Here is a 140753-nt window from a genome sequence, read left to right as displayed (position 1 = left end):
CACTAGTTGTATTGAAGTTCTTTTCTGTTAAAGGTCTTATGCACTAGAGTACATTTTGTCTTGATGCAGCAGGTGGCAGTAACCATTTAGAGTAGGCAGGTTTTGGGGTCCTGGGGTACCCCTTATTCTGCCCATTAACATCTCTGGCAAGGCCTGTCCATCATAGTGTCACCCAGATCTGCTGGAGCCTGTGATAAGACCTGCCACTGTATCGGGTGATGCAATGCTCTGCTGGTTTACTCTCAAGTGGCTGGTTTTGTTTGCTTTCTTTGGTTTTTTTTTTTTTTTTTTGGAGCTGATGAAAACAAATTTAAGTTGGATTTTACTTGAAATGTGAATGCTATCCTAATGCTTTGTTGTGGTTATATGCAGAAAAAAAGAAAGTTAACTACATTTGTAGGTTTAGCCCAATATTTCATTTGTATAACTGTTACTTCCTGAAAAGACAGTTTAAAGCCACCATTTATTAGGAGAATTGAGTAAGCCTGTGGCAGGACTTGTTCTCATAAATGAAACTTCCAGGTTAACCAAAACAAAATTGACTCCATGGTGCTATTGTCCTCACAAACAGTAAAGGGTCCTGATTCAATCCCGTGACTCCAGGGAATATGTAGAATCTTATATTTTGTGCGAAGTGATCAGTAATGGCATTTACACTGGTCTGTGTTGAAACTGATGGAAATTGAACATTGAGAAGGAAATTATTCTTAAGGATTATAAACCTAGAATTCAATGCTAGGGATTGGGAAACCCAGTGGCCATCAGATTACCTTTCAAGTGTGAAAATAAAGCATATGTCAACTTTGATCAACATTTGTTAAATATAACATCTGTTAGACTAATTTGTGACCGTTAGGAAACTGGAGAAAATATGGGTGGCTTTATTTAAAAGTACATCACTGTTCACTCCAATTAGTCTTACAGGTCATCTTGGGTCAACCCCTACTGCCCACTCTCAGTCAGTTACTAGGAAAACTTGTGTAATGGGTGCACGGTTTCCCATCTAACCAGAAGTGTTGTCTGCAGTTATTTTTCTCATTCCTGATCAAACTACCTGCAAAAATCCTTACCATTCCATGAAATTGCTAGACCATCAACAGCCCAGCTGAACATTACATATACTGACTACCACAATCTGTTGAATTTACTTTGTTTTTTAAATTTTTTTTTATTTATGCATACAAGAACTGGGGTGTAGGCCAGAGGTGTGGGTGTGTGTGTGTGAGAGGATTCACCAGAGACAGAGTGGTGAGCAGAACAGGTGGATCTACTGAAATACACTACTGATGGGAGCAGCAGGTGAGACAGGAGAGGTCTGCTGCGCCATGTGGGTCAGCTCCCTGGCTGGGGATCAAACTCCAGCTACAGAAGCTGGCGATACCTTGATAGTGCTGAGACTTAACCCATTGTGCCACCAGGGAGGCCCCTGAATTTATTCTGTTTGCATCAGATCTTCCAGTAGAGGAGGCTTCTGTTTCCTGGGTGTCTTGGAAATACAGAGGAATTGCCCCAATCCTTACCAATTCTGGGTTTGCTGATTTAAGAATAGTTAATTCCCAAATTTAATTGCTGGAATCCTTGAAGCAATTTTTCTATTCAGGAGTCTTAAAATATTAAATGTTATCAAGATGACATGTACCAGGCTCAAAACTTCCTGAGATCTAAATTCTTCTCCACTCAGAAAAATCTTAATCATATATTTTGATTTTGAGTAGTGGTTTTGGACTAAAGGAATAAATGTTTATAAAAATTAGTAAAGCAAAGGGGCCTCCCTGGTGGCTCAAGGGTTAAGACGCAGCCTGTGAAGCTGTCTGCAGCTTCCATCTCCCCACTGGCCGGGGGCTACCCACATGGTGCAGCAGACCTCTCCTGACTCATCCCCTGCTCCCCTCAGTATACTTCTGTCGATCTGCCTGTTCTGTTCCCCACTCTGTCTCTGGTGAATCCTCTTCCTCCCCATACCTCTGGCCTTTACCCCAGCTCTTGTATGCATAATAAATAAATCTTTTTTTTTTAAAGATTTATTTATTCATTTATTTATACAAGCACTGGGTACAGTCAGAGGCACGGGAAGGTGAGAGAATTCACCAGAGCCAGAGCGGAGAGTAGAACAGGCAGAGTGACAAAGTACACTGCTGAGGGGAGCAGCGGGCAGCAGGAGAGGTCTGCGCGCCATGTGGGACCCTCGCCCAGTGGCCGGGGATCGAACCGGTGCTGCAGAGGCTGCGGGCAGCTTCTCAACCCAGCGCTCAACCGCTGCGCCACCGGGGAGGCCCATAATAAATAAATCTTTAAAAAAATTAGGAAAGCAAAAAAAAAAAGGTTAGATGTCAAAGGTGCCATATGATATGACTCATCAGCTATGGAATTCAATAATACCCTTCCATCTGTGTTAGGAGACAAGATGGTAGGTATTTCTGAGATAGTAGTGGTTGAAAGAGAAACAAAGGGGTTGTTTGGGGGCTGGAGGGGGCTAGTCCTATTCTGTATTTTGATCTTTATGTTGGTTATGGGGCGTGTGCAGTTTGCAAAAGTCATCAGACTAAATATTAACACTCTTTCTTATAGTGATTAAACTGTAATCACTTTACAAACAAAATATCCCTATTTGGATTATGAATTATTAGAGTATAGGGTCAGAAAAGTACAGCATAGAGGCCATATTCACCCCAGTGCCTGTCTTCTGTGTGCCTTGTGAACTAAGATTGGCTTTTACATATTCAAATGGTTGGGGGGAGGGAATCAAAAGAAGAATTATAGTGCATGTCAAGGGAAAATTGTATGAACTCCAAATTTTGGTGCCCATAAAGTTTTATTGAAACACAAACCACACCCATCTATGTGTTATCCCAGCTGCCTTGGTGCTTTCACTGAAACTGTGTACACGCCCCAACCCCAAAGCTGAAGGTTTTCTGCTTGGCCCTTTTGGGAAAAAAGGCTGAATTTTTTCCTAGAATCAGGCCCTTGCCAGTCCATTCCATCTGTAGAGTAAGTGAGTTAATGAGGCTTTTTACGCCAGTAGCTTCTGTGGCTATCACCTGAGGCCTTGATAGTGTTAATGAAGAAGGCCCTTGGGAACATGCGCACAGGCACATGAGCCTGATAGTGGACACTTGGAGTATGGGTGTGCACACATGTAAGTGTGCTAGTGAGTAAAGAACTGAAATTTAAACTTAGGATGTCTCGACCTATGAAGCCATCCGCAGCCACTGCAGCACGAGTTCAATCCCTGGCCAGCCAGGGAGCAACCCACATGGCCCAGCAGACCTCTCCTGACTCGCCCACTGCTCCCCTCAACAGTGTATTTCAGTGGATCTGCCTGTTCTGGTCCTCACTGTCTCTGGTGAATCCACTCACCGCCCATACCTCTGCCCTGTACCCCAGCTCTTGTATGCATAAATAAATAAATCTTAAAAATAATAAACTTAGGATGTCTGGGGCCTCCCTGGTGGTGCAAGGGGTTAAGCACTGCACTGTGGAGTGGTCCGCAACCTCTGCAGCATGAGTTCTAATCTCTGGCCATGGAGCAACACACATGGTGCAGCAGACCTTTCCTGTCTCGCCCACTGCTCCCTTCAGCAGTGTGTTTCACTCAGTCAGCCTGTTCTGTTCCCCACTCTGTCTCCGGTGAATCCTTTCACCCCCCGCATCTCTGGCCTGTACCCCAGCTCTTGTATGCATAAATTAATAAATCTTTAAAAAAATTAAAGGGCCTCCCTTGGTGCGCAGGCAGTTGAGCGCAGCGCTGTGAAGCTGTCTGTAGCCTCTGCAGCGTGGGTTTGATCCCGGCTGGCTGACAAGGGTCCCACATGGCAGGGCAGACAGCTCCTGCCTCGTCTGCTGCTCCCCTCAGCAGTGTATTTCGTCAGTCTGACTGTTCTGTTCCCCGCTCTGTCTCTGGTGAATCCTCTCACCCTCCCATGCATCTGGCCTGTACCCCAGTTATTATATAAATAAATAAATCTTTTTAAAAAATTAAAAAATAAAATTCTTTAAAAAATAAAAAATAAACTTAGGATGTCTGGTTTCTGTTACCCAAATCTGAAATATATCTAGGAAATAGTAGTGGAGTAAGGTTGCAGCCCAATTAAACCATGTCATTTTTAATGTGATAAAATATACATAACACAAAATTCACCATTTTAAGTGTACAGTTGAGTGCATTCACATTTTTCTTAACTATCTCCACCACCCATCTCCAGAACTCTCTCATCTTCCCAAACTGAAACTATCCCCATTAAACGCTAACTCCTCTTGCTCTCCCCCAGGCCTTGGTGTCCACAATTCTACTTTCTGTCTTTATGGATTTGGCTCCTTTAGGGGCCTCATATGAGGGGCATTTACCTTTTTTTAAAGATTGTTTTATTTATGCATACAAGAACTGGGGTACAAGCCAGAGGTGTGGGGGAGGGTGAAAGGATTCACCAGAGAGTGCGGAACAGAACAGGCAGACTGACTGAAATACACTGCTGAGGGGACCAGCAGGTGAGTCAGGAGAGGTCTGCTGCTGTGTCATGTGAGTAGCTCCCTGGCTAGGGATCCAAGTCGTGTTGCAGTGGCTGCAAATCGCTTCCTAGTTGTTTCTTAACCACTTGTGCCACCAGGGAGGCCCTGCATTTACCTTTTTGAGACTGACATATTACACTGAGCATAATGTCCTCAAAGTTTATCCACAGTGTGGCATGTATCAGAATGTATTTCTTTTTTAGGGCTGAATAATATTCCAGCAAAGGGATAGACCACTAAACCATGCCTTTTTGAGTCACTTGGTTTTCTCCTGTTGACTGTCTGACCTTGGACAAGTAAATTCTCTGACTCTCAGCTTCTTCCTGTATAAACGAGCCCATCCAAAACCCAAAGCGGGGGGGAGGATTAAGAGAATTAACTGATTTAAATAGCAGTGACCAGAATCTATCAACAGTAAGTGCTCAATAGATCATCAAAAGGCAGCTGCAAGAGCTGCAGTGGCGGCCGCTAGTCAGCAGGGGCCGCTGCTGCTGCTGCTGCCGCCTCCGCGCCCTTCGGCTGCCGCAGCGGGCGCATGCGCAACTAAGGCTCCCTGCAGAAGAGACCCCCCCGTCCCCCAGTAATTCTCCCCCCAACCGCCTGTATTTACTGCAAACTCCCTGAACTTGGCTGTGGCAGCTTTTGCTATTTTCTAAAGTTCCACTCCTTCCCCAGGCTTCTACCAAAACGCGGGTCTGGGGATGGCGGTGGGGAGAGGCAGACACTGCCAACAACCGGCTGCATCCTCGCAGCTATGAGGCTTAACCTCTGGCTGGAAGGGTAATGGGGAGGAGGCCCTAAATCTCACTGTTCGCGTAAACTCTCCCCTGCTGCTTCAGCTTACACGAAGTTAAAAAATTTCTCCATAAACCACCTATTCTCCTTAGAGCAAATTCTATCCCCTCTTTTTCTTTTTTTTTATAATTTTTTTTATTTTATATATTTTGTACATCATTTTCCATTTTTACACAATATGCATTTTCATCTTGGTTATAGTCCCCATACAATTCCCACCATCCTTGTTTTGATCCGACTAACTTACCCCCCCTCCCACTGCGTGTGTCTCTGGTTTATAGTTGTTTGTTGATTTTGATTTTTACTTTATTATAATTAGTCTTTTTCCTGGTCCCTTATTTAGGTTTTCTAAATTCCTGCTATGAGTGAGACCATCTGGTATTTTTCTTTTTCTTTCTGCCCTTTTTTGCTAAGCATGATCCCTTCCAGCTCCATCCATGTTGCTGCAAATTGCATGAGTTTATCTTTTTTGATTGCTGAGTAATATTCCATGGTGTATTCTATCCCCTCTTAAACCTTTGCTATTCTAGCCCCTTAAAACCTTTGCTTTTCATTCCTCAAATGACCCAATTTGCAAGGAAGTGCTGCGAGGTGCCTAATACAGAGCCTAGCAAACAGTAGGTGCTCAAGTGCATCTAATTTTTTTTTTAAGTTTAAGGTTAAAAAATTAAGAACGTGGCCTCCACGGTGGCTCAAGGGTTAAGACGCAACCGATGAAGCTGTCCACGACCACTGCAGCACGAGTTTGATTCCAGCCAGCCAGGGAGCAACCCACATGGTGCAGCAGACCTCTCCTGCCTCGCCCACTGCTCCCCTCAGCAGATATTTCAGTCTGCCTGTTCTGCTCCCCACTCTGTCTCTGGTGAACCCTCTCACCCCGTGAGCCTCTGACCTGTGCCCCAGCTCTTGTGTGCATAAATAAATAAATCTTTAAAAAAAATTCAGACGGGAAAATGAACACCTAAAAGGGGGGGGCGGGGGCGGGGCAAAACTCCGCGTCCTCCATAAGGAGCATGCGCATAGCCTTATTAAAAATAAAACGTGTCAGGAAACAGGTGTAGGTATTTAAAGACGCGGACAAAGCTGGGGCGCTGACATCTGCTGCCTACCACTTCCTCTGCCTCTCTACCCTGGATCGTACAGTAGATGTTTATTGAGCAGCTCTTATCTGCCTCGGTTCCCCCATAACTTAAACATGGGCTCGTGATAGTGATCTTTGATTAAATGAAATCAGGGCAGTGATAGAGCTTTGCAAAGCTAAATGCATGCACAATTAATAGAGTGCTCAGGTTTGCTTTAGAGTCCAGGTCCGAATTTGCGTGTTTTTTGTTTTTTTTTTTTTGGAGACTCATATCTCTGCTTTTCTCACAGCAGGAAAAGCACCGCAATTCTTTTTTTGACAGAGTTCAAGGAAAGATTTACCAAAAGAGTTTATTTGCGCTAATGAGAATATCATTTGTTGATGCTAGAAATATTTACTAAGTGCCTACTATGTACCAGGCAGTGAACTGGCCTCTCTAGGAAGAATAAAGATGGTGAATTAGATACCAATTTATTCCCTACGGCCAAAGATTTGAAATACAACTGTGTCTTAGGGTCAAATTAGGACACAAATGCAAAATAGTCTTCCTGCGCCTACCCCTGGAGAGAAAATGAAATAGAAAATGATGTTGCGCATGTAGAGAAGAGCTTAGCCCGGCGCCCGAGACTTGGCAAACCAATTCCTGAAATAAATGTTGTATTAATGGCAATAATAGCAAATTAAAATAGCTAACGTGTATTGAGCGCTGTCAGGCACGGCGTTCATCTTTCTACATGTATTTCGTTATTTTTACTCTCCCCTAAACTGTGAGGTAGTGCCGGTTACCCCCATATTTTCAGTGAGGAACTGAGGCACAGAGAAATCTGGGTAACTAGCATAAATGGTGGAGCCAGTGGGGTGTTTTGTTCCCTGCTGTATTCAATACCTGTGCCAATTCCTGGTGTGGTAGACACTCCACCTGCCTTTGTGGAATGAATGTGGGACTAGACTAATAATTGCTTTTTAAAGTTTTTTTTATTTTATTTTGAAATGGCTAGAGACACGTAGTTTCAAAAATAGTACAGAGATATCCAGAGTACCCTTCTCCTGACTTCTCCAGTGCCATTATCTTACATAACAATATTAAAACAGGAAAATGGAGACAGTCCACAGACTCTCGTCACGTTATGTACTTTTAACAGAAGTGCTTGGGATTTTGCGAGCTAATGTGGTCGTTGTTACCACGCTCGGCTAAAACGGAGCTCTTTTCCCTTTGCACACCTGAATACTGCATTTCTGTGGTGTGCGCCCAGCAGGGAATCGACCCCCGCCGGTGGGAAATCAGGCTGTGAAAATCGCCCCAACAGTTTAGAGCCGCAGCGCCGGCGCCTAACGGGTTAACCGGGGAAGGGCGTCCATGCGGCTGCGCGCGGCGTCGTTTGGCCCCACCCCCACAGCGCGATCAGATGACCCGCCCAACCGGCGTCAGCCTATAAAAGATCGGGTGTTGACGTCAGCGTTCTCTTCCGCCGTCGTCGCCGCCATCGTCGGCGCGACTAACCTCACTTGGATCTGCCTGTGAGAATCCACCGCCATCCACCACCATGGTGAGGAACGCCGTTAGGCTGGTAGCCTGGAACGGCAGCACGGCTTCCGCCGGGACGGCGCTGTGGGGCTTGGAGCGCTGGGGCCGTCCGGGCTGGGGAGGGATGTGGGGAACGGCGGGCCGGGGGCTGCGGAAGCGGCCGCCGCCATGTCTGCGCGCCGCGCTGTTCACCAAAGCCCTTCTCCGCTTCCGGGGTCGTCGCCGCTTGGCGGGATCCCGGACCCGGCAAAAGCTGGGGCCAGGCGGCGGGACTCGGGGGGCGGGGGGGTTATGATGATGTGGCAGACGCCGTAATGGCGGGCGCCGCTGGGGAAGAGGGGAGCCGCCCTATGTAAAATAATAAGCAGCCCGGGAGTTCTGAGACCGATTTTGTGTCGGGGCCGTGGGTGGCATAGAATTGACAAAACGCGGCAGACAAGAGTGAAGCAGCTTTTCTTCTCACGCGCTGTGATCTTGGCCTACCTCTTGGCTTTTCTCGTACATCCCACTTGCGAAGCTCCTTTCGGAGCCTCGCGGTGGAGGTCTGCGCCCGTTATGACTACGCAAGCTCCCTTTTCTTCCGAAGCTGGCGTATTTAGGTTTCTCGTGGGGTGGGCGGCTGTTTTTTGACACCCCTCCCTACACACACAGGGCTATGACCTTGGATTTTAAGTCAGCTGTTAGTTTGGCGGAGGCCTGCGATAACTCGGGATTTGGGGGAAGTTGATCCCTTCCACCCTCCTGAGTTCTCCCGTCCCTCTGAATATCTGTGCTGTCCAAAGGACGCTCATTAATCACAGAGGTTTACTCCCCAGCCTCGGATACGGCTTGTCATTTCTGAGTGACAATTAAAAATCGACCCATGAGGTGTTGAATCAATGGTCTTTCTCAGAGGGGCTTCAGAAAACACTGGGATACTGGTGTTGGAGTTTGCCTGCCCCAGCACCATAGCCCTCCTGGCTATGAGCCTTGCAGTTTATCGATTTTGACCTCTGTGCCAAGCCTGGTTCCTGGAGTTTCAGCCACTGTGAGCCTCCCCTCCTCCCTCCCTAGGTGAACTTCACAGTAGACCAGATCCGGGCCATCATGGACAAGAAGGCCAACATCCGGAACATGTCCGTCATAGCCCATGTGGACCACGGCAAATCCACATTGACTGATTCCTTGGTGTGCAAGGCTGGTATCATTGCCTCTGCCAGAGCTGGGGAAACTCGTTTCACTGACACCCGCAAGGATGAACAGGAGCGCTGCATCACCATCAAGTCAACGTGAGTGATTATTTTTATTCTCTTCACGGGGTTGGGAGGTGATTGCTTGGTGCAGGAACTTTGTATCCTGAGTTGGTGGAGAAGATAGATAATCCTGGGTGAGTGGGGACACAATCACTTTGCTGAGAATGAGATCTCAGGTTGAGTACCCTGCCAGGGGAAGGTTTGGTTCAGTCAAGTGAGATGGGTGCCCTGCCAGCCTGGGAGAGGTACAGGAATGGACAGTATTATAGTCTGAGGGTTGGTTGGGGAGCGTGCCTTGGCTTTTAGGGATACTGCACAACATCTGTCCTGGGTCGCCTCTGAATTTCTTGACATCGAGTGTCAGTAGGGTAGGGGAAGGCAGCAAAGTAACTAACTGCCTGTTGTCCTCAATTGATACCTGGTGAAGTGGTCCTTGGTCATCAGAGTCATGTCAGCTGGAGTGTTAGGAAAAGTGGAGATAAAAAGGGAAAGGTAGTCTCGGGGTTTCTGGGTTTTCTCTGTGCACTTGCTAATTAGAATCAAGTGATAAACTTGGTGAAGGGACTGGCCTTTGTGACTGTTAACCAGGTAGGCAACAAAAGTCCTGGAATGGGAAATTTTGGATTAGTAATACATACGGAGAGGAGATAGGCTGCAGTGTTGGTTCTGAGCCTCCCTGCATAAGGGATTAAGGGCTCCCCTGGGGACTTTCCATGTATAGGAACCTTAAACTGGCCCCAGGGTCCTGGGGAGGACAGTTACAAGCTAGGCTGACGTGTGGCTTCCATGCAGCTGACTTGTCCCATCTCCTCAGGGCCATTTCTCTCTTCTATGAGCTCTCGGAGAATGACTTGAATTTTATCAAGCAGAGCAAGGATGGCTCTGGCTTTCTCATCAACCTTATAGACTCTCCTGGGCATGTGGACTTCTCCTCAGAGGTGACAGCTGCCCTCCGAGTCACCGATGGCGCCTTGGTCGTGGTGGACTGCGTGTCTGGTAAGCAGCAGACACCCCCCTCCCCGCGTGTGTTCCTCAGACTGTGATTCTGTCCTTCTGATGGAGGTACCCTGCCTTTCTCCAGGTGTGTGTGTGCAGACAGAGACCGTACTGCGACAGGCCATTGCTGAGCGTATCAAGCCTGTTCTCATGATGAACAAGATGGACCGGGCCCTGCTTGAGCTGCAGTTGGAGCCTGAGGAGCTCTACCAGACCTTCCAGCGCATCGTGGAAAACGTCAATGTCATCATCTCCACCTATGGTGAAGGGGAGAGCGGCCCCATGGGCAACATCATGGTAGGTGCCCTCTTGTATTCCTAGCACTCCCTCCATTTCTCAGAACTGAAGATCTGAAAGGGTTTTCCAGGACCTGGAGGAGATGAGGGGAAAGCTGGAATGCTTGTAAAGCTGACTTCAACTAGCAGTTAATTTGGGGACAGTGAGCTGCCTGTTAGGCTTATGGAGCTTTGCCCTTGGGTTGAATGTATATTCCCAGCCCTAGCTAGTGGAGGGGACAATGAATTGGGCACCTTGTAATGATGACTAAAATTTCTTCACTTTGACCTGATGGCTACTGAAGAAATCTAGTGTCTGAGGTGCTGGGATCTTTGTGTCTGCATCTTCTTTTTGTTGTTGTTCAACTGCCCCCACTCACAGTTTTCTCTCACCCTCAGATTGACCCAGTTCTCGGTACTGTTGGCTTTGGATCAGGTCTGCATGGTTGGGCCTTCACCCTGAAGCAGTTTGCAGAGATGTATGTGGCCAAGTTTGCTGCCAAGGGTGAGGGCCAGTTGGGGCCTGCTGAGCGGGCCAAGAAAGTAGAGGACATGATGAAGAAGCTGTGGGGTGACCGGTAAGTTGAGGGGCCAACTGTGGTGCTTGTGAACAAAGCTCAGTCACAGTGGCTGTGAGCTCAAATATTTTTTGGGTCTTTCAGCTTGCTCAGGTCACCCTAATTTGGGATTTTTTGTTTCCCAGGTACTTTGATCCAGCCAATGGCAAGTTCAGCAAGTCTCCCACCAGTCCCGATGGCAAGAAGCTGCCCCGTACATTTTGTCAGCTCATCCTGGACCCTATCTTCAAGGTGAGGTGCTCCTGGAGGACTAGCCACCTGAAATGTTTTGCTCTGGCAGAATGGTGAGCGGGAGTGGGCAAGTGATGTTCTAAGGTAGTTAACAGGCAGGAGACTATAGCAATTGTTCATTCTCCAGTCTTTTTTTTTTTATTATTATTATTAAGATTTACTTATTTTTACAAGCACTGGGGTACAGGCCAGAGGTGCGGGAGGGTGAGAGAATTCACCAGACAGAGCAGGGAGCAGAACAGGCAGAAGGACCGAAATGCACTGCTGAGGGGAGCAGTGGGCGAGACAAGTCCTGTGCCATGTGGGACTTTGCCTGGCCAGCCGAGAATTAAACCCACGCTGCACTCAACCCTCTGCACCACTGGGGAGGCCCCACTCTCCAGTCTTGACCCTGATAGGCCCTAGATGCCTGACCACACAGTGGGGGCAATCAGGCTCACCTCGCTGATGCTTAGAGTTAAGTAAAATGAGATGAAGATCCTAGCTTTGCTATTGAGTTTTATTTGTAAGGTGGTCTAATAATTAGGAATTGAAAGAGGCTTTCTGTATTTCCCATTGGTTTCTGTTGCCACTGTATATGTTTTATTCTGGAGGCTTCTACAAGTTAGACCATTGGTAGGGCAAATAAGGATTTTTTTGTTGCTCTGTGCATTGGATTCCTTAGAGAAAGCAGCCATATACAGTATTTCAAACATGTTTTCTCACCCCCTGTGATATCAGGTGTTTGATGCAATTATGAACTTCAAGAAAGAGGAGACTGCAAAACTGATAGAAAAGCTGGACATCAAGCTGGACAGTGAAGACAAGGATAAAGAAGGCAAGCCGCTGTTAAAGGTACTCACCTTTAGTGGGGCACCCACCCACGGCCTCATCAGCTTGGGAAAACCAGCCTAGGGTGGGGGTTGGCCCTTGTGGACCTTGGTTCTTTACTGCTGGAAGATATACTGTGCGTGTCTCCAGTATGGGGGTAGGGGAGCTAAATAGTGCACCTTCTCCTCCCACAGGCTGTAATGCGCCGCTGGCTGCCCGCTGGGGATGCGCTGCTTCAGATGATCACTATCCACCTACCCTCCCCCGTGACGGCCCAGAAGTACCGCTGCGAGCTCCTGTATGAGGGCCCCCCCGATGATGAGGCTGCCATGGGTAGGTGGGGGTGACTGTCCTGAAGGCTCAGACTGCAGGTCAGAGGTCCTGAGAGTGACCAGCGACTGCTTGGAAGGCTCATTGCCAAGACTTGGGTCAATGGGTCTGGAAGGTGGAACTGATGAGAGATAACTTTTGGGTGCATTCTTTTTCCCCCACAGGGATTAAAAGCTGTGACCCCAAAGGCCCACTCATGATGTACATTTCCAAAATGGTGCCAACCTCCGACAAAGGCAGGTTCTATGCCTTCGGCCGAGTCTTTTCAGGGTTGGTGTCCACTGGCCTGAAGGTCAGGATCATGGGACCCAACTACACACCAGGGAAGAAAGAGGACCTATATCTGAAGCCGATCCAGAGGTGAGGCACACCTGGCGCTCTGAGCAAGAGTTGGTCTTGGCCTTCCATCCTCACATAGTCTTCAGGAAAGATAGGAGTGAGGATGTTACCTTTCCAGGTTGTAGTGACAAGCCTTTCCAGCCACTTCATTTTGTTTTCACAAATTAGAGGGACGAGTAAATTCCCCGGGGAAGCTAAGGGGCTGTCTAGGTGACATCACATCAGTGATGCTCACCAGCTATGAGCTGGTGCTCATGTTCCTGAGCTTATGGTTGTGGCAACACAGTTCTGTTATGTACCCAAAGAGCCGGCACCAGTTCTAGGATTTGTATGTCTCACACCCCATTGCTCTGGGCACAGGTAGGGAGAGATAACAGCCAATCCTCCAGCTCCTGAGGATGGCTGTACCAAGGACTGTTGGTGCCTACTATCCCCTCACCTGCCCTTAGTGCGCTTGTTTTGTCAGACCTAGGTCAGATATATAGTCCTGTAAGGAGTGCTGGGACTGTTTTAGCCTAAGTCACAAAGGCTTGAGGACCCAGCAGGAATAGCACCACCACAGCCACTTCAACAGGGATGTGATGACCACAAGCCCCAGTGGCAGGAGGCTTTTCTTTCATCCCTTCAGGAATCTTGGGATGGTGATCCATATTGACATCTTGTGTGTTCCCCCAGAACAATCCTGATGATGGGCCGCTATGTGGAGCCCATTGAGGACGTGCCTTGTGGGAATATTGTGGGCTTGGTGGGTGTGGACCAGTTCCTGGTGAAGACAGGCACCATCACCACCTTTGAGCATGCCCACAACATGCGAGTGATGAAGTTCAGCGTCAGCCCTGTCGTCAGGGTGGCAGTGGAAGCCAAGAACCCAGCTGACCTGCCAAAGCTGGTGGAGGGCCTGAAGCGGCTGGCTAAGTCGGACCCCATGGTGCAGGTATGTGAGCCCCTGTAGGTGTAGGCGGGAGGTTATAGCACCCCTGGGGTGCAGGAAACCACTTGTATGGTGTAGCTGAACTGGGAAGGCTGGCTTCTAAGTGTTTGGAAATCAGATCTGTGCTGAACCCACAACTTCGTTGGTGGATCTCCTGTCCCTCGTAGTTGGTAATTTTCTGCCCAGGCTTCTTCCACACTGAACTGGTTTGCGGTTTGATTATAGACCGGCTGGATCATTCTAGGGTTTAATGCTGTGAACCAATAGATTGTCACGCAGCATCTTACTGCTGCTATAGGACCCTGACACCTTTTTCAAGAGGCCCAATTTGGCAGTCACTTTGTCCACTAGGTGGAGGGGAGCTTGGTACCTGATATCCAACTCCCCATTACCCCCTGGGTTCGCCAGCATTTTTCCAGGGGCTCACCCCAGAACTAATACCCTGCCCTTTCAGTGCATCATTGAGGAGTCCGGGGAACACATCATTGCAGGAGCTGGTGAGCTGCACCTGGAGATCTGCCTGAAGGATCTGGAGGAGGACCATGCCTGTATTCCCATCAAGGTGAGCCCGTGCAGAGACAAGGAGACAAGACCACAAGGCCAGCCTAAACCCTCTGCCCAGCTCAGTTCTTCCCTGCATTCTCCTGATGAAGCAGCACTAGTTTACATATGTGCCCCAAAACTTGGGAGATTTTGGGAGAGGCCTGCTGTTTATCTAAAACTTGACTATTAGAAGCTTCTGAAACAGCAGAAAACTTCTGTGGTAAATGTGCTGGTGGGCCAGCCCTTACCTGTTTTTGCTGTGTCATTTATTCTAGTTTATTGATAAACCTAGAATATCAAAATCATTTGACAGCCCTTAGGTGAAGAGCTGCATATCTCACATTTGTTCTTTTCACATTTATTCACAGATGCTGGGCATCACAGTGTGAAATCCAGTTTATTCTGGTGTCTGTATCTCCCCTCTTGGCTCTCGCCCACCCCACCCCACCCCCCATGCACACACTAGTGTTTCCTGGATCTCCTTAGGAAGAGCTTTTATTTTAGTCCCTTTTTTGTGGGCAAGCCTAATCTTTAAGCTTTTCCTTTGGCAGAAATCCGACCCCGTGGTCTCATACCGTGAGACTGTCAGCGAGGAGTCTGATGTGCTCTGCCTGTCCAAGTCTCCCAACAAACACAACCGGCTGTATATGAAGGCCCGGCCCTTCCCCGATGGCCTGGCTGAGGACATTGACAAGGGTGAAGTGTCTGCCCGTCAGGAACTCAAGCAGCGGGCTCGCTACCTGGCTGAGAAGTATGAATGGGATGTGGCTGAGGCCCGCAAGATCTGGTGCTTTGGACCTGATGGCACTGGCCCCAACATCCTCACTGATATCACCAAAGGTGTGCAGTACCTCAATGAGATCAAGGACAGTGTGGTAGCCGGCTTTCAGTGGGCCACTAAGGAGGTGAGAAGCTGCTTGTTGTCAAGCTGTGTTGGGTTGGTCAGTGGGGGAGCGGGATCTCATACTAAGTCCTTGTGGGTGGAGGAGGCATAAAACTAGACTATAACTCACCTGTCCCTGCTTCCAAGTAGAAGAGTGGGTGACAGTCCTCATACAGGAGTTTAACGCTGGTCTGAACCCTCCTTTTCAGGGGGCACTGTGTGAGGAGAACATGCGGGGTGTGCGCTTCGATGTCCATGACGTGACACTGCACGCTGATGCCATCCACCGTGGGGGTGGCCAGATCATCCCCACAGCCAGGCGCTGCCTATACGCTAGTGTGCTGACTGCTCAGCCCCGGCTTATGGAGCCTATCTACCTAGTGGAGATCCAGGTAAGGACTTGGTTGGCCCACTTCTGACTATCCAGTCCTGCCAAACATACAGTTGCTGAGAGTTGTTCTCTCCTGACAGTGTCCAGAACAAGTGGTCGGTGGCATTTACGGTGTCCTGAACAGGAAGCGTGGCCATGTCTTTGAGGAATCCCAGGTGGCCGGAACCCCCATGTTTGTCGTGAAGGCTTACCTGCCTGTTAACGAGTCCTTTGGTAAGTGCCACTCTCAGACCCTGTTTCATGTTGTACCCTTGCTTGGGGCCAGCCCAGGGTCAGAGTTGTCTGTGAATTCTGCTGTGGTCCTAAGAACAGGAAACGACTCTTGGGGTGTCTGGTGACTGACCCCTGTCCCCTCCACCTTCTCTGCAGGTTTCACTGCTGATTTGAGGTCTAACACAGGTGGTCAGGCCTTCCCCCAGTGTGTGTTTGACCACTGGCAGATCCTGCCTGGAGACCCCTTTGACAACACTAGCCGCCCCAGCCAGGTGGTGGCAGAGACGCGCAAGCGCAAAGGTCTGAAGGAGGGCATCCCCGCCCTGGACAACTTCCTGGACAAGTTGTAGGCAACCTGCCCCCTGGGGACTCGGCACAGCCCCGCACCCAGCCGATGATCAACCACGCAACAAGCCCTTGCATTCTCATGACACCTTGGGACTGTCCACACAGTGCTACTCTGCCTGGCAGGTTCTGGAGCTGCTCCGTGCCATCGCTCAACATGAACACTTGATGCCATTTCTTTCGATATTTATTTCAGGATTTCAGAGGCAACAGAAATGCCCTCATAGTAGGGACTTAATTTGGCTGGTGGTGGGGAGGCAGGTGGTACACCCAACCACAACGCTTTTTTTTTTTTCCTTCATCAGAGAGAAACATGTTCAAAAAATTAAAATAAATGCATTAAGAGGTTTATTTGGGTAAATGGCCTGGAGTGGATTTCCCCAGAAAGGAGGTACTTCTCTTTGGACAGAAGCTAGAAGGCAGGAAACCTTGTGTGGTGTCACCATGAGCACCTCCAGCTGTTATTAGTGCCATTGAATAATAAATTTGACATGGTGGTGACCACTTGTGTGTCAGTGCAACTTCTATAAGACTGGAACAGCTTTCCCCTTTGTACTGTGCCTGGATTCAGGGATACTCCACAGAAGGTTCAGAGTGACCTCGGGCAACTAAGTTTAAAATGGTCAGACCTGAACCCAGGGGCAAAAGGTCCTTGGAAACTGGCCCCCCATCTGTTACTTGGAACCCCCCTATTGCTGCTACATCAAAAATTGACCTCAAGTGGCTGAGTGCTCCATAGGAGACCAGTGCAGCCCAAGAGCTGATTAAATATTTCAAGTTGAGCATTTGGTATAGTGCGTGGCATGTAAAAATTAAGTTAGTTGTTATTAGAGGCTCGAATTTGTTTCTTGGTATTCCCCAAGTATTGAATGCATTCATTCATTAAGCGTCTTATTGAGGTGCTTATCTGTGCCAGCCCCCTTTGCTGAGAACCCAACAATTAGAACCCTGGGCCTCTGCATTCGCAGTTCACCATACAGCTGAAATCAAGCCTGATGGGGTAAGTTAGTATCAGACCCTAAAGTACAAAAATCAAACTTGTCTGTAAGACTTGCTTTTACAGATACAGTCAAGGCTGGAGAAGGTTTATCCACAACCTTTTGAGCTGAGTGAGCTGGGCACTCGGAGGAGGTGGGGTGCATCAACAGTAATTCAAAACTCCAGTTGTCAAAATAATAAAACTTTAATGTTTTATGCACAAGTACCTCAGTCCATATATCATTGCCCTGAAATCAATCTTTTGGTCTTTCCCTCAAGGGTATAAGCAATAGAGTTAACTGTGACCCCAGTGGTCTTTCCAGTTATGGACAAACTCTACTGTAAGGGCTCCCAGATCTCTGCCCCTGTGCGGGAGGAAGCAGTTCAAGAAGGTGGACCTTAACCCATTCCCCCTCAAGAATGAGGATTGGCAGGGTATGTGTGTGTGTGTGTATGGGGGGGGATCCTCCCTGGTGGCCTAAGGGTTAAGTCAGCCCTATCACCACTATGACCTGAGTTCTGCACCCTGCCAGAGAACTAACCTACACGGCACAGCAGGCCTCTCCTGTCTAGTCCACTACTCCCCTCATCAGTGTTAATTTCAGTAGATCCGCCTGTTCTCCCCACTGACTGGTGAATCCTTTCACTCCTCACACCTCTGGCCTACATCCCAGTTCTATGCAAAAAGATAAAAATGAGCAGGATATAAACAGGAGAAGATGTCACCAGATCCAGTAACCATAAATTCCTTACACTTGTTTTATATGAAGGCAAAACTACAGAAAACTAAAAACTATCTAGCCCTTGCCCTTGGCCAATGATACCAGCCCTGTCATTGGGTGGCCATAAGTCAAAATTACATCAACACAGAAGCTGCTGGCCACACTCACACACAGCCCTTTAAAGACCAGGTGGTTTTTTTTTTTTTTTTTTTTATGCATACAGGAGTTGGGGTGTAGGCCAGAGGTGTGGAACTGGGGTGGGGTGAGGTGAGAGGATTCACTAGAGACAGTAAGGGAATAGACAGAACAGGCAGATTGACTGAAGTACACTGCTGAGGGGAGCAGCAGGCAAGACGAGAGGTCTGCTGTGCCATGTGGACCAGCTCCCCAGCCAGGGATAGCTTCATAGTGCTGAGACTGAACCCTTTGTGCCACAAGGGAGGCCCAAGACCAGATGGTCTTGAGGCAACAGTTCACCATCTCCTCAGGGTACTGACTCCCAAGAAAACCCAATTTCCTCCCACCCACTCTTGTCTCTCCAGGACTGGCTTCCCAGCAGTGAGCAACTAGGTAGGCCTGGGCGCTGGTGACACAGGGAAACATGCAAAACTGGTAAAAAAATAACCAGCCACACCCGTCAGACAAGTTCTTACCCAATTTGGCTGTTCAAAAAATGCGAGAGCAGAGTTAAAAAAATATATATTTCGCTCATTTTAATTTTAACTTATTTTTTTAAGTGATTATTTAGGTGGCGCAGCAGTTTGAGTGCAGCGCTGTGAAGCTGCAGCCTCTGCAGCATGGGTTCGATTCCCAGCTGGCTAAGGAGATTCACACATGGCGTGGCAGACCTCTCCTGCCTCGCCTGCTGCTCCCCTCAGCAGTGTTTTCGGTTGTCTGCCTGTTCTGCTCCCTGCTCTGTCTCTGGTGAATCCCCTTACCTCCCACACCTCTGACCTGTACCCTAGTCCTAGTATGAGTGAGTAAATTTTTTTTTTTTTTAAAAAGCCTGTGACTGGTGGCATCTGAGATGGCACAGCAACATCTGGAAGTGCATCTAGTCTATGTCACTGACCTGCTCTGTGACTTTGGATGGGTTATTTAACCTCTCTGGACCTGTTTCTACATCTGCAGAATGGGGGAAATATAAATATATATTATCTCCTTTTTGGTACACACTAAGGCTCAATAAATGCTAGCTGTAAATTTTTCATTTATCTTGGGATGAATAATCACAGAAGAATCCTCAAGCACACCTCATTTGCACTTTGGAACATGGGCTTTGGAACGTGGACAACCTTTTTTTAAAAAAAGGATTTATTTATACAAGAACTGGGGTACAGGCCAGAGGTGTGGGGGGGGTGAGGGGATTCACCAGAGACAGAGCAGGGAGCAGAACAGGCAGATGTACTGAAATACACTGCTGAGGGGAGCAGCGGGCGAGACAGGAGAGGTCTGCCACACCATGTGGGTTGCTCCCTGGCCAGCCAGGGATTGAACTTGCGCTGCAGAGGCTACGGATTGCTTCATAGTGTGGTGCTTAACCCCTTGCGCCATCAGGGAGGCCCTTGATTTGTTTCTTTGTGTACCATATATGAGTGAAATCATCCACTGTTGTCTCTCTTGGTCTGATTTATTTCACTAAGTATAATATTCTCTAGATCCATCCATGTTGTTGCAAGGATTGAATTTGCATTATAGCTGAGCAGTGGTCCACTGTATATATCAACCACATTTTTATCCATTCATCCATCAGTGGGCACTTAGGTTATTACCAATTCTTGGTCATTATGACTACGGCTGCAATGAACATTGGGGTTTATATAGCCCTTCAAATTAATGTTTTCATATTCCTCAGCTAAATACTCAGACTCAATGTAGGGTAAGTGAATTAATCAGGCTTTTTGCACCACTAACCTCTGTGGCTATCACCTGTGGCCTTGATGGTATTGATGCAGAAGGCACTTGGAAGCTTGGGCTCGGGGCACGTGTGCCTGCTTGTGAACACTTGGCGTGTGGGTATGCATGCATGCCTAAATGTGCACACTTGAACCTGGGGGCCAGGGATAGAGGGGCGGTGTCACTCAAAGACACAGGATGGCTACAAGGGAGAATGAGTGGCGTGACTATAGAAGAGGCGAGACCACAAGAGAACGCCCGAGAAAGACCAGAGAAAGTAAAGATTCACTAGATGGGGCCTCCCCTGGTGGCACAGCAGTTGAGCACTGGGTTACAAAGCTGCCCGCAGCCTCTGCAGCACCGGTTCGATCCCTGGACACCAGCGAGGGTCCCACATGGTGTGGCAGACCTCTCCTGCCACCCGCTGCTCCCCTCAGAAGTGTACTTCGGTCCATCTGCCTGTTCTGTTCCCCGCTCTGGCTCTGGTGAATTCTCTCACCCTCCCACGCTTCTGACTGTACCCAGTGCTTGTATAAATAAATAAATAAATAAATCTTTAAAAAAAAAAAAATTCACTAGATGCTGGAAGACTTGCCGGCCTCCTGGCTCCCCAGTCCCACAACCCCCAGCCCCCTGCCCGTCTGCCCACCCTGCACCTGGTTGACCCACAACACTCAGTTTGTAAATTTTTGAGAAAATGCCTGCCAGATATCTGCCTCACTATAGTATATCAGTTGTTTTATCACATAAAAATGATATTCCAATTCCTAAGTGTGGGTTGCGTACAAATAACTTTCTCCCAAAGAATACAGTATGGAAAAGACAGGGAGAAAAAAGAGAAACTTCACAGTGGAGATATGTGACAAGCATCCCTGCAGCCAGGTGAGCAAGGTCAATACTAACAGTGATAAAGCATGCTCATAGTATGGACCATTGACATAATGAGATGAAAATAGCACTTTACCTGTGATTTTCTTCCTAAAACCAATCATCCCAGTCTAACGACTAGGAAGACATCAAATCCCAACTAGAGAAAATCCTACAAAGCACTTGATGAATCCTCTTCAAAACTGTCAGTCATCAAAAAAAGGAAATCTGGGAAATTGTGATAGTCAAGAGGAGTCTAAGGAGATGTGTTAACTATATGTCATGTGTGACCCTAGATGGGGTCCTGGGACAGAAAAAGAGCACTGGGGAGAAATGAGGATATGCAGTAACGATAATAATAATCTGTTTATTGGTGTGACATGTAAGATGTCATGTGGGCAGACTAACGTAAAGGGGGGACTACCGATACGGAGTATGCCAGAAGGTGTTGCTTTTGCTGTGAACTGAAATGTGCTGTAGGAACTGGGTTAAGAGGAAAAGGTGATCTCCAGGCAGAAGGAACAGTTCGTGTGAAGATCTGGGGTAGGAATGAACTGCTTGATGTGAGCCATAAGGTAAGTTGGGTTAGAGTGGAGTGAACCAGGGGGCACTGAGGTTAGAGTGGTTGCCAAAGGCAAAGCTCACAGTCTGTGACTGGTGGCATCTGAGATGGCACAGCAACATCTGGGAGTGCATCTAGTCTGTGCCACTGACCTGCTCTGACTTTGGATGGGTTACTTAACCTCTCTGGACCTGTTTCCACCTCTGCAGAAGGGGGCATATATAAATATGTATTACCTCCTATTTGGGACACACTAAGGCTCAATAGATGCTAGCTGTAAAATTTTCATTTTTTTTGGCAAGAACAGTCACAGAAGAATCCCCAAGCACACCTCCTCATTTGCACTTTGGAACATGGACTTTGGAACGTGGGCAGTCTTTTACAGAGGAGGAGAGTGCCATTCAGGGACCAAGGCTGCTCTGTCTCTTTCTTTCTTTTTTTTTTTTTAGATTTATTTATTTATTTATTTATTTATTTATTTATTTATTTATTTATTTATGCAAGCACTGGGTACAGCCAGAAGCGAGGGAGGGTGAGAGAATTCACCAGAGCCAGAGCCAGGGAGCAGAGCAGGCAGAGGGACTGAAGCACACTGCTGAGGGGAGCAGCGGGCGGCAGGGGAGGTCTGCGCACCATGTGGGACCCTCCTCCGGTGGCCGGGGAGCAGCTGGGGATCGAACTGGCGCTGCAGGGGCTGCGGGCAGCTTCGCAACCCAGCGCTCAACCACTGCGCCACCAGGGAGGCCCCCCTTTTTTTTTTTTATTTATTTATTTATGCAAGAACCGGGGTACAGGCCAGAGGAGCGGGAGGGTGAGAGGATTCACCAGACCAGAGCGGGGAGCAGAGCAGGCAGAAGGACCGAAGTACACTGCTGAGGGGAGCAGCGGGCGGCAGGAGAGGTCTGCGCGCGCTTGTGGGACCCTCGCTGGCTGGCTGGGAACGAACCCGCGCTGCAGAGGCTGCGGACAGCTTCACAGTGCGGCGCACAACCGCTCTGGGCTCCACCCAGGAGCCGCCACACCCGAGCTGGGCCTTTGCTTCGCGTATCTCCCGCGCCAGAAAGACAGGAGGCCTGATGTGTGACTTCATCACCCCTCCTCCCCGCTTCAGGACCGAGGTCAGAGGAGAGTGGGTGGCACCGACCAGGGACCGGAAGTCGACCTCCCGATTTCCCTAAGTTTGACCGGCACCCATGACAGCCAATCAGCTGAGGGGAGGCCAGCCTATCGACCAATGGGACGGCGGCATCCGAATGCGGCGTTCCGGGTCGAAAGTCACGGGCCTCTGCCTGGAACGTGGCCGAGGGCGGGGCGTCACATGAGCGGCGGGCTCGCCGGCCAATGGGCGGCGGGACCCGCTCTCCGGAGGCGGGCACGGGTGGATGTGGTGACGTTAGCGCTGGTCGGCGGGGCGTGTGGGCCGAGGCGGCGGGCCCGGAGGACGCGCTGGCTGCTGGACTGGCTGCGGGGCCGACCCGGTGTTCGGGGCTACGGAGAGCGCGGAGCGGCCTGGGTCCGAGGTTGGTGGGTTGGGGGGGAGCCGGCTGCACTTCAGGGGCTCTGGGGACGTGGGGGAACGTTTGCAGACCCTTGGGCCGGCCGAGCGGGAGAAGGGGCTGAACCCAGGCCTGCGAGGGGCGTGGCGGCCTCGGGGACTCTTCTGCAGGGACTTCAGGCTTTGGGGAAGTGAAGGGGTCTGTGAAGGGGTCTGCCTTGGAGGTTGAGCAGAGGTTGGGGGCGGAGGGGTGGAAGCGACTCCCGTGTTCTTTCTGGGAGCCCCTCTGATACCTGGAGAAGTTGACTTCCAGGGGGAAGAGGTTAGTCTTGCCAGGACGGCGAGGTCAGGGGGAGACAAGAGTGTGCAGGGAGCTTGCAGGAGCTTGGAAGCCTTTGTCCAGTTCGTGGGGGAATTCAGGATTGGAAGGAGTACGTTGCTGAAGGTGATCTTAAAAGAGTCTTTTCTAGGTCTAGAGGATATGTTGGGGGGCGGTAAGGACTCGGAGGGCTCGGAGTTGCTGATGCACGGGGAGATGGAAGTGTCTTGGGACTAGAACTAGTGACGTTGTGCAGGGAGTGAGGGAGCCCCCCAGGTTTGGGGATGTGAAGAGTGTGGGGCGGCCTGCAGGAATGTGTGGGAGTTCTGGATGAGCAAATTAAGAGAAACCTAGGAGGGAGAGGCAGAGAAAGACTGGAACAGTGCGTGGGGAACCATGGCAGTGGCTGGTGGGAGTTATGGGTGCAAAGATGGGGCTGTGGGGCTGACTCCGACTCTTTGAGTCGTTTGGTGTCTAAATGAGGTGATGCATGAAAGTAGCACATCCAGCAAATGTACATGCCTTCTGTAAGAGTGATGTGAAACCTATTTTTGGTGCACAGAGTACTCAATTTACCTCAGAGAATGGCTGGCATCTCAGCCCCTGCCTTCCCTATCTGTATTTAGGGAACTCCCCAAGGTCCTGTCCGAAGACCAGTGACTTCACTGGAGTGGAAGGCACTGGAAGGAAGAACGGCCACCATGTCCACATTTAGACAGGAAGATGTGGAAGACCACTACGAAATGGGGGAGGAGCTGGGCAGGTGAGCTGTCTCCTTCCTATGGGATTCTAGGGGTGGGCATGGACTCTGGGGTTTTCTGAACATATTTCTCCTTCTGTCCTTCATCCTACTCCCCAGGAAGGAATGAGTCAGTATCATGTGCTGGTGGAACAAGTTTGGGCTTTGGAGTTGTGAATTCGTGCTCTGTGCATTGTCTTTGGGAAAAACTGGACTTAAATGCATGTGGCACTTAAGGTAGTGCCGGGTATGTGGCCTGAGAACAATAGATGTTAGCAATTTCTATTAGTAAAGGTCTGTCCCTCTTTTTAACCCTGCCTTGTGGGAGGCACTTGTATCTTTCCAGAAGGCATCCTGTCTGGGCCCACACCCCTGCCAGTTGTTTAGCATTCTTGTGGGAAAAAGCAAGGTTTTGTGGTTCAGCCAGGCAGCTGATTTCCTGCCTAACTAGGCCTTGGAGTATCCCCTGGGAACTCCCCCGCCTCATACCAGGCGGGCACCAATGGAGCTTCAAACCTTATTTGGTGAGTTTGCTGCTGGCTGGCCAGTCCCATTATGTCACCAGAAGGGAATGTAAATAACTGAGCTGTGTGTCAGGCCTTTGCTGAGAGAGTATGTTTCAGGCTCACTTGGGATTCTGAAATTCTTCCTTAAAGAATTTTTCCTGTTACAGCGGTAGCGAATGCATATTCACTACACCCCCTGCCCCCCAAAGAAATCTTATAGTTTATTGTTGAAAGTATATAGGATCTCTTGAGATCCTTGACAGTCATCATAATTTGAGAGTCTTCATAACTTGGTGAGCCGGCAACATGTCATAGTATACAGTTGTGCATTGATTAATGCTGAGGACATGTTTTGATAAATGTGTTATTAGGTGATGTCATTGTGTGAAAACTGTAGAGTGTAATTACATAAACCTAGATGGTACAACCTACTAGACGCCTAGGCAACATGGTGTAGCCTAATATAGCCTATGGGAAGCACCGTCATTGACTAAAACATCGTTTTAGTCTAAAACTAAAACATGCAGGCCTATATGTTCTCTTTAACCCACCAATTCTACTCCTAGGAATTAATTCAGTGGGAATATGTACATACATGGACCCAGTGGCCTAAGAATCATGCTGTCATGATTTTGTATGAGAAAAAACTTGGAGGCATCTATCAGTGGCCGCCAACGCACCTCATATGTGGGTGGAGTATTGCACAGCTGTTAAAAAGAGCCAGGCACCTCCTACACCTCCTACACTGAAGCACATAGGAAATTTATTGAAATTTCCTAGTAGCTATGTCAATTTTATTTATTTGTTTTCTTTATTTTTTAAGATTTTATTTATTTATACAAGAGCTGGGGCACAGGTCAGAGGCACAGGAGGGTGAGAGACTTCACCAGAGACAGAGGGGGGAGTAGAATAGGCAGATGGACCGAAAACACTGCTGAGGGGAGCAGTGGGCGAGACAGGAGAGGTCTGCCACGCCATGTGGGTTCTTCCTGGCCGATCAGGAATCGAACCCACGCTGCAGAGGCTGCGGACAGCTTCACAGCGCGGCGCTCAACCTGCTGCGCCACCGGGGAGGCCCTATTTATTTGTTTTAAAGATTTATTTTCATTTATGCATACAAGAACTGGGGTGTAGACCAGGGGTGCAGGGGTTGAGAGGATTCACCAGAGACAGAGTGGGGAGCAGAACACAGTGTCTTCTCTCTGATTTGGATCCTCTTCCCCCCTCTATAAGGACCCTTATGGGGACCCTGGGTCCCTGGGGATCCAGCATCTTCTCCCATCTCGGGGTCCTCAACTCAGTCCCCTCTTCATAGTCCCTTTTATCCTGTGAGTTCACATGTCCTCAGATCCCAGGACCAGGATGGGGAGGTCTTTGGAGAGACCATTATTTGGTTGCCATGATTAGTAATAATTTTGCGCCGCCCACCTTCTCCTCACCCTAGGGTGTTCAAAGTGTATCTTTGACAGCCCACTCAGGCACTCTCTACCACACTGTATATGATGGAAACATAGGATCCCACCTCAGGTGTCACCTCACCACACCCACTGCTGAGGCATCCACAGTCCTCACCATAGTTCCCTGAAGTCAGTGGCTTTTTGGTTTTTGGGAAGGTGAAATACGCCGTGTAAAGGTCAGTTAGCATAGAACTATGCAAAATAAAAAAGTCCACTTTACTGTTTCCTCCGTTCATTCCCAAAGACATCTATGGTTAATGGATTGGCTTGTGCTTTCAGATGGTTTCCCCGCATACACACATCAATACATCTGCATGTGGGTACAACATACTCCATTTTAAAATCAACAAACTCCATTGTGTGTGCTGGTCAGCTTTTTTTTTTTTTTAAAGATTTATTTATTATGCATACAAGAACTGGGGTACAGGCCAGAGGCACGGGAGGTGAGGGGATTCACCAGAGACAGAGTGGGGAACAGAGCAGCCAGATGTACTGAAATACACTGCTGAGGGGAGCAGTGGGGATTCAGGAGAGGTCTGCTGCGCCATGTGGGTAGCTCCCTGGCCGGGGATCGAACTCGTGCTGCAGTGGCTGTAAACAGCTTCATAGTGATATGACTTAATCCCTTGCGCCACCAGGGAGGCCCTGTGCTGGTCAGCTTTTTAAACCGAGCAGCCTTCCCAGGCGCCTGGTCTGCACAGAGCCCTCCTCACCGCCCTCTCTGCCTGCAGCGGCCAGTTTGCAATCGTGCGGAAGTGCCGGCAGAAGGGCACCGGGAAGGAGTACGCGGCCAAGTTCATCAAGAAGCGCCGCCTGTCCTCCAGTCGCCGTGGGGTCAGCCGGGAGGAGATCGAGCGGGAGGTGAACATCCTGCGGGAGATCCGGCACCCCAACATCATCACGCTGCATGACATCTTCGAGAACAAGACAGATGTGGTGCTCATCCTGGAGCTGGTCTCAGGCGGGGAGCTCTTTGACTTCCTGGCAGAGAAGGAGTCGCTGACGGAGGATGAGGCCACGCAGTTCCTCAAGCAGATCCTGGATGGCGTGCACTACCTGCACTCCAAGCGCATCGCCCACTTTGACCTCAAGGTGAGCCCGCCTGCTGAGCCTGGGGACAGACCTGGGCCGAGGGGGAGAATAAGGGCTGAAGAGAGAGGGTCGGGCTCTTTGGCATGGCTGCACCCCTCAGATTGGGAATGGGCGGGCTCCCAGGGGTGGGGGCATTATTCATGGAGCTCTGAACCCACAGAAGCAGCATAATTCATCTCCCATCCCAGCCAGAAAACATCATGCTCTTGGATAAGAATGTTCCCAACCCACGGATCAAGCTCATTGACTTTGGCATCGCCCACAAGATTGAAGCAGGGAATGAGTTCAAGAACATCTTTGGCACCCCAGAGTTTGTGGGTAAGCTTCGGGGACAAGGGCTCGTCAAGGGGGCATTTGAGAATTTCCCACCCCCAGATGCCTGGCCCACGGCCCTCAGGTTGCTCTCCCACAGCCTGGCATTGGGCACATAGGAGCTACAGGCCTCAGGCTGGTGCTGACCCCATTTTGGCCTCCCTGCCCTGAGCATGGGGTCAGTGCCGCTGCCTGTGGCCAAGTGTCCAGTGCTGCCTCAAGTGCACCGTCTGTCTCTCTGTCCCTCACAGCTCCTGAGATCGTCAACTATGAGCCCCTGGGTCTGGAGGCGGACATGTGGTGAGTGGTGGGGAGAGCCAGGGGCCAGCACAGCTGCCCGGGCCTCATGTCCCTCCAGGGAATTCCCTTGCTCTCCTCAGGAGCCACTGGGCCACAGACTAGGGACAGCCAGTCTTCGTGCCACTGGTATGGTCAGACTGTTGCCTTGGCACAGGGGTTCACAAGCTATATCCCAGACTGGGCCCAGGGTTTAGGAATGGTTTCTTCATTTTTAAAGGGTTTTAACAAAGCAGATGAACATGCTGCAGATGGTGGTTCGCAAAACTTAAAATACTTGCTGTCTAATCCTTTATTTATCAATTTTTTTTTTTTTTTTTTTTTGCATACAAGAGCTGGGGTATGGGCCAGAGAAGCGGGGGTTGAGAAGATTCACCAGAGACAGAGTGGGGAGCAGAACAGGCAGAGCTACTGAAATACACTGTTAAGGGGAGCAGCGGGCAAGACAGGAGCGGTCTGCTGCTCCATGTGGGTCAGCTCTCTGGCTGGGGATCAAACTCAGGCTGTTGTGGTGATAGCACTGAGACTTAACCCGTAGGCCACCACAGATGCCCTGTCTGATCCTTTATAAGAAAGAGTTTGTGGGTCCCCTTCCAGCCACAGCAGCCCCCCAACAGGTTCCCACATCTGCCTGGTCTGTGGGGTCTTTGTGCTCTGTCTGCCTTACCCCCCATTGTCCAGTTTGAGCCTTGACAGGCAAGCGTGGCTGGGGGGCTTCACTTGAATCCTGAGTCTCCCAGGGCCTGAAGGGGCAGCAGGTTGGGTGGAGGGTCCCTCTTGTCCCAGGTTGACTGATCTGCTGCCCTCCTGGCTTGAGAACCTTGGGTTTCTGGCTTCTCCACTGTGGACTCTGTAGAGAACTTGGGATTGGGGTGCCCCTTCCCCCATTTGGTGATGGGGCTGACTCTCCTCTCTTTTTCTGTAGGAGCATTGGCGTCATCACCTACATCCTGTGAGTACCTGGCTGGTGCTTCTTCTGGCCTCTCCCTGCAGCTTGCCGGGTCAGGGAGACTGCGTGTTGGGACAGTGCCCTTGTGTGCCTCTGTGGGCCGGGCCCTCTCGCATCACACAGACTCCCAACATCCTGCCTTGCTGCAACACTGCAAATTCTGGATGGATGAAAGAATGAATGCATGATAGAGTAGATCCATTTGTGCAGGAGGAAAACAGTGTGTCCTGAGTCTTGGGGGTTTCTGGAGAGTTCTGAAGGCCTAGCACCCTCTGTGAGAGTCCTGCAGGGCTTGTGCCAGGGTGATGTGTCCCCTCTCTGTGTGAAGCAGGGATCTGACTCTAGGTCATCTCAAGCGCTGGGTTGGTTTTTCGACCCCGCCCCTGTATCAGGCATGCCCCTGCTGTCTGTAGTCCCCGCTTGCGGAGAGGGCATCACACACATATCTTGAGGTTTTGGGAGGTGGGTTTTTAAGCAGCTTTGGCTTACCTTTTGCATTTTTTGGTTCTGAGATAGGTTATGCATACAAGAGCTGGGGTACAGGCCAGAGATGTGGGAGTGAGAGGACTTACCAGAGACAGAGCGGGGAACAGAACAGGCAGACTGGCTGAAATACACTGCTGAGGGGAGCAGCAGGCGAGACAGGAGAGGTCTGCTGCGCCATGTGGGCTGCTCCCTGGCGGGCTGGGGATTGAACTTGTGCTGCAGAGGCTGCAGATTGCTTCATAGTGCGGTGCGTAATCCCTTGTGCCACCAGGGAGGCCCTCTGAGGTAGGTTTTGATTTGTGTAAGAGTTGCAAAGCCAGTACAACTTTCCCATCCCCCCCCCCCTTTCTCCTTCCCCCTGCGTCCCTGGTGTTAACTTCTGACACAAACAGATAGTTTGCCAGTACTGATAAGTGAGTGCGGGATGATGGCAGCTTCATGCCACAATATGGAAGCCAGGCAGCTCTCCCCTGTCCTCTCTCTGGTGTAGGACACTGTCCTGGATCCTTACTGTGTCTAGTCTCCTCTACTCTGGAAGCTTCCACTGCCTTTCCTTGTATGTCATCACCTTGACATTTGTGAAGAGCCCCAGGGCAGGAATTTCGTAGGCCATCCCCCAGCACGGGTCTGCTGTGTCTGCTCCTGACAAGATTGCTTTCCTCTGCACTGCACCAAGTGAGCTCACTACTCTGCCCCGCGCTGCTCTGCTCTCAGTACCTCTGGGCTGCTGGCCACCAGGTGTGTGAGGGTTTTCTACTCCGGCAGTTTTGCCATCAGCTGTGTGTCTCATCATTTAACTCAGTTCCACACCAGCCACCTAGAGATGGCGCCAGACCCCAGAGGTTCAAGGCTTGGTCTCACAAAACTCCCCTCTTCAGAAGCCAGCCACAAGCCCAGGTTGTGTGTCACTTGCGCCTTTGATCTACCTGCTGTAAGTTGGGGTTTCCATCACCCCAATCAGGTTGCATAATTTGCCTACAGAACTCAGAAAAACTTCACATACAGTTACCAGTGGACCCAAGTGTACAGGATTCAGATGGGCAGCCAGATGAAGAGGTTCATGGGGCCCAGGCTGGGGAGGGCCCCGCGCATAGGAGCTTCTTTCCCTGAGGAGTTTGGAACACACCACACTCTTGGCCCATGGACGCTTTCACTAACCACCCAAAGCTCTCTGAACCCCATATTACAGAGACTTTGAGGGTAGTTACATCATATAGGCATGATTAATTAAATCATTGGTAACTGAGTATTAAATTCCAGCCTCTCCCTTCGCCAGAGGTCAGAGGTGGGGATGAAAGATCTACCCCCTAGTCCCAGGCCTGGTTCCCCAGCCCCCATCCTTCACAACTTTCTAAAAGTCACCTTGTTAATATGAACTCAGGTGTGGTCGAACGTGTTCCTTAGGAATAGCAAAATGTGCACCTCTGTCACTGGCGCTTTTTCAAGGCACAGACCAACTACTACAACAAAATAACACTCTCCCTGCGTCATCTTTGGGCTTAAGAGATTGCAAGGGCTCGGGAAGCTTTGCCTGAGCGAGGGCAGGGAGAGCAGCTAAGGGTTTCTTACTGTCCATCACATGCCCCTTGCCCGGAGGCCCATGGTGTGCGGCCTCCTTGGTACCTTGTTTTGGGAGGCTTGCCACGCCTGCGGCGCTTGCCTCGCCCACATGCTGCAGTGATTTCGGCTGGGACTCTCCCTATCAGCCCCTGGTTCCTCCTCTGATTACCAGACACTTTGGGGGAGATGCTTTGAAACTTCATGTCTTTTTAGATACTTTATAGTTTCTCCAGAGACTTGTCTGTGTGTTGGTTGCTGCCTGGGTGATGAATTTTGATACCTTCTGATTGGGTTGGAGGTTCCAGGGAAATGGGGGGTGTCTGTCATGGCTTGGGGTCCAGAGTCCACCTCTTCTCTGCATCTACCCCTCGCGGGCCCAGCAGGGCAGGGTGAGTAGCCCTACTGAGCCCCGAGTTCATCTTCTAGCTTGAGTGGTGCGTCCCCGTTCCTGGGTGAAACCAAGCAGGAGACCCTGACCAACATCTCCGCTGTGAATTACGACTTCGACGAGGAATACTTCAGCACCACCAGCGAGCTGGCCAAAGACTTCATCCGCCGACTGCTTGTCAAAGACCCCAAGTAGGCGCGCAGAGCTGGGCAGGAGGCTCAGGAGACAGACCCTGGGCAGGGAGTGTCAGGGTATCCCCCAGAACAGGGGTGTGACTGTGAGCTAGGGATCCCCCCTACGCCCCCAGTGCTCTAACCGAGAATGGGGTGTGGCTTCCATATTGGGCTGAAGATAGTGGAAGGAGGCTTACCTTGGCATGCACTGTGCCTTAGGAAACTTAATTCATTGCCGAGGTCTAAGTAGGTTTCATGTAAAATTATAGCAGCCCAGAGCCCTCGTTTATAGGGGATGCTCCCGTTGGGTGTGGTCCTGAAATTTGACTAACCACACACGGGGGGTGGTTTCTTCCAGGAGGAGAATGACCATTGATCAAAGCCTGGAGCATTCCTGGATCAAGGTGAGGCAGATGAGCTGCTCCTTCTCGAGACGGGCAGGGGGCATGGGGTGGGCACGGAGATGGTGCTGGAGCCACCTCGCTGAGACCCAGCTGTGGTGTTGAGCCCCTGTGTGGTCACAGCAGGGCCTTCCCAGTAAGGGCACCCCTCCGGCGGGGTCGGCACCCTTCTCCAAAGAGCCAGATTGCTGGTGTTTTCAGCTGTGTGGTTTCTGCCAAGGCTACTCAGTTCTGCCATCCAGGCAGGAAGGTGCCAGAACCACGTGGATGCGAATGGGTGGGGCCACCTGCCAGTAAAACTGTACAGGTGCAAGGGGAGGGCCAGTGTGGCCCCTCCCCCTGCTCACCTCCACACCTGGTTTCCCCACCCCCGCAGGCCATCCGGAGGCGCAATGTGCGCCGGGAGGACAGTGGCAAGAAGCCAGAGCGGCGGCGCCTGAAGACAGCGCGCCTCAAGGAGTACACCATCAAATCGCACTCAAGCATGCCCCCCAACAACACGTACATCAACTTCGAGCGCTTCTCCAAGGTGCTGGAGGAAGTGGCAGCGGCTGAGGAGGGCCTGCGCGGGCTGGAGCACAGCCGGCGCCTATGCCACGAGGACGTTGAGGCTCTGACTGCCATCTACGAAGAGAAGGAGGCCTGGTACCGGGAGGAGCACGAGACCATCGGCCAGGACCTCCGGCGCCTGCGGCAGGAGCTGCACAAGACTGAGGCGCTCAAGAGGCAGGCCCAGGAGGAGGCCAAGGGGGCTCTGTTGGGGGCCAACGGGCTCAAGCGCCGCTTCAGCCGCCTGGAGAACCGCTACGAGGCCCTGGCCAAGCAGGTGGCCTCCGAAATGCGGTTTGTGCAGGATTTGGTGCGTGCTATGGAGCAGGAGAAGCTGCAGGGTGGGGAGTGTGGCCTCCGCTAGGGCCCTGGGGGTGGGAGGGGAGGCAGCTGGGGAGGACAGGCCAGCCTGCGCTGTGGGGCCAGGGGAACTGGAACCCAGGAATTCATGGTCTGATGGAGGGGCTTGGTTTGCTCTGGGCCCTGCCCCAGGGAGACTTGGCTGGTCTGGGCCTGCAGACTACCTTCTGTCCAGCGTAGCTGCTTTCCTGAGACATTGGTGACTTGGGGGTCTTTGGAGGCCTCGTAGCCTTGGGGACTGAGAACTCTGCAAAGGTTAGTACCGCCAAGATGGAAGTGGCCATGGAGGACAGAGGTGCTGCACACCTGGCTGTGGGCAGGGTGGCAACGTTCCTGTCTAGGGCCTGGGCTGGGGGCTCCAGGTGGTCAAAGCACACAGCAGGGCCTGGGTCTGTGTTCAGCCCCTCCACGCCAGTCCAAGTTCTCAGGAAGGGTTTGCCAACTGTCCCCACCCTCCAGCTCCCTGAGCTGGGAATTGAGGGGCCTCTGAACACAACTCTTGTGATCCCCGAGCCCCTCACCCTGCCCTGACCCTGGGTAGGCACAAGGCTCAGAGTTTGAGAGTAGCCCTCCAGGTGCCCAGAACCCCCAGTGCATTTTAATTTCTGGGGTAAGCTGCCCTAGACCAGGTGTGTGTGTGGGGGGGTGCCATGGGCCATGCCACCATGCATTGCCAGGGGCTGCCCTCAAGCTGGGTCTGCCTCCAGAGGACTTTGCCTGCCGCTGAGGCTCTGTGAGGAGCAGGGCCCTGGCCCATGACTGCTCTGCAGCAGGTTATGCCTCTCAGGGGGGCCCTGAGCAGCCCCCTACTCTTCCTCAAGCCCAAGAGGAGTTCTCAGGACAGAGGCCAGCCTGGACCGAGTGCAGGGACAGACTAGGCAGGGAGGCTGGTTCTCTAAATGGGACCGCCTGAAGGGTCCCCAGGGCCTCTGGGTGTAGCATGGCCCAGCCTCAGGACGTGCGGGTCCTGTGCGTGCCCCTCCGAGGGCGCCCTGGTGTCGCTGTGCATGTCTCCGCAGCACTTGCCTGTTGAAAGCCTAAAGGAAATAAAGCCTGTTTCCTGCTGCCCGGCTGCTCGGCTCAGGCACACGCCCTCTTGGCTCCCGGGTCTCTTCTGTCTGCTGCTGCGCCCCGGGGCTCCTTGGGAAGAAGAGGGAGAACCTGGGAGGCCGCCCCACTCTTGGGGCTTGGCTGGTTTCTGGTTTTTTGGTTGTAGCAAGATGGAAGCTCCCAGGTGTCCAGTGTGGGCCCAGAGGCGTTTTCTTTCCTTTCGTGCTGCCTCAGAAGCTGCAGGTTCACAGTAGGGGCTGCACCCTTGCTGCTCCTGCACCACCTCGTCCGGAATGTGGCTCCAAGGGAATGTGGCTCCAGAGGGAATCCTTACCCTCCCCCGGGAGCTCTGACTTTCCATAGCCCCATTATCCTTCCGGTAGCTCCTTCCGGACACCAAGGGGCATGTTTCTCTTTTTTTACTTAAAACAAAAACGAGACAATACCATCAATTCGTGTTTTAATATTTTCGATGTTTTTGATGGACAGCCTTGAGTTTTAACGTTTCAGTCCCTCTCAACGCCGCGAATGCTCAGACCATATGGCTGTTCCTTCAGCACGTGGCTGGCCTTTCCAGCCCTTGTCAGGTAGGATTTGGCCTAGCTCATGACTCGGGTCCCTCAGGGGCTTTCCTGGGGGGCGAGGCCCTGAGCTTGTGGGGTCTGCACTATGGGTAGGTCAGGGGCAGCGCTGCTGGATGTGAAGGAAAACCCTGTTTGCTCACAAGGGTTGAGAGTAAAGAAAGGGAGTCCTCTTTTCCATTCCGATTCAATTGTGTAGCCCTGGGCCCAGCTGGCAAAGGGGTAAGTTGGTGATACATGCAAGGTGGCTATGGTGGGGTGAACTGTGTCCCCCCAAAGGAGATGTTGAGGTCCTAACCCCCAGAACTGGGAGTGTGTGATCACATTTGAAAACGGGATCTTTGCAGATAGAATTAAGATGAGAGCAGACTGGACTTGGGGCTGGGGGCTCCTAATCCGGTGACTGTCTGTGTGAGGCCACAAGAAGCAACAGACACGGGCAAGGCCACGTGAGGATGGAGGCCGAAACAGGAGCTATGTGGCCACCCACTGAGGGCTGCCGGCGTTGCCTGCAACACCAGAAGCTGGGAGAAGCAGGGAGGATCCTCCCTGGAGCCTTTGGAGGGTTCACAGCCCTGGGATACCTTGATTTTGCACTTCTGCATTCCCGATCGGAGAGAGAATAGACTCCTGTTGTGTAAAGCTGCCCAATTTTCTGACATTGCTCCAGAAACCACAGCAAACACAGGCTCCGGGGTTGAAACAAAGCCGTCTTGGGCATCCGCAGTTGGACACAGCACCCGGCACACAGGGATATTCATAGCCAACCCCGAGGTCATTTCTACAGTTGGTCCATACCTGGCCGTTCCAGACCTCAGCTCCCCCAAGCCCATGTGTCACTGGTGTGGTTTCCAGGTGGAAAAATACATTGACAACCCTGACAGGGCCCCAGCCTCCCCTGCAAATCCTGGCCCTGAAGGAGTCCCCACCTTCAGGATGCGACAGGGCAGCGCCAGACAGCTCCCCATGCAGGCAGACCACCCACCGGGCACACCAGTGGCCAGGGAGAGCATGTGGAAGGGCTGGGGCCGGGGTTGGCAGAGGGGGGAGTGGGGCGTGGTTTCAAGGACACCCTGGGGCAGGGGTTTGGCACGTGGCCGGCTGATGTTCTGCAGCAGCCAGCCTTGTGGCTGTCCCTGCTGCTTCTGTTGGTTCGAGTGGTTATGTAGGGTCCCTCTGGAAGTCAGTGGGCACAGGCAGTATGGTGCAGTGGTGAGATGCCCTCGGGGCATGGCAGGCTGGGTTCAGACTTGACCCTGGAACAGCTATACATTCCTGCTTCCCCACTGGGCCTGTTTTCTTCTCTGTCTACTACTTGAAATGCTAAAGGGCAATCAGGGTTACGGGGTGAACAGGGTGGGTAGCGCTCCAGGCAGGCTGCGGTGGTCATGGAACGGGGAGCCAGGGCTGGGTGGGCTCAGAGGTGTTAGCCATGACTGTGCTGCTGACCATGGGCCACTGGGTCAGTGATTTGCGCTTAAGTCACTTCTGCACCCTGTTCGAGAGGGCGGGAGTCCCACCCTGGGCCACCTGACACTGGACAGATGAGTGGACAGCGGTTTCACTCACTGGGCGCGAAGGCACGGTGCACCACACAACCAGGCCACGCGGGGGCGCACTTGGGTGAGCCCAAGGGCTTTGGGACCTGGACTGCTTTGTAGTCACAAGAGGGTGTCACACCCTGGGGAGGATGTGACTGGCTTGTTAGAAAAATACTTGGGGTTGAGCATGCGCTGCGCCCTGTCCCTCCTTTGGGAGGGTTGGCAGAGCTTGGGAGGCAGCGTGCGAGACCATTTGAGACCCTCCCAGTTCCACCAGTACATAAGATGAGCCTGAACTTAACTCATGCCACAGCGTGGAAAGAAGCACACGCCCTCACAAAAGGGGTTGTCACCCCTGGGCTCCAGTTCAGCCTGGGGGCTCCTGCCTGCGGGTAACGGTCCTCTTCCTGTGTGCCTTCAGCTCGGCCTTCCCTTGGGGACAGCGCTTCTGTCTGCCTCCTAGAGAGGTGTAGGGGGTCAAAGGAAAAGAGGGTGTTGGGATCCCGCACACGCCAGCACACCCCTAAGTCTGGGTCCTGGCAGATTTGGGGGCTTGGGGCTAGAGGCCACTGTGACACTCAGTGCCGGGCAGAGCGTTGCCAGTCCCTTGCCGGTCAGATGTGTGCTGTGTCCCGGCCTGGGGGCCACAGGCGGTGCCAGGAGAAGGCCTGGGCCAGCCAAGCCCGCAGCTGCTGCCCTCTGACCATACTCGGGCAAGAAAGAGCAGCGCGGGGAGGGCCGCTATTAATAGCCGCGCGGCCTGCCCGGGGCTCAGGGCGCCTGCGGCTCCTATAAAGCCAGGCCCGCCGGCCGCCAGCGGCTCCTTCAGCCCCTGAGACCTTTAGCCCCCCTGTTGTGAGAGAAAAAGAAAAGTAAGTACCAAAACCATTCCCCTGTCCTCCTGCCTGGCCCCACCGTGGGCCTGAAAAGTGAGACACGGAACAGTGGTGAAACGACATACCCCATCCAAAGGACGTCTGCAACACAGCCTCGGTGGCACTTAACTGTCCCAGGCGGTTGGGGGCCTGTCCCAGTGGGGGAGAGGGCAGTGAGGAAGAGAAGGGGGCTGGGCCTTCTGTCCTGGAGGGGACAGAGCCGGGACCCCTACCCCTGGCCAGGAAACCCCAGAGTGCATGTGTGTCTGGCGGTGATGCGGCCACAGGGATGACTCCCTCCGGGAGTGGACCGGCAGGGACGGAGACCTGGGCGCCCTCCCTGCTCCACCCACCCCACCCCAGACCCCTGACGTCCCCCCTCCCGGGGTTGTATGTTTTAAAGGTCCCTTTGTAGGAGTCTCACAGGCCAGTGTGGGATGAGCCCTGTTTTGTCCGTTGAATGCCCTGTTTCTGGGGCTGCCAGACTGCTCCCCTCCGCCTGCCCCCTCCCTCCCTTCGAGGGGGCCAGACCCTGTACTCCTGGACTTAGTTGTGTTGTGACCTTGTTGAATGTCAGAGAAGCTGAAAGGGAACAGGGAGGAGAGGAGGCCATTTCTTATGCTCCCAGCTGCCCCCAATACAAGCTGGGTAGCTTGGGGGGCTCCATGGCAGTGATGGAAGGCATGTGGGATTTGTCTGCGGCCTTTAGTTGCCCCTGTATCAGCTGGCCCCTGGTAGACCCCAAAGAACCCCTCCAGGGGCCTGGCACTGGAAGGATGGGGTGGCAGAGCTGGGGGTGGCCTTAGAAGTAACCTTCTGGCCCTGTTGGGAAACGGGTGGGGGTGGGGCCGCCCCGGCAGAGTAAGTGCTGATTAAGAGGCCTGCTGAGTGCTACTTGACGTGTGTGGCAAATGCTTGGGGTGGCGTGGGGCTCTGAAATAGAGTGCGTTGGGCGGGGGCGGGGGGGGGGGTTCTGGGAGATGGGCCTGGCCTGCCACCTCTGGGCCTCTCGGCTCTATCACAGTAGATTTCAGTGTCTCTCCGCCCGCGGCGGTGAGGACATTTGGAGAAGGGCACAAGGTCCGGGTTCTCGCGTGACCTGGTCTGGGCCAGCCGGAGGCACAAAAGGCCTCCTGTCCCTCTGTGTGTTTACAGTGGGCTGGGTGGGGTAAGGTCGCCCCAGCAGGCAGGGGGTTTCGGATTGGTTTCTTAATTGGGGGAGCTGCAGTGGAGCTGGGTTTCAGCAAGGGGTCTTGTGGGGCACCCCCATCCTCTCTGCTCCGGCAAACCTGACCATCCCTCTAAGTGACCTCACAGGTAGGCCGGGGTCATTCCTCTTCCCTCCACGGGGTGGCTGCCCTGTCACCCTGGGGCTCCTCAGGAATCAAGAAAGGGGGGGCTGAGGCCTGATTAAGTCCTCTGGGCAGGGAATGACTTGGCCCGGGAGGGTGAGAGCCACGGGATGGTCAGGCGCGTGGGGAGCACGTCAGGGTCGTGCCCATGCTGGGCTGTCTCCTGCTCTCTGTGGCCTTTCCTCTGCAGTGTGCCCCATGCCAGGCATCTGAAGGGGACAGGGCAGGGTTTGAGCCCATTTGTGTACCTTGGGGCAGGGCCCGTTCCCTGTCAGAGTCCTGACACGGGGGCTGGGTTACCTCTTTGGGGCCCAGCCTGGGCCCTGTGGGGCACTGTGGGGTGCCTAACAGCATCCTTGGCCCCTCCTACACAATACTGAGAGCACCCCCAATGTGACAGCCACCCCAGGACATCCCCTGCTGTCTCCTGGGGGAAAGGATCACCCCCTCCCACCATTGAGAACTGCTGACCTGAGGTTGATCTTGGCTTTGAATGTTTGAAAGGTGGGGTATGCATTGATGGGTGACCCCGGGACGATTTTAGGTGATCCGTGGGCCAGCCTTTTAGCTTTATTAGTTATGCGGTTTATTCCAATGGAGATCACACAGTTCAAGTCTTCCCATCAACACCAACACCTTAAAATTTCCCCTTCAAAAAATTTAAGTAAAAATCAATAAAATGAGTGAGCCTTGGAAAGGTGATAAATGCACACACGACTGTAGGGGTGCCCATCGCCTAGGCCTCCATCATGAGGACTGGAGTCAAAGGTCCCTTGAAGGGTTCCCGGAGGCTCTGGAGCCTGGTCCAGGACTCCTGAGATGGTGGGGGGCCCTGGGAGCTGAGGGGCTCCTCCAAGGGAAAGGGGAGCCTACAGGTGCTGAGTTCTGCCCCTGACTGTGGGCACAAGACAGAAGACACAGCTGGGTCCCCAGGTCACCTTCACCTGGAACCCTGTCTGCTTTCTGTGAGTGACCTTGACAGAATCTCTGCCTCCTGGAGCCTCAGTTTCCTTTTATGCAAAAAGCCATAAATTGTGCTGTGTTCAGGCAGGGGTGGGGAGGGTTCCAGACCCACCTGGAGCCAGTCTGGGTTTGTGAGGACCCTGGTCACAAAACCAGCAGCTGCAAGTGTGCCAGGCTCCCTGGTGAGGAAGGTGAGTGTACAGGTGGCGTGTCACCTGCCTGAGGACTGGGCACGAGGAAGTGGTGAACGCAGCTGGGGTCTGGCGCTGCCTACTCACGCTCTGGGCAGCCTGCTTTAGGGCTACCTCATCCTAGAGTCTGGGACACCACCTGGCACTGACTGGGGCCTCGACCCACAGCGTGTATGGTGGAAATAGGAGGGGACACGTTGGTTAGTCTTAGGGAGCTGCCCAGGAAGGACAGGGGCTGCGGGACAGGCCCAGGTGAGCTGACGTCACCGAGCGCTCGTGACGCATGCCACAGGGTGTCCATCCAGCCACTTGTTGATCAAATGGGTCTCGGGTTACTTCTCTACTTTAGCTACTGGGAATCACGTTGCTGTGAACATGGGTGTGCAAATATGCCTTCAAGTCCCTGTTTTCATTTCTGTGGGGTGTGTACCCTGAAGTGGCATTGCTGGGTTACATGATAATTCCATGTTTGCCTTTTGAAAGAACCTCCATGCTGCCTCCCACAAGACAGCACGCATATGGCGTGCCATCCAGACACAACGCCACCTGCCCCATTTTCCCTTTCCGCCAGTCAGGCCCAGGATTCCCTTTGCCCCATGTGCCCATCAATACTTGCTACATGCTATTTTTTTGAGCTCTTCACCAATGGCTGCTGCTCTGTGGTGACCCAGGGCTGGTGGCCGGCAGCCCCAGCTCCCCTGCGTCCCTGTTCCATCCCAGGCTATTCTGGGCCAGTGACCACAGATCATCCTCACTGTGCTCCGTGCTGCAGGCAAAGGGCAAGGCTTGGCGCCCTCCAGGCGCTTCCTCCTGGCTCTGTGCCTGCGCTCACCTGTCCTCCAGGACGGGTGACAGGGGCACCGCCATGCCCCCAGGCAGTGTCTCCACCCAAGCCCACCCGTCAACTAGGCAGCAGAAAGGAAATATTCCAGCTTGGCAGGCCACAGGGTCTCTGCGGCTCCAGAGAGGCCACAGATGATGCGCGTCCCCGTGGGTGTGGCCGTGAGCCAATGCAGCTCTTCACAGACACCGGAATTCCGATGCCACTTAATTTGCATGTGTCACAAAATGGAATTCTCCTGTTATTTCCCCCTCTGATTAAAATTATGAAGCCACTCTTTTTTTTAGATTTATTTTTTAAAAAGATTTATTTTTATTTATTTATGCACGCAAGAGCTAAGGTGTAGGCCGGAGTTGCCGGGGGTGAGAGGATTCACCGGAGACAGAGTGGGGAGCAGAAGAGGCGGCTTTACCTGAAATACACTGCTGAGGGGAGCAGCAGGTGAGTCAGGAGAGGTCTGCTGTGCCATGAGGGTAGCTCCCTGGCCGGGGATTGAATTTGTGCTGCTGTGGCTGCAGATAGCTGCATAGTGTGGCGGTGGAAACACGGAATCAGTAGGCTGCAGTGTATTTCCCTTTTGACTTTGGGGATGGTGCTGTCTTGTCTCTAGCTTACCTTAGTGTAAGGATAGTCTAGAACACATGCAATATGCAAACTACCTGCTGCTCCACCGCTTGTGATGTAAGGTTTCTGATCAATAACAGGTGATGGGTAGTTAAGTTTTTTTTTTAAAGATTTATTTATGCACACAAGAACTGCGGTACAGGCCAGAGGTGTTGGGGGGCGGTGAGAGGATTCACCAGAGACAGAGTGGGGAACAGAACAGGCAGACTGACTGAAATACACAGCTGAGGGGAGCAGCAGGCAAGACAGGAGAGGTCTGCTGCGCCATGTGGGTAGCTCCCTGCCTGGGGATCGAACTCGTGCTACAGTGGCCACGGATAGCTTCATAGGTTGCTTCTCAACTCCTTGCACCACCGGGAGGCCTGGTAGTTAAGTTTTAATAGTGGCATGTTTTATTTATTTGTTTGTTTGTTTTGTTTATACAAGCACTGGGTACAGTCAGAAGCGCGGGAGGGAGGGTGAGAGAATTCACCAGAGCCAGAGCGGGGAGCAGAGCAGGCAGAAGGACCGAAGTACACTGCTGAGGGGAGCAGCGGGCGGCAGGAGAGGTCTGCGCGCCATGTGGGACCCTCCTCAGGTGGCCGGGGAGCAGCCGGGGATCGAACCGGCGCTGCAGAGGCTGCGGGCAGCTTCGCAACCCAGCGCTCAACCACTGCGCCACCGGGGAGGCCCACCTGGTAGTTAAGTTTTGGTCAAAAGGTATACGTGGGATTTTCAAGTCACGGCCTCTAGCCAGGGTCAGCTGTAATGTGATATTAATGAGCAGATGGGTATTCACACTTTTTTTTTTTTTTAGATTCCTTCACCTCTTGTTGACATTTTCTCCAAATGTTTGGCATTCTTGGATTAAGCATTAGGTTTAATTTTTTTTTTAGAGATTTATTTATTTATTTATTTATTTATTTATTTATTTGTTTGTTTGTTTGTTTGTTTGTTTATACAAGCACTGGGTACAGTCAGAAGCGCGGGAGGGAGGGTGAGAGAATTCACCAGAGCCAGAGCGGGGAGCAGAGCAGGCAGAAGGACCGAAGCACACTGCTGAGGGGAGCAGCGGGTGGCAGGAGAGGTCTGCGCGCCATGTGGGACCCTCCTCTGGTGGCCGGGGAGCAGCCGGGGATCGAACCGGCGCCACAGAGGCCGCGGGCAGCTTCGCAACCCAGCGCTCAACCGCTGAGCCACCGGGGAGGCCCCCACACATTTTTTTTTTTTATGAAAGTTGCAAATGTCCAAAATACTGAATAAAATAGAAGTCACATTGGGTGTTTTTTTTCTTATCAAGTCCTAAAGAATTTTTATGTGGTTTTATTGAGATATAATTAACAAATCATACGATCTGCCCATTTGATGTGTACTTTTTATTTTTTTTTTTACCACATTCACAGGCCTGTGCAACCATCGCTTCAGTCAGTTTTAGACTCTTTTGTCCCCTGAATAAAGAAACCTTGTCTCCATTGGTGGCCACCCCCAGCCCTCTCCCCCAGCCACTCTCTGGTTTTTCAGGGTTGCTACCTCCTGAGGCATCTCTCCCTGAATTGCTCACGGCAGCCTTTGCACTGTGTCTTTCATGACCCCCCCCTCCGTGCCCACGCGCCCCTCGGTGACCGCAAGTCTCCTCTTTGATGGATGCAGTCATACTGGATTAAGGTCCACCCTTGCCACCCCATTAACTGGAGCACCTCTTTAATCTCTCCCAAATGCAGTCCCATTCTGAAGAGCTGGGTATCATGAACTTTGGGGGGACAAAATATAATTCCTACCAGTGTCTGTTTCTATTTTGTAAAGAGAGAAGATTTCACAGATACATGAGCTCATAGGGCCCTGAGCTGTTAGAGACCCAGACTTGTACCAGCTTGTCAGGCCCATGCCCGGGTCCTTTTAACTTCCCTTCTGTGGTGTCCTTCCCAGGAGGACGAGTTCCCAGGTCTGATCTATTTCCCCCCTTCTCTTTCTATTGAGGTGAAATTCACATAAACCAACTAATTCTAAGGGAGCCGTTCAGTGACATTTCACATACTCTCAGTGCTGTGCGGTCATCACCTTTATCAAGTTCAAAACTGTTTTCATCACTCAAAAGGAAATCCTGTTCCCATTAGCCGTCACTCCCTGTCCCTTGGCAACCACGGATCTGCTTCCTCTCTTTGTGGATGTGCCTGTTCTGGACATTCGCATCAGTGGGTCACCTGCTGTGACCTCGTGCGTCTGGCTTCGCTCCCTGAGCACCACGTGTCCAAGGTCCCTCCCCGTGGAAGCGAGCATCAGCGCTGCCTCCTTTTCAGGGTTGACTAAGATTCCAGGGTGTGGGTGGACCACATTTTGCTTATCCATTCATTTATTGATGGATGTTTGGGTGTTTCCACCTTTTCATCATGACCAGCAGCGCGCTACGAAGCAAAAACCATGTGCAGGTTTTTGTTTGAAAATCTGCTTTCAGTTCCTTTGGGTCCACCCCAGGAGTGGAGTTGCTGGGTCGTACGGTAATTGGGTCTTTCTTTTCTTCTCCCCAGACCCCCATCGTGTCTAAGCGTTCGCTGGCTTTGTCCAAATCTGTTTTGAGGGCAGCTTTTCCCTGCCTTTCTGGACTGAGAGGGCCGGCGGGTGCAATTCCATGGCCGGCCATGGGGTGTCTCCCTCAGGCCGGGGGCCACCCCAGCCTTCCACCTCCCTCCCTGCGCCTCCGTCAGGGTCTCCACGGGACCTTCTCACCTCTCTTGGGCATAAAGAAGGGGGAGAGGGATCTGCGGAGATTCAACTCAAACCCCAGCTCTGCCAGGCCACTGGCCGCCTCCACACCTCCGTCTCCCCGTCTGGGAAGTGCGTGTAAGTGATAAAGTCTCCGTGGTTTCTGGGAGGACTGAGGGGGACGGGGTTTCTGAGACAGGAAGTATGTTCTTTGCCAGCCTGCTGGGTAAGAAAGCTTCCTGGGAACCCCACCCGTAGGTGTCAGCTGCCAGCACAGAGCAGACTCGAGGTGAAGGCAGGTCTCCGCCCGCCCTCTGCTCGGGCAGGTGCCCCCTGTCTGGTGAAAGCTCACAGTAAATTTCCCATCTGGGGAAACTGAGGCCCCAAGGATCCTCAAGCAGTCCCTTGCTGTCATATCAGCATGGGTGGGGACTAGGATAGCCTGGGGGTCTCAGTGCTGTCTCCAGAGGCCACCGACGAGCCAGGGAGAGGGCACAGGAGGGAACGTCTCGGCGATTCAAACCACAGGCAGGACCCAATTGTTAAAAAAATAGGACTAGGTTTAATACCTCTGTGAAGTTACAAAGGCATCTTGGGGTTGGATCCCAGAGCCCCAAGAGTGTGAGCTGTGAGTTGGGCCTCCACTCTGATATGTACAGACTCCCCTAAAGGGAAACGGTCTCGCCGGGATGCCACAGACCTGGCATTCTTGCAGCTGGGTTTGTGCATGATTCTTCTGTGGGTCCCTGCGACTGGGGCTGGGCCCTCACGCCCCAGTCACACCGAGGAGTGATTCAGGAGGGAGTTCTGAATGTCTTCCAGGACTTGATAGAAGAGCTCCTCGCGGGACTTGGTGCCATCCAGGTACACTGCACCAGAAAGGCCATGGTCAGGGGCAGGGAGAACTGAGCTGTGCCCAGGAGATAGGTGGCCAGCTCACAAGGAGATGGGCAGACCAGGAGGAAGTTGCCCTGCAAAGTTGAGCTGCTTGAACAGTCCTCCAGGGCCAAAAGCAAGAGGGGCTGGTGGTGAGACTCGAGGAGGGACTGCCAGGTTCCCCAAATGGTCCCGAATGGGGAGGGGCCCGGTTCATCGCACTCAGGGTCTTACCCACTTCCACATTGTTGGCCTCCATCTCCTGCTTATACTTCTGGTACATGGGCCACACATGGCCATCGAAGATGCCAGGGGGATCGGGGACTGTGTAGCTTCTAGTACTGGGGAGAGAGAAGAACAAGAATGAGTGACACCCATGTTGCCCACGGATGGTGCCCTGGGCAGAGACTGGGGAGGTGTAGATGAGGTCAGGGATCACCAAGAAAAGGGACCCCAGCTGAGGTCTGGATGCTCCAACTTCCAGCATTCCATGGGCCTGGGAGATGCTGGCCCTGTACCAGCCAGCTGCATGCCTGCTGCTCATCAGACTCAGTGGCAGGGCAACCCATGTTTAAGGGGCTACATCCAGGCACCTGATCCCACCTGGGCGGCCAGACGGGCCAGGGAGCACGGCCGCAGCCCCAGCTCACCTTCTCCTCCACTTGCTCTCTTCGTATGGCAACGTCAGGAAGTACCTCCGGCTGTACAAGTCCAACAGGGGCCTGGGTGGGGTGGGACACGCGGTCAGTCCCCATGGGAGTCAAGCCCCCCCAGTCTCCAGCCCCCAGCTTGGCTTCTAGCGACGATCCCTGGGGGTGAGGGTTGGGGGTGTGTGAGTGGGATCTGGGCTGATTGGTTTTAGGGGTCAGGGAGGGAATAGCATCAGCCAGCCTACACATGCCCCAGCAGCCGCCCACAGCAGCTCCCGATTCAGACAACCCAGAGGGCACAATGTGTAGCCCAAGGTCACACAGCAGGACTGGGAGTCCGGGAGCCTATGCTCTGCCTGAGAAAGTTGAGGGTCTAGAAGGAGAAGCCAGTTTCCTGAAGAAGCGTGGTCACATGCCCCAAGCCCTGGATCCGAGCCCAGCCCTGCCCTCCACTCCCGGTCCCCGGGGTCTTTTTCTCCCCTCTGGGGAAATTGAGACTCAGCAGCCCCTGGGGGGCCTGGAAGGTCGCAGGCCGCTGCGTGCAGAGGCTCACTTGTAGCTGTAGAGCAGGAAGCCTTCCAGGAGGAGGATGTGGGTGTCTGACTCATCGGTCTGGACACTGACCCCATGGGCTCGGGCAAACTTCTGGGGGTTGCTCTCCCAGGCCCGCACGGTGCTCAGCATGGCGTCCATGTCCAGGGACTCCAGCACTGGGGACGAGAGCAGGTGTACCCAAGGGGGCCGGGGCCCAGGCCCATCTCAGGAGGGGGCGCCAGGGCAGCCCTCTGTCCTTACCGTCCCATTGTTTGAAGCCGTCCTCCCCAACTGCTATTTGGTCTTGGGGCTGAAACAGAGGAGCCCGTGCCCCAGGTTCAGTGCCCTCCTGCCCGCCTCACCCCCGCCCTGGGGTGACAGGGTCTCCACAGGCCGCTGGGCGGCCACCCCCTCTCCCTGCTGTTGATGCTCACAGGCTCTGGGGTCCCGGGGTGGGGGTCGGGGCACCCCAGGGACTCATGAGACCAGGAGGGAGGGGGCTTTGTATCCTCATCTTGTCACCCTTCACCTTCCACAAAGCATCGAACTCTTGATGGCAAAGTGGGGGTGCAGAAGGATGAAAGATTCTTGGGGTGAGATTCCCATCCACTCTGGGAACTCCCCTGGCCCTCCTGGCTCAGGTTAGCTCAGGCAGGACAGTGAGGGTCTGCACCTACCCCTGTGGGCAGTGGGCAGTAGGGGTGGGAGGGACGGGACCCGGATGCTTCCCCCTAATTTCTTTCTCAAGGGGCCATCCCCACCCCCACCTCTGGGTGAGGGCAGCCACCTTGAAAAAATCATCCTGGTGAATCACACAGCAGTTGGGCAGGGACTTGAGCAGGCTGTTGGTCAGCGTGGTCTTGCCGCCATTGGTGACACTGTGGGGAGAGCGAATCCCTGAAGATGCTGCCTGGGGGGACCCCCCACACTGCTGATGGAGGAGCCTCCCTGCAAACAGGCCTCCCCGGAATCAGACCCTGATGTCAAACTCCAAATTGTAAAACCCCAGGGCAGACAGGGCATTTTTTTCCGCCGAGAGTCAGAGGGGCCTTTTTAAACAGAGGGAAGGTTAAAAGCATGAAAGGGGAAAAAAAAAAAAAAAAAAAAAAAAGGCAGCATCATTCAGCCCTAGGGAGCAGGACACGGAGCCCTGCTTTAGTTTACACTCATTCATTGTGGCTGCAATCGCCGGGCTGGGCCACCGGTTTCTGTGGACAGAACTCCAGGCGTGACTCCCAGGAAGGCTTAGGAAACAAGGCAAAATGTTAAAACACCTGTTAGTAAGATGAGGTCTAGCCACACTCTTCACCGGGGAGAAAGGTGAAATACAGTCATTTTCAGCAAAATGGAGGGAATTTGAGGGAGTTATGCGCAGTAAAGCAAGTTACAGGACATTTACATACTAGATGACTTGCTAAAGTGAGCCGGCCTCTTCCTTCAGGTTTTGCAAGCTGCCAATTTTCCTGTTGCAAATATTTCATTCTCCCCCACTTTGTTTTACCATTTCCCCACCACCACCCGGTGCAACTCCTGAGCTTTTCTCCTTCCACCGCCCTCCCAACCTCAGAGCCCGACGGGGTTTGCTTACTGGGGAAAAAGTGCTATTGGCAAGGTGGAGTGACCGCGTGCTCAGGGTGCCCCCACTCCCCTGGTTTTAGCTGTGACCATCCTTGGGTCGGTCACCCAGGGAGCAAGGGCTCTCGGCTGACTCCTGGGCTCAAGGAGGTCAGACAGATGGAGGTCAGAGAGGGCACGGTCAGAGCTTTTCTGGAAAGGAGTGTTCCTTGACAGGGTTATCCCTGCCCGGGGACTCAGTGGTGCAAAATTGGCAGAACAGGAGAGATTGCAGCCATTGAAAAGGGGACCACCCATATATTGGGGGTGAGCGCACACCCCATATTAATTTGGGTCCGTACTGAAAGACACATCTTGTGCTGGTAGTTTGCTTTAGAATGTGGAGCCCCCATCCCTCCAAAATGGAGCCCCTCCTCCTTCAAACACTTTAGGAGGTTCTAGAGAGTGCTGAACTGCAGGCAGGGGCCCTGGGCAACCTCCTGGGGGGAGAGTGGCAGCCACCTCTGCCCCCCCCCAAATGCCTTCCGGCCATTTAAAAGCATTTCTTCTCCTGATGCAGAGTGGGCATCTCCAGGAGAGGGAGAGGCCCCTGCCAGAGGTCACCAGGCGTGGCCAGGATGGACGGCAGGCGCCGTCACATGGAAGGCCTTTCTGGGGTCGCCCCACCCGCTGGCGTGTGCCTCTGGAGTGGGGAGATGTTATTCCCACCCCCAGCAGGGTGCGGGTGAGATGTCCTCCACTCCCAGCACCTCCCGCCCCTCAGGACGCCCCGGGTTTTAGGAGGGTCTCCCAGAGCTTTGCATAGTCCCCACTGACTTCAGTTTGACACTGAGCACAGTTGGGGAAACTGATTTTCTTTTGGGAATGGAAATCTGGGCCCTGCGCCTGCCTCGCACCCTCTGCCCCTGGGGAAGCCCAGCGCCCGGGGCCCGAGGTCCCTCCACTGCCACAGGCCTTGGGCGGTGGCCCAGGCTGCTGCAGGTGCCGGGCAGCCTTCCATTCATTCCCGGGCCTCCTCCTCCGTCCAGGGCGCCCCCGAACCCCATCCCCCCTCCGGCCCCCTCCCCCGCGCTCCTCTGCGCCTTCCCGCGGGGCGCCTGCCCGGCGGCGCTCACCCTCCGATGCCCACTATGTGCTTCATCTCCGCACGGAGGGCGGCGGGGACCGCGCTCGAGGCCACTCCCAGCACCTGGCGGGGCCCGGCCTGCAGTGCCCGGCGCGTTCCGACTTCATTGAGGGACCCCGCGCCTTTATAGGCCGGGGCGCGGGAGGCCACCCCGGGGAGGCGGCCCTCGTGGCCCGCGGCCTATGGGGAGCAGCCGGCGGGGAGGGGGCGCGGGGCGCCGCACCTGTTCCCACCCGATGGAAATAGCTCCGCGACGCCTTTGCCTAAATTAGTCACGGGTCGCCGGCGGGGGGGTGGGGGGGGGGGGTGGGGGTGGGGGGTGGGGGGGTGGGGTGCGGGTGGATGTCACCCCAGCTGCCTCTCCCCGCCTCGCGCTCTCTGGTTCCTTCCCTCTGCGCCCTCCCTCCTTCCCCCTCGGAGCCAGAGATAACCGGCCACACCTCTTCTCTCCCTAAAAATACCCCGCTCGGCTGCGTCCCCTGCCTTGACCCTGACTTTAGGAGCCGCCCGTCCCCCCCCAAGCTGCAGCTCCCATCGGCTCAGCGGCGGGCGGGTCCCAGAGGCTGAGGTGCTGGGAGAATTTCCCTTTCCAGGGGGGTCCGGGCCAACATGGGCTTAAGGTCTGGCGTGGTGAAGCCCAAAATAGCTTTGCTCTGACTACTGGGGGGCCGTCAGAAAAATGTCTGCGTGACACCAGGGATCTTCATCCTTCATCAAGTGCTCAGGTGAGGCCTGGGTCACTGGATGTACCCTCAGCTTCGCAGCTGCCTGGGGCGTAGTGGGCATGACCTGTCATCCCTGCTCTGTACCCCCAAGCCAAGGGGCCATGACCTTGGTCAAGTTGGCAGTCACTTGGCAGGACCCACATTCAGACTGGGTGAGAGGCCCCTCCCCACCCCCCATGGACCTTTTGGTTGCAGGATTGAGGGCCCTGAAGACCTTTTGTTTACAAGGATTATAGTTACTGGTGATATTTACCACGTTATAAATCAAAGCTTTTTATTTAAGAACATTTATTGACATTTTGGAATGAGAACCATCAGCCATTACGCGGTTAGGTAAATATGTATTTTATGAAAAAAAAAACACTAGTTTTTAAAATAAACATTTACAGAGTGATCGTGATAAAAAATTTTAAAATGTGCATGGAAGGACATTATTAAGAAAGTGAAAAACTAGGGAAGGAGAGAAAATATTTGCCATTTTCATATATTAGCCGTGTATCTGGTAAGGGTTTGACGTCTAGAACACTTAATAAAGAGGGCCTTTCTGGTGGCGCAAGGGGTTAGGCACCACACTATGAAGCAATTTGCAGCTTCTGCAGCACGAGTTCGATCCCTGGCCAGGGAGATACCCACATGGCACAGCAGACCTCTCCTGTCTATCTACTGCTCCCCTCAGCAGTGTATTTCAGTAGATCTGCCTGTTCTGCTCCTAACTCTGTCTTTGGGGACTGTTCTCCCCCCACCCCTGGCCTGTACCCCAGGCAGAAGGTACAGGTGGCCTTGATGGGCGTTTTCCAAGCTAGTCCTCCCCTCTCCTCCTGTCCCCACCTTAAGCCCAGCCCCACTTCCTCTCTCTTCCTCTCTGAGCCTCGGTTTTCTCTCGTTTGGCAGCTGGCTGGATCTGTGACCCCTGAGTTCCACCACGTACCAGCAGGCGGGAGGGAAACCCCAGCTCTAGGGATTGACCTCTGGCCCAGTTTCGAGGCAAGAATTTGTAGGAGCCTCCGGTGGAGCACATGACCTGGGCCACAGAGACAGTGACAAGCTCAGCACCAAGGCCCTGGTCAGCGCCCCTGGAGCCCTTCTGGTTGACTCATCTGGCACAGAGGCTCCCAGTGCAGCCTTCCCAGCCCCCAGGCGGCACTCAGGGCCAAGGTCAGTGAAGACTGACCTTTCTGCCACAGGGTGTGTGATTCCCTTCACGTAAAATAGACAAAGCAGACAAATCCATGGACACAGAATGGTGCCAAAGGCTGGGGAAAGGAGATGGGGAGGCTGCTAGTGGGGAGGGGTTTCCTTTTGAGGTGATGGAATGTTCTGAAACTGGATAGAGGTGGTGGTTGTATAACACTGAATACACCAAATGCCACTACTGGTAAATTAGGAGAGAGACAGAGTGGGGAGCAGTACGGGTGTACTTAATGAATTATACTGCACAGGGGAGCAGCAGGCGAGACAGGAAAGGTCTCCTGCGCCGTGTGGGCCAGCGCCCTGGCTGGGGATGGAATTCCTGCTGCAGTGGCTGCCGATAGCTGCATTGTGCTGAGACTCAACCCCCTGTGCCACCAGGGAGGCCCCTGTGTTAGGTATTATAAATGCATTCTTACAATAAAGTAACCTGTAGAAAATATGAAGAAAATCATGGAAGAAAAAATACACCTACAGTATTTTCAACTGTGTAGTGTTCAAGGGTGTTGTATATTTATTGGAAAATATCTACATATAATTGAACCCAGACTGTTCAAGTTCAGCTGTGACTCCAGACAGAAAGAGGTGGTACTTAATAAACTCTTGAACCACACCCGAGTTTAAGCTAAATGAGGTGATTTTCGGAACACCCTGTAACCATGTACGGGGGCAGGGGGACCCGCCGTGGGATTAGAGGGATGAAACCGTGACCCCTTCTCCTGGTCTCCAGGGAGAGGAGGGGACTGGAGGTTGTATTAATGACGCATGACCAACAACTTAGTGTCTACAAGATGGAGTCCCCAGAGGGGCCCCTGAATGAAGGGGCTCAGAGGGCTTCCTGCTGCGGGCGGGAAGGTGGCTGGAGAGGGCATCTCTTTCCTGTCTCTGCCTGAGTTCCATTCTTTTATAGTGAATTGGAAATCTAGTAAGTGAACTGTTTTTCTGAGTTTTATGAACCTTTCTAGCAATTATGGACTCTGAAGCAGGGAGGGTGTGGACAGAAGTGTGGGTAACCTGAGGACCCACTACTTGCCACCTGAAGTGGGAGCAGTCTCGGGGGGCTGAGGCCTTACACTGTGGGGTCTGCACACACTTCGGTAGCTAGTGTTAGAAATGGAGTTAACTCGCAGGCCACCCGCTGGTGTCTGTTCAGAACTGGAGGTTCATTTACTTGGAATCCCCCACCCACACCCCCAATCTGGTGTCAGAAGCGCTGGTGAGAGTGTAAGAAGGAAATTGTTTTTTCTTTCAATTATTTCAATAATAACATTAACTGTCGACTAGCTTTGATACTAGAGAGGATTGGCGCAGGGAAGGAGCTTGAATCACAGGCAAGCAGAGCCAGAGGGCCTGGAGGCTAACCCGCTGCACCCCATTCTGCAGATGGGAGATCGAAGCAAGGGAAGACAGACGTGGCCCAAGGTGGTCCAAGGTTGCATTGCATGGAGCTGTGCCCGCTCCAGGGTCTTTTAAAACTGCAGCATGTCGGGCCTCCCCTGGTGGCGCAGCGGTTGAGCGCTGGGCTGCGAAGCTGCCCTCAGCCTCTGCAGCGCTGGTTCAATCCTTGGCCGCCAGAAAGGGTCCCACATGGCGTGACAGCTGCTCCCCTCAGCAGTGTACTTCGTCAGTCTTCCTGTTCTGTTCTCCGCTCTGGCTCTGGTGAATTCTCTCACCTTCCTGCGTTTCTGACTGTGCCCATTGCTTGTATAAATAAATAAATACATCTTTAAAAAACAAAACAAAACTGCATCACGTCTACGACCAGCGTCGAATCCCTTGGAAATGGACAAAAGTCACAATTCTCCCTTCTCAGTTACGGTTTATTTATTTCACATAAAAACCCCCCATAGCTTATGGAAATGATGTCTTCACATCACGACAGTAATCATAATGAATTTTTTTTTTTAAAAACTGCAAAACTTGCCTCTGGAAGTATGGGCGTGTGCACTAGGACTCGGGGGGAGGATTTATGATGCATCCCACTTGTCACAAGAACCCAACGCCCCTTTATGACAAGGACTCAGGGTCTGCTGCATTTTGACCAAACCTGCCCCACAGTTACAGCAGGTCCTCAAATAACAATGTTGCCTCAACATAACATTCATGAGCCGACGCTGAATAAAGCACTGCCGTCGGAGGGTCTGAACTTCTCTTGTCATTTCGAGGCCCAGGTTTTCAGGACTTCACGGACAACATTAGTGAGGACTTACTGCACAAACTATTACTAAGTCAGCTTTGGGACGGTGCAGGCAGTAGCCTGAGTGGGCACAGTGGCCGTTTGGACAGAGCTGTGGGGCGGGATTCTCACACCTGTGGACAGGTGGCCGACCTGGGCCCTGCGGGTCTCTCTTTATTCCGAGGGGTTGATGTGTGCTGAGTCGGGGTCCTTGGTGCCTCTTGCCCGTTGTCTGTGGCTGCTGGTGGTGCAGAGAGCTGGCAGGTGGGCCACGGTGAACCAGTGGGTCCCTGTTAGAATTTCTGGTGCAGCCAGAGTTAGCCCGCAGCTTCCTTGACAGGATGAGGCTGCCTCAGTGTCTCTCAGCCCCGGCCTTCCAGGAGTTATTGCGTTCATTGGCATGGGAGTTTGGGGCCTTCTGGGCCACATGTCCATCTCAGATCAGCAGCACTGGCCACCTTGATCTGTTGGGGAGGGTACCAACTGGACCTGGGTTGGCGAGGGCTTTTAGGGAGCAGCTGGAAAGGTCCACCACCACCTCTGCTGCCTCCAGCTCCAGGGTGACACACCCAAACCTGGAACACCATCTTTTATTTGACTACTGGGAAGCAGAGAAGAAACACCTTCAAAAAGTTCCACCTGGCCCCCAAATGTGCCAGCTTTTCCAGGATATGTGCCAGATGTGGGCCTGCGCCCCCTCAGAAATCTGGCATTTTTCAAGGTGGGAGCTGCTGGCATTGGGGTCCCTCCTTTGTGGGGACCCTCTCTTCGGTGGCAGACTTTTGAGCACCCCTTTCCCTCAGCACTAAGTGCCATTGGCTCCCTCTTGTCTTTGGGATAATCCCATATGTACCCCCTTACCAGCCCGGGTTGAGAAACATTCCACAGAAGCACTGAGGTCAAGAGCTTCATTCTTGAATGGTGGGGCCAGCGGACCAAACCTTGGTGACGCTTATTAGGAGCCGGCAGAGGCTCCTGGAGGATGTGCCCACTCAGCTTTTGCTCAGATTCACAGAAATAGACTCTTGGAATTCGAGGTAAGCATAAGGGCCACTTTCTGCAAGCACCGTCTGGCCTTTTTCTTAAATACCTGCAGAGACGGGGAACTCACTACCTTAGTGGCCACCTGACCACTGTTTGGACATTGGAAAATGTCTTTTATCCCAAGGAAATCTGCCTCCTTTGACTGTACAGCATCCAGGTCCCTGGGATTTATTTGCCCAAGTGATGTCCTCAACATTCAAATGTCCAATATCCCATCTCTTACTTTGTCTCAGTCTGTGTTTCCAGGATGAGTCTATTTCAGAGTTGGCTCCTCAGCCTCCGCTCTAAGGGGGTGTCAGGGGCACGTCCTGATCCTGCCTGGGGGGATTTGGGGACAGCTCATTCTGCCTATAGGAGGTATTGATTGAGATTGCCCTGTGGTGTGGCATCCACATTGAACAGGTTCTAGATTGAGGGGGAGGGGTGTGTTTTTGCAGCTGTTGGACAAGGATGATTAGCAGGGGCTCTCACTTGTGCTGTGGGCTCTGATGCTCCCAAAGTAGGTGGGTGTTACAAGGAGGTTATGAGGTCAAAGGTCAGGAAGTACCCAGGGATAGCCCTGCTTGGGGGCTCAGCTTCCCGGCCAGATGCCCAGAGTTGTGAGCGCTGTTCTGGAAGGAAAGGCACAAGAATGAATCCAGACCCACCCAGGGAGTCGGTGGGTAACTGTGGCTCTGACCGGAGCCAGTGACAGATAAGAGAAAGGTCTTGAACTGGGGCTTTGTGCAGTGGGAGGGTTTTGAGGCCCTGGGGGTGGGGGAGGAGCAGGAGCAGAGGCCACTACGGACACAGGGGCCACTCCCTGCAATTCCTGCTCTTCTCAGCCATGAATTCATGAATGTGGAAAGGTGGAGGGCTGAGAACGGGGTCCTTTTCCAGAATGCACTAATACTGCATTGTTTAAAAAGATGTTTTCAAGCAGCTAAGAAGAATGTTGAGTTTCAAATGTGGATGAAGATACTGGCACTCTGTGAAGACTTAACTCGGGATGAGGCAGGGACAAGGTCTGGGGCCAGAGGGCATCTGACAGAGGTTTTCTGGCATCTGGAATCTTCCTTCACGTCCATGTCTATATTCACCCAACTCAGGACATGCTGGAGAGGGAAAAACAGAGTTAGTGGGAAATGCTGTTCTATGTGTCTGAAACCTAAAAGAATGAAGTAAGGCAACATTGGGAGCCCTCGACAGCAAGAATGGCCCCTGGATGTCAAGATCTCATAGCTGCCACCCTCGTTCCAGTTCTGAAGAGAACCCAGCAAAAGAACAGGCCCTTCACTTCAGAGCGAGGCTTCAACTCGCTCATCTGCTCATCCTCCCTCACTGCCCATGACCCAGCCGTGCATCCATCACCCGTCCAGTCATCATCCATCCATTCATCTGTCCTTCCACCCCACAGTTTCTTTCTTTGTGTCTGCAACCACTTTAAACATGCTTATTTGATCATCCCTATTTGAGGATTTTTGGGAGGGGATCTGATTCTGCTCCTTGTTATATGTGCCGACTTTCACCCATGGTGGATGACTCCCTTGTGTCTTCTGTCGGGGGATGAGAATTCATCTCCAGAAGGCATGGATTGAGAGGTTCCTGCCCGAAATGCTTTGCGGGCTTGCTTGTCAGTGTCCCGGGGGACAGTACTGGTCAAAGACCATTTTATTTCTCAGCTTGGGGCTTCCTGAATCACATGGCAGTACGAAGGCATGCGTTCAGGCCGCGTTAAAGGTTTTTAAGAAGTGTGTGGTCAAGGACAACCCTGCACATTCCAAAGAACGCTTTGGCCCTTGCCTGGTTCCTGGGAGGTCTCTTCTAAGCCCTTAGCTTGATCAGTGTCTTTATTTGCTGGGACTCGGCGCACACCAGAGTGTATGCTAACGATGTGATTTAGGGCGGGGCTCTTTGTGATCAGCTCAGCTTCTGGAAATGCTTAGGACTAAAGTCAGCTACCTGGGGGGTCAGGCATGCCGGTATGATCAACCCCCAATGAATATCCTGCAAACCAAGATCAGGTGAGCCTCCCAGGTTGGCAACATTTGGTGGGTATCGCCTATGTTGTTGCTGGAAGAATGACGGGGTGTCTGAACAGGGTCCCTGGGAGAGGACCACGGGAAGCTCACACCTGGTCTCTCGTGGTGCGCGCACCTTCTCCTGCTGCTTGTTTTCGTCTGTACCCGTCCTTGCACCGTGCTCAGCATACGTTGAGCATAATGGCTCTCGTGTCTTTGGGACACAGAAGCAGGAACCAGGTGGAGACACCGGGACAGGCTGTGGGCCGCCATTGTACCTTCGCTGAATTATATCCTGAACGTCTGGGGACCAGTGCCAGGGGGGCATCCTTTGGTGCCACATGTTGCTCAGCTCTGGGGCCTCATGTTAATGGTGCCTCCTTGGAGCTCAGCAGGGCAAGGGTGTCCTGCCACAGGGAGGCCCTGTTGTCATGGCAACCACGGTCTCCCGGTCTCTCTGGCAAATACACCCCCTACCCGCAAACAACAAATCATGGGGCAGTAGTCACAGCGGTGTAGACGCGACTTCAAACATCAAAAAAAAAAAAAAGGCAGAGAGGTCACTCCCCTTTCCACACTCACCTTGTTTCCTGATCTTCCGTGACCAGAGCAGACCTGTGGGAGAGGCAGGGAATCTCAGCATGATTTCCCTATTCTGGGGGAGACTTGGCATCTGGCTCTGAGCCCCTGGAGGGCCCACACTGTTTTGTCTTCATCTGGTTCAAAGCACTAGCACGTGTGTGCTGGGAACAAATGGCTGGGACAGGCAGTGACGGAGACCAGGTCCTTCCAGGGACACAAAACGATACCACTAACACTGCTCAGGGTGCCCCAGGCCGGGGGAGGCTGAGCCACCCATGGGGATGCCATGGGGATGCTGGCACTTTCTTCTGGGAGGAAGGTCTGATCTCACAGCGGCAGGGCCAGAGCCAGGTGTCTCACCGTCCCCGAGGCTGGCCAGTAGAGGCTTGTTGGATTTTAAAAAAAGAAGGGAGGGGGGTGTAGGGTAAGTGAACTGGTCCAGCTTTTTGCACCTCTAACCTCTGTGGCTCTCCCCTGTGGCCTTGGTGGAGTTAACACAGAAGGAGCCTGGGAGGGTGGGCATGGGGCATGCGTGCCTGATTGTGGACACCTGGCGTATGGGTGCGGGCCTGCGTGAGTGTGCACACCTGAGCCTGGAGGCCAGCTAGATAAGGCAGCGTTACTCAAAAGATGGCCACAAGAGGGAGGGCAGCTGCAGAGGCAGAGACCATAGGAGAAGGCCCGAGAAAGCCCAGAGGAAACTGCACATTCGCGGGGAGCTACGTTGCTGTCTGGAACCAAAGGTGAACCCACCCCGCCCGGGATGGTTGCAAAACAGGGGGGAAGAGCTGAATGGAAGCAAATGTTTAATGTTGAATGGTATAGGGTCTCCTTTTGGAGTGATGGAATGTTCTGGAATTAGAGAGAGGTGATGGTTGCACAGCCTTGCAAATGCACCAAGTGCAGCAAATCCAGCACTTTAAAAGGGCTCATTTGCTGCATGTTATGTGACTTTCACCGCAAAAAAAAAACAAACAAACAAACAAAAAAACAAACAAAAAACAAAAAAAACAAGGGAGAAGGCAGGAGGCCTGGGACACGTAGTTCTACTTTCTATCCCTTGACGGAGGCCCAGTTTTCTCCCCAGGCCCCCCAGGGTTCAGCAGCCAGTGGTAACTTGGGCATTTACCTGTCCTCCTCTGGCTCCACCTCTGGCTTCTCTTCAGACCTGGGCAGGACAAATTCCGGCTGTGGCCGCACGCTGGGGTTAGAAAGAGGGGGTGAGGCAGGACAAGCCAGTGCGGACTCGGGGCTCTCAGCTCCCACTGCTGCCTGCACTGGCCTGTCTGGAGTGTGACCTGGGAGGGTGTTGCTAGAGGGAAGTGCAGCCCCAGAGGCTGCCCCACCACTGCCCAGGGGGATTGAAGCTGGAGGTGACCGTGAGGAGGACAGTGTGGGCCTGAGTGGGGAGAGGCAGGCCCTCGGCCCTCCTTTGGAGCACTTATCGCTGCACATCGCTGGGGAAGGACTTATCCATGCACGGGGAAAACTGCCCCTTCCCAGGCTGTGATGCGGAGGGTGGGCCCTGCGTCCTGTCTGTCCCCGACCACAGCTGAGGCATGGGGCGGGAGGAGAGTCATGTGTACACATACACACACACACGTGTACATAAAGAGAGACACAGCTGTGGAGAGACAGAAAAGACAGAACGACAGGGAGACAGAGAAGGGAGCTACAGGAGGGAGGAAAAATAAAAAAGGCCGGTGGACAGATCCACCTCACAGCCATGGGGATGGCCAGTACATAGCAACAGAGAGGAGCAATGGTGGGGGTTGCAGCTGAGAACCCTGGGAGGAGCTCAGCGTGGAACCTTGAGCACTGCTGGTGGGAAGGTAAAATGGTGCAGGCTCTAGGAAACCAGAATCATGGTTTCTCAAAAAAGCAAACAGATAATTACACACACACACCCAAAAGAATTAAAAACAAGGACTTAAATAGACATTTGTACGTGCACATTTGTAGCACTGTGATTCACAATAGCTGAAATGCGGACACAACCCAGGGTTGTTGAGGGAGGAGAGGGCGCACGTGGTGTGTCCATCCAGATGCGGGAGTAGTATCCAGTCATAAAAAGGAAGGACCCTCTGACAGCTACAGGGTGAATGGACACGAGGACATGGAGCTCAGAGCCATCAGCCAGACACAGGGACAAATGCTGTGTGATCCACTCACGGGTGGGGCCGGGAGTCACATCCAGAAAGACAGGAGTGGATGGTGGTGCCAGGGGCTGGGGGGGTGGGAGTTAATGTTTAATGGGGTCGAGCTCCAGTTGAGGAAGATGGGAAAGTTCTGGAGCTGGAGGGTGGGGACAGCTGCACAACAGTGTGTGTTTAGTGCCACTGGTATGCTTCAAATGTACCTTCAAATGGCTAAGAAGGTACATCTTATGTTACTTGTATTTTGCCAAAATGAAAAAAAAAAAAAGACAGGATGGAAGGAACAAGAAGGCACAGGTGAGTCCTACCTTCCTGCAGCTGCCCCGCCCTCCAGCCACCTCTGCTGGTCCACCCTCCATCAGCATTAAATGTCTCTGGGTGACACAGTCATGCTTTTGCTTATTATGTGTCTCCTCTGCTGAATCCCCTTCTTATCTCCTGGACTCCCCGTCCTGGCAAGCCATGCCCCTCCTTTGCTGTCAGAGGAAACTTCTGGATCTGGACTCTGTCTTATTTGCCTCTGTCTCCTGCAGGGCTGGCAGTGATGCTCACTCGTGACCCACTCAAAGTCTGGTTCTCTCAGGAACTTGCTGGTGGCCTCGGGCAGGTAGGTGCCTCGCCAGTGTGAGTCTCAGATTTCTGGGCCATAAATGCCAACAGGCAGCCTCGCCCTGCCCAGCTCTCGGAGTGGGTGGGAATGTAGCCGGGAGGGCCAGGGACGCCTGAGGCTCTGTGAGCACTGCTCAGGGTATGCCGCCAGCCATGTTAGTGCAGGAACGTTTCTGGGTTGGTCAGCGCTGAGTAGGGCTTGTGTCCCTCTGTAAAGGGGAAACTTAATATTCTCTTTGCTGCGGTGACTCCTGTGGAGCCCACCATTTTGTCCAGTGGGTTGCACGGTTCCTGATTTCTTGCCGTAACTCCTAAGGAGGTTGTGAAGTTTTTCATTGTCTAATATCACTCCAATTGGGGACTCAAACCCAGGTCTGACCCTAACCCCTCAAAAGAAGGGCATGAGCCCCTGAGCCGTCTGTATTCACGACACTGACGTTAGGTCCTGCGGAGCCTAAACCACCATTCGGCCCTAAGTGTGACCCTGGCTCAGCCCTGACCCAAACTTACACAGACGTCTCCCTCCGGGCCTTGAGCCTTTCCTCGTCATACCTGGAAGAGAGAAGGGAAGCAGGTGAGACACAGCCTCCCTCACCTGTAGGGAATCCCCTCCCCTTCGGAACCAGAGAAACAATTCTCTGTCCTAACTGAACGCACACCAATCTGTAGAGATATTTTTACACCCATGTTCACAGCCAAGACATGGAAACATCTCGGGTGTCCATCGGTGCATGAATGGATAAAACAAATGTTAGCGGTCAAGTGTCCCTGAAAGACCTCTCTGTCACCGGGACCACACGTGCCATGGTCCCGAGGGCCGGTGTACCATCCAGGTCTGTGACTCCACTGCATGACTTTGTCACAATGGTGCAACCTCTTAATGATGCATTTCTCGGAAGGTGTCCCCAGAGAGGTCGGTGACTGTACAGACCAGGGAATATTACTCACCCTTAAAAAGGACACAGCTGCAGTGGGGATGGACCTTGAGGACATGTTGCTCAAAAGGACACGCGCTGTGTGACCCACTCAGAGGAAGGCCCTGGAGGAGCCACATCCAGAGAGACAGGAAGTGGATGGTGCATGCCAGGGGATGGGGGAGGGGAGGGAGTTAGTGTTTAATGGGGACAGAGCTCCAGTTGGGGAAGATGAGAAAGTTCTGGAGCCTGAGGGTGGGGATGGCTGTACAAGAATGTAAGTGCTTAATGCCACTGAGCTGGTTAGATGGCAAAATTTAAATTATTTTACTGCAATTTGATATAATGCTAGTGCAAAATAACAGGAAACACAGCTGTTGTCCTCAAGTTCTGGGTGGCCCAAGGGTCGGCAGGATGTGGAGTGTGTGGGCCCCCATCCCCTGTGGTGTGCTGACCCCCTCTTGGCAGGCTTTGGGGGACTGGGGGTGCAGGGGTTGCCCGTGCCGGGACACTCACTGTAGCACGCAGTCTGGGATCTGCACGTGCTCCATGGGGATGAGCTGCTCCAGGTCTTCCAGGCTATGCACATACTGGATCTTGTTGATGAATTTGACACTGGCAGGAGAAGAAGGAGGGGGTATCTGAAGTCCTACCTTGGGCTTGGTTGCTTAGGGCCAGAAGGAGCCAGAGCTCACAGGGGGTATCCACACAACCTGATTCCAGGCGCCTCTCCCCAGCCTGCCCTCCCCGTCCATGGCAGCCTCGACCTCCTGCCCCTCGTGGGTGGGTGGACAGAACAGAACTGGGGGGTTCTTGCCCTGCAAGAAGGGTACCCAGGGCCTCCTTGGTGCAAGGGGTTAAGTCTCAGCACTATCCATAGCCACTGCAGCACGAGTTCAATCCCTGGCCAGGGAGCTGACCCACATGGCACAGCAGACCTCTCCTGTCTCCCCGCTGCTCCCCTCAGCAGTGTATTTCAGTCAATCTGCCTGTTCTGTTCCCCACTCTGTCTCTGGTGAAGCCTCTCACCCCCCACACCTCTGGCCTGCACCCCAGCTCTTGTATGCAGAAATCAATAAATCTTAAAAAGAGAGAGAAGGGTCCTCAACCCCCAGGAGCATCAGATATGGGTCCTTGCCGAGTTGAGGAAATTGTTTGAAAGGAAACAGAAAGGCAAGACAATCTACCAGATTCTTGGCTGTTTTTCCATCCTCCTAGGACTGCTCCTGAGCCTTAATTTCCCACCAGGATGCTTTCCTACCACTGCCGTCAGCGCTGGGGATGGCACATTAGTCAGCAGGGCATGCGGAGGGCATGCGTGGGCTTGCTGACTCACTGGCCATTCTCTGGGGATGAACAGCCTCTTCTGCCCAGCCTGCACTCAGGTCGTCTGTCACATGGAGTGCTTTGTCACGCCACATTGCTTTGAACTCATGGTTATTCAAAAAATGTTTTAAACCTAATTTTGGGGGGCCTCCCTGGTGGCGCAGCGGTTGAGCGCTGGGTTGCGAAGCTGCCCGTGGCCTCTGCGGCGCCGGTTCGATCCCCGGCTGCTCCCCGGCCACCGGAGGAGGGTCCCACATGGCGCGCAGACCTCTCCTGCCGCCCGCTGCTCCCCTCAGCAGTGTACTTCGGTCCTTCTGCCTGCTCTGCTCCCCGCTCTGGCTCTGGTGAATTCTCTCACCCTCCCGCACTTCTGACTGTACCCAGTGCATGTATAAATAATAAATAAATAAATCTTAAAAAAAAAACAAACCTAATTTTGGTAAAATCAACTTTTTTCAAGGTTATACAATCTTTTCTATTTTTTAAAATTAATTTACTTATACAAGCACTGGGTACAGTCAGAAGCGCAGGAGGGTGAGAGAATTCACCAGAGACAGAGCAGGGAGCAGAACAGGCAGACTGACGAAGTACACTGCTGAGGGGAGCAGCGGACGGCAGGAGAGGTCTGTCGCGCCATGTGGGACCCTCGCCGGCAGACGGGGCTCGAACCGGCGCTGCAGAGGCTGCGGGCAGCTTCGCAGCCCAGCGCTCAACCGCTGCACCACCAGGGGAGGCCCCTAGACAGTCTTTTCTAATGATGAGAAATATGAGGCCAAGACTATTAACTAGTATACTAATAATCAAAGAATGAAGTAACAGTTAAAAGGAGCTAAAAGGAGCACAAGGAGCTAGAAGTCTACAAAAGTGTGTCAAGAAGTTTTATAGCTATTTTTAGAGGTTTGATAAAGGTTTGGTTCAAGCTTCCTGGCAACCAGTGTAAAGCGAGCCACGTGATGAATGATGCAGTCCAGAGCATCTAGAAAAGGACATTAAGCCAGGTACTCAGCAGAAGGCTGATGGGCGGTGATTAAGTGGAATTTCTCCCTTTGCAGTTAAGTTGGTTTCCTGGACAGAAGCCTCTTTTTTTTTTTTCCTTAAGATTTATTTATTTATGCATACAAGCTCTGGGGTACAGGCCAGAGATGCGGGGGTGGGGGGTGAGAGGATTCACCACAGACAGAGTGGGGAACAGAACAGTTTGGCAAGGACCCATATCTGATGCTCCTGGGGACTGGGGACGCTTCTCTCTTTTTTAAAGATTTATTTATTTCTGCATACATGGATGTCTCTCGCGGGGTCACAAAGTGGCCAGGTGTTCAGAAACGCACATCTCCATCTGCTCAACACTTTTTTCATGAAAAAAATTATCCTCAGAAAAGAGGCATCGGGGCCTCCCTGGTGGCTCAAGGGGTTAAGCACCACACTATGAAGCAATCTGCAGCCTCCGCAGCACGAGTTCGATCCAATGCCAGCCAGGGAGCAACCCACATGGCGCAGCAGACCTCTCCTATCTCACTCGCTGCTCCCCCAGCAGTGTATTTCACTCGGTCTACCTGTTCTGTTCCCCACTCTGTCTCTGGTGAATCCTCTCACCCCCCATCCCCGCATCTCTGGGGCTCTGGGGGTGGACTGATTGGATTTGTTAGAAAGATTTTTAATTTATTTTTAATTTTTTTATGGTGCATAGAGCTAGCACCTGATGCTCTGAGCACCAATCTATAAATACGGGTAAAAGTCACATCCTGAGCCTGGTGTGATAACAGCTGCAGTGCCCAGGGCTGGAAGCCGACACCGAGTCTCGGTGTAACGATCCTCTGCCTGGCTGGGTCCAGCTTTCTGTGCCATGGGGGACTCTGGGGAGGGAGAATGCCAGTCCAGGGTGAGGCACATTCCTAATGTTTAGCTCATCAGAGGACAGCTAGGAGTGTTCTTCGAGGTATAATCAGTCTCTGAGGGCTGGATTGATTGCAGGTCAGCATCAGCCCACTCCCCTGCTTTCCCCACTTTTAAATAGGTAAGCTGATTTCTCTTGCCCCTCTCTACCTTTTCTTTGTTGTTTTTTAAAAAAGATTTATTTATGCCTACAGGAGCTGGGCCAGAGGTGTGGGGGTGGTGAGAGGATTCACCAGAGACAGCGTGGGGAGCAGAACAGGCGGATCCTCTGAAATCCACTGCTGAGGGGAGCAGCGGGCGAGACAGGAGAGGTCTGCTGCGCCATGTGGGTCACTCCCTGGCCGGGGATCGAACTCATGCTGCAGAGGCTGCGGAGGGCTTCACAGCGCTGTGCTTAACCCCGTGCGCCACCAGGGAGGCCCTCTCTATCTTTTCTTTGAAAGCCCATAGTAGCATCCTCAAAATTTGTCATGAAGAAACTCAGAGGGAGAGAATTATCTCTATTCAAGGCCAGTGTGCCTTCCCATTGTGGACACTCGAGGACGCAGGCTGCTCTGGGACGTGTGTGTTCACCGTTTTGTCTGGTGCCTTCGCCATCAGCGCAGATTATCCATAAGTAGCGCGTCAGTCACCTGACTTTTCTAATACGCAAATATTTTCGGATGCTTGGAGCACAGAACATAGGCTCCGAGGCCACCACCTTGCCGGCCTGTCATGCCGTGAGTGAGCAAGGCGAGATGTCAGAGCAACATCTGACTCACTATTCAACTCACCCAGCCAGATCTTTCCGCTGGGAAAGTGGAAATTAAGGCTCTTGATTTAATTCAATGCTTTGAATTACATTACATTAATGTACATTCAGTTTTATTTGATTGACTAGGGCATTCAACGGGCCTCATTCTGTTCTACTCCGTCTGTATTCTTCTGGGTGCCTTCACAGACCCGTGTGGTTAGTGACGTTTTGCCGATGCATATAATGGGGCCCCCACAGGCTATGCTGTGTAGCCGAGGTGTGCGGGGCTCACGCAGGCCCCTGGGATGACGCTCTATGACTCTGGCGGGACAGTACTACGGAACCAGGCGTTTCTCAGAACGCAGGCCGTTCTGTGAGGGATGCACGCACCTGCTGGAGGTGCTGTAAGGGTGAGGTAAGCCAACGGGCTTGAGCGCCCAAAGTGGATTTGACCTGCATGCTTTTGCTGTTGTAACCACGAGTATAACAATCTGAGTTTTGTGAATCCTCCAATCTGAGAGTGGTTTAGGGAACTCCCCAAAACACACATGGATTGGTTTATCGCATCACTGGCCCAGAGTGGGTCAGCCCCCCTAGGGTCCTAATGACCCCCCACAGCTTTGGAGTGGTGGGAACTAGGCTTGTTTCTAGGGGAGTGTGGTGGGCTAGCCATCTTGCTGTGTGATAGGGTGAGTCCCTTGACTTTTTTGAGCCTCAGTTTTCTCATCCATAAAATGGGCTTAAAAGTATCCAGCATCCAAGAGGTGTGGGCTGGTTGTTGTTATTTTTCCTTTGTCATTCAATAATAATACAGGGATCTTGCAGGTGGGTTCTAGGCCACTGCAATAAAGCAAGTTGCAAATTTTGGGGTTTTCCAGTGCATATGAAAGTCATGTTTATGTAATACTGTAGTCTAGTCAGTGAGACAGCATTATGTCTAAAACACCAATACACATACCTGGGCCTCCCTGGTGGCACAGGGGTTAAAGACTCAGCACTATGAAGCTGTGGGCAGCCACTATGGCCTGAGTTCAATCCCTGGCCAGGGAGGTGACCCACAGGGTGCAGCAGACCTCTCCTGTCTCCCCACTGCGCCCCTCAGCAGTGTATTTCAGTCAATCTGCCTGTTCTGCTCCCCACTCTGTCTCTGGTGAATCCTCTCAACCCCCCATACCTCTGGCATACACCCCAGTTATTATATGCATAAATAAATAAAAATAAATCTTTAAAATACCCTAATGCACATACCTTAGTTTAAAAATATAGAGCAAAGTGAGTACCTGCAGTTGGAAAGTGGCCTCAGACTCAACTGACACAGTGTTGCCATAAACCTTCAATTGGTAAAAAAGGCAACATCTGCCTATACAGACTCTAAAACTTTTCAAAGCTGTGATATTCATCACAGGGGATCTAGAAAGTGCAAATGAAAAAAAAAAAAGAGGTGCAGCAACCCCCATGGGGAGCTTCACAGGTCACAACCTCACCTGATGAAAGGGCGGGAGATGGCCAGCACGGTGCGGATGAACCAGGATGGGTGGACGATGATTAAGGACTTCAGATTTTTCCTCAACCTGTGTGGGAAGGCAGAGGAAGTCAGATGGCTCCCGGGGGAGCCCTTGGGGAGCAAGGAGCACAGGAGGGTCAGGAGAGGGAGTGGAGAGCAGAGAGCAGCATGCATTTGCCATTTGTTAAGTCCATGTGGTCACACTGCCTGTCAGATCCCAACCCCCGGAGTGGTGTTGGGAGTTTGTGGGGGTCCCTAAGGCCCCAGAAGCAGAGTTGGAGGAGCCCTGTGGTGCAGAGCCAGCAGCCAGACGGGCAGGAGCTGAGAGGCCAACATTGTGCAGTCATCACCGAATGCCCAGGGGTGTCCAGTCCTGCCTCCAAGCTTCCACCACTAACCTGGGGTGCAAGCATGCATCAGCTGCTTGAGTTAGAAATCGTTCATCTTGAGGCTATTCATAGTAGCCAAGAGGTGGAAACAACCCAAGTGTCCACTGACAGATGAGTGGATAAATGAAGGTTATCTATACAATGGAATACTACGCAGCCTTAAAAAGGAAGAAAATTCTGACACGTGACAGTGTGGATGGATCTGGACTGAGGACACGATGCTCAGTGAAACGAGCCAGACACAATAGGACACAGCAGTCATGGCTCCACCCCCAATAGTGTTAGGATAAAGGTTTGTCGGTTATGCATCCTTGTCTGTGCTGCGCTATAACAGTTGCCTGAGCTAATACACAACCTTCCAGAGGAGCTCAGACTTGGGAGTCTTTGGTCCTGGGGGTGGCCCCCAGTCCCACCCACTCACCTCCTGTCAATCATCTGGTAACACTTCTTGAGCCACCCGATGCCAGGCATCTTCCGCCGGGGGGTAGCACCATTCAGGTATACGATCATGTAGTCCTCCGCCACCAGGAGTTCCAAGCTGCTGATGACATACCTGGTCACAGGGCACACACAGGGTCATGACGGGGGGCCGGACTTAGGAAGTCCCAGTCAAGAGTGACCACCTGTGCTTTCACCTGCTTTACTTCTCCTGGCTGTGCTAGGGTGTTCTTGGCTATCCTGGCACACTCGAAGGTGGGGGTGGGGTGTGTGTGTGTGTGTGTGTGTGTGTGTGTGTGTCCCGTCCACCCTGAATGTGCATCAGTGGGCATAATGACAGAAGTAGCTGCCATTCTATCGAGCACTTAATAAATGCCAAGTGCTTTAGATTCGTGGCTACATTTACTTTCTCCAAAAACCCTGAGTGGTCTCTATAGCCCCAGAAACAGGCAACAACAGGCACTTACAGCAAACAGCCCACTGCATTGGACTTTAGGACCCCGGAGCCTGTCCCTGTGCCATCTCTTCCTGAATAGTTTCGGAAAAATCTTTTCCTCCATCCATCTTTATGTTGGGGGAGGGACTGGGCTGGACGCCCTGGTATCTTAGGCCACTTTCCTGTCTGACCTTCCAAGGGGACCTGCTCATCCTATGCCCTGCTGGGTAAGATGGAAATCCTCAAAACAATGATAATATGAGTAATAATGATTTATTGAGCTCTTTATGGTTATCTGTCAGGGGCTTAAGTGTACCAGCTTTCTCCCATGTAACAAAACTATGCCTATGTGTCCTCAGTTGAGTGTCTTAACCTCTCAGTGCCTCGGGCTTTGCACCTGTTCAGTGGGAGACACGGACCTACCCCATGGGGCTGTGGTGAGGGCAGAGCCATTCATCACTGAGGGAGCCCTTGTGCGGCCACATAATAAATGCTCAATAAGTGAGTGACGATCATGATAATGTTGCTGCTGATTGTGCCAGTGGGGTCCAGGGGGCAAGCAGGGGACTCAGGTCAGTCCCCTCAGGTCATTCCTGTGACCAGCAGGCTGAGGCCACACCCACCATCTGGGACCCCCAGAACTGCCGGCAGAGTGGCGGAGGGGCACTTACAGGAAGAGGTTCTCCATGATGTAGTGGTAGTCGGGGGAGCTGCTGTCCGGAAGGAAGCAGGCAGCAAAGACAATGATGGCGTTGAGACCTTCGCCATAGTACCCTGGGGAGAGGCGGCCAGTGAGTGACCCCAGGCGGACCTGGGCAGCACCTTCTCTGAGCTCCAAGCCGGGTCTGGGTCACCCCAGGCCCTCACGGGGTCACCCCAGCCCTTCCTGCTGCCTATGTTCAAAAGGTACAGATTTGAGTCACAGCCGCCCAGCTGGGGGAGCCCGCAAACCCCGGCCTGTCTCTGCCTTTGATGGGACCACCGGCCACCCCCGTAGGCACCCCCTTGTGTGCTGTCTATGCCTCGCCCCAGGCAACTTTCCACCCCTGCCCACCCAGAGACTCTGGGACTCAGATGAAGGGGCCGCTGAGCAGGCTCAGGGTGCCCAGCTGGAGGCGCGAAGGGGCCGAGGGTGCGATCTCACCTCCATGGGTCACCACCCTCATGTAGGGCCGGATCATGTGCAGGTCAATGCGATGTTCTTGTTCTCCGATGATCACCGTCCGCCACAGGCGCCCGTTGGCCGCCCCGCCCTCTTCCGCAGCGCCGTCCCCAAACAGATCCGCGCTGTCCCCGGGCATGTTCTTGGCGGCGGCCACCGGGGTGTCATCTGGAAGCAGGTGGGGTGAGCAGAGCAGAAGCCTGAGTCCGGACTCCCTGAGCTGCTGGGACCGCTGAGTCCAGCTCACAGGCCAAAATGCTCCCCCGCCCTTTGCTGGTGGAATGTCAGACTGGGCGACGGGGCGAAATGGTGGGTCTGGGAGTCAACATACGAGGTCCAAAGAGTAATTTTTTTTGCAACTGTGGGATATAGGGGAGTGTTTGGGGCAGAGGTCAGGCCGCGCACCTCGGTAGAGCTGCTTTCTATGAACGACTTGCTGTGTGATCGTCCACATGTCCTTTCCCTCTCTGGGCTTTTCAGGGTATTAACGGCTCTTAAAATAGCCACCTCCTTCTCGACTTTCATCCTGCGATCTTCCCGCCTTGGGAAACGGCTCCTCTGTATTCCTAGCTGTGCAGGTCCCGAAACCTGGTGTCACAGTCACTCACTTTTCTCCTTCCTGTCACATCCTGTCCCCCAGTGCTGTGGGCTCTGTGTCACCTCCTGGCCACCACCATGTCCTGTGAGGACATCCAGCCACCCTTCTCTGGGGCCTCCCTTCTGTCCCCAGTCCCCTCCCACCATCAGCTCATCCCCCAGCCCTGCAAAGAGAACATTCCAAATACAGATTGGAAATCAGACAGGTCCACCCTGCTGCAAGTTTCCGGTGAGTTGGGAATAAAAGCCACACTCTTGGAAGTAGCCTCCTAAGCTCTGTGTGATCCATGCAGCCTCTGCTGGCCCCTGAGTCTGGCTCCTTTCAGCCCCCCATACTCCAAGCACACTGGTTGCCTTCCCCATGTTCTTGCTTTAGGTCAGCTCAAGTAACACCCACCCAGTGAGACCTGTCCCGACCGCCTTCAACCACCCCCACCATTGCCCTAGCTCATGCTCTCCCCATTGGTTTTGTGGATTTTTGAACCTGGGTCATTTTCTGGGGTGGAGCATCTCCGGCCTGACCCACTCCATGCCAGGTGCATCCCCAGTCATGACAATCACAGGTGTCCCCAGACTTCACCCAGTGTCCCTGGAGGGTGAATCACCCAGGGGAGACCCCGTGTTCCACTGACCCCAGGAGACTCTGTTCCATCCTCATCTGCCCTCTGGATGTCTTGGGAGTTGCACACATTTAAATATACACACTGAGTCAGAGGGAGAGAGGAGCAGGGGTCTACTTAGTCCCCCCTCCCCAATAATGTCAGGGCCTCTCCTGTTGGCTATGTTGATATCAGGTGGGTTGTTGGGCACTGTGGGGTGTTGGGTAGTATATAAGCCCCTTCCACCCAATCATAACCTCCACAGGCATCCCGAGACATCGCCCAGTATTCCCTTGGACAGAAGTAACCTCACTGAGATCCTCTGCTCTATCCCACCACTTCACCCCAGTTCCCTGCAACCAGCTGCAATTACCTTGCACACATTTCATCTGGTGGCATCTGTCTTTCTGACCCCCTGCATGTGGCAGGCACATCCATTCCTGACACATCGCCACCGTATCCCCTGGGCCTCAGCCAACCCCAACTTCTGCATATATAGTCTACAAACACTTGCTGAATCGGTTGGCGGCACTTTGTTTTGATCTTGGTTGCTTTTGAGACTCAGATGAAATCTGTTGCCCCAGAAAAACCCACTAGAGAAATATGCATGAAGTCAGAGGGGCAGATAACCCTCAGGTGTTAGAACCCCAGCCCCACCCAAGCTTGTGGACTTGCATGGATGGCTCCAGTAAGCTGGTCCAGGAAGCCAAAGGTGCACTGGGGTTGGATTTGGGGGCTAGGCATGCCGGGAGAGGAGCCCCATCCTCACCTTCCCACTCCAGTTCATTGCCATTCCCCAGGAACTCCAGCGAGTCAGTCTCATCAGGGGTCTCAATGTCATCCACGTTAATATCCAGGTCATCGGGGGTATCCAAGAAGTCATCAGACAGCAGGGAGCCCTCACTCTGATCCAGGGAAATGTTGATCTCCGGGGCCACCAGTGTCTTCCGCTTGCGATGAGCCCCATTGAAGTTTAACGTGTTTGGAGGGGCTGCCGGAAAACAAAACAAAACAAAAATCCCATTGCTCTTTCTGTCTCGCACCTCCTCTTCATGCCCCCGCCTGGTGGGAGCTCCATCACGTCCTGGGCATGGATAAGGTTCAGAGGACACCCTGTCACAGCAGCAGTTAGTGTTATCAGTGCCCTGCCATGGAGATCAAGGACAGGCACTTGGATGCGGGCAGACTGGGGTTCCAAGCCTGAGCTTGATACTCCTGAGCTTCATGACCCTGGAGAGCCACCTCACTGCTCCAAGTCTGACTTGCTTTTACCATCTGCAAAATGGGATTCACGGGAGGGGGGTGGGGTAGCCTGCCAGGCTCTAGACTTATCTATAGTGTGATTATTGTTACCCTTGAATAGGACCAGCAGAAAATGCCACATTCTTTTTTATCTTTCTCTGATGTTGGACTCTTCAATAACCAACATTTATTGACCATGTACCAGAGGCCAAACACTCTGTGAAGCTCTCCCAGGGCATTTTTATGTTTTAACCTTGCAATAGCCCTATGAGATGAGTTCGGGGTTCAAGCCCATTTACTTGATGAGCAAACAGAGGCACAGGCCACTCAACTGGTTGTGTGGCTATTCCCTCAGGACTTGGACAGACTCTTAGCTTGACTCTAGTCTCCCTGGAGAGGTGGTTGCTCTTCCTGGGCTACCCTCAAGGCATTCAAGTCGATCAGATAACTAGCTGGGACAGAGAGAGTCCTTCCAGGTTTACATTGGAGGAAAACCATCATCTGTCCCCAAATCTAGTTCGAGGGAAAGGGGCTGATCTCCCAGAGACTTTAGGAACTCACCCTTGGTTTCATTCCGTGGTCAGGGATGACAAAATTAATAAACCTATAGGACCATCTTGTTCCCGCTTATAGGATGGAGATTCAGCCATAATGAAATGGCCAGTTTCTTAGCTTTTTTTTTTCTTTTGAATTTTTTTCTTGGACTTAGGGTAATGGGGCAGCAGAGCTCTCCCAGGACCGACTTTACACCTGGAACCCCCTGGGGAGTTTCCTGGAATCACCTCGTTGAATTCTTCCAAGCCCTTTCTGGAGGACGCTCACTACCTGTGTTTACTAGGTGAGGCTTTGACAGTACAGGGAGGGTAAGCAGCTGGCTCAAGGACACACAGCAGCACGGTGCTGGCTTCATGCCTGTGCCCACTTGCCTCAGGCCACCAAGGCTGCTGTTCCTGCAGGCCTCAGAGCAGAGCAGCCCCTATGCCCTGACACTGCACCCGGAGACACGGCTTCTGGCATTTCTGCAACTACAGTCCCAGGCAGAAGCTAGAAGCAGAGCTCCCATTTCTGCACGTGTGCAAACTTACAGGATGTGTCTTCTGCAGGGCTACCAAGGGCGTCCATCCCTGTGTCTTCTGGGAGTGGTCTGCAGATCCAGCCAGGAGTGGACATCAGGTACCCCAAATCCAGTCACAGGAGTGTGGGGTTCAGACAAAACAGCAGCAACAAAATCTGTTTAGTTCTGGGGAATCTTTGGACCAAAACACATTTGTTTATTGGCACAAAAAATCATAAAACATCAGTGCTACAGGGTTTCCTTCATCGTCCAATAAATAAGCCTCTCTGTTCTTTTCATGCAGGGAAAGCTGGAACCCAGAGAGAGCGAGAATGTTGTCCAGCACAGGCTCGCATACCTGGGGATCTGAGTAGCATTGCTCATATGTGACCCTACAGGGCTTGGTCTTTGATCATTACTGCTACTAAGAGCAGCAAGAAGTAAGTGATGTGCACAGAGCAGTTATCGGAAGGGGCTCTCTATGGCTAATGTTGGCTCCATTTGTGCAACTAAGTAAATAATGGAGCATTGGATTGTAAGCCAAAGTACAAGGTAAGTGCCCATGGGTCTATGCGGATATTAATAAATGATTAAATAAGTAAATAGGGGAGAAGAGACGATCCCCTGCAGAAATCCAGGTAACATATGTAGATACTCAGTCCTCCACTTGGTCATTGTGGGTTATGCAGAGTGACTCCCTTCCAAAGACAGCAAGATGGGGGAAGAGCGACTTTATAGAGGGGTGATCTGGCCGCATACCTTGGCCAGAGGACCAAGGTCAACTCGGCAGCGAGGAGCTGTGGGGATGGCACACCCCAATACCTTGAGATGAGAAGGACCCTCACCTCTGCGCTCTTCCTCCCCAGACCTATCACTCCAACCTAACTATGAGAAAATATCTCATAAACCCCAATTGAGAGTATTCTACAGATCCTGCCCAGTTCTCTCAAAACTGTCAAGGTCATCAAAACCAAGGAAGTCAGGGCCTCCCTGGTGGTGCAAGGGGTTAAGCACAGCACTGTGAAGCTGTCCGCAGCCTCTGCAGCACGAGTTCGACCCCCAGCCAGGGAGCTACCCATATGGTGCAGCAGACCTCTCCTGTCTCGCCCACTGCTCCCCTCAGCAGTGTATCTCAGTCAGTCTGCCTGTTCTGTTCCCCACTATCTCTGGCAAATCCTCTCACCCTCTGCACCTCTGGCCTGTACCCCAGTTGTTGTATGCATAAATAAATCTTTAAAAAAAAAAACAACCAAGGCAAGTCAGAGAAACTCTCCAAGAGTTGTCTAAGGAGAAGTAATGAGCAAATGTCATGTGGGAACCTGGACAGGGTCCTGGACAGAACAAGGACTTTAGGAGGAAACCAAGGAGATCTGCATCAATTGCAGACTTCAGCTAATGCTAATGTATCAATACTGGTTTATTAACAGTGACAAATCTACCAGCCTAATAAAAATGTCACTCCTAGAAGAAACTGGGAACGGGGGGTGAGGGGAGATAGTATATAGAAACTTTCTCTAATATCCTTGCAATGTTTCTGTAAATCTAAAACTTTAAAAAGTTTTTTTTCCCCTTTATGACATGCAGGCAACTATGCATGTGTGCCCCTTGAAACTTGGCTAAGCATGGATTCGAAAAGAAGATCTGCTTCTCTGGCAATCACTGGCCTGCTTTTTGGATCAGCGGCTCACGCTACCCGAGTTTGACCCAAGCTCTGGCTGCTTTGCTCTCCGGGGAAGTATTCAATTGCAGGGAGACATGTCAGAGTGCACGTGGCTTTCAGAGGCTCTCGCTGCAGGTCGGGCTGACTCAGGGAAACTGCAGTTAATTCATCTCTGCAACTCTGCTACTCAGCAGTGCCGAAGAGGAAAGCTGGAGAGGGACTGAAAGGAAGCTGAAAACACAGGAAGGCCAGGAGAATGCGTCTTCCCTTTCCTTTTCAAAAACAATTTCTTCCCTTGCCTCTGCTCTTTATTTGGTGCAAAGTGCCGGTTTTTTCAGGGTGGAATCTAACCAAGCTTCTTCCTTTTCCTTCCCCCAGCCTTTCTCCCATTCACCATGCACCCAGAGGTCTTTGAGTCACCACTTCCTCCCAGGTGCATTGGTTGTCTTAGAGGTAGTGGATGAATCGGACACCACCCTCCTCTCATGGAGGTCAAAGGCCAACACAGAACTGAGGTCTAAAGGGAATGAAGACCAGGTCTACACAGAAACTCATATGTGAATGCTCATAACATCATGATTCAGAAGAGCCAAAAAGCACAAAAAACCCAAATGTCCATTAGTGAGTGAATGGAAACTCACATGTGTCCATCCCCTCAACTGGAACAATCATTCCGCCATGAAAAGGGTGTGGAGTGGTGGAGTGGAGGGACCTTGAACACACGACGCTCAGGGGGAGAAGCCAGACACAGCAGGCCACACGGTATGAGTCCACTGATGAGAAACGTCCAGGACAGGCCCAGCCACAGGGAAATGACAGAGAGTCATGGACGCCAGGAATTGGGGGGACTGCTAATGGGGACAGAGGCTGCTTTTTGAGGTAATGGAAATTTTTTTGGAACTAGAAAGATGATCGCACAATATCGTGAATGCACTGTTACTGGACAGTGTGTTTAAAATGGTTAATTTTATGTTACATGAATTTCACCTTAATTTTTTTTACCTTGGCAATTTTTAATGTTTCAACTGTGCAGAACTAAAATTTCTATTTAAAGCCACAGAAGGAAGAAAAGGGAGTTATCGCAGCATGAATTCATAGAAAAAGGATGTCACCTCAATTTTAAAAGAAAACACAAACTTCAAATAAAGTCAGAAGGTTGTAAGGAGCAGGTGGGGCTGAATAACTCCCACACCCACTTCATGAGCATGCTCTGCCCCTCTTGTCTGCAGGTGCAACCCCTCCCCTCAACATGGGGTGGAGGAGCAGCCAGTGGCTCCTGAATACGGTCTAGGGGCCCCAAGAATAGAAAGCACACTGCCATCTGCAAGGTTACCCAAAACTTCAAAGTTCAAGACTGACTGCTGAAGCCCTGTCCTGGTTTTCTTCTGCCCCCACACAGCATTTAAAAATATTTTAAATTTGCTGTCAAATCAGAGATGTGACATGAAAAATTGAGATTTCCACCGTTTTTGCAATCAGATCTGCCCTTCACATGTGATAACAGTCACCAGGCGCTGAGTGGCCACTCCATTCCTCTGGGCCTTACTTATTTCTTCCTGATCTCTCAGTTACACTGCCTGCCCCGTCAGTCAGAGGCTGCAGTTCCTGTTGTTCCAGAGTCAGCTAAAATCTCCACTTACCCCACCGACAGGGCACTCACTTTGTGCCAGCTTGGAATGTTCACAGCATGATCTTATTGGGTCCTCACAGCAACCCTGCAAGGCGCCTGTTTCACAGAGGTGAGAGCGGGCTGGGTTGCAGAATTGCCCCGGGGATGAACCACCCAGAGGCGCAGGCGGCTCTAGGCGCTGCCCTCTATTGCCCCCTAGTGCCCGCCCAGAAGGTGTGTGTCATCCCTTGTGGGGACAACAGGGAGGAAACCCAGGGACCCGCATTCCCCTGACCCCCAGCAGCCAGGGACCCTTTGGTGCCCTGTCCCGTCACTGTCACTTCCAGAGGAAAACTATGTTGTAGCCCCCCTATCTCCTGTTCTCCTCAGGATGTGATTCAGCTGCTTCTCCCTGGACCATCCGCACAGATGCTGCTTCGGTGACTAATCTGTGTGGTTGCAGGAAACACCGAAGTGAGAACCTGAGGATGACGAGGGAAACTGCACAGAAGTCTGAGAGCCGACAGCCCACGCCAGCCCTGAGCTCTGCAGCGCTGTGTGTCCGGTGTACTCTTCCTGCTCCGGGCCTCGGTTTCCCTCATCAGTAAAATGGTTAGTATTAGTGCTTTTCATCCATCTAGCAAATACGGCTGGCCCTTGAGCTATGAGGGACATGAAGGACTACAGCCCTCCAGAGGCTAAAACACCCCTCTAACATTTGACTGCCCCAAAACTTAACAGTCTTCTCTTGGTATCCACGGAGGATTGGTGTCAGGGTCCCCTCACCCCAATATGAATGCCAAAAGCCACAGAATTTCAAGTCCCTTATAGTTGGCTTTCCATACCAGTGGGTTTCTCATTTAAGAAATCAACCAGTGCGGATGTCAGATGGCAGTGGGTTGAATCCACACATGCCCAACCCTCAGACACAGAGAGTCAACTGTATTTATTGGGAAATTTATTGGCCCACACAGTGTGAACCCCTGTTGTTTAAGGGTCAGCTGTGTGTCTTAGGTATATAGGTAGAGGCAGGGTCCTGGCTGGGAGAAGAAGGAAGTCAGTTTGATGCCAACTTGGTTAGGTTCTAGTGCCCATCTATTGGATCAAGCAAAATTCAGGAACTGCTGTGAGGTATTTGGTACATATGGTTCACATCTACTGTCTTCTGGCTTCATAAGTGGCTCCTCAATCCAATTCTACTCTCTAATTCTAGCCTCTGACTTAATATTACTTGTGCTGTAAAAAAGTGCATTGGAAATGCACTGTGGGCCTCAGGATCCTTGACAATGCCTCCTGAGTCTCCCAAGCTGTGCTCTGGGGCTTGAAGGGCATTTAGCCTCCTAGTGCCTTAAGTGTGAGCAGCACAGCCTTGGTCTCTCCTCTAGGGCTACCTAGCCTCTGTTTCTGTCTGACTGAGTCCACTTCTGGTGCATGGCAACAGCAAAAACACTTTCTAGACTGGGCCAACAGTGTTGAAACTCAGTAATATGATGTCCAAAGAGTTAAGCCAAGGGAATCGGAGAACTTCTGAGAAGCATTAAAAAAATATTGGCAAGCTGTTGGTTTTAGATGCTAAGACAAATCTGTGCCTTTTCTTCCCTATAATTTTTATTTCCCTGTAATTACCTCTGTCTACTCATCTTGGTCTGTTGACTCTTAACTGGGTTAGAAGGGATGGGGCAGCGATCAGGACCATGGACAGTAACACCAAGATCTTTGCTCCTAGAGGTCATGCTTAGTCTTAGCAAAAAGGATGTTAGAGACTGATTTGATTCCCCACCCCCAGCCCCCACCAAAATCCACACATTGAAGGAATTCCCCCAATCTGTTTTTGGAAGTAGGGTCTACAGGAGGCAATGAAGTTTAAATGAGGTGATAGGGAGGGACCCTGATCCCATGGGGAGGGAGAGAGCTGTCTGTATAAGCAAGCCCAGGGGAAAGTCTGCTCAAGGACACAGTGAGAAGATGGGCATCTACATGCCAGACACAGCTCTAACCAGGAACCACCCTGCTGGCACCTTGATCTTGGACTTCTGAGATCCAGAACTTTGAGAGAATAAATATTATTCAAGCTGCCCAGTCTCCAGGATTCTGTGTGGCAGCCTAAGAAGACTAAGACAGACAAAGAGACAAGCAAAAATGATCTGGGTGTGGCTAGAACACAGGAGAGAGAGAACTGTGGAGTTGAGGCAAGCAGAGGGAGTTGAGAATGCTCTGAAATCTCCATCACTTTCTGTCCCAAACCCACAGTTCCTAGAATGGCTGAATTGAGTGACACAAAATTAGCTCTGTGGGTATGTTGGGCCAGGGGTGGGAGGAAGGGTGCATGGGTATACCCTGCACAGGGCTGGGTAGATTCGAATAGGAACTGAGCTTATGTACATGAAGAGACACAGAGGAAAAAAGACACAGTGGGGGAGGGGAAGGAAGCAGATGGAATTTATGACAATGCAAAGAGAGTAAAATGTTGAAAATTGGAGCATCTGGGTAAAAGTTTACAGATATTCCTTATGCAATTCTTTTTTTTTTAATAGAGGCATGTTTTATTTATTCATTTGTTTGCTTGTTTGTTTATACATGCACTGGGTACAGTCAGAAGCGCGGGAGGGTGAGAGAATTCTCCAGAGCCAGAGCGGGGAGCAGAGCAGGCAGAAGGACCGAAGCACACTGCTGAGGGGAGCAGCGGGCGGCAGGAGAGGTCTGCGCGCCATGTGGGACCCTCCTCCGGTGGCCGGGGAGCAGCCGGGGATCGAACCGGCGCCACAGAGGCCGCAGGCAGCTTTGCAACCCAGCGCTCAACCGCTGCGCCACCGGGGAGGCCCTCCTTATGCAATTCTTATAATTTTTTCTGTTAAGTTTGGGGCCATATCAGTTTACAAACTTACAAATAAACAAATAAATCCTGTGCTACTCAGTTGTGTAGAGAAGAGTCGGCTGAGGCACCAGTCAGACATCTAACCCTGCCGCTGTCTCACCTTAGCTGTGGACCCTGCACAAAGTCCTCCCCACCAAGGTGGAGAAGTTTCTTTCCTTTGCCTTCTTTCAGCTTTTCCCAGAACACTGCATCCATTGACTTCAGGGCCTTTGAATGTACCACACTCTCTGCTTGGTCCCTACCCCCAGCATCCTTCCCCTGTTCACCTCTCTTCAACCTTCAAAACTCAGGGTCAGAGCCCATCCAGGATCTTTCCAAGCACCATGGACCCAGCTGCAATTTTACATTGGGTGGTGATGTCCTAAGAGGACAACCTATCTCTGCCCCAGACCGTGAGTACCCTTTGAAGGGGGCTGCCTTGTTTTCCATGTGTCCCCAGGGCCCTGGCATATAGTTGGGTCAGATCATTAGAACGAATGAATGGAGAAAATGAGGCAGTGAGCTAGATGACCTCCAGGCTGCCCTCTGGCTCCACAGGAGTCTGCAGGAGGGCACGAGGCAAAGGAAAGCTGAAATTAATGGAAGGAGGAGGGGGTTGTGGGCACAGAACAAGCACTCTGACACCCCTGGAGAGGCAGGAAGACAGAGAAGGGACCACTGGGCTAGAAGGAATAGAATTGTAGGCTGTCTAGCACGAGACAGAGGTGCTTATGTTGAGATGCAGCTGGGCCCTGCATCAAGGAGCTGCACTCATTTCTTCCAGAATGAGGAAGACAGAAGTCTTGACAAAGGCATGCCTCCTGACTGGGGGCCCACACAGCGAGACCTCTATACTACAGACACTGGCTTACTGAAAGGGGAAAGGAACCCTCTGCAGCTGGAAGAAATTCACATTTGCAGCTGTCTTCAGCTCCATTTTTGTCCCATGAAGACTTGGAAAAGGGGGATTGCTTTTGAAATATGGAGGGGGCAGAAAAATGGAACTGGGATGAACAAGATACAAGCTCATGTACTTGGGCAGCACTTAGCATTTCCATAGCCCATCTCCCTTCACATGCCTACTAGGATTCTCAGCTTCGTGCTTCCTGCAGGCAGGACTATTGTTCCTAGTTTACGTATGGGAAACAGAGGCACAAAGGTGCAGCTCTGAGAGTCAGTCAAGGTGACTGAGCAAGCCTGTTGGAGAATTGGGATCTGAAATCACGGCCATCTGGGTCTGAAGCTCATACCTGTGGTTTGCGTTGTGCTGCTGAAACAAAAATAGAGTAGGTAAGGTGAGCACTGAGCTGAGTCCTAAGATAATTTCTCATATTTAGGGTGCATTGGGGTTTGCTGCTGCCTGGAGAGATGAAGTTGAATCAGAAGGTTCTTAAGGTTGAGGTCCAGGGTTGCTTTGGGCTCAGCAGAGGCCAGAACTTGTGGGATCAGATGGTAAATGAGGCAAAGACTGGCCAGAGACTCCACCCAGCCCCAGACATTTGGTGCCTCTGGAAGGAACCCATGGAGAGCTGCTTTCTACGTAGGATGAAACAAACCTCCCATGCTAGGAGCAGTGACCACCGTAAAAACCAGTTCTTGTCTATTCCAGAGAATTCCTAACAAAAGTTCATTGCAAAAAAATACCCTTAACTGTCCAAGCCTCAGGAGACGCTTTGTGCACAGGCACACATCAGTGCTTCTTATAATTGCGTTCAAGAGAAGGGTGTACAGGAAGGAATACATCTGAAAGGGGGAAAAATTTAAAGACAAAAGGACAGGAGGTTGGAGCTGACAAAGGGGCCATCTTTTTCCCCAGAACACTTGCTTTCATGAAGACAAACTCCTGTAGACAATGGAACTGGACATAAGAGATTCTCAGCTATTCTGAGAAAGGGCACCTGTCACTATAAAGAACCTCAAGTATAATCACTCAACAATAGGGACATGTCCTGTGAAATGTGTCCTCAGGCAATTTTGTCTTTATGCCAGCATCATAGAATATAATTATCCAGACCCCGGTGGCACAGCCTGCTACACGCTAAGCCTCTAAGGTATAATCCACTGGGACTGTCTTCATCTTCATCTTCTATGTGGGCTGTCATAGACCAAACTGCTACATGATGTGTGGCTACATGAGCTTGAAACTTAGAGACTGAAGACAAGTAGATTCAGAAAGGGACTAAAGTTCCCAGATGAGGCAGTGACACCCTCAACATAGCCTGGACTCAATCAACAGAGTGCTAGCGACCTCCCCAGCAGCCCACTCTGTCTTGTAACGGGGCCAATCCAAAACATGTATGGCCCATCGGGTAGTGTATTCTGTCTTGGACTTGAACTCATGTCCCTTTCATGCCTGTTCATCAGCCTAGTTTTGCTGTCTTGGGAACGTCACTGACTGAGATTTTCTGGAGCTAGAGATCGTCTTTTTTCAGGGTGAATGTGCTCAGTTCCTTTGACAATTCTTTCCCAGATAGTTATAGAGCGAACTCTTTGGTGTCATCTCCTGAGGGCAAACTCTTGCTTTTAAAGGGGGAGGGAGATGAGCAGATATAACCTGCCAAAGAATGAGGGAGAGACTGTGCTGATGTTTCTCCTTACCTAGTGCCTCTCTGGGGGAGAAAATAAGGCGGGGGGAGAGTTAAGGTGTGGTGGCAGACATATCGCTGCAGCAAATGGCAAAGTTTTCTTTCTATGCATTTTTTATTTCCACCAGTGGCTGTCACCCCTTCCCCCAATATCAATTGAGCACCACTGTATGCCAAATGCTGCCCTTGTGCTGGCATACAGCAGTCATTAAACCAAAGACCCCCGCTCTTGCAGGGTCCCATCTGGTGGGGAAACACACCACGAATAAGAATGTAAAATATTTAGACTATTAGGACAGTATGAATATCCTATACCTGCTTGTAATAAATTACAACCATGTGTTACTTAGCAATGTTTCTTTTTCTAAAGATTTAAAAAAAATTATGCATCTAAGAACTGGGGTGTAGGCCAGAGGTGTGTGTGGGGAGGGGTGAGAGGACTCACCAGAGACAGAGTGGGGAGCAGAACAGGCGGATCTACGGAAATACACTGCTGAGGGGAGCAGCAGGGAGACAGGAGAGGTCTGCTGCCCCATGTAGGTAGCTCCCTGGCCAGGGATTGAACTCAGGCTGCAGTGGCTGGCAACAGCTTGATAGCACTGAGACTTTAACCCCTGCGCCACCAGGGAGGCCGTGCTTAATGATGTTTCAACAACGTTTGGGTCAGTGGTGGACCATGTGTATGATGGGGTCCCAACAGGCTACGTCAGAGAGCCTGGGGGTATAGTAGGTTACACAAGTTTGTGTCCTTAAACTCTATGACATTTGTGCAACAACAAAATGTCTTGACACGTTTCTCAGAATATATCACTATTGTTAATGAGAAATAACTATAATAGCCCATGAGATAGTTTTAGAAGAATGTTTAGAGTTCTTAAAATAGTGTTGGAATGGGAGCTTTTTTGTGTGCTTTGGGTAGTGGGGAGAAGGGGAATCCATCTTAAAGAATTCGTCAGATCTATGTGCCTGGCTGGGTCAACTGGCAGTGTCTCCAACACCCCGAGCTCAGAGAAACATCAACCCACTCTCTCCGCGGTTGGCATGTAGCCCTGAGAAGCTGTACCTGGGAAGACCTTCGTCCTGCCATTCTTCCTTCACATCTACATTTTCCATCCGGAGGGTGGCTTCAGTAGTCCCCATGGGTGCCAGGAAGAGGGGCCGACTTGAAGCAGGAACAGGCTCTGCAGGAGAGTCACAGACAGAGGTTTTACTGGCAAATCATCATAATGACAACCCACTGCTCACACAAAGCATTTCAGATAAATCTGCAAAGAGCTCGCTAGTCCATTGTTCTATGGAAACCAGTTTCACAAGGTTTTCCCATTTTACAGATGGAAAAAAAAAAACCACTGTGAAATGGAGCCACAGAGGGCAGAGCACACCCACGTGGATCTGGAGTTTGAACCCAGGAAAGAGTTGCGCCTCCAGTGACAAGTCCCCTCCCTTTGAAACTCTGAAAGCGTTTATCTTGCCTCCCTTATCTTGGACTTCAACTGGGAAGCAGTTAATTAAATAAAGTCATTTATACTAAGTGTTAATGACTTATGTACTGAAGTTTCATGTTCAAATAGGAACGGGTCAACCTCAACCCACCCTCTCTGTTCTAGGCCATCTGCCCTGTCCCTCTATCCCTTGATGAGGAAGCAAGTCCTGACAACCTGCTAATGTAGGACTAGTGAAGGCAGAGCACAGACAGACGGGGCGTGGAAATTAGGATCACAATTCTTACCAACCAATATGCCTGTTTCGTTTTCATTGTTCTGAGGAGCCAGCTCAGAGGACAGGTGGTGTTGGGGGCATCGCTCTAACTGGTGGCTTAAGACCAGGCTGTCTGGGAACAGATCAGAGCTGCTAAGTGAGACTAAATTTGGGGTGCCCTGGGGCCCAGCATTTACCTTTCTCAGCCAGTTTCTCTGTAAATGAAAGAGGTGGACTAGAAATGACCTTTATGATACCTTTTTGGTTTAACAGTCCAGAATCTTATCACTCAATCAACACCACTGGTTCTGTTTTTAAACCAATGGTTCTCAACCAGGGGATGACTTTGCCCTCCCTCCTTCAGGGAACACTGGCAAATTCTGGAGGCATTTTGGTTTGTTCCAGCAAGGGGTGGGGGTGCTATTGGCATCGAGTAGGTAGAGGCCAGGAATTATATTTGACATCTCACTGGGCCTGGGACAGCCCCCCAAGAATGATCTGGGCTTAAATGTCCAAAGGTCTGAGGTTGAGAAACCATGTTTTAATCTGTACATTTCTGCCAGGACTACAGGAATAGGTCTGTCAGTCATTACAGAGGGCCTGTTTCATCAAATCCCAGCCTTCCATCCTCTAAACAATGCTAATGTTGTTACACTTACTTGACCGCATCTAAGTTCCCTGCCTGCAGACCCTCGCTCTCCCTTGCAACTGCAGCTGCCCTTACAGAGCTGGCTTGTGACAAACAGCTTGGGTGTGTCATTGGAAGCCCCTCACAGACACAGCCCCTCTGGGAGTCTGCATTTGGGATTTCGGATCAGGGAGGGAGGATCCAGAGGAAACTGCTCCAGGAGAGGGTTAGGCATGGCGGGGAAGGAACCGCCAAAATGTGACCCTCCCCCACTTGAGTGAGAGTTTCTCACTAGATTCTAGTCACTGTCCTGATGTCGTCATTCATTCAAGGAGGAGGGAAAGCAAGACGCAATACGGAAAAAAAAAATTTCCCTTCCTCACGCTACAACAGCAACCACCCAGAACCTTAAGCAAGGGAAAGTTCCACTCGATGGAAATTCATGTCCTCTCTGAAGGGAGTGGTCTTTGCCTGTTTTCCTTATCCCAAGCTGGGTGTGACTCAGTCCCCAAGAAAGATCCCACCCCCACCCACAGGGGAGACTTCAGAGCCATAGATACTGGCCCATAATCCTCTAATTGTGGGGTGTGGGTGGGTCCCCAGTGGATCCTGTCTACACCCACCATCTGATCCTGACATCACATTTAAGGATGGAGAATAAGGCACAGCAAGGGACAGCTGAGAAGTGTTTCTCTGCGCTCTGAGCACGTCAAATAGGAGTTCAGATAGAGAAGGAGGGCTCTGTCTTCAACCATCTTTCTCCTGCATCTTGTGTAGACATTATTAATATATTAATACATATAACGTTTACACATTAATATATATAATTAATTTGTCGGTCACTTACATAGCTATAAAACTTTTGGGGCTACATTTTCACGCCTCCATATGTGTATTTATGTACACACTTATCAAATCTCTTTTCTAAATCTGCTCACAATGTTATAATAGGAAAGGCACAGAGGCGGGACGTGTACATCTCAGTCTCTTAGGAGCGTCCCCCCGAGGGGCGGAGAGTTCATCCTCCTCATCTCCAAGCACGTCCTGAAAATGGTGCAGCCCTTTGCCTTCCAGATGACCGGTGGGCATGGAAGATGAAAGGTGGGTGTGTGTGCTGGCCGGTAGGCTTCCTTGGCACGGGGAAAATGGATGTTACCAACCCAAGAGTCACAAGGCCCGAGGTTCTTTGGCCCCCACCCACCCCCTCCGCAGGAAAGCGGGGGGCGGGGGGCAGCATCTGCTGTCTGGGACAACCTTCGAGAAAGGAAGGTGGGACTCACCTCCGCGGCGAGTCCGGGTTCCCTCTGTGGCCTCTCCTGATTACGCGCAAACAAAGGCCGGCATCCCTCGCCTTTCCGAGCGCGGTCCCGGGGCCTTCAGCGCACAGAAGGAAGAGGTGCCCGGGGTGGGGGTCGGGGGGGGGGGCTCCGCATCCAAGGAAGGTCACCCAGGACGACGCGGCGGGCGCAGACGGGCGCTCTTCCCCAGGGTGCGGGGAGCGGCTCGCAGTCAGCGCTTGGCTCCTCCTCGCTCCGCAGTGGCTGCGCTCGCTGTCATCGCCGCCGGTGCGGTGCCTCCGAGGTATTTTCTTCTTTTCCAGCTCCCAGCTGTCAGAGTCTTCCTTAAGACAGTTAATTATGCAGCTTTTGTGTGCAGGGTGGATGAGTGGGGGCAGGGTTGATCAAAAAAGCACAGCCCCCTGCCAGCATCCCGTCCTCTCTATTGGCTGCAAGAGAACCATTTCCAAGAGCCTCACCAGCGGCAGAAGCGGAAATGATTTCCTGATGGCGCATCACCGATTTAAAAAACAAAACAAGGAACAAATAAATAAATGGCGGCCATGGCCTCATTCCTTAGGTACCGAGGGAGGGATGCACCCGTGGCCTCAGGACCCCATTTCGTGGGTCCCTCCGCCGGCCACTCACTGACTGAACCGTGCGCCCAGGGCCGGGCTGGGTGCAGCCAAAGCGCCCCCTGCAGTTGTGCGCTGGGGTGGTTCTACTTTGGAAGACTTGGGAAAGATGCTGTAGGGCAGAGGCACGCGGGGTTGAGAGTGCCCACTCTGAAATCAGACCGTAAGTGGGTTTGAATCTGGCCCCACCGCTCACTAGCTGGGAGGCCTGCAGGGGTAAGTGATCTTACCTGCTGGGCTTCAGCCTCCTCGTGTGTGAAGTGGAAACTGTATGCTGCTGTCATGTCAGCATTTACGGAAGTAAAGCCGGGAGCATGCTTAGCTCAGTGCCAGGGAATGAGAAAGGCTCCATACCTGTTTCTTGTGATTGCTGGTTTTATTTTTAGACGTGTAGAGGGATGAATGGTAACTGCCCCAAAGATAGGTCCATGTCCTAATCCCTGCAACTTGTGACTGATCTTATTTGGAAAAAGAGTCTGTGCAGATGGAATCGAGTTAAGGATCTGGAGATGAGATCATTCTTGATTTAAGGTGAGCCCTGAATCCAATGGCATATCAGCAGGGAAGCCATGTGATAACAGAGGCAGAGACCAGGGTGCTGCATTTGTTTAACCCCAGGAACACCAAGGACTGCCAGTGACCTCCAGAAGCCAGGAGAAAGGCATGAAGTGAATTCTCTTTTATTTTATTTTATTTTTTTAATTGGTGTTTGCTTGTTTGTTTTTAAGATTTATTTATTTATTTATACAAACACTGGGTACAGTCAGAAGCGCAGGAGGGTGAGAGAATTCACCAGAGCCAGAGCAGGGAGCAGAACAGGCAGAAGGACCAAGGTACACTGCTGAGGGGAGCAGCGGGAGACAGGAGAGGTCTGCGCGCCATGTGGGACCCTCGCCCGGCGGCCAGGGATTGAACCGGTGCTGCAGAGGCTGCAGGCAGCTTCGCAACCCAGCGCTCAACCGCTGCGCCACGGGGGAGGCCCGTGAATTCTCTTTTAAAGCCCAAATGGAGCCAACCTTGCCAGTACTTTTATTTCAGGCTTCTGGTGTTCAAAAGCACGAGAGAAAAACTTTCTAATGTTTTGAGCCACCGAGGCTGAGGTGTTTTACTGCAATAGTGACAGGAAACTAACATATGACCCCAAGTAAGAATGAATTCCTGGGCCTCCCCGGTGGCCCAGCAGGTTGAGTGCTGCGCTGTGAAGCTGTCCACAGCCTCTGCAGTACGGGTTCGATTCCCAGCCAGCCAGGGAGAAACCCTCATGGCGCGGAAGACCTCTCCTGCCTCGCTCTCTGCTCCCCTGAGCAGTGTCTTCGGTCCATCTGACTGTTCTGTTTCCTGCTCTTTCTGGTGAATTCACTCACCCTCCCGTGCCTCTGACCTGTACCCCAGTTCTTGTATAAATAAATAAATCTTTTTAAAAAAAAAGAATGGGGACTCGCTGGTGGCTCAGTGGGTTGAGCGCCGTGCTGTGAAGCTCTCCGCAGCCACCTGTATGGCGTGGCAAACCTCTCCTGTCAAACCCGCTGCAGTGTATTTCATCAGTCTACCTGTTCTGCTCCCCGCCCTGTCTCTGGTGAATCCTCTCAGCCCCCATACCACTGGCCTGTACCCCAGCTCTTGTATAAAAATAAATAAATCTTTTTTTAAAAAAAGAATGGATTCCTGTGTTCTCTTCTGTCCCTCTTAATCATGGTGGTCAGTTCTCACCTGTTCTGTCAGTACATCAAGATTACTTCCACAGGATCTTTGCTTATACTGTTCCCTCTATCAGGAATGCTCTTCCCCAGATAGTCACCATCGTTAGATGTTAGACTTTCCCCAGCACCCCCTACCTTACCTCTTACTCCATTGCCTTCCACCCCATTGCTGCATCTGTTTTTTCTCATATTGATTTTTTTAAATTATGGTAAAATACAATTTTGAACATTTTAATGTAAATGTTACCATTTCAACCATATGAAAGTATAAAGTGCAGTGGCATTAAGAATATTCACATTGTTGTGCAACCATCATCACTCCATCTCCTGAACTTTCTCATCTTTCCAAACCAAAATTTTGTCACCATGTAGCAGTCACTCTCCAAGTTCCCTCCCCAGCTCCTGACAATCACTAATCCACTTTCTGTCCTTGGGGATTTGGTATTTTAGCCATTTCAAATAAATGGACTCACACACTGTGTGACCATTGTGTCTGGCTTCATTCATGGAGCATCGTGTTGATGGAGGATAAGAATAGAAAAACTGGAAAGGAGACCCACAAGGTCAGGAAACTGTCTCACACATGGAGGCGGGGTACAGGGGATTAGCATTAGCCATTAGCCCCATTATAGAAACCAAGACCCTTAGGTATCAATGCCCAGATCTGGAGGTGCAACACCCAGAAACCATCAGACTGCTACAGGGAGTGTCAGGACCACAGACCTGAAGGTGAAGCTATGGAGATCGAGGAACAAACCATCCACCCACAAAGATAGCCCCTCCCTACCAAAAGAAGATGGTAAAGCCTAATGCTGCCCCAATAAAGGGGCAGCAGTCTTTCTGCCCACCTGTGACTATGCAGGTGCTTCCTTTCACCAACTCTCTCCCTCCACAGAGCAGCAGCTCCCTATCTGCCTGCAACCTGCACTATGCTGGGACTTCTCCTCACTGACCTCCCTCAGTGGAGGCAGCTCTCCTCAAGGCTGCCCACCTGCAACCATGCAGACCTCTCTCAGCAAACCTGTCCCTTTTGGGGCAGCTCTTTCTGCCTGCTTGTGTCTATGCAAGTGTACTTTACTCTCCTGTCCCTTTTCTAATAAACCTGCTCTTTCAACTACAGCTATTATCTCTGTCTCTTGGAGATACCAGCCTGAGAAATTCGCCGTGTGCTGCTGAAAGCGGAGCTCTGGCAACACCTTTCCCAGAGTGAACCCAAGGACCCCGCACGCCAAACCCACTGACTCCAAAAACCACATCAATGTGTTCAAGACTCTCCATGTTGTAGCATGTGTCAGTGCATCCTTTTCAGGCTGAGTGGTATTCCAATGTCTGGATGAGCCACTTTGTATTTATTAATTCATCAGTGGATGCATTTGGGCTGTTTCTATTTTTAGGTGACTGTGACTGAATAGTGCTGCAATAAACATAGATGTGCATGAACTTATTTGAGTTCCTGCTTTCAATTCACTTGGGTATATACCTGGGAATGGAGTTGTTGGATCACATAGTAATCATTTTATCTAATGAGAAATATAAGTTTTTCATCGCACTTACTCTATTTGAAATTATTTACTTGTTTCTTCGTTTCTTCTTCCACCTCCTATTAGGATATAAATTTCAAAAGAAGAGGCTGGGTTGGTCTTGTTCATGGTAATGTCCTCCAGGGGCAGGAGCACCTAGTTCAAAGGAGACTTTTAGGAAATGGATGTAGAGTGTGTGGAGGCTGGTTCCCTTCGTGAGTATTCGACAACACTCTACTCATGTGCTTGCCATACTCACCACATCGGGATCTGTGCTCCTCCAAGTCAAAGACAAAAAGACAACCTGCCCCATCTCAGGAGGGCCGGGGCACGCTGAGCTTCCCAATCGGAGGAAGAGGCACTCTGGGGAGAAAAACTTGTGTTAATTAAGCAGGAAATCCAAACCAGCCCCAGTCTATGTACTGAGGTCTGAAAGGTGAATAAGACTTTATTTTCATCGAATTCTCATTCTTAGAAACGTGGGCAAAGAGTCTGGGCTGATGTAGAGACAGCTTGGGAGGAGCAATGGAAAGATTTCCTGGGGCAGAGCGGGGGTGGGCGTGGGGTGGAGGGCGGTGATGCTATGAGTTAGGGCTTGAGCTGTGAGAAGGAGTTGGGTGAAGTAGCAGGAGGGAGTTTTGCACACCGAGGGGCAGTGGCAGAGCAGCCCCTCCCAAATGACAGCACTCGGGGAGCTGTCCGTGGTGCTGAGGCCACTGCCGGGAGCTGTTCACCCAAACGTGGTTCTTGCCTGGTTTATTTTATTTATTTTATTTATTTTTTTTTTATGATTTTTTTTTTATAGAGGCATGTTTTCTTTCTTTCTTTCTTTATTTGTTTGTTTGTTTTGTCCATACATGCACTGGGCACAGTCAGAAGCGCGGGAGGGTGAGAGAACACACCAGAGCCAGAGCGGGGAGCAGAGCAGGCAGAAGGACCGAAGGACACTGCTGAGGGGAGCAGCAGGCAGCAGGAGAGGTCTGCGCGCCATGTGGGACCCTCCTCCGGTGGCCGGGGAGCAACCGGGGGGATCGAACCGGCGCCACAGAGGCTGCGGGCAGCTTCGCAACCCAGCGCTCAACCGCTGCGCCACCGGGGAGGCCCTTGCCTGGTTTATTTTAAATTGTGGTTAAAAATTATTTGTCTGTTGGTCCATCCACCCACCCACCCATCCATCCACCCACAAGATAAAAATTTCCATTCAAGTACTTTTTTTTTAAAGATTTATTTTTATTTATTTATACAAGCACTGGGTACAGTCAGAAGCGCGGGAGGGTGAGAGAATTCACCAGAGCCAGAGCGGGGAGCAGAGCAGGCAGAAGGACCGAAGTACACTGCTGAGGGGAGCAGCGGGCGGCAGGAGAGGTCTGCGCGCCATGCGGGACCCTCCTCCGGTGGCCGGGGAGCAGCCGGGGATCGAACCAGCGTTGCAGAGGCTGCGGGCAGCTTCGTAACCCAGCGCTCAACAGCTGCGCCACCGGGGAGGCCCCATTCAAGTATTTTTTAAGTGTAAAGCTCAGTGTAAGTGTGAAATTCAGGAATTACATTCACAATGTGCAAACATCATCCATATCTAGAACTTGTTCCTCTTCCCAAACTGAAACTCTTTTCCCATTAAGCTCTGGCTCCCCATTATTTCCCCCCACTCTCTCCAAATATAAGCTTCTTGAGACCAGAAATGTTGCATTCTGTCTTTGCTGTATCTCTAATTCCTAGTCCAGTGGCTCTCACCTGTGGGGGATTCTATCTCCCAAGGGACATTTGGTGATGTTTGGAGACATTGTTAGATATTATGACTTGGGAGATGGGGGTGCTCCTGGCATCCAGTGGGTAGAATCCAGAGATGCTGCTCAATACCATGCAATGCACAGGAAAGTCTTCCATAATAGAGAAATAACTGTTCATGGTAATATCCTCCAGGGGCAGGAGCACCTGGTACAAAGGAGACTTTTAGGAAATGGATGTAGTGTGTGTGGAGGCTGGTTCCCTTGGTGGTATTCGAGAACATTCTACTCATGTGCTTGCCTCACTCACCACATCAGGGTCTGTGCTCCTCCAAGTCAAAGACAAAAAGACAACCAGTGGGGGGGGGTTGAGAAACTGCCCTAGAAGAAAAACAAAAACATGGTCAGTAAAATTTGTTGAGACGATGAAACTGCTAAGTCTCATTCTCTCAATTTGCAAAGGAGATTAATACAAGTATCCTCAATTCTCATTGCTCATGGTTTCTGTATTTGTAAATTTGCCTCCTGACTGAAATTTATTTGTAACCCCCAAATCAATACTTCAATACTTATGATTCTTTTGGAGTCATAGAGTCCAGATGTCATAGAGTGGTGAAACACTTGAGCATTGGATGTGTATTTTCTCAGGTAAACTTGAGGAAGGTGACACTCTGCTTCTTATTTGAGACCAGACTGGAGAAAACTGTCCTCTTTAGAGTCCATTTAGTGTCATTTTGAAAAGCTTTTTTTTTGGTGCTTTGTATTGATTTTGCTTTTTAGATTAGTCACCACACCAGGTACAAAAGTGCTGTCCAATGTTTCTAGTCACAAGAGGGCTGTGACGTGCCTTAAAAAATACATGTGTTGATAAACTTCCATCAGTTGTAGATAACAGCCATTACAGGGTTGTCACCAGAGGTGCAGTATTTATGATGTCTTTGAACAACAACACACATAATACAGATTATGTACTGGTCATTTGATGAAAACATTGTGATCTGAGGTTCACAGGAACTTAAGCTTTTATTTCTCCTGGGAACAATGATGCAGTATTTTCTATTTCAGAGCTTGTGGTAATTTTCTAGAGCAGAACAATCACAAATAATGAGAATGGACTGTACAGTCATGTATCATTTAATGATGGAGGTACATTCTAAGAAATTTAACCTTAGGAGATTTTAAGGTTGAACGAGCATCATAGAGTGTCATCATACAAACTCAGTGATACAGCTCTAGATCTATATGTCTATATGTGATAGCCTATTGGGACCACTGTTGTACATGCAATCTGTCTTTGAACAAAACTGGTTGTATGTTGCATGACTATCTACTTCTGATGGCTAGTGTGAGGACTAGGTAAGATTGTGTTTGTAAAGCATTTAGCACAATGTTTGTAGTAAACCACAGGTAAAAAGATACTCTGCAATTCAGAGAAAATATTTAAACAGACCTGCTTTCATACAAAGCATGCAAACCTTCATTCTTCAATTAAAGCTGCAGGGAATTGGAGGGAGACCATGGGTAATTACCTCTCTGGACATCAGCCAGGGCATGGTGGGAGAACTGTATTTGCCAGACCCACCAGATTGTTCCTTGTGGCCACACATGGTCATGAAGACACAAATGGAAGAATGCCATCTACTAAATCACCTATATGACTTCTCTTGGCACTCTGGGCTTTCCATGGTTTCTGTCCAAGTATTAACTAACCTTATGCCTTTTTAGAATGAAAGGGCAAAAGAGCACCCTCCCTATGGTTGGTAAATGTCCTTTTTAAAAATTAATTTTGAAATCACTGTAGATTCACATGGGGTTGTAACAGCAACAAAAACACACACAAAGAGATTCAGATACTGTCTCTGCCTCCCCCCACCATGTTACCACAGGGTAAATTACAAAACTTACAGTATTGTACAAAATTTTATAGAATTATCACTATTGAGCTTGATATATTCAAGATACAGAACATTTCCATCACCGGGTCCCTCATTTTGCCCTTTTATAGACACTTCCACACCTCATTCCCTTTCCCTACACCCTTAACCCCTGAAAATCACACTGCATTGTTCTATGATTTTGTCATTCAATAATTTTATGTAAATGGAATAATACGAGTATGTAATAGCTTGGCATTGGTTCTTTTTTATTCTTTTTTATTTTTTACATCACTGTTCACTTTTAAACAATATTTGCTTCCCCCCACCCCTTGGCATTGGTTCTTTCACTCAGCACAAGTTCTTTCCACTCAGCTCATTGGTTCTTTCCACTTTCCACGAGTCAGATGTATCTGACTTGTCATGAGTATCGAGTCTTTATTCTTCTCTTATTGCTGAGTAATATTCCATGGATCACAGTTTGTATAACTGCTCTCCTGTTTCCAGTTTGAATAAAGCTACTATGAATATCCCTTTACAGGTTTTTGTGTGGATTTAAGTTTTCATTTCTCTGGCATAAATACCCAGGAATACATATGTTGGATCACGTGGTGACTGAATGTGTAGGGTTTTTTTTTTTTTGTTTTTTTAAAATTTTATTTATACAAGCACTGGGTACAGTCAGAAGTGTGGGAGGGTGAGAGAATTCACCAGAGCTAGAGTGGGGAACAGAACAGGCAGATTGACTGAAATACACTGCTGAGGGGAGCAGCAGGCATGGCAGGAGAGGTCTGCGCGCCTGAATGTGTAGTTTTTGAAGAAACTTCCAAACCATTATCTGAAATGGCTGTGCCATTTTACATTTTTTTTTCTGCCAGCAATGAGTGTTCCTGTCTTTCCACATCTTCCCTGGGAAGATGTGGAATGTGCTATCTTATTGTGCTAATGATGTTGAACAACTGTACATCTTATTTGATGAAGTGTCTGTTCATGTCTTTGCCATTTTTTTGGTTCAGATTTAAGTTTTTCTTTCATTTTTTAAAAAAAAGATTTATTTTTATTTATTCATGCATATAAGAACTGGGGTGTAGGCCAGAGGTGTGGGGGTGAGAGGATTCAACAGCGACAGAGTGGGGAGCAGAACAGGCAGATCTACTAAAACACTGCTGAGGGGAGGAGTGGGCGAGACAGGAGAGGTCTGCTGTACCATGTGGGTCAGTTCCCTGGCAGGGGCTCGAACTCAGGCATAGTGGTGATAGCGCTGAGATTTAACCCTTAGGCCAGCAGGGAGGCTCTGGTGATGTTCTTTTTTTATTTTTATTTTTAAAAAGATTTATTTATTTATGCATACAAGAACTGGGGGACAGGCCAGAGATGTTGGGGGTGAGGATTCACCAGAGACAGAGTAAGGAACAGAACAGGCAGACTGACTGAAATACACTGCTGAGGGGAGCCGCAGGCAGGAAGGAGAGGTCTGATGCACTATGTGGGTAGCTCCTTGGCTGGGGATTGAACTCGTGCTGCAGTGGCTGCAGATTGCTTCATAGGTTGTATCTCAACCCCTTGTGCCAACAGGGAGGCCCTGATTATGTTCTTTTGAAGTCAATTTCAAAATGAGATAATAGCATACTTATATGCTTTTAAGAGGTGGTATAGAGTAATGAAAAACAACCTTGAAGACAGGGTGGGCGGCAGATGAACAATCATTTTATTCCAAGTGAGGAACTGCAGGCTCTACATGGGCACTGCTGACACTGGTGCTGAATCACACTCTGCGGTGGGGTTGTCTTGGACACGTGGGGGTGCTGAGCAGCATCCCTGTCACCCACCAAATGCCACCAAATAACAATCACAGATGTCCCCTAACATGGCCCAGTGTCTCCTGGATGCAAATGATTCCAGATGAGAACCACTGAATTAGAGTTACCTAATTAAGGTTTTGAGTGGAGCTTTGGAAGACTCCATCAACAGGCTGGCACGGAGGGGGGTTGCTGAAGGAATAAGCTGGACTTGACCAAGTGGACAGGGCCATCCACCAGTCCGAAGCAGTCAGTGGTGTTCTTACACCCACCGAAATGGGACAAAAAGTCAAATTACCTCCAGGGTGGCCTGGGGAGGGGGACGAGTAGGAAGGGGGAGAGAGCAGAGACTCCAACAGCTGAGCGGTGGTTAAGAGAAAGCTAGGCCCCCGGAAAGGGCGGGGCTCGAGCAGACGCCCCACTTCTGAGGGATTCAAGAAAGGGCGGGGCTCCTTGAGGGGCGGGGCTCCAGCAGACGCCCCACTTCTGAGGGATTCAAGAAAGGGCGGGGCTCCTGTGAGGGCGGGGCTTGCAGCGTAGGGCGAACACAAATTCCAGAGGCAGAGCAGGCCAGGGATGGTGAAACTGCGTGCAAGGGGCGGTGTGCGAGCCAGAGGCCCGGATGCAGACCCGCCGCCGGCGGGAGGGGTACGAAGGAGGGCGTGGCTTGAACGGAGGGTCCCCGCACCTAAGTGGTTAAAGGGAAGGCGGGGCTCCAAGTAGGGGAGGGTCTTGAGTCGGGGCGTGGCTTGAAGTGGACACGCCTCCACAAGGAGGGGGACGTGAGAGCTTCGCGTGGCGGGGCGGGGCCTGGGGCGCGTGGCGGGACGCGAGCGGCACGCGGCCCGGTGACGCCACGCGCCGGAGGCCACGCCCCTTAGCGCCTCGGGTTCGGTCGCGCTTGGTGAGGACGTCAAGATGGCGGCGAGTAATTATTACGGCTTTGCGCAGGGCGCCGGCCCACAGTACAGGTAACGGCCCCGCGCCGTGAGCCCGGCCCTTTCTTCCCCCGCCCGGCGCTCCAAGTCCCCAGCCCCCGCCCCGGGCATGCTGCGTCGCGAGGAGCCGCGAGTTGGCTGTCTTGGTTGGAACCGAGCCCGAAGCTGGCTGGGCGGGCGGCCCCTGCTAAGATGCCCGCGGAACCCGAATGGCCGCGACCCCAAGTGTGTCTGTCAGAGGGAAAGCGGAGGCGTTCTTGACGTGGGGGGGCACGTCGGGCCTTTCGGGGGGATGGACACTGAGCCGTGCTGGGTAGGAAATCTGTATCGGAGGGGGCTTCGAGATCCGACCTCTTGAGAGACGATGGGTAGGTGGGTGTACCTGGTGGGGCAGAAGTAGAGGCGGAGGAGGGAGCGGGAGCTAACCCCTGATGGGGACGAGTAAGGGAAGAAGGAGACCTGGGAGGGAACGCGGGGATAGCGAAAGAGGGAATAAGGAATTGACTGGGAGGAGGCACGAAGGTCCTGAGAGTGTACCTGGATAGGTAGGAGTAAAGGAAAAATATGGGAAGCCAGACTGAGCGCCAATGGGATGCTAAGGAAAGGTAGATACTTGGATGGGTACCTGCCGGCTTGGGACATGTGGGGCTGGAAGTAATAATCGCCAGATGAGGGTATGGGGGGGGGGGTGGGACAACAAGAGAACACAGACTGGGGATGGTACCCGAGGGAGAGTCAGTGACCTAGGGGGAGGGAGAGAATTAAGGCCTGATGGGGAGTGGAGGAGGGTTAGCAGAGACTGGACATGGGGGCGGTACTGAGATGTACTGCAAGGGTGGACATTTGGGCAAGAACCTGGGATCTCAAAATTCAGTGGAGAGGATGTTTGGATATTTAAGATATTTAAGACCTAGGTGTTTGGGACGGAGCCCAGAAAAGAGATTGGAGGGCAGGGGTAGGAAACAACTAGGGGAAGGAGGGCTTCATGAGTGGAAACACAGGGTGTGTTTGTATCCCAAATTTACAAACACTCCCCCACCAGCTGTCACCAAGGCTTGCTCCTTGGAGCCTCTCTGCTATCTCAGTCAGCCTGGCACTAAGACCACAGTCCTAGGCAGGGCTGCAGGACTGGTATCTCTCTGGGAAGGCAGCCTTTCCCCCCATGATTTTCATTTATCACTTTCTATTTCCAAGAACCTGGCACAACCTCTTTGATGAAAGAGGTCTTTCTGGAAGACACTTAGGAGCCAGATGCAAACCACCCCTTAGGCAACTGATACACAAGTAGCTGCAGTAGGGACCTTTGTTGCGGGTTTCATTCATAATTCTGTAAATAGATAATACTAGTGGAAAGTTAATTCGGCTTCTCATTGTAGTTTCTGTGATACTGCTTCATTCTTTCTTCTGGCATCAGGCCAGGGTTTTAGGAGTGCTTTGTGCACTTGGAGTGGTTTGTAGATACAGTGTTTGGTTAGAAATGAATTTTCTATCAGAGAAGAAATGTACAACCTGCTGTGCCTGGAACAGAGCATTGAACTTTTATCTTCCCTGATTTCCATTATCCTCGGTGATATTTTAAATGCCAGAGCTTCATCAAAGAAGTAGGACTCTATTAGTCTCTAGGCTGTCAGGATGCTAATGATCCTCCACCCCTCTGCCTACTTTCGAGCTCTTTTTTTTTTTTTTTTCTTTTTCTCAAGTACGTTCTTCCGTCAGATGTGGAAAATCAATTGGATGTTATACTTTCTGTTAAGATTACCTTCTAGAGGAAAAATTGAGTGTCAACAGTGTTAAAATACAGCATTGCTAAGCTGCAATAGATGTTTTTGTCATTTTTTTAAATTAAGGCACTTATACATATTAATAGCCACAGCCCCCTGATGACTTAGGTGCTACAGCATACACACATTTAATCCCACATGGAAATTAAATTTGATAGTGCTTTTAGTTGACAGTAACTGTGGTTTTCAGTTGTGAGACTGAGAGCAGCTTTAGTTACACAGGTAACTAAAGATGTGGAAATTAGTCTGTGTCTATAGAATTGTCCCTTACAGCATGTGTTATGACTTGAGAAAAGAGTAGATTTAACTAAAACTAAAAATAATGAGAATCAGCAAAATAAATTTGTCTCACAGAATCTTGGGATGAGATCATTTACATGATCTGAATGATTCTAAGTTAAAGAGACAATCTCTTTTGGGGGAAATCACTTTTGCTTGGAAACTTCAGCTGCTTTTATAGTGGCCTTGGTGAATACTTACTAAAAAAAGACATTAGAACGAATTTATGAGAGTTAAAGAATCTCCCTGTTTTTTTTTCCTGGAATATATTCCAGTACAGTAAATTATTTGATTCTATTTAACTGCTGAAGTCCTTCTAGAGATGTTTCCCTATTATTTATTAGCATTTCCTAGTACAAACGAAAAGTAAGCTATAATATCTTTCAGCATCTGTGATGTGCATTAAGTACAACATAAAATATTTACTGGCTATGAGAATATTTTTTTAAAAATTTCAAAGTATTGTTGTTTTCAAAGTTGTGATTTTTTTAAGTTAAATTAAAACGTTTTGGTCATAATCAAAATAAACAAATTTACTTTGCTAAAAAAATACAGCACACTCTGGAATAATGTCATTTTGTTCAGTGTTGTTTCATTAAAACTTTGATGAGAAAAACCAATCCCAGGCCCCTTTGAACAAAACAATGATATTATTGGAGGACCTGCTTTCATGATATATTGTCTTACTGAAAGTGGCAGTTTCCAAGCACCTGACAGTGTTAACTGAGGGCTTTCTCTATTTCTTATACAATGTGCCGTGGAAAAGTTGACTAGGGAACAGATTCTGTAGTGCCAACTTTAAGGTAGCATTTGGACAAGAGTACAGTTGAACCTTGAATGTTGTGGTAGTTGGGGTGCTAACCCACAGTTGAAAATTCCCATATAACCTACACAGCTCAAACACATTTGCAAAATGAAGAAAACAGTTCATTTCTTAGAGGAATTTTGAGTAGGTTTTCTTGGTTTTTAAAATTGTTAGCCAAAGCCTTGGATAGGAATGTTCTTTACATCATCATCCCTAAACAGGGTGGAATCTTAAATGTTTTATAGTTATTGGTTCACTCAAATGTTCACACTTTGAAAGTATAAGAAAAGTTTGTAATTCCTTGTTGATAATGTTGATTTTTACTTAACTATATGTGTACTTATGAGTCTCAAAAGATTTTTATTTGCAAATGATATTTTTAAAGTTAGAGTTAGTGCTGCAAGATTTCAGAGTTAAGGATTCATCCCACATGGAAATTAAATTTGGTAGTGCTTTTAGTTGACTATGACTGTGGTTTTCAGTTGTAAGACTGAGAACAGCTCAGGAAATCCACGAGGTTCTACATGTGTTTAAGTAACATAGGTAAAAAAAAATATGGCAAGCTTAAAGTTGTGATGTTGGAAGTCTGTAATGGAGGGAAGTGACAGACTGGCCATGTCTATTGTTACTATTCTCTTTCCATTTAGCAGTTTTGTCAAAATTCTATTGGTATTACGAAGCTGGCTGCCATTGCTTTTGCATTCGTGTTAAATCTGAATAAGATTGACAGCTATTGTACATAGTGCTGCTATAAACATAGGGGTGCAGGTGCCCTTTTGAATTAATGTTTCTGTGTCCTTTGGGTAAATACCTAGGAGTGGAATTGCTGGATCATATGGAAGCCTCATCTTTAGCAGGTTGAGGAATCTCCACACAGCTTTCCATAGCGGTTGGACCAGTTTGCACTCCCATATATAAAATTAAAAAAAATAATAAATAAAAAAAGATTAACAGCTAGATTTTGGTATAATACTTGATTTCTTGTCAAGAAAAGTTGCATTTTGACAAACTTTGGGCATAAATTTTAACAAGCAGGATTCCTTCATCTGGAAGTTGGAAGTTTTTTCGGAATCCCAGAGAACGCGTTATGGTAGGAAGTAATCATAATTGCTGCTTGCTGTTTCAGGCTTCCAGTCCTCACTCTAACCCTGTGAGGTGGGTATTACAATGCCTGTTTTGCTGATGCAGAAATGAGCCCCGGGTGCAGTAACTGGCATAGGGCCCGTGGGGAGGTAAGTGGTGGGATCCAACTAGAAATTCGGAACCCTGGCTCCTTGGTTGGTGCCTTAACACTGTTGGTGGGGCTTGCCTAAACCTCAGAAGTTGCGTGCATTGGCAGCGCCCCGAGTGCAGCAGCATGGCTGCAAGAATTGCTGGCTGAGACCGGGTCATTACTATTTTTTACAGTGTCACCTGTAGTTTAGGTTCTTTTTTTTTTTTAAAGATTTATATATTTATGCATACAAGATCTGGGGTACAGGCCAAAGGTGTGTGTGGGGGGTGAGAGGATTCACCAGAGACAGAGTGGGGAGCAGAACAGGCAGATTGACCAAAGTACACTGCTGAGGGGAGCAGCGGGCGAGACAGGAGAGGTCTGTGTGCCATGTGGGACCCTCGCCGGAGGCCAGGGATTGAACTGGTGCTGCAGAGGCTGCCGTCAGTTTCGCAGCCCAGCGCTCAACCGCTGCGCCACTGGGGAGGCCCTGTTTTTTTTTTTTTTTTTTTTTTTTTAAAGTCCCTTCTAATGAGTTTAAAACACATGATAGGGTTGCTTTGAAAGAAATCTTTTGAAGGTAATTTTGAGTGGCAGTTTTGGACTGCAATCCAATGACATCAAATGACAGAACCATGCTCTCTTAGCTCCTGGCACGATTAGAATGTATCCCAAGTCATTTTAAACCTTATGAAGTGTGGATTTTGAATTTTCATTTTAGCCATTTTAGAACCAAACGTTAACTCATCAGCGTTGGAACATAGATTCCTAATAGAGTTGTTTTTATTCTTAAATATATTCTGTTTCTGGATTTTTATAGTTTGTCTTTTGTCTGCATCTACCAATGTATATATTTAGAAGCATTAGAACAAATGCATGACGTTAAAAAGCATTTTCAAATAATCCCTTGGAATTTTTTTTTCACATGAATGTCATTGGTGTTCTTTTGCATGCTTACAGAGGTAAGGGGACTATTGTGGAGCTGCATAAATAATTGAGAGTTTGGAAAAATAAGGAAAAATGTAGAAAGAGTGTCTGTAAGCCTTGTATTCATCCTCTCGTATTCTGCAATAATAAATTGAAGGTTCAAGTTCGTGAAGCTTCAGGTCAGGGGTTGCAGAGAGAGGCACTGTAAGGGCCTGGCATGTACATAGATGAATACTCTGTGATGGTAGAGGTCGAACCCAGGATGCGAGTCTTCCCACTTTCCCCAAGGACCCACAGTCCCCTTTTCTGTGCGAAATCCACAAACTTTGAAATGCCAGCCAGCATCAGAGTCACACTGCACAACGGACACCTGCCTCCGCATTAAAACCTCTGCTTTATGCTTTTAAAAGTGTAATCGTGAAAGGATACTAAGATGAATATTCTAGATATTAGTGAAAAGGAATAGTACATACCACAGCCAGGAGGAGGAGCTCTCCACTGTGACTGGTTTTAGTTGATCAAGAAGGTTCTGAGGGTTTTTATTGTGTTAAGAAGTTAATACTTGTTTTTGTCTTCATCGCGACTCTAAATTTGTTCAAAAAATTTATTCATCTAAATTAAGTGATGCTAAGTAATTCACACCTAAATTAGGAAGCTTTGACAAAGCCCAGAGATTTTTTTCTGCTTGTGTGTTTTGTTTTTTGCAAGCCTGTTTCTACATCTGTGACGCCTTAAATCTAAAGTGTGCTACTTACTCATAGAATATTCTTTAGAACCTTGATGGGAAAAAATTTTGGCTCTATCCATGGTCTAATTGGTTAGTAATTGTTCCCTATTCTGTTCCCTTGTACCAGGGTGTCTGCCACCAACTGGGTTCTGAATTTCTCTGCCTGTTCTTTTCTGTTATATTTATGTAACAGCACTGGACCTTTTTTTTTTTGGTAGATATCTTGCTGTGGGTATTTTCCCCCCCAAGGTAAGTTGCATTTATGTCACATCACTACCCATGTGCCTTCCTCAGTGACTATATCCCAAGTCACTTATTTGTCACTGTTGATAAGAATTGAGAATTGTTTCACTTGCTTCCATAGTACTTTGTGTTTTGGAAAGGCAGTTCCGTTGACTGAGATCAGCTCCTTGATTAGGTTTATTCTCCGGAACAGAATGAGCTGTTACGTCTAAGACCCTTGGATTGAATGCTTTTAAAAAGTCCGTGGCGTCTATCTTTTTAGTTTTAAATGCTGGTTGAGTCCAGGGTGGTGGCTCTGTATCTGTTGTCCTTGCCTGGGGGAGTCTCAGGCTGACTCTCTAGCCCCACTGAGAGGCTCCCGTGTTAGACCAGCGTGGGTGTAGCTGTGGTTTTTTCCCCTTCCCTGCAAAGTGAAGGGACAGGGCTGAAAACACAGATGACCTATCACTGTTCCCAAAACGTTGACCTTTCAGTAATGTGTTTACACAGTGAAAAAGCTTGGCTGTATTGAATTTATCCTGGTGGGAAGCTATTTCTTGGATGGTATGTACCTAATGCTTTTTCTTTAGCTCAACCAGCATATTATCAAGACGGCGCACTTAAGTACCCAACTGGCGATGATGTAGCCACCCTCAATGTGCAACCCTATTCCTTTTCAGAAGGATGGAAGAAGAGTTCAGAAATTCCATTACCAGACAGATTCTGGCTGACCCTGGAGGCTCTGGAAATTTCCATCACCAATCTCTAGAGTCCCTTCGAGCAACCCAGTGGCTCTGTATCCTGAGGAAAAAGGCAGCCCAGATTTACAGCTGGAGACTCGACTACCTTTTAAAGAAGGTTGTGAATGGGGGCAGAAATAAAATTCTTCTGTCATCTTCTCAAGAGCCCAAGGATTTAGTTAACCAAATACTTTTCCATCACATCATCATGTTTTCTGGGGCCATCTCGATCTGAAGTGGACCTTTCATATGGAGAATGCACTCAAGGTTTTCATGGTTAAAAAAATAGAATTCTGCTGTTTAAAAATCAGAATTATTATGGATGTGAATATGTTATGTTTTGAATATAAAACCTTTGTGAACCCAAGTGCCAAATGAAATAGTGGCTGGGTGTGCCTGTCTGTGTGCACACAGTGAAGTGATAGCAGTGTGCTCTTTCTGCCAATAAAGTGGACTTGAAAATATCCTCCCCGTGCCTGTCTTTAGTGATCATATTAGCATTTGCTGTTGTATTTCACCCTTTACCGCCTAAACCCTGAGTGTCACTCAGTGGGTGAGTAGCCACAGATGCTCCCAGAAGCCTGAGTAAAGGTCAGAGTGCAGGCTAGATCCTCTAGGGCATTGACAGTCCCCGCTGCTTAGCACTCAGAGTCCACTCAGAGTCCGTCTCAGTCTGCCTTAGTCTACACCTCGGGAGTGTAGGAGGTGCTAGGGGACCAGCAACTAGGCGGAGAGCGCTGACTGAGAAGGACGAGTCTATTATTTAAACAGAAAGCACTGCATGAACTTTCTCAGAACTGTGATTCCATGAACATCTTTTTTCCACTTGACTTTTTTCCTCGGGTCCTAAGTGTTTTTGTTGTGGTGTGTGTGTCCCACTGCGTGCGGGTCCTTGGCAGTGGTTTGCAGCAACAGTCTTTGTCCCTGCAAACTCAGGTGGCCTGTCTTTCTCCTGACTGTCCCCAAGACAGTTCATGTCCTCATTCCCTCTCAGTTCTTAGAGATTTGCCTCTGGGCTGTCACCAGTCATTTTGCCATCATCCACGGCCATCCCAATGTCTGCGTAGCCAGGCCTTCCAGAGCACAGGCTTCTTGGGTCCTAGACTCCACTGTCCCTCAGTCTCACCCATACATCCCACCCTAGACCAGTGCCGATGAGGCCAGCAGCCTGATTTCCTATAGATACTCGCTAGTCACTTTTAACACATTAAAATAAAAGCAAGCAAGCAAGCAAGCAGACAAACAAAAAAACCAGAAAAGCAGCAGAGACTGTGGCTAGAAAATATTTGCCCTCTGGCCCTTCACAGGGAAGTTCCCAGTGCCTTAGCCCTGGATTGCACTTCTCTAAAATCCCCTGAACTCCACCTCTAGCTCACCTTTTTGGTGCACACCCCAGCCTTTCAGGCCTCCAGTTCTACTTTTCAACATTTCTTATCCCCCTGGTGCTTTGCTACCACTGTAATAGTTTCCTGTGGGTGCTATAACAAATGGCCACAGCTTACAACTTGTTTAGTTCTTGAGATCAAAAATCCAAAATGATTTTGGGTGGATGTTGGCCGGGTTGACCCCTTCTTGATATCCTGAGAGTCCTTTCTTGCCTTTCTGCTTCTAGAACCTGTGGCATTCCTTGGCTGGTGGCCCCATCATCCCAGTCTCCACCTCTTTATTCATGTTGCCTTCCGTTCTTTGACCTTCTTGTTCAACCACTGTATACCACGTGCCTGCTAAGCAGGTACCTTGCAGGTTGACTAATACCTTACCTGCTTTTCCCTCCAAACCCACTTGGTCCCAACACTTCCCTGTGACAGGTGAGAACACTTACTTTTGTGCAAGAGCCAGCCCACCACTGTTCTTCACATGTCACCTCCACCTTCAGAGTACTTCTCACCTCCTCCTCCTATTGCTGTGCTCCACGCTAGTATTTTGGGTCTTTGGGCTTCTGTCCTTCATTCTGTGTCAATCTATTCAACTTCTGCTGCAGAAGTGGCTCATTTAAATAAAGACAGACCTCTGCTTGGAACCCCCTTGGTGTCTCAGAGGGAGAGCTGAAGCCCCTGTAGTGGCTTATGAGAGCCAGAGAGATACCCAGTTTGTTCCTGATCATGTTCCTGCCTCGCCCCCCATTCATCTGCTTCAGCCACATTGGCTGTCAGACCATTCCTGGAGCAGACTGAGAGTGCTTCTGCCTAGGTGCCCTCTGCTCCTACCTCCTAATCATGACTCCTCTCTGAGCGCCCCATGAAAAGATGCCACCCATCCTACTCCTAACCCCCTTCTTTGTTTTCCTCCATAGCATCTAGAACCATCTACCCCCACAACAGCTGGTGTTTTTCTCATTGTATGTCTTTCCCTGCTGGACTGTATGTTCTTCCGTGAGAGCAGGCCTCTCTGAACCTTCCTGCACCCCCAGCTCCTATAATAGCATCTGGCTCCCAGTGGCACCCAGTAAATATTTGACCAACAGCTGAATTTAGTTACAGGTAACCAAGGATTTCTTCTGTTTGTATTTAGGGGTTTTGTGCAGTTTCTCACAGTGCAACCAGCAAAAGCAAAATAGCCTTAAATGTGCTTCCCGGTGGTGCAAGGTTATTAAGACGCAACCTATGAAGTAATCCACAGCCTCTGCAGCACGGGTTTGATCACTGGCCAGCCAGGGAGCAACCCACATGGCAAGGCAGACCTCTCCTGTCTCACCTGCTGCTCCCCTCGGCAGTGGATTTCAGTCAGTCTGCCTGTTCTGTTCTCCACTCTGTCTCTGGTGAATCCTCTCACCCCCCACACCCCGCATCTCTGGCCTGTAACCCCGGTTCTTGTATGCATAAATAAATATATCTTAAAAAAAAACTTCAGCTTGCAAATATAATGTAGTACATGTGGATGTTGATTTACAAATCTGTACACCTGAAACCTTTATAATGTCATAAACCAATGTTACTTCAGTTAAAAAAAAAAAAACCTGAAAAATGGTGCATAAAAAAAGTTTCCAGTCATGTTGCACCTCAGAAGGCCTATGATGACACTTCCTCTAAGTAACCAGAAGATGGGCCCTCTTGTCCTTAAAATGCAAATGATTTTTCATGCTAAATTGGAATTTAAAACTAAAAACGGGGCCTCCCCAGTGGCGCAGCAGGTTGAGCGCTGTGCTGTGAAGCTGTCTACAGCCTCAGCAGCGTGGGTTCTATTCCGGCCAGCCAGGGAGATACCCACATGGTGCAGCAGGCTTCTCCTGTCTCACCCACTGCTCCCCTCAGCAGTGTCTTCAGTCCGTCTGCCTGTTCTGCTCCCCGCTCTCTCTGATGAATTCACTCACCCTCCCACGCCTCTGACCTGTACCCCAGTTTTTGTATAAATAAATAAACCTGTAAAAAAAAAACCTAAAAACAAAAAACATACCTCTTTCTACTCTGAATGAAGTCAGTTAATTAGCAGAGGACTCTGACTCTTGTTTTCTATAGGAATTTAAAAGAGGTGCTTTCTGTTCTGCTTTTATGTTTATTTGCTTTAAATCATGACCCCCAAGCTGATTTCACACATCTTTTGTTTTCCACTTCAGATTCCTGAGTGGTTTCCTCCTGGGACCTTGGAACCTTCATTTCTGGAGCGTTCTCCCCATTTCTCTGATGACTGGCTTTCATTTTTGCACAAGGATTGTGAGGCTACATGATGGGTGGTATTAGTTGTCACAGGAACTCTGAACCAGGCACTCAGACTTTGGGTGAGCCCCTGTTGTATATGGTGGTAGAAAAGACTAGAAAGAACAGATGTGCCCCCTACACTCTCCTCTCTTCCCTTGACTCTTCTCCACCAGTGAGTTTGGATAGTCTCAGCAGCCTGAGCATAAATCGAAAGGGTGACGAAGTTATTAATGGCACACACTGTCATTCTTGAGTAACGGTAATAGAATGTCCAGTTTAGTTTGTTTATAGTTTTGTGACACTATATGCAAACCAGGCTCAACCATAAGACAAAGTGCCAGGCTTCTTAATGTTCCACAAATGTGTTAAAACAAAAACAAAACAGCTTTATTGAAAAATAATTCCTATACCATACAGTTGACTCTTTTCAAATATACAGGGCAGTGGTTTTTCACCACAGTCACTTTCAGAACATTCTGTTAACCACAAACAAACATCCTGTACCCATGAACACTTACCCCCAGCCCCTGGCAGCATGAGCCCACTTTCCATCTGTGGCTGCGCTGGTTCTGGACATGTCACATCAGTGACATTCTGTGTGGCCTTTTGTGTCTGGCTTCTCTCCCTGAGCATCGTGTGTTCATTCAGGTTACAGCATCTATCAGTACTTTATATATTTTTTGATGGCAAAATATATTTGACATGAAATTTGTCATTTCTGATTTCAGCAGGGATTCCTAACCTAGGGCCTGGAAATCCCCAGGCATTTATAAGGCACAACTGTGTGCAGTTTGCAGGGAATCAGAGCAGCACAGGAGGTCACAGTTTGCCTCTTGATTCTTAAAAGGGTCCAGAAAAGGACTGTTAAGAATTGAGAGAAAGGGGCCTCCCCGGTGGCGCAGCGGTTGAGCGCTGGGTTGCGAAGCTGCCCGCGGCCTCTGCGGCGCCGGTTCAATCCCCGGCTGCTCCCCGGCCACCGGAGGAGGGTCCCACATGGCGCGCAGACCTCTCCTGCCGCCCGCTGCTCCCCTCAGCAGTGTACTTCGGTCCTTCTGCCTGCTCTGCTCCCTGCTCTGGCTCTGGTGAATTCTCTCACCCTCCCGCGCTTCTGACTGTACCCAGTGCATGTATAAACAAATAAATACATAAAAAAATACATGCCTCTTTAAAAAAAAAAAAAAATTGAGAGAAGGTAAGGGTGACTGCCCACCTCAGGGAGCCCGAGAAGGGGTATGGGTGCTTTTCCTTCAGATGTGGGGCAGGTATACTGGGCAGGAGCACCAAACTCCACTGCCCCTCCCAAATGCTGGACTCTGATCCTCCAGCCCCAGCTCCAGGGACCCCAAGCCTATCTTAGGTCTTAAGTTTCTCAGCAGCAACACTACTGACTTTGGGCCTGGTCATTTTATGTGTGGGGCCATCCTGGACATTAGAGGCATTGAGCAGCATCCCTGGCCCCACCCACTTGCTGATCGGTACACCCAGTTGTGAGAGTCAGTGTCTCCTAGGGGCAGAAGGACCCAAGGTGAGGACCCCTGCTCTCGGTTTTAACAACCACAGGGGCCATGCCTGCAGAAGGTCTTGCCCATGAGCCACTCAGAGGTTAGCCCCATTCCTGAAGCCGCAGTGTGGCAGGCTGTCTGCCCAAATGTTCCTGCCCTTCATCCCTTCTTATATCCACTTCATAAAGACCCAGACCCAGATTCCAGCTAAGCCACTCTTAATCCCTGACCACCAATCCCTCACATCTCAGAAACTGTGAGGATAGTGAATGTTTATTATTATTTTAAGACACACCATTGGGGGTAATTTTTAATTCAGCCACAGATAACTAGAGTGTAGCATAAATGTCTACCAACAGGAAAATAGCAAATGTGATATATTTAAAAAAGTAAATAATTTAATTTTAAGAATGCAAGGTCCAGGGCCTCCCCTGGTGGCGCAGCGGTTGAGTGCTGGGCTACGAAGCTGCCTGCAGCCTTTGTAGCGCCGGTTCGATCCCTAGCCGCCAGTGAGGGTCCCACATGGCACGACAGACCTCTCCTGCTGCCCGCTGCTCCCCTCAGCAGTGTATTTTGTCAGTCTGTCTGTTCTGTTCCCTGCTCTGGCTCTGGTGTACCCAGTGCTTATATGAATAAATAAATAAATCTTTAAAAAAAAAATGCAAGATCCAGGACAAAAGTAGGAATGGAAGCCTGCATACCGTATGTCTATTTTAACATTACAGATCAAACAGGCAAAATAATAAATATAATATTTGTCCCACCTACTTTGACATATATACCTTTTTGCCAACAAAAATATTTTAAGAAGGTGATACTGTCTTTTATAGTTGGCAAAACATTAAAGATGATTGAATTTAACTTGAATTGTGCATGTCCAGGTGTTAAGTTAATGGGCTGATGATGCTGGGATACCTTAAGTAAAATAAGAACATACTAATTCATAAATGACTATAAATTTATCCCCCCCTCCCCTATCCCCTGGAGGTGACCCCTCGTGGAACCTATGTGAGTGAATCTTACAGTATCTGTCCTTTTGTTTCTGGCTTATTTCACGAGCAGCATGTCCTTAGTGCTAATCCACACTGTAGCCTGTGTCACAGTGTCCTTCCTCTTGAAGACTGAATGCTCCAGGGTGTGGGTGGACCCCATTGTGTGCGTCTACCCATTGGCCCATGGACACCAGGTCTTGGCTACTGTTTCCACCTTGTGGCTACTGTGAATCACACCTCTGTGCACATGGTTGTGCAAATACCTGTTTGAGTCCCTGTTTTCAATTCTTTTGAGTCGAGTCACAGAAGTGGAACTTCTGGGTGACCTGGTCACTCTGTTTAATTTTTAGGAATCCTACAGGTTGTTTGTCACAGGGACTGTACCATTTTGCATTCCCACCAGGGTTTCTATTTGGAGTTGATGAGAATGTTCTAAAGTCGATTGTGGTGGTGATGGCATAACTCCCTCCACAAAAGTGTACACTCTAAATGAATTGTGTGGGATATGAATTATAGCTCAAGAATTTTTGCGCCCCACTCCCACCCTCTGCCGTGCTGTGCTAGAATGAGCGTCCTTAGGACTTGCATCCACAAGTTTGATTCAACATGTATTGTTGTAACTGACTTTTCTTAAATTTGAGACTTTATTCACTACCAAAACTTCATTTCTTTTTGACTTTTTCTTTCCTCAACGCAACTGAGAGCTTCTGTAATGTGTCCAGAAAGGTCATCAGCGGGCGGCAGAAGCTGTTATAAATCTGTCCCCTCCAAAGCTATAATTTTCATTTGTTTGTTTATTCCATACATCAGTTACCCTTTACAGCTTAGGACTTGTCTTCTTTCCTTCCCCATCCTGTCATGTGTCACAGGGTAACCTAAGTATGCCCTGCCCATTCTGGACGCAGTGTTGTCCTGAAGGGCAAGGAACACTATGGAATAATCCGGGGTGGGAGTCCCCAGCAGGTAGCATCTCGGCAGCCTCTTGCAGGTTAACAGTGTGGGTAGGTGCCGTTTTGGAACCCACCCTCCAAACTCAACAAACATTACTTTTGAAAGCAAAATAGAAATTATAATTTAATTTATACTAAAATTTATACTAAATTTTACCAACATTCAAAACCATTTCAAGCTAATCTTTTTGTCTTAAAAAAGTTAATTGATGTGTAGTAACGAATGTTAGCTAGACTATTGTGATTGTTTTGTAGTATATATCCATATCGAATCATTATATTGTACACCTGAAACTAATGTAGTACTCAGTGTCAATTATATCAGAAAAAGTTAATTGTATATTATTTAATGTTTTATGAACATAAACTTGTAATTTTCATGCTCAAGATCCATCTAGTTGTCATTGTGAAGACTTGGTATGCTCTACCTTGTCACAGACCTGGGCACTTAGGCCTCCAAACTTTTTTTTTTTTAAGATTTATTTATTTATGCATACATTTATTTATTTATTTATTTATGCATCTGGCCAGGCCAGATGTGCAGGAGGTTGAGAGGATTCACTAGAGACAGAGTGGGGAACAGAACAGGCAGACTGACTGAAATACACTGCTGAGGGGAGCAGCGGGCAAGACAGGAGAGGTCTGCCGTGCCATGTGGGTATCTCCCTGGCCAGCCGGGATTGAACCCACGCTGCAGAGACTGAGGACAGCTTCACAGTGCTGTGCTCAACCTGCTGTGCCACCAGGGAGACCCAGGCCTCCAAACTTAAGAGTCTTAGGAATTGCTTTATATTTACATGCTACTCAAAGTGGCATGGGAGCCTCAGTCAGATCCCAGTGGGGAGGAAGATGTGGCCCACAGCACTCCTGGGACATGACATCTCAGGGAAGATACTGCTGTTCCTCATCTTCCTGAAAGGAAGGACTTGAAAAGCTAATGGGACAGTGATCCAGGCTCTTCCATCCTCCTGACTTTGAGGCCTTGTTAAAGCCATCTGTGAAGCTGGGTGGTAAAACCCATATATTTTTAGAGCCTTCAGATGCCATCATCCTTTGCTTTGATATCACAGAACAAGAGATAGGGATATCTCTGGGACCTGAACAGTGCCATTCACAGAGCAGATGAGGATGGAGCTGTCCATGTGCTGCCCAATAAATATGTTTGCTCTAAACCAACAATAACCCATAGGCCTTTCTTCAGTAATGGAAATATTCTCTCTCTCTGCTGCTCACCAGTGTAGCCATTAGCCACATATAAATTGCATATGTGGCCAGTGGCTGCGATACTGGACAGTACAGCTCTAAAATGTGAGACCAAGGGTACTATCCAAGATATGTTAAAACAAGACTAATACAATGGAGTAGTAGAAAAATAACCCAATTAATAAATAGGCAGCAGATATGGACAGTTCACCAAAGAGGAAATCCAGAAGGCCAGTACCTATATGAAAGAATGTTCATCCTTTCTTCTAGTAAGAGAGAAGGTTAAAAGCACCGGAGACACCATCTCATACCTGTGAGAATGTCACTCATTAAGAAGACCCCCAACGATAAGTACTGGAGAGGATACAGAGAGAGAGGACCCCCATGGGAATGGTTGGTGGGACTGTGAACTGGTGCAGCCATTATGGAAAACAATTTGGATTCATCTTGAAAAACCACAAATAGAAATACTGTTCAGCCCTGCAACTGCCCAAGGATTGGGCAGTCCTTGGGCATCTATTCAAAGAACATGAAACCATCAGTGCAAAAAACTCCGTATTCTACAGTGTTTGTTGCAGCACTGTCTACAGTAGTTAGGATGTGGAAGCAGCCTAAAATGATGGGATCAAAAAGATGTGGTAGATCCACACTGTGGAATACTACTCGGCCATAAGGAAAAAGGAAATGCAGCATTTACAGAAAAACAGTAGCTTGACGGAATTGTGGATAGTAAAGCAAGTCAATGACAAAACCAAATACTGGACATTTATATAATGGATGACGTAACAAAATAAAATACCAAAATTATCAGACATCAATAAACACAGTGAGGGCTCTGTGCTTAAGTGGGGAGTGAAAAGGGAAGATAAAGGATGGTGGTAGGGGAAACTTTTTAAAAGATGTTCATTATTTAATGAAAAAAACAAAACAAAATATGAGACCAGGGCCAGGGACCCATCCAGCACAGGTGGAAGGAAAAACGTTAAGAGTTAAAAATGAGGGCCTCCCCGGTGGCGCAGCGGTTGAGCTCTGGGTTGCGAAGCTGCCCGCGGCCTCTGCGTCGCCGGTTCGATTCCCGGGCTCCGGAGGAGGGTCCCGCATGGTGCGCAGACCTCTCCTGCCGCCCGCTGCTCCCCTCAGCATTGTGCTTCGGTCCTTCTGCCTGCTCTGCTCCCCGCTCTGGCTCTGGTGAATTCTCTCACCCTCCCGCGCTTCTGACTGTACCCAGTGCATGTATAAACAAACAAACAAACAAACAAATAAATAAATAAAAACATGCCTCTATTAAAAAAAAAAAAGAGTTAAAAATGAGCAAACCACATAACTTGAATCAATCCAGATGCCTTTCAGACAACTCGGGCAGTGAGGGAGTGAGGACAAGTTGCAGGGTGAGATGTGGACTAGAACCTGGCTTTACACACATGATACTGAAAAACAAAAATACTATGTTGCATGAAGACTCAGACCTATGTAGCAAAGTATAAAATCACTAGGGAGAGAGGGAGGGGGCTGAATCAGGGCAGAGCTCTTGATCAATACAGCAAAGTATTAACCATATCTCAGAAAATGTTTAGAAGTCCAAGGAGGTTCAGATAGCTAGTGCACCACCTTAATCTGCTTTTTCTCCAAGTCTCTAAGACTGTAATTCGGGGAATCTAAATGATCCTTTGTAATGGACTGAGCACCTTTGCCCTGGGAGAGATGAAAACGTCACGCAGTATTGCAGATCAGAAATTGTTAGGCTGCCGATAGTGTTTGCATTTTGCTGAGGGTTTCGATGTGGTGGGCAGTGCCGTCACACTGGGCAGAAGTGGCCCCTGGTCCCTGTAGGCCCAGGACACTGCCTCCTGCTGAGTCTGCAGAAACACACTGTAGGTCGGAGCACAGAAGCTCTCACCGGCCATTTCCCAAACATGTGCTGCGAGCACCTGCTTCCGAGTCAGTAAATATTTACTAAGCACCTGCTATGTACCAGCTGCTGCTGCAGTGCCAGGAGAGAGTTTGGGACACACCTCAGTTCCATACTCCTGCAGCTTTGCACTGGCAGGAGGAGAAAGCCAGGGGCAGACGGGCCAGAGAGCATCCAACAGCGCTGGGGAGAAAAGTCAGACAGGGTGGAGCAGTGAGTGACCGGATGGGGGTTACCTCTGCTCTTCTGGACAGGAGTCAGGGAGGTGGTAGTGGAGCAGCAGAAACCTGCAGCGGGGGAGTGAGCAGGTTTGGGAGGGGATGAGAACAGAGTCCTGGAGGGCTCTAAGCAGTCAGCTTAGTGACATGGTCAGCTTAGTGCTTTGAGAGGACACTTCCGGCAGCCAAGAGGAGATGTGGTGGGGGGCAGGGGTTAGGTACCGGAGGCCAGGAAAGGGTCAGGTTCCCTGCTCCTGCAGGCACCCCCTGCACTGTCCTCAGCACGTCCAGGACAATACCCTGTAGTCCCCATTTCACCACGGCTATCTCCCAACTGGGCAGTGAGCCATCTATGAAGGCACAGACTCCATGGCAGTCCTGACGCGTCTGGCACTAGCCAGAACACGTGGGAATGCCAGAAAGATGGTGCTGCTGCCTCTAGTCCCCCCTGGCACCCCCAGTGGGAGCCTGAAATCATTGAGAGTCTCCAACCCTATACATTTACGCATCACTTACCAATGGGGATGCTTCTGTCATTGTGAGAAGGTCACAGAGAGTAATGACACAGACCTAGATGGTCCAGACCTCGGCCCACCCCTCTCGGCAGTGCAGCCTGTGGGGACCCTCATTGTGTGTGTGGCCCACTGTTGACCTGAATGTTATAGTGCCACATGACTGTATATGCTGGTTCTTTTTATACATGCCTACCTGTGATAAAATTTAATTTGTAAGGTAGACACAGAGATGAATGACCACATTAATAAAACAGAGCGATTATAACAATATACTGTAATAAGAGATAAGTGAATGTGATCTCAAAATATCTTACTGGGCATAACATTTTCAGACCTTGAAAAGTGAAACTGTGAATGAGGAGAGATGACAGTACTTAGCTATGCTTACCCCCAACTACACACACCTCACCTCAACCCGTAGGGTTTGAGGGAACCTTCTGGTATGATTCTGTGTTGATATTGGGCCAACCCTCTGATGATACCCTCCCCTGACAGACAGGCTTTCAAAGCTTTTAAATCTAAAGACTAGCCAGAAGATGGCTGATACTTAGCTGAGTGCAGGACACTGGGCTCGGAAAGACCTGGGTCTGGACCAGGCACTGGATGTCTGTCACCTGTCCGAGAGTTTCCCTGTCTTGATGCTGGGGACGGCAGCGTGGGGTGACAGACCAAGCCTCGGTCGTGTGCTTCCATGAGGTCGAACAAAACCTGGTTTTCTTTCATGAAGACCTTTTAGTTTACTGTCAGCTCACCTTCCTTATCTTAATAATCATGTGGCTCCATTTGTTCTTTGGTTACAAAGTACTGCTACCGTCCAACACTCTGGAGAATCTTGAGATCAAGGAAGAGACTGCTGCTCAAGTAGATGGCCTGAGAAGTCATCAAGTGCGTTCTAGGCCTGACTGCACCTCAGTTTCCTTGTCTGTAAAATGGGCACAAGGACGGACCCTCCCTCTCAGGGTGGTTGTAAGATCGCATCAGGTTGGGGGAAGTGCTTACCCCTGCGCCTGCTCATAGGAAGGTCTCAGCTGATGTCAGTAGTAACTGAACATGTCAGACAGCGTACGACGGTTTGACTTAACCATTTTCCAACTCTGATGGTGTGAAAGCAGTGCAGATTCAGTAAAACCACACTTTGAATTCTGAATTGTTATCTTCTCCTGGGCTAGTGCAGCCCAGCCTCCAGGAAGCCATGTGATGGTGAGGGCAAACAACCAATTATTCTTGAGCCTCAACAGAGAAGAAAAGCTGTTGACTTTGCCGCTAAAGCATCTCCATCATCTAGCAATTCACTTTAGCTCAGTGCTCCGTGCAGTCTTCAGAACCCAGTGTGCTTTCAGCTACGTGGATGTTTATGATGAGAACCCGTAATCACCATTTTGTTGTTCATTTTCAGTACAGTAAGTAGATTGCACAGGCTGTTTAGCACTTTATTATATTGATGAAATAGCCCTGTGTTAGATGATTTTGCCCAACTGTGTGCTAATGTAAGTGTTCTAAGCATGCCTTAGGTGGGTGAGCCGGAGCTGTAGTGTTCAGGAGGATAGGTGTCTTACATGCATTTCAATTTAGCATATTTTCAACCTCCCACAGGTTTATCAGGACATAACCCCATTGTTAGTCCAGGAAGATCTGTATATTCACGTAGGCATCCAAAGCAGCTCGGGTCTGGTGTTTGATAGAATCTCTGTCCTCAACTTCAAGTTCTACTTGGAATTCCATCGCGGCCTGGCTTTGTGTCTGTTTGCAGTTCCAGTGCGCAGCCTCCACTGGCTTTCCCCCCGCCTCCTGCTGGAGCCAGCTTTGCCACGCAGCCTGTGGTCCCGTCGCTTCCCCCCACGGCCCAGTCCTCTGGGCCTGTTGCCTCAGCGGGTTACAGTGGATACCAGCCCCACTCTGGCCAGGACTTCGGTTACAGCAGCCAGGGACTGGCCCCCGTGTCCACCACAGCATCTTCGTACCAGGTATTGGACATGGACAGTGTGGGGTAGGAGTATGCAGTGGGTGCCCCATGCTGGCAGGTAATCCAGGACACACCCTTGCCCTCCAGCTCCCAGGGGACCTGTCTGGGCTCCTTGGGCCCTTCTGGGTGCTGACATTGTGACCTCCCCAACTACAGATCTCTGTGCCCACAGATCTAGCCAATGCTTTCTACTTGGGATCACCACCTGCTGGATGTGGTCTCACCCCCCCCCACCCCGAGCCTCTACCATCAGTAGCCTGTCCCTGGTTCAGTCAGTAAATGACACCACCAGCCGCCCAGTTAGCCAAGCTTGCTCTGTTTGGCCGCATCCCCTCTCCCCCTCGCTGGTCATTGCTTTCCCAAGCCTCTGGACTTCTCCTGAAGCCTTCCTCTCCACTCACTCCAGCCCTTCTCCCGGGCCTCCTCCTGGTCCCTGTGCTTTTGTCCTCACCTCCACGTTATACCCAATCTAACCCGGTCCAGATCCCTTGTGAACCAGAATCCAGTCCTATTCCCTGCTGCTCTTGGTGTGGAATCCAGGCCCTTCTCAAGCCCTTGGCACTAGCCCACCAGCCCCCTTGCCTGGCACTCACCACTATTCCAATCATATGCTCTTAACCCCCTTCCTGGTCGTCCGAAAGCCCACTAGCTGACCCCTGCCTGGGGGCCTCTGCATGCTGCTGACCCTGCTGGGAACTCTGTCTGCAGGTCTTCACACACTTCCCTGCTGCACTGGTCCTCCGAGGAGCCATCTCCTCGTCCTGCTGGACACTCCAGAGCACTTTGTCTCTCAGACATTAACATCAGTTCCACAAGAGCAGGCTGCGTCCACTTCACTGCTCCCCCAGCACCCAAAACAGGGCCTAACACAGCCGCGGCCCTAAGTGGATTTCTCCCCACCCTGTGTCTATCCCGGGCAACCCTCTTGCAGGACAGTTACAGCTACAGCTCATCAGCGACCACCAGTAGCTACGAGAACAAGCAGTGTCCCCCGCCTTTCGCCGGCCAGCCACCACTCTCTGCTGCAGGCGTGCCCTACCCGCCAGGTGAGTCCCTGTAGGCCGGGGAGTGGGCGCAAAGAGACGCTCACCTTAGCAGGGCGGGGGGGGGGGGGGATGGGGGTGGTGGTCCCCATTCAACTTCCTGGTTTGAGACATTCCAGATTCCGAGGAGATCAGGGGTACAGTCACATGTCTCTTAACACTGAGGGCCTGTTATAAGAGATGCATCTTTAGCAGTTTTGTCATGGGAACATGAAAACATGGTCGAGTGTGATGACACAGACCTGGCTGGTGCAGCCACTCACACCCAGTGTCTGGCTCGACTGTCATCCGCGCAGTCTGTTGTCGACTAAAATGTTGTCAGTGACACGTGCCTGTATGGATAGCAGGACTGTTTCCTCAAGCACACCTGAAAGCCTGCGTATGAGACGGGGCTGAAGCCAGGACGCTTTCCCCGGACCAGAGGACTTGGATTTTAGAGGTGGAAGAGCCCAGGGGCACAGGCCTCCAGCCAAGGGGTCACAGAAGCTTTATTATTTATTTATTTAACAGATTTATTTATTTATTTATTTATTTATTTATTTATATGAGAAACCGGGGTACAGGCCAGATTCGCCGGAGGGTGAGAGGATTCACCAGAGACAGAGCAGGAAACAGAACAAGCAGACTGACGAAATACACTGCTGAGGGGAGCAGGGAGTGAGTCAGGAGAGGTCTGCCGCGCCATGTGGGACCCTCACTGGCCGGCCGGGATGGAACTGGCGCTGCAGAGGCTATGGACCAGCTTCATAGTGCTGCGCTCAACCACCTGCACCACCAGGGGAGGCCCACAGGAGCTTTAGACACTCAGGGAGCTCATGACCAACTGCCCCCAAGACCCACTCTTGGGGACCTCGGGGTCCATGTTGGCTCTTGGCAGCTGGGGAGGTGGTAGTCGTGGGAACTCCCTCTTTTTGGTGTCAGGGGGGACAGCAGTGAGACCGCTTCTTCAGAACAGGCTGTGTTTGCTCTCCAGGCACGAAAGGAGCCTACGGTCAGCCCTGCGGAGGTTACAGCCCAGCACAGCTGCCACAACAGGCACCCGCTGCTCAGGAGGGCCAGGCAGACAGCTCTGCGCCTGGGGCCTGCCCCTACGCCTCGGCGGCCAGCATCCTGCCAGCAGCCTCTGCCGCTACTCTCTCTCCCTACACCCCGACCTCATCATTCAGCCCTGCCTCTATCCCATACTCTGGTAACTGGGGGCGTGGGGGTGTGCATACTGGTTGCTGCCTAAATCAGTGTAGTCCCAGAGCCAGTCCATCCCCCTCTCTCCGTCTCTGCTTCTTAGGGCCAAGCTACCCAAGCTACGACACGTCCGTGTACTCAGCTGCCAATCTCTTCTACCCTCCACCGCTGCCCCCACAGATGCAACCCCCGCCTGCCCCGGCACCCCTCCAACCACCACCACCACCTCCTCCTCAGCAGCCCCCACCCCTCCCAAAGCCCACAGACCCCTCCCTGTGGAGCAGCTCGGGGAGCAGTGCCAGTGCCAGTTTTGCTGACAACTTCACCAAGAAACCCCTGGTTCCCAACAAGCTGCTGAAAGCCAAGGGCAGCCCCAGGCAGCCGTTGCTTCTCTACTGTGAGGTCTGCAAGGTCAGCTGCGCTGGTCCACAGGTCAGTCGCCTCACCTGTGCCGGCAGGTCCCCCACAAGCTGGGAGAATTCTCCCTGGCCCCCTGTCACTGACCAGAGGTCAGAACATCAGGGTCAGGGGCACTGCCTGCCCCCATCAAGTGCATGTCAGGGTGGCCTTAAAATGGCCTAGCTGGTAAAGAAGGACACCCTGATTGTTGGCCACAGAGCACGGTCTTGAAAGCGGACGGCATAGAGCAAGCGGCAGCCAGTGTCCTCTCCTTAACGGAGGGAGGGTTGGGGGACAAACAGGGCCTCCTAGAGGCTGCTAGATGTGGCCTGCTGGGTACCTTACACAGAGCCATAAGTGGATAAAAACAGTTCTGTGTGTGTGTGCACATGTGTGCATGGGACACACGTGTGTGTGCTGTGCGTGTGCATATACACATGTGAGTATGTGAGTGTTACCCAGGTGAAGGGTCCTTCAGCCACGGATAACCCAGCTCACTTCCTGGAAAGGTAATCAGATGCTCCACAAAATACCGTGCGCTGCTTTTGTTCTGTGCCCGCCTCTTGTCCCCTGCCCCTCCCGGACAATGTCACGGTTTTCTTGGTTTCTCGCGTACTTTCCAGTGGTGTTTTTATTATATGAGTGTGGCTTTTTGGCGTGGCTAGAGTGCACTGCAGAACAGCCACACGAGGCGGGTTTGCTGGGACTGCCCTCATCTTCGGACCCCAGGACTTGGGCGGCCTGCCACATGAGAGCTGGGGCACTTGCCAGGGGCAAGAGGGTATTTGGGACACAGTAGAGCAGGATGCATGGCCTGTGACTCACGCATTCTCTGCCACGCGAGCTCCTTGCTTTGTGGCAGCGTCTGAAAGGGAAACGCATCCGCGTCTTTCGGTGCCACGTGTCCTTGCGAGTCTTGGAGGTCTGAGGTCTTTGCTGGGTTTCGGAAAAAACAGAATTTTCTTTCACAGCAGCCCCAAAACCAAATGTGTGATCCTTTGAGGGTGTTTGGTTAAGAAACATGCTGTGTTTTAGAAAAGAGAAAGCAACCTATCTTTTAGTTGTGAGTGTGTTGAATGGGCTTGCTACAGTGGTGCCTGGTGAGCGCTCACCTCCCACGGCCCCTCTCTCTCTGCTGACAGACGTACCGTGAGCACTTGGAAGGGCAGAAGCACAAAAAGAAAGAGGCAGCTCAGAAGATGGGTGTCCAGCCCAATGGCAGCCCCTGCGGTGTGCAGGCCCAGCTGCACTGCGGCCTGTGTGCTGTGTCCTGCACCGGGGCTGATGCCTACACGGCCCACATCCAGGGGGCCAGGCACCAGAAGGTAGGCGCTCCAGAAGGGCCACGCTCAGGCTTCCGCACCCGGAACCCAGGGTGGTATCAATGCCGCAGTGTGACGAGAGGAAGCTCTATCTGCAGGGCCCACACAGCCTCATTCCTCAGCAGCCAGACTTCACCCCCCAGATAGAAAAGTCATTCCTGCCCACCAGACAGAAGCATAAAGCAGGGAGGGACTGGGATTGAGGCCCCGAGGAAGCATTCTTGACATTAGGTGTGTTCCTGCTTTCATATGAACAAGAGTTTGAACACTGATGAGAGCAAATGTTATGTTCCACATGGGCTCCTGTTTTTTAAAAATAAATAAATCAAATTTTATAAACCAAATTAAATTGTAACTTTTAATATCAATGTCTTAATTGATATTAAATGAATATCAGTATTTTAGATATTTATTACTATTTCCATATCAGCATTTTCCTTTGGCCTTATAAATGCCCGGATCCTGTCACTTCCTGAGGAAAGTTCATGGGCTCCCCCAGCTGAGAAGAGGCAGGGAGATGTCGCCTCTTTCTCTGTGCCTGCTCCTCCTCTGGCCCAGAAGGTGCTTTGAAGAGCATCACCCCTCTTCCAGATGGTGTCGTTACCCCATGCTGGAATGTTCCAGCCTGGGCGTGGGGAGGAGGAATGCCTGGTGGGTCACCTCCCTGGAGCGCCATGTGGGTCCTGGGCAGGAGCAATGGGAGGGTGCCTGTCCCTAGCCACTGTGCAAAGTCTGAGGCAGGAACAGCCCTTTCCAATGGGAACATTTGCAATAAGGGCTTTTAACCGGGGAATGGGGTAGGGAGAGGGCTTTGCTGAGGATGGGGGAGAGAAGATAGGATTCTAGGTAGATCTGTGTCCATGGGTCTATGCGTTCCTACAGAATGTGGCCCTTAACCACCATCTTCCAGGCATGCTGTGCCCCCATCTGTGGTGGGCACTGGACTGGTGCTTGGAAGGTAGAAAGTGGCCTTTGAGCTCCAAGCAGTGTTTGGAGGGAAAGGGTTGGTGGAAGTCAGCGGGATGGACACGCAATCATGCATCTCCTGACACTTCAGTCAAAGAGGGACGGCATAAATGGCAGCGGTCCCATGGGCTCTGCCATAGCCTAGGTGCATCTCAGGCCCTCCCCCAACAGGTCAGTGTAACAACGCTCATAACCTTTGCAGACGATGCAATCCCCTTAACAACACATCTCTCAGAACACGTCCCAGTCGTTAAGCCGCCGTGACTGTATGTGCGTGTGCGTATGTGTGGCTAGTGGGGAGCTAGTAGCAGGAGGCGACTCAGAGGGCCTTCTAGAGGACATGCTGCTCCCAGGGACTGGGGATGATCATGTCTACAGGTTGCTGCTCCTGCCCCAGCCCCCATTTTCCGCTTCTCTTGAATATGTTTAACCAGGCCTAGAAGTGGCCCTGACAGGGACGCCTGGGTCTGTTCCAGGTCTTCAAGCTGCACACCAAATTGGGAAAGCCCATCCCCATCATAGAACCAGCACCAGGAAACTCCAGCTTGTCCCAGCCCACTGGCACTGGCAAACCAGCCCCCCTCGCCATACAGAGCCCACCCAACACCTCCGCCAAGCCCGTGGCCCCTGCCGGCCCTGACACACACAACTTGAGCAAGCCAGCGCTGCCCAAGGGACCACCAGCCTCGCAGGCCACACGTGCGGGTACGTGTCTGTGCTGGGAAGCAGCACCCCTGCAGGCTCCTGTGCTCTGGTGGGCAAATTCTGCTCTGATGAGTCTGTGGGCTCCTGGAGACCCTCGGCCCTGCCTTCTCTCTCATGGGGGACTCAGTGGCTGTGATGTGGTAGAGCTGCCTCTGTGTGACAAGGCTTGGGCTGGAAATCACTGGGATTGTATTCCACTGCCTGCTTTATGGTTTACCCACATGACCCTTTAAAGTAAATTTTGTTATTAGTCAATTTTCAGATGCAAAACTGAGGTGAGGCAAGGGTGTCCCTTGGTGACTGGCCAAGGGACACCCATAAGCAGTGAAGGTGGCAGTCAAACTGAGATCAGTCTGCCAGTCTCTGCCCTTCACTACCACAGTTGACAAAGGAGGGGCCCAGGAAACCCCGAGTTTTGAATAATAATGATATTAAAGACCAGATCAAATAAATAAGACCAGATCACAAAACAATTGTGATAACAAAAAAGCCTTCCTTTTGAGGGTCACTGAGTTGTCCAATGGAACCAGGCTGACCTGGTGCTCGGCCTTCCTGGCATCTCTTATCTGTGAGCTAGGGCAACAGGTTTTATCCAGCTGGAGCATCCCGAGTGGGGCCTCCAGGCAGGCTTCTCTCGGGATGCATTTGAACTGCTGTCCAGCATGGTGTGGGCCCCACTCTCTCAGCCGTGGCTTAAGCTGGCATGAAAGGGTCTTGTGGGATACCACAGGGGCGGGAAGTGGGGCTGGCAGCGGATGAAGGGGGCAGCGGGAAACAGTTGTGTGGTGGTCTCTCCACATGGCAGACTGGAAGCCCTCCTTGGTTTGAATTACAAATAACAGAGTTCTTCCTTCCAGGGCTTTCTGAGGAACAAGCAGTGGGTAGCAAACCCCCTGAGCCCAAACCAGAAGAGCCCAGAGAACTGGCTATTCAAAGAGGCTCTGAGGAAACTTCTGGAAGCTGCTGTGACTCACAGCCAGTGGGCCCAGAGTACGTGGAAGAGGTAAATGCCGTTAGCCGTCACACCCACAGGACATCTGAAATTTACAAGCCTGTCCCCTGGCAGACCTCAGTTGAGCCCACTGGAAGGTCCAGGTGTTGGGTTTCAGATCCTAGAAACAACACGTGGTACAAGCAGAGGCATTTCCTGCAAGGCAGCCTTTTATACCTGCAGAAAAGCAGGTAGAGAAATCCAGGCTCTGGAAAATGAAGGCATTTGGAAAGCTTCCATCTTGTGCCTTTGTTGGGCCTGAGGGGTCTCAGGACTTGCAGAGGCCAGACTGGTAGACAGCAGAACCAGGTCTCTGTCCACGTCACTTGCCTCTAGCCCCGGGCAGGGATAGATCTCCTTCACCTCACCCATAGGCACTCGATCCTCAGAGCCTTAGCCCAGATGCCCACAGCCCTGAAAGGTGTGCCTTCCTCGCCCTCACCCCCAAGTGCTCCAGCCGGGTCTCACTCCCGAAGACATGCGTGGAGTCAGCACTGATGTGTCTTCATGTTCATGTTCTTGGAAGCCAGTCAGCATCTTCTGTTTGTCCTGTGCAAAATAGCCATTCCAGACGGGATTCCTGCTGTTGGAGACCCTGTCATTCCATAGTTTACGAGGAGAAGGTACATGAGGCCATAGGAGCCAGAGAAAGGCACACGTGGGTTGACATCGCCACAGGGTGACGGCAGGGCCAGGTGGCTGTGCTGGGGGAGTGGGGGTGGGGATGGGGGTGCAGGTCATGACAGAGCTGTTGGCGAAATACCAGCTCCTCTGAAAACTGCCCTTTAGAATAAAACCTCTGGGAGGAAATTTTTTAAACAAGCCACCAGGCAAACAGGAAGCTGGCAACCTGGCTTTACCACATCTGGGCTACCCCGGGTTTGGTGCTCTCACAGGGAAGGAGGTGCCCCTGTCTGAGGACCAGACCCACTGACTGAGAGCTGATTTGTGTCTCAGGTGTGCAATGATGAAGGCAAAGTGATACGGTTCCACTGCAAGCTGTGTGCGTGCAGTTTCAACGACCACAATGCCAGGGACATGCACGTTCGGGGCCGGCGCCACCGACTGCAGTACAAGGTGTGTCCAGCAGGGGCGCCAGGCCCATCCCTCTGCCTAACCAGGATGGGTGGAGGGGAAAGTTCTGTTTTCTATACCTTGGTCCATGTCTCAAATTGTACCTTTTGCCTCTTTGGGCTGAGCCCCAGACTGTGACTCCGGGTCGGAGAAAACCTCTCAGGCTGCCTGAGGAACTGCGTTTCCTGCCACCTGGTGACTGAAGGAGATGACACAGGGTTGTAGTTGCCCTTGTATGTTACCTCTTGCTGATAAATATTTACTTTCAGACTCATACCCTCTTGCTGCCAGAGGAAGTTCTCAAGCATGAGGAACTCGCAGATGTGTGCAGAAGCGGCGCTCACAGCATGGCCTCTCCAGTCGCTCTGCACCGCTTCTCTGATACTTGGCACATACTCCCCTTATTCTTTTCTGGGGCCTCTGCCAGTAGCCTGCACTGGCTTTTTAGCAGAGAAGGGAGTGCTGCACCCTGACTAAGGTCACCCCTTTGGGGAGGTGTGTGGGCATCTTGCATCGCGGAGGATAGAGAGAGCCTGAAAGCTGGAGAGGCCTGAGTGCCTTGGTATGACCAGAGGGGCTGCTGCTGCAGGGGCCAGCAGGCTGTCTAGGCTGAACCACCCCCAGGGAATCCAGGTCTCTGATGGCAAGTGCCTCCCTCTCCCACCCAAGAGTGTGATTTTTTGTGGCCAAGGAATTCCCACAGGTCCTCAGCTGCCTTCTTGAAGCTTCCGCTTGACAGGTCTACTGGGCAACTAGGCCCATCCCACATGTACACACACATCTGTGTGTGTTCAGACATGTGTGGCTGTCAGAGCTTGGTCGCTTGTACCTAGTACACATGTAATGCAGGGTGATAAACAGTGCTTTTGTGTGTTTCCGCTCTTTTTTCACCTTTGAGATATTACTCACACAAGGCACAATCTGAAGTGTACAATTTAATGACTCACACTGTTTCACCTCTACCTCATTCCAGAACATTCTCATCACCCCAAGATGATACCCTGTCCCTATTAGCAGTCACTCCCCATGATCTTCCAGTTCCTGGCATCTTTGAATCCACTTCCTGTCCCTATGGATTTTCCTATTCTGGGCATTTCTTTAAATGAAATCATATGCTATGTGACCTTTCATGTCTGGCTTCTCTCCCAAAGCATCATGTTTTCAAGGCCCATCCACACAGTAGTTCCCTTCATGGCTTAGTAATATTTCAGCACCTGGATGGACCACATGTGCTAGTCCATTCATCAGCTGTGGACACTTGGGCTTTTTGTACCAGTGAATAACCCTTAAACAACACATTAGACTTTCTGAATGACAAAAATGATGTGCTAGAAACAAAAGTTCAGCAGTTGAATTGGCAATGTAATCTAACACATACACAGTGATGTGTCACACGACGATGCTTGGATCAAGGACGGTGTGCGTGTGCGACGCTCACCATGGGCTGCACCCTGTACCTGGTGTGCAGTGGGCCATGCCTCGCTCTGTGCACAGTGACAGAATCATCTTGGAATGTGTCTCCGCTCTTAATCAAAGCATGACTGCTTTGGTGGATTCCCCATCAATGATGCTGTCCTGAATTACTTGCCTGGGGACGAGCATCACGTTCAGTGGTCACCAGCGGTGTGTGTCACCTTCTTCTCTGATTTGTCGGATGCATGGACAGGGTCCAGCTGCCATCACTGTGTCCCCTGCTAACTCTGGGTGTTGGTTTTACTTCTGTTCCTTTCAGTGCTTCTGTTCCGCTCAGTGCTCCCTTTCTCCACTGTGGTTTTGGGGGGTGAGGAGTGGAAGACTGGAGTTGAAGCCCAGTGTCTAGGTTCCCGAGACAGACCCAGCAGTCTCCTTAGATGAAGGGCTCCATGTACAGCCTCTTATTGTCTTTCCAGAAAAAAGTGAACCCAGAGCTTCCCATCGCAATCAAGCCCAGCCCCCGAACCCTGCGGGTTGTGGAGGAGCGGCTGCGGAAGCAGAGGCAGCTGACCAAGCGGCGGCTGGAGGCCATGCGGCGCTGGCACAATGAGATGAGGTGCGGCCTGGGCGCTGCTTGCCACCTGTCACCTGCCGTCTGCCAGGTTTGGGGGCCTGCCTGGACTTGACAGCAAGCCAGTACCTCACACAGGTCCTCTAAGGATCTGCCTTAGTGCTGTTCACCTGCTAAATGTGGGCACATGCAAACCAAGAGGGAGACACTGTTAGCCTGCTTTACGGGGTTGCACTGGTGTCCCCTGAACCCATGACCCCAGTGTCCCATGGCCCCTGGTGTCCACTGCCCACACATTGGTCCTCATCCTCCTTCACCCTTTGGAGCAACTGCAAAACGCTTTCTGTCATAGCGCCAGGTTCTGGAAAGCTTCGCAGTATGAGTCTGCTGGGGAGCGCCAGGGCAGTCCTAGGGCTGCAACCATGTCTCCCTGGCATGCATGCGGCAGGGCTCGTGCAGGACACGTAATCACAGTTTCTCTCGGGTCGCCTGTCAGCCTGGAGCCCTAGCCCACTCAGCTTGATGGCGAGGAGCCACGCGGGCTTTCACATGTGGCCGAAGTGGCAAGCCTGGGGTCCTGCGCTGCTGCTCACAGCTCCTTGTCCCCTCTCATCTCACAGGCAATATGACATTTGCAGGAGGCGGCTGGAGCAGGCATCGGCCGCCCAGGACGAGCTCCCGGGACACTCAAGACCTGCCTGCCCTCTGCCCCTCATGGGCAGGCCTGGGGAGTCCGCCCCTGCGGCCGTGGTGGGTGGGGGGCTTGTCTTCTCCCTGCTGACATGCCTCCCAGGGTGGTAGCCCCGAGGGTGGGTGACTTTCTCACTCCCTCACTAGAAAGACCTGGGATCTTTCCGGATTGGGAGGCTAAATTTTGTACCTAGGCCTTCCAGGGTGGGGGTGCAAAGGGGTGGCACTGGAAGAACCCAGCCCCCTTTCTGGTCACCAGGGGCACCAGGCCCTGCCCTAGCATGGCCACAGTGTCTCTTAGCTTCCGGAGGCTCTGGTGTCACGGCCCTCAGAAGCCCTCAGCAATCTTCCCCTCAGACCAGACCCTGGGCAGATAGGACCCTTAGACTTGCACCTCACCAAGGGAAGAGACCCACGTGGGTGAACCAGACACTGGCTTAGAAATGTGAGAGTATTACCAGAGGAGAGTCCTCTGGGCTCACGCTCAACCCAGCTCTCCCAGCCACCAGGGAGACCTCAGGTCCTAGCTCGTTCACTGTCCCGCGGGCACCCACCTTTCCTCGACTAGGCTCTTACCTGCCCATCATCCCAAAGTCAGCCTGGCTCTGGCTCCCCACCCCCCATGTCCTGCCAGGCTGACACTCGTCCCCTGCCCACCAGATCCTAGGACCCCTCAACCCACCCACACTGTTCATCCCTCTACCCACAGCCCACTCGGCGGCCGGAGTCCAGTGACGACCGGCACGTAATGTACAAGCATGCCACCATCTACCCCACAGAGGAGGAGCTGCGGGCTGTGCAGAAGGCCGTCTCCCACTCAGAGCGAGCGCTTAAGCTGGTGTCTGACACTCTGGCTCAGGAGAGTTCCAGAAACTCAGAGCAAGAGGGCAGTGAGCGCAGGTAATAAAGATCACCCATCTTCTCCAGGCTGGGGTGCCTTGCAGGAGCTGAGTGTTGTGCTTCCTCTGGAGCAGAAGCCCAGTGCCAGAAAGGGAGTGTTGCCAGGAGGGACAGGTGTACATCTGATCACTTTGAGCCCTTTCAGCTTCTGAGCCTCTCCGGCGATGGCAGAAAATTCAGGACCAGAGCACCAAGCTCCCAGGAGTGTCTGTTCCATCTGCTGAGAGCTGTTGTTCTAACAGTAGAATTTACTTTTCCTACTGAAGGGGCACCTAGAAGTGCAGTTCACAATGGATTAACCACCTCTCTGTCCTGGGGCAGATAGAAGCATGTTGTGACCCGCCCCTCCCCCTCCCTAGGGTACAGGTCCTCAGAGCAGCCCCTCCAGGGCCAGGTATCGACCTTCCAGTCACTGAGTGTTGGGCCAGTCCCCTGCGTTATAATGAATGGTACATGGTTTGAGTAATCTCGGGGGGATTAGCTCTTCTACGTCCCTTCTCTCTGGACAGCTTTTCTTTCTTTTTTTTAATTATAATTTTTTTTTAGATTTATTAATTTATTTATACAAGCACTGGGTACAGTCAGAAGTGCGGGAGGGTGAGAGAATTCACCAGAGCCAGAGCTGGGAGCAGAGCAGGCAGAAGGATGAAATACACTGCTGAGGGGAGCAGCGGGCGGCAGGAGAGGTCTGCGCGCCATGTGGGACCCTTGCCCGGTGGCCAGGGATTGAACCGGCCTTGCAGAGGCTGCGGGCAGCTTTGCAACCCAGCGCTCAACCGCTGCGCCACCGGGGAGACCCCTGGACAGCTTTTCTTTCTTTCTTTTTTTTTTTAGGTTTTTTTTTTTTTTTTTGCGTGTGTGTATGTGGTAAAATATGCATAACATGGAACTGACTATGTTGACCATTTGTGTGTGTATACTTGTATAGGCCATTTGGCCCCCTCTCTCCTTTGGTCTGTGACTTCCTCTCCCCTCCTGGTAGCCTCACTTCTGAGCCAGATTTCTAGCGGTTGTTTTTGGTTTATTTTTTCTGATCCTTTATTTGGTTTTTCTGTGTTCCATATATGAGTTAACCATCTGGTATTTGCCTTTCTCCTTCTGGCTTATTTTGCTTAGCATAATCCCCTTCAGTTCCATACATGTTGTAACAAGTAACAAGAGTTTGTCCTTTTTATAGCTGAGTAGTATTCCAACCTGTGTGTATAGCCTGTCTGCTTAATCCATTCAATCTGTCATTGCCAAGATATGTTGTTTCCATATCTTGGCTATTGTCAAGAGTGCTGCAGTGATCAAGAGTGCATAGATCCCTTTGCGTTAGTGTTTTTGCATTCTTTGGGTAGATCTAGGAGTGGAATTGCTGGATCATTTAGTAGATCTTTTTAGTGTTTTCAGAAACATTCATGAGGTTGTGCAACCATCTCCACTTCTGTTTACAGAAACTTGATCATTTGAAGCTGAAACTGTATCCCTAATAAATCCCCCAGCCTCTGGCACCCCACTACCCTTCCCCCACCCCACCATATCTGGCTTGGCCTGTTCACTCAACGTGGGTAGCTTCTTTCTACCATAGTGTTCTCTAGAAAAAAACTTGTCCCCTTCCAAGTTACAAAGTGTTGTAATAAAATGAATTTACCCCTCAATTTCAGGCCAGTATCTCCCCAGGATCTTGCATCTCCTTGGAGGAATGAGCCTTCTTCACCTCCCTGGTAGGGAAAGCAGGGGCACAAAGAACCCTTTCTTACAGCCTGCCCTGAGCTCATTAGCAAAGTCCAATGAGCAGAGTCCCTGAAGGGGGAGCCATCCCAGCTCTGAGGCTGGTCCAGGGTTTGATACTTGCTCCTGTATCAAAAAAATGTGGTCTGTCCCAGCCTGTCCCAGCCCCCTATGGGTGACACATGCCCTAAAGCCCTGCCCTTCTGGCCTCTAGCATTGGGACAGCAAGGAGGCAGGCATGCCTCTGTCCAGGGCAGGCTGGCCCTGGGCCGGGCCACACCAGGCTGGGCAGGGCATGTCCTGCACTTCCACTCTCCCTGGCTGCTGATTGTAAATCTGATAGTGCAGCACACGGAGAAGGACAGTCTCCCTCCCTGATGTCCTAAAGTTTCCTTCCCTGTACACGTCTTTAGTTTTTCACTTCTTATTTTGAAACAGTTTGGACTCGTAACAAAAATAGCACAGAGGTTGGGAACACCCTCCCAGCAGTGGGCACATAGATGCAGCTAGAGTGTCAAGGCAGGAAGTCTACGTCAGGAACCCCACACCCTCCTCCATGTTCCCATTTTTAGCAGGCCCTTCTCAGATGGCTTCCTGTGCAGTCCATGCATCTCATCACCTCACCGAGCCCTGTAACCTGCCAGCTGGGAGACAGCCTTCCATGGCACAAAGGGACACCCCTGGATGCTGCCCCCGGACTCCTCCCTAAACCTGGGCACCACTTCCTGGTTTCTGAGCTGTCATGTAATGTTGTGTCATGTTACATGTAGGTTACTTTTCCAGGACATGGAAATGTGGTTTTTTTAGTGGGAACGTGATGAAGTATTCTGCGGATGTCCCAGTACTTAGTTAACTAGTACAAAGGGGAATATAGTGGGTTCTTCTTTAAAACTTCTAGTATGGAAATTTTCTAATATATAAAAGTTGACAGAATAGTAAAATTAAAATGAACACCATGTCACCCGCCATAAAGCATGATCTACTCACTGTGACGTACTCGATTTCTGGCCCCCACCCTGCCTCTTCCTGTAGAGGCTCAAAGGAAATTGTGTCCACATCATACCACTGATTTACTATTCAGTACATTTCTCTAAACAATAAGGACCCCTTTTTTTGGATAGAACCACAACACCATTATCATACTTAAAAATTTAACAGTAATTCTTTAATATCATCAAATGTCCAGTCAAAGCTGAAATTTCCATGATGTGGTTTTTTGTGTGTTTTGAGTTTTTGTTTTATAGTTTGTGTTAAGTGGGATTCTCTAAGTCTTTGTTGCGCCTCCCCTACCCCCTGCTCTATGCTTTCTCTTCCCTGGTGAGTCCTAAGTCTTGGTTGAAGAGTCTGATCCTTGCGCTGTAATCCAAGTGTCCTGGGTTGGGTCTGAATTTTGCTGGCAGCTTCCTGAGCCAGGTCCCCTTGGGCTGTGTCAGGCTCTAGCACTCTTGCTGCAGAAACAGACAAGAAATATGTAAAGTTGTAAAAAATTCCAGGTTATCTAGAATCCCAAAAAGTGTCACAAAGAAAACAAAGTGGCAATTCTAGAGTGACGGGGCAGGTGGCAGCTTCTGGAGCCAAGGAGGGGACATTTGTGTCAAGATCCACCACATGAGGGCACCCCAGGCAGCAGCTGTCCTCGGGAATGAGTTTCAAGGGGCTTAAGAGCCAGGGGGCCAGGATGGCGTGGCCTTGGCCCTGAAGAAGCTTGGTGTTCCAGGGCCTCCTCAATGACGCAGCGGTTGAGCGCTGGGTTGCGAAGCTGCTCGCAGCCTCCGCGTCGCCGGTTCAACCCCCAGCTGCTCCCCGGCCACCAGAGGAGGGTCCCACATGGCGCGCAGACCTCTCCTGCCGCCCGCTGCTCCCCTCAGCAGTGTACTTCAGTCCTTCTGCCTGCTCTGCTCCCCGCTCTGGCTCTGGTGAATTCTCTCACCCTCCCGCACTTCTGACTGTACCCAGTGCATGTATAAACAAACAAATAAATAAATAAAAAAACATGCCTCTTAAAAAAAAAATATATATATATATAAAAAAAAAAAAAAAAAAAAAAAAAAAGAAGCTTGGTGTTCCAGGCCTGTGGAGGGAGCCCTAGGGGGATAGGTATAGTGGGAGCCTCACTGTGGAGAGCTGGCCTTAGCCCTGGGTCATGTGGGGGCCGAGAGGCAGGACTGGGAGGCAGACAGGGAGGGTGAGGCAGCTGGTGAGGACCAAGGGGCCACTGTGATGGCTTTCTAAGTACACGGTTTACTGGGAAATAACTGCTATCTCCAGCCATCACTGAACACATACACTTTGCTGATTGTAGTTCCCAAGGTGCTTTTCCTTCCTGCCACCAGGTTCCCCTTCAGGAGGAGTGTGCTCCTGTTTCTCAGATGAGGAGCCTGAGGAACGGGGACCTCCAGCTGCTGACATCCCAGGAGCTTGTGAGCACAGAGCCAGGAACCACACAGGCCCCGGCCCCCTCTCTCCCTTACCCCTCTTTCTCACGTGTTTGTGGGTTTGTCTTCTCAGTGGCCTCAACCCCTCCACTCGGATCCTGAAAGGCGTGATGCGGGTGGGCGTCCTGGCCAAAGGCCTTCTTCTTCGGGGCGACCGGAAGGTGCAGCTGATCCTGCTATGCTCCCAGAAGCCCACGCACACCCTGCTGCGGAGAGTTGCCGAGCAGCTGCCCCAGCAGCTCTTGGTAAGACTCCCAGATGGGAGAGCTCAGTTGCCACACACTTTTAAGGTACACAGCCTCACTGTTAGACACAGAGCAGTTTGGTTTTATAAACATTCACCAGGAGAGAGCACTGGCTACCTCAGGGCTCCTTTATAAGGCGAGTTCAGGGCTGGGTCAGGCTCCTGGTCCCAGCTGCAGTGTGGATGTATGTAGAGGCTTCCCCACACCAACAGTTTCCTCTCAGTTCACTTCAATTCTGACACTGTATCCAGAGTTGCCACAGATCCATGGGAAAAGGGCTCAGTCTCCTAAGACCATACTCAGTTGCCCTTCTGAGTAACTGGCTACAGATCAGAGGTTACCCACAACCCCCTCTTCAGGTTCAGTTAATTCGCTAAAGCAGCTCACAGAACTCAAGAAACCTGGTTTAATCACTAGATCACTGATTCATTACAAAGGCTCTAACTCGGGACCAGCCAGATGGAAGAGCGCATGGGGCAGGGATGGGGAAAGGGCGCAGGGCTTCCGTGCCCTCTGCAGGCACACCGTTCTCCCCGAATCGCCACATACCCACCAACCTGCAAGCTCGCTCTCTCTAAAGTCTGTCTCTGGGTTTTTTGTTTGTTTGTTTGTTTTAAAGATTTATTTATTCATGTACACAAGAACCGCGGCACAGGCCAGATGTGCGGGAGGGTGAGAGGATTCACCAGTGACTGTGTTTTTATGACGGCTTCATATCAGCATGACTGTTTGACCCACTGGCCACTGGCAATGAACTCAGTCTCCTGCCCCTTGCGCCTTCTCAGAGCTCAGCTGTCGGGACTTGGGAGTTCCACCCTTTAATGGCATGTACACCAGCCCCCATCCTTAGGTGCATCCCCAAATGTCCCCTCACTCACATAACATTTACCTTTTTATCCCTCATAACACTTAGCTGCGAGCCAGGAACCGTGAATGAAGACCAAATATGAATGAGAAGTACATTTTGGTTATTTGAATAACCAAATATACATTTCTTGTACATTATAATGTCTCAAAGGCAAAACTTGGAAACAACCTAAATGCCCTGCCTGCGGAATGCTAACTTAGGCCGTTTCACAGGCAGAGCCTCAGCTGCCACTAAGAGGGACAGATGGCGATGAGATCCACCCTGGCAGCCACGTGCGGGTGCGGCTGTGAGATTCCTGTCCTCAAGCCTAGAAAGTGCGGGGAGAGATGAAAACCCACTTTTAGGACTGTGGGAGGTCGGCTGGGTTTTCTCCTCTAGCTTGGTTTCTCTGTCGTTGCCATAGGGCTTCCTCACCTGAGGTCGTGACTGGGAGAGGCACGTCCTGTCATGAATAGATTGATCATTTTAGGTCCCATGCAGCCGCTGCCAGAGGGCGCCTTCCCATTGCATCCATCTGTCCGTCTGCTCTGCTCCCCGAGAATTCAGCAGGGCACCTCCAACTCACTGAGTGCTGCTGCTGCGGCAGCCAGCCCATCCCGAGGCAGACTAAACAAGCGCTTGAGCCAACTCACACTGTATCTCCTGAGAAGAGTCTAAAGGAGGTGCCAGGAGAGAGCAGGGCTGCTTCTGAAGGGCGGCGTCCTGACAGGACGCAGTGTGTGAGGCAAACCCAGGCCCAGAGAGCTGTGAGGGAGCTGCCAGGAGGACCTGCACCTGCAGAGGCTGAGAGGAACCCCTGGGGGAGCCCCTGGAAGAGCATGCCTGAGGGACCAGGACGGGGTCAAGGCAGACTTGCTTCTCCAGGGGAGTGGGGTGGCTAGAGGGTTTGAAGCTGGGAGTGATGCGCTCCAACTGAACCACTCACTTTCTGAAAGCCTGCAACACCCCGGTTGTCTGCTATTACCACAGGGCTGCAGTGAAGGCCCAGAGGCAGGCCCTGTCTCTGGAAACTCACAGCCCAGCAGCTAAACCACACCCTGAGCCCCCACGGAAATGCTAAGGCTGTGGGAGAGCTGGTGATACACGCCACTCCTGCCATGTAGATGGGGTGGAACATGGAGGCCTTCAGTGGAGGGCGGGTTCATGGACGGGGAGAATGGTGTATTTCAGGTGTCAGGCCAACCTGAGGTATGCATGCAGGAGGCAGCCGAAAGGTGCAGACCCCAGGTAAGTTCTCCCAAGCAGTAACAGTTCTCCCAGGATAAACATAGGAACCCAAGGCAGGCCTTGGGCTCCCTGTTCATCAAAGAACTGAAGCCTAGCTGGAACCAGGAAGGCCCCAGGGGAAGCATTTTAACCCCAAATCTGACTTGGGAATCCCTGTTCTGGCCAGATGTGGAAAAACTGCTTAGCCACAGGGAGACAGCCCTAGGGCTGCAGAGACAATTCTGTGAACCTTGGAACACGTTAGCCATTACCTGGCTAAGTGACTCCAGGAAGAGGTGAGGCCTCTCAGAGTCTTGGTCACTGCACCAAATCCATCTTCATTGTGAGGCTCCCTCGGGGACAGGCAGCTGGAGTTCTAAGTGCTGTGAGCAAGTTCTAAGTGGCTGAGACCCTGAGAGCAAGGGACTGGCGGGAGCAATGCCTGGAGAGGCTGTAAAAGGCAGGGAGGTGGAGGACAGCACCCAGAGGCTCGAGCTTCTTGCGAGCTTCTCCGGAGCCTCTGCTTCTAAGGGACTGGTGCTGTAGGAGTCACTCCCATGATGGCGCTGGGCCCTCACGATGCCTGTGCTTGAGGTGAGGGTCTGTGGCAAGCATGGGATGGGGACTGAAGTCAAAGTAGACTTCAGTCTGCCTGGGAAACCACCAGAACCCTGCCTTTCTATACCCACACAGTAGCGTGTCAGCACACGTAGAGGATCTTGCTTTTCTCACTTACAGCATCTCTCGGATCACGGTTGTACTTGAGGAGTTCTTTCTCCTCGTGGCTGAGGAGTGCCTTGCTGCCTTGCTCCGTAACTGGCTGAGTGGTGGAGTTGGGCATTTAGGTTGTTTCCAGTGTTCTGTGTTACCAGTGAGGCCACACAAAATAACCTGTTCACGCTCCACATGCTGAAGCACATCCTGGGGGCAGAGCTGATGGGTCAAGGGTCTGAACCTGGTGCCCCTCGTGAGTGGCCAGGCCAACCTCCCTCAGCAGGTAGTGGCCGCCTGGGCTGGCCAGTCTAGCTGCTCCTCACACCTCCAGAGTTTTGTCCTCACAGGTGACAAGGCATCTCATTGTCATTTTAATTTACTCTTACATGGGGGTGATCTGTGTCATTGTGTAGGCAGGGTCCTTCCCTTTTGTTTTTCTGCAAGCACTGTACTATCACATGCCAGTTTTTTGAGTGGCAAACTGGATGTGTTATAGGACAGGGAGAGGGGCAGCCCAAACCCCGCAAACCTCCCTATTCTAAATGGGTTCTGCCATCCGCCGCATCAACACAAAACACATGAGACTAATGGGAAGGATCTTTAATAAAACTAGGAAACAATACAGGTAAGGCAAAGAGTCTAGTTTCTAAATGAAGCACCCAGAGTTACCCGTCCCCTCGTGGGTAAAAGTCCATCCATATGGGATCGGCCCAGAACAAGGCCCCAAGGCCTGCCACAAGTCTAAAGCATCTTCCAGTGGGGACCCACAGCAAAGGATCAGAAACAAGCAGACAAGCCCGGAAGGAAAAGAGCAAAATCAACATCAAGATAAAAGCTGCCATTGTCACCTCCCCATGGGTCTCACCCACATCTGTGTCACCCAGTCCATGACCAAAAGACAAGCGTGGTTTCTTCACGTGTCTCTAGGCTCCATGCGCCTCCTCCAGGTCTCCTTCTGGCTCCATCCTGCTTCCTTCCTCAGTCTCTTCTTCAGCTTCTCTTCTTCCCGCTCAGCTCCACCCTCCCTTGGGTGGGGCAGGGAACCTCCCCCTTTCCTGGGGACCACCCTGTTACAGATTCACAGCACCCTTTGCATCTGAAGGTGCCTTATGCAGGACCAGTGTCTGCAGATGATTCAGGAAAGGTGTGCTCCTGGAGGGTAGGGCCAGCTCCCAGTTCCATGGAGGCCTGCTGCAGGACACGGACCTAGCCCCTGAACACACTCTTGCTTATTTATGTACACCTCTAGCTGGAGTAACTTGGCTGGTTTGTATCTGCACCTTGCAGGTGGTGACAGAGGACAAGTACCAGGTTTCCTCTGACACTGAAGCCAACATCATCATCTCTGCCTGTGAGGAGCCCAGGATGCAGGTCACAGTGTCAGTGACCTCACCCTTGATGCGGGAGGACCCCTCCACAGACCGAGGTGCGGCCAGGCCCTCTGACAGCTCCCTCCCCACACAGCTGGGGGATCTCGGGCATGTCCACTCCTGCTCTGGACAAGGGGTCGGCAGGAGGGGGATGGGTGCTGTAACCAAGTGTGTCTTGGCACATCTGTCAGCCGTGAGTCAGGTAAGAGCTGGACACTGGGGGAACGGAGGAAATGAATTGGTGACAGAGTGTCAAATGGGCTCAGAACCCAGCTGTGGGTAGCCACCTTGGGTGAGCAGCTCCTTCCCGGGAGTCAATTCAGGGCACCCACTCCTCTGATCAGAGGGCAGTGTCCTGAATCTTCAGCAAGAGCTGTTTGAGTCCATTCATCTGTCCATAGAAGGAGCCACCTCACACCCTGCCAGTCCCAGTGCCACTCATTTGGGACCCGCTAAGAAGCTTGAGGTTGACCAGTATTGCCTGGGAGTGGAGGGAGGGAGGTGCCACGAGACCAGAGACCAGCCAGATCCTGGTTGACACAGTGACCTTGGGCCCCAGGAACACACTGTGCATCAAGCTGCACAAGTTCTGAAACAGCCCCCAAACTCCAGTCTTTCGTGACTCCTTTGTGATTTTTGCTCATGGCTGGAGGCAATGAACTACCATTTGTCTTTAAATCAATTCATTCTTAACACTTACATTTTTAAAACAGAAGCCTTTGAACCATGAGTTGAAAACTGTTAACAGTTGTCATAAGTAATAGTCATCTAAAAAATACAGTAGGGGGAAGCTAGTAGATTCTAGCGATGGCCTGGAGGGTTTGCCCTGTTAATGGTCACTTAACAGAGGCTGAAGGAAGGATTAAGAGAACCGGAAACCCCTGTGGCAAGTGTTCTTTGACAGAGGCCATACCCCCCAGGAACTGGGTTTCCTGCCTCTTTTGGGTACTCTGTTAGATAGTGGTGCCCCAAGTCAGCTGTTGTTGGGAGGGGCCCGCTAAACCCCTCCTCAAGGACACACCCCTTTGTTTTCATCTCACCCTGAAGGTGTAATTTGCCTACAATAGGCAGAGATCCATGGGGATCTTTATGGTTATAAGAGAAACCTGTGCTCCATCATATGACCCAAATAAACCAGGTCCTCCTAGAATAAAGTGGGAAGAATATTCTGGAATCAATGAGAGCAAGAAAGTAAAATATGGACCTGAATTTTTTCCAGACATAGGGGCCTTTGTCATGATAGGGTGTATCCAAATCTGACCTACTTTCTCCCTTTCAGTCATGCATTTGGAAGTTTCTGGAAACCTGGTTTAATTCAGTCTTAACTGTAATTTACTAACAAGGGAGTCAGCACTGGAGCTGCTTTATACCCTGTGCTGCTCTTCCTCCTCGGAGCATGTCCACTTTGAGGAGACAGTGGCAGAAAGGAGTTCTCTGATCCTTGAAGTGTTGGTGGATGGGGCTGGGAGTGGGGGGCATGGGTGACAATCTGGAATGAGCTGAGTGTCTTTCAAAATAAAATGGGGCCCAGAGACTTGAAGGACCCAGGAAGGTGAGAGAAGGGGGTTACTCCTTGTCCACATCACCTCAGACCCACTCTCCTTTTCCTTCTAGAAGGAATGGAGACGCCTCTGCCTGACCCAGATGTCCTGAGCCCAGAGAAGTGCCTGCAGTCACTGGCTGCCCTCCGCCATGCCAAGTGGTTCCAGGTCAGGGTTCCCGGGTGGGAAGGGAGGGCATCGACTGTCCTGGGGACTGTAGTCTCACCACGCAGGTTCCAGACACAAAGGACAGATGTATGTGAGGCGCCTCCCTAGTGAGCTGCTTGGCCCAGTCCCCTGCTGAGCGGTAAATGATGGAGCTTGCTCTTGACCGCTTGACTTGAGTGGGCCCTGAGTGGTCATTGCTCTGTGGTGCGAATTCCCTGTGTCCACCCAATAGGCAACATCAGGGCTCAGAACTGTGGCCAGCTAGAAGCAGACTCTGTCCCCATGGGCCATCCCCAAGGCTGGCTATCGTGGGACTCGCTGCCAGGGAAGGCACCCCTGACCTGCCTCTCTGCCCTGAGGGATGATCCTAACCACGTGCTTCTTCCCCAAAGGCGAGAGCCAGCAGCCTACAGCCGTGTGTGATTGTCATCAGGCTCCTTCGAGACCTCTGCCAGCGCGTGCCCACCTGGGGAGCCTTGCCGGACTGGGTAAGCCAGCGCCTGGGGGTGGGGAGAGAAGGGACAGGGGGCCTAGGGTCTAGCCCCGTTTCTTCCCTGTGCTCCTAGTGCTTGGCTTCTCAGGAAGGGGCAGGTGTCATCCGAGGCCTGGGAGTGGTAGACCAGGGGAGGGTGTCTCAGAGGTCCCTTGGGACCAGGAAGAGGCCTGCTACAAGCACAGCCTGATTTGCCTGCTGTTACCTTACCACTGCAGCCTTGCAAGCAGAGCAAAGGGGGGCATGCAAATGCAGAGCACCAGGAAAATGTGTGGTGTTTGCCTAGACCTATGTGGGCATCTGGACAGAAGCCCTGGCAAGGACAAGAGCAGCCCCTGTCTGAGCAGGTGGTGCAGACCCACCTACTCCAAAGGGGAGATCCCTGTGGCTCTGATACCCCCAATCAGGAGAACCCAGAACATATCCCCTGGGAAGAGAGGAGAAGAGAGGATCCAAGGGCCCCCCCCATGACCCCAAGTCCCCAAGCCACAGTGTAAGATGCTGGGTTGTAAGACCCCCACCCCTGCCCTGTCTTTCTGTGGGATCACATCTCATCCACGCACCCCGTGTTCTGTCTCGGACTCTGTCCCTCTCATTCACATGCCCAAGTCCCAGTGACGGTCAGGACAACATGAGGTGTTGAAGTCTACTGTGTCCCTGGGAGGGCGGGTGCTCCCAGCACTCTGAACTTTGAAGGCTGTTTGCGTTTTATACAGAGTCCTCTGCTGCCAGTTCTTCTCCTGGGCCCAAAACCAGGTTCTTGGACTAGCAGTCCCCTTTCACCTCAGCCTCTGGCTATCTATGACCTTGTCCAAGGATTCTGTGCCTGTCCAGACCTCTGCTTCCTGCCCAGTGTGCAGGGGAGACGTCCCCACCCCTTCATGGATGCACCGACAGGGCCCCACATTCCCCAGGAACCCATTTCCCCAGTAAATGTGGAAGAGCTCCCTATAGCACTCCAGACACCTGTCCAGGCCCCACCCTCAGGGTGCTCTGAGACAGGCAGGTGACTCCTGGGAGCAGGGGCAGGCCTGAGGGGACCATCGAGTCATTATGCCCTAGCTAGATGTACATGCACCGAGGAGAATGAACTTGTTTTTTTTTCCAGTCCTCCTACTGCTAGTTTGCAATATTGTCATTGATGGGATTTAGCCAGTGGAGAAACTGAGACAGAGAGAGTACAGAAACCTGCCTGTGGCCACACCAGGGGCCGCGAGGCCCCACTGGTCACCCTTCTTCATAGAAGATGAAGGGTGGTTGGAGTGAGGGAAAGAGCTGGGAGATGCCCCCCAGGGAACTGTTGGGCTGACCCCCACAGAGCCGCTTGATGGGAGACAAGGCAGCCACAGTGCTCTCCTTGAAGGCAGAGCCTCTCCTTTTTTGTTCCCGCCCTGCCCAGGCCCTGGAGCTGCTGGTGGAGAAGGTTCTAAGCAGTGCCACAGGGCCCCTGAGCCCAGGGGATGCTGTGAGACGGGTCCTGGAGTGTGTGGCCTCGGGGACTCTCCTGACAGGTCAGCCCCCATCACCAGCCAGCCCAGAACACTGGCAGCCAGTAGACACCAAGGGTCATAGAGGGGCCCTGGCAGACTTACAGTACTCACCAACCTAGATGGAGCGAGCCAGACCCAGGAGCAGCTTCACAGAGGAAAGTGAGCCAGATGCTCACGTGTAGAAAGCAAGGGCGAGGGGTGGGCAGGTGGGAGTAGGAAAGGACTCGCCCCTGTCTCTTAGCTCACTGTTCTCTGCCCGACACTTCCCTTTCTGGGGAACCCGCCACCTGGGTCGGAATGTTCCCAAAGGAAACACCAGGAGCTCAAATGGTGGGCTTTGTACGAAGATGTTCAACACAGTGTGTTTTACAGTAGTGAGAAAGGCAAGGCCGCATCCTTCTGTGCTCAGAAGCTCTTGATACAGAATGTGCTTAGCAGTAATTTCAGTGACATGGGATGATGTATTAATTGGGAAAAAGGATAACGCACTGGGCTGTGGTCTGACTCATTGATGTAGCTACATGCCAACACTCACATGCACATTCACGCACATGCACACGCAGAGGAGCTCTGCTGGATGTACGTGCGGGACAGAGGGAGGAGCAGTCCGGGAGAGACACCCTCAGGGGAGATCTGTGCAGCCAAGGGCAAGCCTCCCCATGGGCGCCCTGTGGTCCAGTCACAGGCCAAGGCACATGTGCCCTGGGCCCCACGGTCCTGCAGAGGAGCAGTGACAGTCTTTCACAATGGTGCTCTCTCCTGTGTCTCCCCTTTCCCCCCACAGATGGACCTGGGCTCCAGGATCCCTGTGAGAGAGACCAGATGGATGCCCTCGGCTCTATGACCCTCCAGGAGCGGGAGGACATCACGGCCAGTGCCCAGGTTAGGAGCGCCAACCCAAGATGCCTGTTGCCTGCACCGGCTCCCCCAAGCTGGGGCAGCTCCTAACTCCTAGCCTCAGTTTTCAGAGTCCCAGGAAATGGTCTGGGGTTCTCCTTCCCTCCCTCGCTACCCTCAAAGAGACGTGTGTCCCTGGGGAGGGTGTCCTTTGGGTGAAAGGACAGCTTCTTAGCACAGGGTCAGCCTGACTCAGAGGCAAAGCTGCCACCGTGAGGCAGATGTGGGGCCTCACTGGCTGGGGCTGTTCTGGTTCACCCACCCTCAGCCCATCTTGGCCAGCACCACATGTTTATTTGTAAGAGAGTCTGCCAGCCATGCAGAAATCACGCTGGCCATGATGCTTATGCCTTTAACAGAGAGTCAAACTGCTCATGATCAGAACTGGGAGATGTAGGATTTGGGGTCCCTGTAGTGAGGTAGGAAACAGCCGATGTTCCCAGGGGCTTCCCAGCAAAGTTCACCATCCGCTTCCCTGAGGGATCCCCAAAATACTCATTTTTGAGGATGACTGAAGTTTGACGTTACAAGCCCCTGGGTTGTGAGGCGCTGGGCACTTGACTCGAGCGGGAGGGTCCTGACAGCCCATCTGCCCCCAGCACGCCCTGCGCATGTTGGCGTTCAGGCAGATCCACAAGATCCTGGGCATGGACCCTCTGCGGCTGCCCCAAGCCAAGTATGGGGCACGCTTCCGGAAGAGGCTGCGGGAGACCGGGGAATCGGAGGAGTACGAGGCTCAGAGGAAGCTGGATCAGCGGGGCCGAGGGGCCTGCGTGAGCGACTCGCCTCCGGAGGATGGGGGCCGGACCCGCCGCTGAGTGGTGTGCACCCCCAACCCGGCAGCCATGCTTTCCTTCCGAGTAACGTTCTGTGTGTTTCTTTACAAACGGTTGTGCTTTAGCTCATTAGAGTAATCAAGTCAATGGGCAATGTGTGTGGCTGGGGAGCACCCTTGAACCTGTGGGTCTGCCCCCCAAGGCAGGGTAGAAGGTGCTCGCACCAACTTTAAACTACACACTGACTTGGCTGTGGCTTTAAATTCACCTGTGGCCGCCAACGGATGTGGTTTCTAAGCTGCTTCCTTCGGACAAACCATCTATGTGTGGACTTGACATCATGTGGGCGGAGCCCTCTGTGGGGAAACCTGGTCCAGAAGATTCAGGAACAGGTGGTGAGGAGCAGGCCAGATTGCTGGGTGCTGGGGCCACACTCAAGGGTGCGCCCAGGCTGGGGTCCTCCCCAATTCCAGCTGCTCCCCCTCCAACTCCACAGACTGGAGATGCTTCCAGGACCAGAGGTCTTGGGTCCTGAGCTGAACCCATCTCTTGCCCCACCATGGGGAGCATAACAGGGTCAGAGGATGGTGAACATGCAGGCCGGCCCCACCCCTGACCCCCCAGAAATATCTGTGACCTGACCCTGGTCTACCCTGACCCCGAAGACACCCCCCAAACCTGTACCACTGTGTGCCTTCTGCATTACAGAGGACTTGCTCTGCAAGGTCCATTTGGACCTGGGCTTGGCCTCTCCACCCTCCTCCCATTCTCTCTGACCTGGGTCTGGCTGGGTCTGAGCCAACTGTCTCTAGGGCTGACCTTGTGGAACAGGGTCTGGGTGCCATGCCTGCTGCTAGGCATGGGGGTCATTGGCACTGGGGGACCTGGGGGTTCCCCGGCTCTCATCACTCCTAGCCTCCTTCTTCGCAATGAGTTTCCTTGACCTGCCCAATGGCATTGAGAAAGGAAAGTCCATCATGGGGTGGACGCCCTCCCTGCTCCCTGGGCCCCCTTGGCTTTATTGCTCTGTGTCAGGGATGGTCTCTATGTGGCTTCATGACTGATGTCTTTGTAGCGCTGCTGGCAGTTGGGGGGTGGGGCAATAAAGGAGCCGTGCTTGTCTCCTGGCGTGGGTGGCACAGTCCCTTGTTCATGACCCTGCTGTGCTCTCCCAAAGGGGCTGACCAGCTGGCATTTCTCCTGAGGCTCTGAGCCTGAGTGGTTAGGAAGGAAGTTCAAGGGGCTGGTGCTGCGCAGGGCTGTGCCCCAAGTTGGGGCACTCTCAGGCTGTCCGCACACTGTGTCCTCTGGGGGTGCAAAGAAGCCTGATTCCTGCTTAGAGCAGGCCCAAAAGGTACTAACCTCATACACATGCAGACCACTGCAGGAGCCCACCCTGACCCGGCCCAGGAGAGGAATGGTGAGCCCTTGAGTCAGTGGGGCCTACAGAAGGTTTCCTGGAGAAGGGGTGGCAAAGCTGAGTTGCAAGCTCCCCGCCAAGTTTCTTCAAATCCTCATTGAAAACCTTGGAGGGGGAAAGGGTTTTAGATGGAGTCCTGATCACCAGCCCAGCTTTGACAGAGCTTTGCACCTGAAGGCAGCCCCCGGCTGTGGTTGGGAGGGATGGGGAGACATAGAGGGACAGGTATGAGAGGCTGGACCAGATGGCAGTGGGCCCCAGCGGAAGTGGCACCTGTCAGCAGGCACAGAGCACAGGCTGAGTGAGCACAGACCAGGACAGGGAGACCTGGGACCTGCTTCACACCCTGGCCAAAAGGAGTCTTGGGCAAAACTCAGCCTGTTTCTGACCTGGACAGGAAACCGGAGAGGCAAGCCACTCTCCTCTACCTCCAGGAAGTGGACCCCCGCCTGATCTGAGGCATCTGACAACACTGAGGTAGAGCCCCCTTCAGCTGGTCCTGGCCATAGCCACAGGCAGGGCATGGGGGACAGGACCAGGGGAGAGCCCGTTGGTCTGGCATTTTCCACTTCACCAGGGCAGCTTTGCACCCTTCCCTAAGCTCCTCACCCTGTACACCCCTCTCTTCCTCCGCATCTCCAGTGCCGCTCATTCAGCCACCTAGGCTGGCCACTTCCCCCAGGCAGTTCTCCCGGGGTCCTTTATGCTCAGACCCAATCCATCCGGACGTCTTAGCCATCTACTTTTGCTCTGCATCCGCCATGGCACCCTGCTGCTTCAACCTTCCAGCCACGTCCACTGTACTCAGGATAAAACTCTAACTGCTACCCCACACAATCCCCCCTGCCACCTTGTCCCTCAGTAACTCACTCCATATCTACCAGTCTCTGCTGGGCCTCAGACCAGCCAAGCTGGTTCTTGCCCCAGGGGTTGGCACATGCTGCCCCCACATCTGAACTTTGTAAACTACCTCTCCCCACCTCCCCAGGCAGAGGGCCTCCCTCTCATGAGCCACCTCAACCTGTCCCATGTTCACTTTCTTTACGCCACACATCACTGATTAAAATCACTTGTTATCTGCCCTAACTAGGGATGTTACCTGCCTTAACTTTATTCACCACAGTGGCCCCAGAATCTAGAACAAGTTGGGTACATAATACTCAAGAAATATGTCAGATGCTTCAAGTTGCTCCCAGAAGATTCTATTGGTGGGGGCAGGAGACTTTGGGGAAGTGGCAACAGAATGGAAAGGAATATGGCTGTACCTTGTCCCCCTGCACCAGGGGCTGAAGTGTGTGGTGTGAAGAGCTGATGTGACAGGTCGGCACCTGTGTGGAAAGTCCCGTGTTTTGCTGGTGGGAACCACACACGGTGTTTACAGGCTGACTTCCTGACACCGTGGCAGAGGCAGCTCTTGCAAACTCAAAACCCACTGTGCACCTGTCCCATGCCTGGCTGCTGGGAAGATGGATCTTAGCTTTGCTCCCAGGTAATTTAAACACAAACTTGAGAGAGAGTTAAATCTGCCCTCCTCGTAACTCCAGAAAACCAAGTTTAGAAAATGAGAGCAAATTCAAGCAGTTTTAGAGATGTATTTGGTCCAGATGGATGAGACGTCTGGGCGACTGAGCCCGCTGGATGCCTAAAGAGCAGCGGGGTCTGATCTGTCCTCTCCAGCCTCTTCCCACCAGGCAGCGGACCCCAGAACAGACTGGTGGCTGGCGGGAAGATACCAGAGCAAA

The 140753-nt window shown here is 51.2% G+C and overlaps 5 protein-coding genes across 8 annotated transcripts; 3 read left to right on the top strand and 2 right to left on the bottom strand.

Annotated features, from left to right (window-relative positions):
* Window positions 1–8966: 8966 nt before the first annotated feature.
* EEF2 (eukaryotic translation elongation factor 2) lies at window positions 8967–16600 on the top strand. The gene is made up of 14 exons (XM_084249047.1): window positions 8967–9175; window positions 9954–10135; window positions 10221–10432; window positions 10810–10988; window positions 11114–11219; window positions 11940–12053; window positions 12224–12362; window positions 12524–12719; window positions 13374–13632; window positions 14084–14191; window positions 14724–15077; window positions 15265–15447; window positions 15527–15659; window positions 15816–16600. The coding sequence occupies exons 1-14, from the start codon at window positions 8994–8996 to the stop codon at window positions 16007–16009; spliced, it is 2541 nt and encodes an 846-aa protein (XP_084105173.1). The 5' UTR covers window positions 8967–8993; the 3' UTR covers window positions 16010–16600.
* Window positions 16601–23544: 6944 nt separating this feature from the next.
* Window positions 23545–32116, top strand: DAPK3 (death associated protein kinase 3; the record flags this gene model as incomplete). The annotated part of the gene is made up of 8 exons (XM_084250782.1): window positions 23545–23606; window positions 26277–26637; window positions 26826–26955; window positions 27201–27249; window positions 28172–28198; window positions 30668–30820; window positions 31161–31206; window positions 31580–32116. 8 exons carry the CDS (start codon window positions 23545–23547, stop codon window positions 32114–32116), a joined length of 1365 nt encoding a protein of 454 aa, XP_084106908.1.
* An 11304-nt stretch (window positions 32117–43420) lies between these two features.
* On the bottom strand, window positions 43421–47647 carry NMRK2 (nicotinamide riboside kinase 2). 4 transcript variants are annotated; one of them, XM_084249044.1, is made up of 7 exons: window positions 47560–47647; window positions 45657–45747; window positions 45131–45194; window positions 44889–45045; window positions 44336–44407; window positions 43920–44026; window positions 43421–43678 (listed from the first exon to the last, which is right to left on the bottom strand). In XM_084249044.1, exons 1-7 carry the CDS (start codon window positions 47583–47585, stop codon window positions 43587–43589), a joined length of 609 nt encoding a protein of 202 aa, XP_084105170.1. In that variant the 5' UTR covers window positions 47586–47647; the 3' UTR covers window positions 43421–43586. The 4 variants fall into 4 exon arrangements, with proteins under 4 accessions (XP_084105170.1, XP_084105169.1, XP_084105172.1 ...); XM_084249043.1 differs by having other exon boundaries at window positions 45131–45179; XM_084249046.1 differs by lacking the exon at window positions 43920–44026.
* Window positions 47648–56084: 8437 nt separating this feature from the next.
* On the bottom strand, window positions 56085–80185 carry ATCAY (ATCAY kinesin light chain interacting caytaxin; the record flags this gene model as incomplete). The annotated part of the gene is made up of 10 exons (XM_084248670.1): window positions 56085–56486; window positions 58567–58602; window positions 59481–59579; window positions 64401–64487; window positions 65231–65362; window positions 66355–66457; window positions 66828–67013; window positions 68811–69032; window positions 70369–70427; window positions 80109–80185. The coding sequence occupies 10 exons, from the start codon at window positions 80183–80185 to the stop codon at window positions 56411–56413; spliced, it is 1077 nt and encodes a 358-aa protein (XP_084104796.1). The 3' UTR covers window positions 56085–56410.
* A 12633-nt stretch (window positions 80186–92818) lies between these two features.
* On the top strand, window positions 92819–137633 carry ZFR2 (zinc finger RNA binding protein 2; the record flags this gene model as incomplete). The annotated part of the gene is made up of 18 exons (XM_084248633.1): window positions 92819–92871; window positions 112213–112420; window positions 113351–113465; window positions 114748–115076; window positions 116186–116368; window positions 117808–118036; window positions 118894–119039; window positions 119985–120104; window positions 121991–122130; window positions 122706–122835; window positions 123485–123675; window positions 127897–128068; window positions 132144–132282; window positions 133841–133949; window positions 134342–134423; window positions 135828–135939; window positions 136703–136800; window positions 137415–137633. The coding sequence occupies 18 exons, from the start codon at window positions 92819–92821 to the stop codon at window positions 137631–137633; spliced, it is 2775 nt and encodes a 924-aa protein (XP_084104759.1).
* Window positions 137634–140753: the final 3120 nt, after the last annotated feature.

The sequence above is a fragment of the Talpa europaea genome, assembly GCF_964194135.1.
Source record: "Talpa europaea genome assembly, chromosome: 12".
NCBI lineage: Eukaryota > Metazoa > Chordata > Mammalia > Eulipotyphla > Talpidae > Talpa > Talpa europaea.
Note: the sequence above shows the minus strand (reverse complement) of the source record. Positions and strands in the feature narration are given on the sequence as shown.

Bases quoted from the DNA above. Each gene is read 5' to 3' on its own strand.
- NMRK2 (XM_084249044.1), bottom strand. From the start codon at position 47,585: ATGAAGCACATAGTGGGCATCGGAGG. The intron at 45,748-47,559 runs GTGAGCGCCGCC...CTCTCCCCACAG, and splicing joins CACATAGTGGGCATCGGAGG to TGTCACCAATGGCGGCAAGA. The intron at 44,408-44,888 runs GTGAGCCTCTGC...CACCCCACCCAG, and splicing joins TTCCTGCTCTACAGCTACAA to GCCCCTGTTGGACTTGTACA.
- EEF2 (XM_084249047.1), top strand. From the start codon at position 8,994: ATGGACAAGAAGGCCAACATCCGGAACATGTCCGTCATAGCCCATGTG. The intron at 12,720-13,373 runs GTGAGGCACACC...GTGTTCCCCCAG, and splicing joins TATCTGAAGCCGATCCAGAG to AACAATCCTGATGATGGGCC. The intron at 14,192-14,723 runs GTGAGCCCGTGC...TTCCTTTGGCAG, and splicing joins ATGCCTGTATTCCCATCAAG to AAATCCGACCCCGTGGTCTC.